General features: G+C 46.3%; 1 protein-coding gene across 1 annotated transcript in view; it reads right to left on the minus strand.

Annotated features, from left to right (window-relative positions):
- LOC132582794 (uncharacterized protein K02A2.6-like) overlaps window positions 1-2320 on the minus strand; it is a gene marked incomplete at its 3' end in the record, with an annotated part of 3360 nt that extends 1040 nt beyond the window's left edge. Inside the window, exons 1-3 of the mRNA XM_060254510.1 lie at window positions 1967-2320; window positions 302-1414; window positions 1-172 (exon numbers count right to left, since the gene is read on the minus strand). The exon at window positions 1-172 is cut by the window's left edge and continues 268 nt beyond it. Of these exons, the coding sequence (XP_060110493.1) occupies window positions 1-172; window positions 302-1414; window positions 1967-2320 (1639 nt within the window). The remainder of the gene's footprint in view (window positions 173-301; window positions 1415-1966) is intronic.
- Window positions 2321-144179: the final 141859 nt, after the last annotated feature.

Consider the following 144179-nt stretch of genomic DNA (forward strand, 5'->3'; position numbering starts at 1 on the left):
GGGAGTAATATGCGACCGGTACCTCCCTCCCGTCCGGAAGCTGGTGCCCCAGGACTGCTCCCACCCCATACGGCGACGCATCGCAGGCCAGGATGACGGGGAGGGCCTCGTCAAAATGGTGGAGCACCGCATTGGACACCAGGACGTCCTTGACCGCCTGGAACGCCGCGGCCTGTCGTTTGCCCCAAACCCAAGGGGCTTTTTTGTCCAGCAGCCGGTGGAGGGGCTCCGCCAGGGCTGCCTTGTGGGGGAGGAAGGAGTGGTAAAAGTTGAGCACCCCCAAGAAGCTTTGGAGCTCCGCTTTACAAGTGGGAGCCGGGGCTTGCACTATGGCTCGGGTCTTTTCTTCCGTGGGGTGGATTCCTGCTGCGTCAACGGCGAACCCCAGAAACTCCACCCGTGGAACCCCCAGCAAGCATTTCTCTCTCTTGACCTTGAGCCCCGCTGCCTGGAACCGGCGGAGCACCTCTCGAAGGCGGTTGCCGAATTCTTCGGGGTCCGGAGCGGCGACTAAAACGTCGTCGAAAAATGGCTGGACTCCTGGGATCCCTTTAAGGAGAGCGTCCATAAGGCTCTGGAAAATCCCCGGAGCGACGCTAACCCCAAACTGAAGCCTCTTTACCCGGAAAGCCCCCCTGTGGGTCACGATCGTTTGGGCCTCCGCCGTCTTATTGTCTACTGGGAGCTGCTGGTAGGCCTGGGCCAGGTCTAGCTTCCCAAATATCCTAGCCCCCGCTAGGGCGGCCAGGACATGGCTCACCACCGGCACTGGATAGGGGTTGTCCTGTAGTGCCTTGTTTATGGTGCATTTATAATCGGCACAGATCCGCACCTCCCCGTTTGGCTTGATGGGGGTAACGATGGGGGTTTCCCAGGTGGCGTAGTCCACCGGCTCGAGGACGCCTTGTGTCGTGAGGCGGTCTAGCTCTGCCTCAATCTTAGGTTTCAAGGCGAACGGAACCCTCCTGGCCTTGAGCCGAATCGGTCTGACCGTGGGGTCTAGGGGCAGGGAGATGGGCGGCCCCCGGTAGCTCCCTAGGGACCCATCGAATACCTCGGGGAATTCCTTGCAAATCTCCCCGAACCCCCGGGGCGTTATGGTCTGGCCCACCCCTTCCACGCGGATTCCCAAGGGTTTAAACCAGGCCAGACCTAGCAGGGTGGCCAGCTGGCGCTTAACCACCAGAATGTCCAGCGGGCCGTGGAAGGACCCCCGCTCGACTTGTACCCGCGCCCACCCCGCAATTTGCACCGGGTTCTTCTGGAAGTCCCGGAGTATGAAGTCTGCCGGCCGAAGTTGCAGCCGCTGGCGGGGACACAGTTCTCTTAGGGTTTCTTCCGCAATGAGGGAAATGGAGGACCCTGAGTCCACCTCCATTTGGCAGGGGTTCCCCTCTATAAGGACCGCCACTTTGATTTTATCGGGGGAATCGTGGGGCAAGTTCAGTACCTGTAGGGACGTAGAGTCTACCGTGTGGGACTCCGCGGACTCGTGGTACGTGGTCGGCTTCCTGCGGTTGGGCTTGGCTCGGCAAGCCCTGGCAATGTGGCCGGTCTTTCCGCAGCTCCTGCAGTCCCAGGTCCGGTACTGGCAGTCTCTCCGCTCGTGGGGGCCGCCGCAGCTGGCGCACTTGGTGGCCGGGGCTCTCTCCGACGCTGGTGGTCGGTTGGTCGCTCGGGGGCGTTGGGTCGCTCTGATGGGTGGCCCGGCTGGGCGGCGTAGCTGATGGGCTTCCTCCTCCTCGGGGCCGTCGTGGTCCAGCTCTCCGTGGTGGGCAGCTTCCATCTTAGCCCGGGGAAACGTTCGTGCGGTTCGCTCCCATGCCACCGCTTCGCTGAAGGCGGCCTGGAGAGTAAGCTCTTCTTTGGCGAAGAGCTTCTGCTGGAGCCTCTCGTCGCGGAGGCCCCACGTGAATCTGTCCGCCAGGGCTTCCTCCAGTTGGGGGAGGTTGCAGTTCCCGGCGAGTTTGCGGAGGGCCGCCAGGTAGTCCGCGGCGGACTCGCCCGCGATCTGGTCCCGTTTGTGGAACAGGAACCTGCGAGCCACCCGCGAAGGCTGTGGTGAGAAGTGTCCCGTGAGGAGTCGGATGATCTCGTCGTAGGATTTCTCTGCCAGACGGGCGGGTGCCGAGAGACCCTTGGCGATCTCGAACGTGGCAGGCCCGCAGACGCTCATGAGAACGTCCCTCTTTGCTCCGGCGTCAGTGATCTTGTTGGCCCGGAGGTAGAACTCGACCCGCTCCGCGTAGGACTCCCATCCCTCTGGATTGGTTGGGTCGAAGGGCTCAAGGTAGCCGGTGATTCTGCCTTGGTTAGCCATGATGGCGGCGGCAGTCGCTTGTTGCCCAGATCTCCGTCGTAGCCGCTGAGGCTAGTATCCCATCCTCGTCGCCAGTGTAACGTACTCGAAGCGGAGACGAGAGTAGGGCAACATGGTTTATTAGGAGCACGTTGCAAGAGAGGGAACACGCGGGCCGGGTCCCGCTTATGTACAATCCCGGGTACAGCCTACTGGGTTGGTCGGGCCAATCCAGCCCCGTTGAACTTCCCGCCACAGCTGGAGATAGGCGGGGACTGGCTCCCGGCGCTGGGGCTCCTGGGACTGCCCAGTTGCCCCCCCCGTCGGGTCGCATGACATTTCTTGATACACTACATCCTCATTAGTGAAACTGGTCTGGTGCTGTGCTGCTAGACGGGCACTGCGCCTTCAGGCTTGAAAGTCTCTCCTAATCTTCTGATGGCATTCCCAAGGCTCTGGTGATGACGGGTGGGGAGACCCTACTGGCAACTGGCTCTCTGTTGCCCCAGGATAAGGAATCTCAGGGGCTAGTGCTGAGAACCTATATCTGGTGCCTCGGAGCCCGCCTCCTCCTGCAGTACCTCTGCCATTTGCTGTGGGCTTGGGTCAGGTATGCTGACTGCCTCTTCCTCAGAGGAGTCCTCCGTGTCTCTTTGCTCTGCTGAGCTTGGCTGACTCATGACAAGTTATTTGAAAAAAGTAGAGCTGAGAGAGGACAACCCTGCTTAATACCTCTCAGGATTTTCATTGGGACCAATAGAACTGATAGAAAACCAAATATTACTAATCTTGGGAAAGAATCTGAGTAAATAATTTTTGTCCAATTAATAATCCTGTTTTAGACACACATTCTTTGCCTATCATACATCACAGGGTTGTTGTGAGGATAAAATGGAGACGGGAAGAATGTTGTAAGCCATGCTGGGTATTCAGTGGGGAGCAAAGTGGGATTTCAGCGGAGTAAATAAATGTTGCCTAGCAATAGGTGTTTTACAGGTATGGAATACATGGAGAGAGGGCTGCAAAGTCATCAATTTTCAAGAAGGTGAGACTGAGGAATGGATATGTTTCTTGAAAGCCTCCCCCCCACACACACATACACATACACATACACAAACACACACACACTCCAGAGCCAGACACATTCTGCTAACAGCGAGGCCTTCCTCAGACACAAGAATATGGACTAGTTGCTGTCCACCAATTGACCATTCCTGCTCCAGCTGACTTCTGGAGTTGACTGGTGGACATCCATCACTCCCTAACTGTTGTGTGTGAGGAATAAGAAATGGCTTATTTCCATTCATGCTGGGAAGTAAGACAATGGAGCCTGTGTAGAAGGAAGGTGATGCCTTCCCAAATAAGGTTCACTAATTTCTGTCTGTTCTGCAGAATAAATGTCTGAAATGCTTATTTTTGTACTTATTATGACAGGCCTTCAACCAGAACAAGTCATCAGCCTGTGTAAAAGGAGACAAAACATATGCAATTATTGGCTGCTTTCAAGCCTTCCTGGGTCTTTTCTTTCAGTTTATGTAACTATTAACAAATAGAAACCATTTTTGCTTATAATAGTCTGGTTACATGAACAGGAGAAATTGAGGGGGTCTATTTTTATAGGAAAATGTTGGTGTTAACAAGGAGGTCTTTCTAACATGTGAAATTCATGTAGTATCTGTTGCTTAGTAATGATCATAATTTGGCAGGCTGCCTTTCATGGATTGTAAAAATACAGAGAAGGAACAGATGAAAATACAATAAATAGGACTTAAGAGCAGAATAATTCACCTTCTAATACACTGATTTCATGCAGTGCTATAAATTGCAGGAGAAACAGAAATATATTGTAGATGTTATTCCCTTCAAATATCTTCACCTCCCACTGCTATTCTATGATTTCACACCTTAGTTGAATTCTGATGCCAAGGGATATATGAATGTACTCCTTTGACATTTCTGTTTGTTTCTGTTGGTGGTGGCATGAGCTTTCTTTCCCACTGATTTTTGGTGCTGCTGTAGCTTAGTGCTTCTTTTCTACAGAGCTACAAGTTCCAGATTGGGAAATACCTGGAGATTTTGGGGGTGGAGCCAAAGGAGGATAGGATTTTTTCCAGGTGAACTCTCTGTCACCTGGAGATCAGTTGTAATCTCAAAAGATCTCCAGTTACTACCTGTAGGTTGGTAAACAAAAGGCAAAAATCACCTCCATGCAAAAAAGTCTCAAGTACCAATAATACAAATGAGTAACATATTGTATCAATTCTTGCAAGGCACTCTACAATAATATATTCATACCAAAATATCCAATTCAAGGGGTGAAATTCTAGCAGGAGCTCCTTTGTATATTAGGTCACACACCCCTGATGTAGCCAATCCTCCAAGAGCTTACAAGGCTCCTTTTTGTAAGCTCCTGGAGGATTGGCTACATCAGGGGTATGTGGTCTAATATGCAAAAGAGCTCCTGCTAGAATGCCACCCCTGTCCAATTCTATAAATGCACAACGGAAAACATATATAAAGAACAGGCAACCGGCCAAAAGCAATTTTAAATTTAAAGGAAACTAGTCCCACTCTCAGCGAGTATCCTCCATTCCAAACAATAACAGCCCCAAAACTATCCATGTCCAGTTGTGTATGTTCTTAAGTAGTCCAGGCTCAGCTTACGAGATGTACTGGCCTCAGTCCTCATTTCACTGGTGCTTTTTCAAAGTTTAAGGAACTGTCAAAACATTCTCAGAAAATCTCTCTCAATACTGCAATGATTAGAATTCTATTCACCATATGGAAGGTTGCAATATTGTGAAAGATTTTCTGAGAATGTTTCATCAGATTTAATATTCTTCCACATCCGTTTGGCATGCCTAACCATATTACCATGAAGCAGCTATTGCTGTATATCTTCTGCTCAGGATAGGATATGAAATTATAATGGCATACATTCACAATCTATATTTTATAGTGTTAGAATCATAGAATTATAGAATCTCAGAGTTGGAAGGGACCTCCAGGGTCATCTAGTCCAACCCTCTGCACAATGCAGGAAACTCACAAACACCTCCCCCTAAATCCACAGTATCTTCATTGCTGCCAGATGACCATTTGGCTTCTGTTTAAAAACCCCAAGGAAGGAGAGTCCAAGGGAGTCTGTTCCACTGAGGAACCACTCTAACGGTCAGGAAGTTCTTCCTAATGTTGAGCCAGAAACTCTTTTGATTTAATTTCAACCCATAGTTTCTGGTCCTACCTTTTGGGGCGACAGAAAACAATTCCACACCATCCTCTATATGACAGCCCTTCAAGTACTTGAAGATGGTGATCATATCACCTCTCAGCCGCTTCCTCTCCAGGCTAAACATCCCCAGCTCCTTCAACCTCTCCTCATAGGACTTGGTCTCCAGACCCCTCACCATCTTCATTGCCCTCCTCTAGGTTAGAAACCTAGATACACAAGCTGACCCTTCTAAAAGACTTTGAACAGCTTGATCACAGGTGGTGGTGATTTTAGGGTTGACAATTGGAGGTGCCCAAGATCATCAGATAAAGCCGATGGAGAGAGAGAGGTCTTCACAAGCACTCACAAGAAAGCAAAAAAAGGACCTCAGCCAAGACCAGGGATGGGGATGGACCAAATTATAAGCCAAATTTTGTGATAAACCAGGCTGATTCATTGGATCTTGAACCACGATTTGGGCAATCACATTGTTTGCAAACTGCCTACAAACTGGCTTGGGTTTTGGTTTGTTTGGTTTAGGTTCACAGACCAGACATGCTGTCCCCAAAGCAATTTAAATGACTTCTGAGTTGAGGTGCAAGCAGTGAAAGAGTGGGGTTCCCAGAACCTTGGGAGGGTGCTTTTGTGGGGGGGGGAGGCAAAAAGAGGGCTTGTTCGGGCAGCAGCAAGGGGAGTGAGGTGGATCCCTGGATATTGGAGATGGTGCCCAAGAGCATCTTTTGGATACTCAGTCACAAACCTAATAAACCAAGAAACAATTTTGCAAACTGAAAAGTTCATGGAGGTTCATGAACTATGGTTTGCGGTTTCTCAAGTACCATGAACACTATTTTCCCATTTCATGCCCATCCCTAGTTAGGACTATATGAGAAATCTGTAAGGGCTAGCTCTGAAATTATACCTGGATTTAGGGCCACCAGTCCAGAGCTGGCAACCCTAACTGGATGGCTCCTCCCCACCCCACCCCAAAAAAAGTGTGATGAAGATAAACTAGGTAGAAACATGTCCACCAGTCTAAGCTCTTTGGAGGAAGGAGAGGACTAAAATACAATAAATAATAATCCACAGCTGACAAATATATGCATACACAAATATAAAATAGAATAACACTTAATCCACAGTGAGATAATTGACATTCTAAATATTTTCTGACAAGATAATATGAAGCTGATTAATCTTTCTCCCATATTTACCTTTGATTGAGTTTCTAATGGCATGTGTTCATCCAACATGATGAGGAAGACACTGTTTCCGTTTACTATCCGCTTGTCATGTTCTATCGAGCGTGCTTAAAGGCCTGAATTAATGCCACTAGGAAACAGAGCTCTTGGGAGAGTGTTTGTAGCCTGCTAACTACAGAAACACTAACAACCACTTTGATTTGGCTTAGCAAGCTGATCAGTGCTATGTGTAAACACGGTCATAATAAAAGTCAGTATTTACACAGCACTTGGGTCAAAATGCTTCTCAGATATTGACCTGGTGGTCTACTATTCTGCTCAACCAAGTTTGAAGCCTTCTTCCAGTCTCCTAGTTGGAGGAAATTTTCAAATGTGGCCGAATGGAGTGGGAAGATACAGACCACTATTCTTATGATAACTTTGTAAGGTAGGTTAACATCACAGTTAGATAAGATGAGACACTGTGCTCCCCACCCCCACCAAGGGGAAGTGGGACATCATAATTAACTTCCATGGTCAGCAGAGACTCACCAGACACAATGCTAGTCCTTAATTGCCTCTTTATTGAATGCAGCAAAGTCCACAAAGGCTTCCTCACAAGCACAGTTCCAGTCACCCACTCATTACTGCCCTTCAAACCTTAGAGGGCTGAGCTGTGCCTTTGCCTTGGCACATTTCCACTAGGCCTGTCCCAGTTTGGTATCCTTATCTTGTCCCAGGCTCCAGCACCTTATTTAGGTTCCTCTTTTCTTGCCACATTTGTTTAAGAAGGTCAAAATAGCAATGGCGAGCTCTTCTCCAGTGTGGCTTGCTATTACGCCAAAAATCCTGCACTTCATTGGTAATGTTTCGTCATAACCCTCAAACAGGTTATCTCTGTTTTGATGATTTAACTGAACTTCCAGCTCAGTTTCAGCTGGACCCATTAACTGAACCATGTTCTCATCCTCAGCACTCTGCTCAGGGGGAAGGTCTACCGCCATTGCCATCACTTGGCTGGCAGATGTTCTTGAAGAGGCCTCGGCTTGATCCTCTGTCGACGTACAAGTAAAGCCAAGTTGGAAAAGACTCTGTCTCTTTTTTATTTGTTCATCATGTTTCCTCACTTGCTCTTTTTTTCTTCTTTTTTCTGCACCACTTTGGTGTCTCTTTTTTCAGGCACTGGTATTCTGGTAGAAATTAGATAGTGAAGTTAACTGAATTTCATTATAACTCAGAAAAGCTAACTACACAAGGAACCAGTCACTCTCGTTCATTTTAACTTGCCTCACACTGTGTTGTGAGGATAACACTGAAAAAGGGAAAACAAAGATTGTCACTAGACCTCCTTGGAAGGAGGATATGATAAAAACGAAAATATATTTAAGTACCTTGTTGGGTTTGCATTTGACCATGCCTGACCCTGGCCCACGAATCTCCTCAGGATCATTCCATGACTGAAGTGGTGGCTTGTAGGGGTGAATGAGACATCACACATATACTCAGGGCCAGCTTGCCCACTAGGCATCCTCCTAGGGCGCCAGGAGGAAGGAGCGCCGAATTGGGCTCCCCCCGGTGCCCATGGCAACCGCCTAGTTTGCCTGCCTGCCTCCCCACCACCACCACCACTGCCACCTGCCCTTCCTTCCCTTGCACTTTGCCCCCCCCCGCCACCCCCCACCCCGGCATGATCAGAGGAGCACACCAAGGCTGGGGCCTACAGGATTCGAGGCGGCCAGAGTGGCATGTAACCCTTTGAAGAAGGCTTCACTCCCCCTCACTTCTGGTTCCAGGAAGGATTAGACGGCACACCTCCCGTATTGAAGCCAGTAGGGCCCAGCCGTGGTGCGAGGCACTCTGATGGGGGGGCAATGGCGGGTGGCACTGTGTTGCAGGGGGCGGGAGCGGGGGGGCATTGCAGCATTGCGGAGGGAGGGATGGCAGTGGGGGGCAGAAGGGGGGCAGCTGGGGGCGGCAGGCAGGGAGCATGCCTGGGGCACCACACACCCTGGAGCTGGGACTGCATATACTATCAAATCAAGGGCAATGCTTTCTAATGAGTCAGTTCACATGTTCTGTTATGAGTGGGGCTGACAAATCTCAGTTGGGAAATTTCAGGAGATTTGGAGGTGGAGGCTGTGGGGAGTGGGTTTTATAAAGGGGACAGACCTCATTGGGGTATTAATACCATAGAGTCCACACTGCAGAACAGCCATTTTCTCCAGGGCAATTGACCTATGTAGACTGGAAATCAGTCAGGAGATCTCCAGGGCCCCGCTTGAAGGCTGGCAACACTAAGTGCCAAGAGATGTACATTAACATGTGATCCGTCCCAAAATCCAGGCCTATCAGTAATAGAGAAAATTATTATTCAGTCAGGCCTTTCTTAGGTGCACTGCGGGAGGACAAACCCAGAGTTACACAGGATATATGTGAACAGTATTCTAATGTTATGTTACACTGAAAAGCAGCCTCCAATCAGATGCAGAATGGTGGAGAGGAAGCCAGCTGAACCCCTCTCCCTTGCACCATTTGCCCATTCAAAAGCTGCCTTCTCAATTAACTTTTCCATCCACTCTTTTTTGCGGGGGGGGGGGGGGGACAAAAGGCAGTGAAAGGTTACGGAGCCTGTCCCTCTCTGTGATAGAGTTGCCAGATTCCATGTGGGTGGAAAAAGAAAACCCCAAAGGGTTCCGTGATAACCAGCCTCACAAAGAAAAAAACTGATCCAAATAATTTAGGAATTGTCAATATTCTCTTACCACTTCCATGCAAAATATTTTTCACAAGTCATACCCTGACAACAAACACCATTGTTATGTGCAAAAGAAGGACATGAATAAACATATATAAAATCCAATCCTGGAAATACACAAGAAAAGTCCTTCCATTTGAAAAGGAGTCCCCGGTCCAGTTCCTGTTGGAATGTCTTGGGGGCTTCAGGTATCTCTCGATTTGGTGGGCAGTTGGATGTCAGGTCCGGATGCAGCCTGTCCAGCAATGTGGCTAGCCTCCAGCTCATCAGTAGCTCTGCTGGACTGTGACCAGTGGCAGTGTGTGGCGTAATGTGCTGCTGCAATAAGACATCTGCCAGCCACACATGCCAATCCCCCTGTACAATTCTCCATGAAATGCAGCTGATGGCACTGTACTGTTCTGTGTCAATACACAGAAAGTAACCTACTGAATGGGTGATGTCACCTCTGGTGACATCAGGGGTGTGACCTAATATGCAAATGAGTTCCTGCTGGTCTTTTTCTACACAAAAAAAGCCCTGATGATGCCAGAGATGATGTATGGGGCCTTCTGGACAAACGAGGCATGTATCACCACTGATTCATGGGCTCCCCCAACCTACATCCAAAATAAGCCCCACTTTCAACTGTAGGCTTGTTTTATAATATACATTAGTGGATAATGAATGAGTCATAAGTTACAAGGATAAGTCATTGTTCAGAACAAGGTTCTAGTTTTTACACTCTCCTCCCGCCTCTCACCATGCAACAGATGTTGGAATTCACCCCTCTTAATTCCTGGCAGACTCTGTCAAAACGGGCACTCGAGGTTTTCAGGCTCACTTGCTGGAGAAAAGGGCAGGGCGGGGGGAGTACAATGGGAAGGCTGCCTTTCCAAGAGTTGGTTTGTGTTTGAGATAAAGGAGAGATCTTACAGATGTCATTGCTTCAAGCTTGCTTGTGATTTAAAAAAAATCTTGCTACTTCCATTTACATGTCATTCATGTTTCAAGGTTGTCTTAGTATTCATAGGATTGGGAGGGAAGAGGCAGAGATTTTTATAAACTACATAATAACATTGACAACTTGAATGCATGACAGTGTTTTTTTTTTTAAAGAGGATTAATCTCAGGAAAAGGTGGAGGAGTAGATGTGCGGAGGTATTAACCTTTTCCCTGCTGTTGTTTTCCCACCCCAAATCTTCTTCCCGGTGCTTTTCCCTCCCCCCACCCCCGTGCTTAGAACATGCTCCTGCCTGTGCTGAAAACTGCAGCTCCTAAGGCTACTTTTGTCTAATATTGCAGCCTCCCAGGGCTACTTTCATTTTCAAAAACAAACCCCTCCCCGGCTTCTTACATGCAAGGCTTCACCCCTTAGGCAGCAATGCAGAAGAAACCAATTATCTGAGCATAGACTTTATTGGTTATATTGATAGCTTTTCTGAGGGTTTTTTTGTAACTATAAGCCAGGAAAACAAAATACAAGGAACTGAAGGCAGAGATTAATTTTAGAGGAAACAGTCAGTGTGCAATATATTTCCCATAATCCCTTGTAATGCTGCAGGGGATGCCAGAGCAGAGTTCTTGGATCACTCATTGCCCATGGGCGTTGTGTCCTGGTATTTCCTGAAGGGGGGGCAGCTTATAAAGTTCTGCTAACTCACAACTGATGTATGTCATCATGCCTATTATAAAAAGGGCTAATATTTAATACAGTCTCACAGGCATCATGTACAGTTAACAATGTACAGTTATACATACAACAATGTACAGTTAACAATGTACAGTTATACATACAAACACACACTTTGCATTTCCAGGGAAATCTCCCTCTCATGTAGTTCTTCAGAAGGTATCCATTAACAATGTTTGAAGACTCGTTTTCCAAACCATTAAATTGCAGGAGCAATTTGACAGCACCAGGAAACCATTTATAGAAAAAAAATAAGCACACTAGTGTTTTAAAAAGATGGTGGTACAGGTATAGTTTATTGTCTATGGCTAAAGGCCATTACAATCTAGGCTTCCCAACCCTCCCACCCTGGCGGGGGACCCCAGAATTTACAGCCTCTTCCCCCGCTCTCCAAAAAAACGAAAGTGGAAGGAGGGGGGGTGGAAACGGCGCCAAGGAGCGTGGCGAGCCGCCCCATCGCAGAGGAGCAGCTAAGGTGAACCGGAGAAGAGGCGGCAGCAGTGCAGCAGCATTGCCTGCTCCGCTCCGCCTCTGAGGTAAAATCAGAGAAGGGGAGGGTGGAGGCAGGCCAGGAGCGTGGCGAGCCGCGAATCTGGGTCCTTCTAGGACCCGGACTCACGGCTCGCCACGCTCCTGGCCTGCCTCCACCCTCCCCTTCTCTGATTTCACCTCAGAGGCGGAGCAGGCGACGCCGCTGCGCTGCTGCCTCTTCTCCACTTCACCGTAGCTGCTCCTCTGAGATGGGCTCAGCCTGAGCCCATCTCGGAGGAGCAGTTACGGTGAAGCGGAGAAGAGGCGGCAGCTGCGCAGCGGCGTCGCCCGCTCCGCTCCACCTCTGAGGTGAAATCAGAGAAGGGGAGGGTGGAGGGAAGGAAGACATTTAAAAAGGTGTGCTGTCCCTTGAAATGCGATGGCCAAAACTCCCGTTGGGTTCAGTGATGCTTGCCACACCCTTGCTCCTAGCTCCACCCCCAAAGTCCCCAGAGATTTCTTGAATTGGACTTGGCAACCCTATTACAATCTGAACACATAATGCAATCTGACACACCCACAACATAGTTGCAAATATCAGCGTTAAAATGATTTAGACAAAAGGTACTGATCAAATAAAAAATTACTTTCTCTAGATACAGCTCGAGCCCATATTTTCTTGGCTACTAAAGCAAAAAGTGAAACTCTGTAAGAGACAAATGGATCAGTGTTTGAGAGAAGAAAAAGCTGCTTCTCTGAATCTGAAGAAATGTTTAAACCCATTAAAAGCTCTCCAAGAAGTTTGGTTCTAGGCTCTGCAAAGAGAGGACAGGATAATATACAGTGTGGTAGATCTTCTGGAACTCAGACTCTGCAAATGCTATGGTGAAGGGCCTGCAGTATTTTGGAGTAATGACCAGCTAACAGAGCCATTGGCATGGTTTGAAAGCGGATTGAAGTAAAGGCTACTCTGAGGTTGTGAGAAGGAATAGTAACCAAGTACATACTGGCCTGTACTTTACAGCCAAGCATTCGGGGCTTCTTCTGTTCTGCATAATGAGGCACCAAGCACAAGCCACTTCTAGATCTTTTTACTCTGCCACAAAAAAAAAATGATTTTTCATGCACATGAAAACTTATACCCAGAAATAATCTTTGTTGATCTTAAAGGAGCCACTGGACTCAGACTTTGTGCTACTTCTAATACACTTTAGAAGTGTAGAACCCTAAGCAAATGGATAAGAAAGCGGGGGGGGGGGGGGGCAGAAGGCTGTCACACAAGGCATTTGTAATGACATAACTACTTAGCTTTTCCCAACCTAACAAGCCAGATAGATGAATCTTTGAGTAGGCAAAGCTGGTAAATAATCAATGAAGACGATTCAAGCTGAAGTCCCAGGAAGTAGCCAAATGTCAGTTTACCCCAAGCTGCAGGACATCCTGTCAAATGAGAAGAATTTTTTCCAATTTAGCTTTTATCCAAGGAAATGTTCCATAGGGAAAGCATCTTTTAAAGTAGAAATAATAGGATAAAAATCCCATCTGTGAAGATTTTGCTCATGTCCCTATAGACAGCTGAATGATCCAACAGTCAATTTTAAAGTCTGAATTGGAATTGGGAAATAAAAGCCAGAGAATCTGGGAGGAGTGTCCAAAGCAGGTTTGACACAGCTGAATACTTCATCAAATTGCCAAAGCATCAACAAACACACAGATACTCTCCTCTCTGTCCATTCAAAATCTTTGCTACTGTACATTTTAATGTTATGCTTGTGTGTAACCATGAAGCTAAGCTGTGCTATACAAATCTATGGCATGTACCTGCACACACCCGTGCAATGTATACATTACTGTATCCCTTACTTTTTTTAGACCAGTGGCACCTTATTTATTTATTTCTGTGGATTTATAGTCTGCCCTTTCCCATAATGGGCTCAGGGCAGATACCAACATGGTAAAACAACTAAAACTAACAATAAACAATAAAACAGATAGATAATAAAACAGCCAAACAGTTAAAACAGATTTAAAAAATTAAAACAATTAAATCATAGCTCAGAATTAATTTAGTTAAAGCCGCATGGATGGTGTGGACACATCAATTAAGGCATCCTTGTCAACGCTTAGGTGTCCAAAAGATGTCAACTGTATCGGCCTGATTTTGAGCAATCAGTGCGGGGAGGCCAATCAGATGGTGTAATAGGGTAAGGACGTCCACCTGCCTCAGCCATAGGCCTGGCAGAACACCTTCATCTTACAGGCCCTCCAGAATGGCAACAAATCTGGTAGGGCCCGAACCTCCATAGGGAGCTGATTCCACCAGGTCGGGGCCAGGGCCCAAAAAGCCAGACGTCCCTTGGGCCAGGGTGTCAAGTCTCTGTAAAACTCTGGTCAAGCTGTTTGTAACTTTGGCTTGGGCAGAGAGCCTTCTGGGTAAAGCCATAATGTATGCCAATGCTGCTAGCTGTAACTTCCCCTAACCCCCTCCTTTGTTATGTAGTCTTGCTTTGAAATGGGAATGAGAATACTTTATCTGAGCCTTCTCAGGCTAAAGCGTCGGGGGAGGTTGGAGCCAAGAGACGCTCAAGGCCAAAGCCAGCCTGAGAATGAAATGGTAACATCAATGTGTGAATGTGCCCTGCATAGTGCCCCTCCCTAAAGAATCCCTCTGAAGTGTACCTTAAATGCTTGCCATTGCTGTATGAACTTTAGTCTTTCAATCTGAAACTATCCAAGTACAACCTTATCAATAAACTAGCTACTTTGCTTCAACAAACGACTCGTTATTGAATTTGGAGACTTGACACAGGGATGGTCAGAAGATGTTGACTGGCCGATCGCAATGACCTCCAGGGCTCATAAGGGGAGAGACTAAACTGGTTGGTAAGGTATTGTTATTAGCAAATTGGAGGCATATTCAGGTATAGTTAGGGTTTCTCTGTACCTTTCTGGACTGCTATTACCATCACACCTCAGTTGGTCTGAGGCGATTGCAAAGACCATCAGGAGGAGGTGATGAGTGAGCTGGGGATTCCGGTGCTCCTGGGGAGGGGAAAGTACAGCGGTGGGAACAGGCGTAAAATTAAAGGAAGGAGCCTGAGATTTCAGAAAGCTCGGCCTCCTTCCAGCCTGCGTCCCATCCCAACGGTTGCAGACAGTACCCGCCTCCGACATTGGTGCTGTGCAATGCCAGGTCCATTAATAACAAGACCTCGGTCCTTCGGGACTTTCTGTTAGAACAGAATATGGACCTGGCTTGCATGACCGAGACCTGGGGAGATGGTTACTCTCTCCCAGATGGCTCCACCCAATCACGGACTAGCAGGCAGGGGGAAGGGGTGGCAGTATTCATTCGGGAGGTTTACTCCTTCCGGGCGCTCCCGTCTCCACAGATCACCGGCACTGAATGTGTCAGCATGGTGTGTGAGTCACTAACTACCCTTCCACAGGGAATTGGACACAGGCTGCGAGACTTTTGCGAGTTTCTTCACAAATTTGGTCTTAACATAAGAGAAGCCATGTTGGATCAGGCCAATGGCCCATCCAGTCCAACACCCTGTCTCACACAGTGGCCTCTTGAAGCTAGCTATGCTTGTAGCCGCCACCACCACCTCCTGTGGCAGTGAATTCCACATGTTAATCACCCTTTGGGTGAAGAAGTACTTCCTTTTATCCATTTTAACCCGACTGCTCAGCAATTTCATTGAATGCTCACAAGTTCTTGTATTGTGAGAAAGGGAGAAAAGGACATCTTCCTCTACTTTTTCCATCCCATGCATAATCTTGTAAACCTCTATCATGTCACCCTGCAGTCGAAGTTTCTCCAAGCTAAAGAGCCCCAAGCGTTTTAACCTTTCCTCATAGGGAAAGTGTTTCAAACCTTTAATCATTCTAGTTGCCCTTTTCTGCACTTTTTCCAATGCTATAATATCCTTTTTGAGGTGCAGTGACCAGAATTGTACACAGTATTCCAAATGAGACTGCAGCATTGATTTGTCACTTCACCGCAACCTCCCGGCCACTCTTTAGACAGTAAAGAAACTTGAGGCTCCATCTACGTCTTCTAGTCAGGTTTTGGATTACTTCACTCCACTCAGCCTGCAGGAAGTCGACAGTATGCTCTCTACTGTACGCCCGGCTATTTGTAGTCTGGACCTATGTCCGTCCTGGCTTATAAAGGCTAGCCAGGATGAACTCGGATCCCCCTGAGGGAAATTGTAAATCGGTCCCTATCTGAACCTTTCTTCATAGGGAAAGTGTTTCAAACCTTTAATCATTCTAGTTGCCCTTTTCTGCACTTTTTCCAATGCTATAATATCCTTTTTGAGGTGCGGTGACCCGAATTGTACACAGTATTCCAAATGAGACCGCACCATCGATTTGTACAGGGGCATTATGATACTGGCTGATTTGTTTTCAATTCCCTTCCTAATAATTCCCAGCATGGCGTTGGCCTTTTTTATTGCAATCGCACACTGTCTTGACATTTTCAGTGCGTTATCTACCACGACCCCAAGATCTCTCTCTTGGTCAGTCTCTGCCAGTTCATGTTTGCATGGATTCTTGTGCCTACAAGCTATTACACATTACATTACCCCACAATGGGAAGGTTGTGATGCGTGCACATTAAAAACATTTGCACACATCTGTGGCTTCAAAGTGAATCATGAAACTCTACTGAAGGTTTAACAAATTGGGCTCTCTCTGTTTGTATGCCTGCAGCATAGCAGAAAATACAAAAGGTAGAAAGGAACAAGCCATAAAGATATCAAATCTCAGAGGAGATGAAGCCCCGGTAGCAGATGGCAACCCGTCTTAGATACTACAGGGAATGGGGAGAAAAGCAATTAGATGAAGATCTGATTACTAATAATTTTTCATATAACTGTGAAAATCCTTTAGCCTGCGGAAGCAACAACTATGAGAAAGCAGCCAGAACTATGTCTGTATGTCTTTGCAGTCTGTGTTCAAGCCCTGGGCTTCAGAACACATATTTTTGCTCACTTTCCTTCTAAGGAGCTCAGCACAGTGTATATGGCTCATCCTCCCTTCACGTAAAAACCTTCTGAGGCAAGTTAGCCTGAGGGAAGAAACAGATGAGATGCCATCTTTGGGTTTGCCCCAGGGACCCACCTCCATTTGGTAAAACCTTGACTGCCTTTTAAGAGTGCCACGGGGGCCCAATTCTGGTTGGAACCATTCTGGTTGATGAGCAACTTCCGGTTGATGAGTCACACCGTTTAGAAGTTCTCCTACCTGCTTACCTTCTTTTATTGTTTTAAACTTCCCAGTTTTTGTGTTTGCTGCTGACCTTCGGAGATGAGTCTTGTTTCTCCAGCTGCTGCTACTAATGGTGAGATAAAAGCAGCTATGACAGCAAAGAGCTAGATTTCGTGAAAGTCTTACCAAGTCTGGTTATATGTTAGCCAATGGCAGCTTTGATTTGTTTCCAGCATCTTGATGATTTGTGTGGATTTTAAAAGGAAAACTTTTAATCAAGTGAAAGACAGTGATGTAGAGATAAAGAACTCCAGTGTCCCAATAAGGATCTGGAGGCAGTAAGTCGAATCCCTGCCCAAGAGCACGAGAAATGGCAGGTTTTGGGGAGGGGGGCGTTGATAAGGCTACATGACTTGATCAGATAACAGAAACTGACTGACTGAGAAAAGAGCTTGCAACTTCCAACCTTAGATTCTGTCATGGAATATTGCTGGTCTGGTGACCCAAATTTTAGTTGCTTCTTTAGGAAGTTTGATGTGATTTTACTTCAGGAAAGTTGAGCACACTATGAGATTTCCCTAGAGGGCTATAGGTCGCTCTCCTCATTAGCTTTCAGATCAGATATCATTTTGGATGATATCAAGCTGGACTTTCACTGTTATGGTCTTATAATCCCATTTTAGAGGTGCTCCCCCTACAGCTCCACTCTCAAACCACTTGTCAAATTAGATACACAAAAGAGGGAGACATAACTCCAAAGATTCCAATTAATATAGGAATAAAACAAGGGTGCATCTTAGCTCCCTTATTATTTAATCTTTTTCTAAATGAGTTAGCCCCCTTCTTGAAAGGAATTGATAGTCAATCCGAAACTAGGGGCTGCTAATGTATGTGTCCTATGCAGCTATTTGCTTGGAGACCAATCAAAGAATCCAAGAGACAAAAGCCTGGATTTATAACAATCAGATTCTGGTAATGGAGAGCCAGTTTGGTGTAGTGGTTAAGTGTGCAGACTCTTTTCTGGGAGAACCGGGTTTGATTCCCCACTCCTCCACTTGCACCTGCTGGAATGACGGGTCAGCCATAGCTCTGGCAGAGGTGGTCCTTGAAAGGGAGCTGCTGTGAGAGCCCTCTCCAGTCCCACCCACCTCACAGGGTGTCTGTTGTTGGGGAGGAAGGTAAAGGAGATTGTGAGCCACTCTGAGACTCTTCGGAGTGGAGGGCGGGATATAAATCCAATATCTTCTTCTTCTTAATGTGTACATTTTAGGAGAAGCTCCAATAGTCTAATTGCATACATGCTAGCTGAACCCCAATTAACTGCATGGCTACCCAATATCAGGTCTTTTTTTGTAGGAGGAACTCCTTTGCATATTAGGCTACACCCCCTCCCAATGTAGCCAATCCTCCAAGACCTTACAGGTCTCTTCTTACATGACCTACTGTAAGCTCTTGGAGGATTGGCTACATCAGGGTTGTGTGGCCTAATATGCAAAGGAGTTCCTGCTACAGAAAAAGTCCTGCCAAATATAGAGGGGGGGGGGAATCTCTGTAATTGGATTCAGTTTCGACAATTTAGTCTCCCTCTTTGAGAGGACTGCATTTGTTTTGATAAAACAAAGACTTGTAGATATTGAGATGCAAGAACTCAGAAGCCTTACCTCTGGCAGACATTCCCCTATGAGGTGGGGGATCTCCTCTAGTGGCACCATGGCAGAGTATCTTTCTTGCTTGACTTCCCCTAACCTTAGTACAGCATTCATGTTAGCTCATTTTGATGTCCTTCCCAAATGAGCAGGAGCTCATTTAGATGCTCCTGCTGGAGCATGATATCACTCTAGGACTTTTCTTAAATCTCTATGGTTTTTACCTAGATATTTGAGGAAGCCCAAGAGCATTGCACAATGCCATGAAGTCTCTTCTGGGTACAAAACTGGAAGTCATGCCAAGGCATAGTATGATGCTGGCATGCCCATTTTGCTTCCATTGCTCTATCAAGCTTCAGCAGAAATCTGGAAGCTGGAGGGCAGGAGGCGGCAACCTTAGATGAACATGGCTGCCTTAAACAATCTGGATCTGTGCTACTTAAAATGTTGTTAAGTAAGTTGCATTGGCATAAGTAAGACCAAAGTATAGTAATTCTTCACACTTGCAGACCCCTTTCCCAGCGTTCAAAGCAGTTACCCTGACACCAGTCCTATAAAAATACATTGATTATGATTCCAGAACCTCTTCCTTCCTTTTGGTTTAGTGGTGTGCCAACATCATCAGAGGCCACTCCCCCCACCCCAACTCTTTGGCCCCAGAAGGTCGCTGAATTCTGTCCTACAGCCAAGACCCTGATAGGAAGATTCTAACTTTTATTGTCACTGGTAAAGTTTCTTAAAACTAAGTTGGAAATGAAAGGTCATAAAGCAAATGCCTTATCTCCCAATGAATCCGAAGCACCTCTAATGCAAATCTTATAGCAGCCGATTTGCGATAGCACAAACACTGCTACACCAAGAACTTCTCAATAAAAATTCAGGAGATTAAAACGGGTGGATTAATCCCTTGAGAAGCGATGATTCATAGTTACAATCAATTTAGTAGAATGGATCTGGGCAAGAGTCATAAAAGGAACCCTCAGGATTCAGCGTTAATGACATTAAGGCTGCCCTGCCAAATGAAAAAGTAGTCAGTGTCACAATGGCACAGTATATTACCATTACATCTCTGTCAATATAATAATTGGTTGAACTAGGTCACAGAGATAACCCAGTGCAATTATATTTCTTAAATTTTCTATGGGGTGCCTGCATTTCCTTTATGCGAAAGTTTCAAGAAACGGTAACAAGGGAGGCCACTGTGGCGGGTAAGCCGTTGTGGGAAACAAGGACCTAATCTCATCTCCCTAGTAACAGAAGACGGGTACCAATGGAAGATGTCTGTAAGTTGGAAGGTGACTTGGAGAAAGTAACACTGCAGTCTGAGAAATAATTCAAAACTTTTAAGCAGGAGGATTAGGTGTTAGGTGTGATGGGCCGTAACCTATATTTGGATTGTAAGTTTCGTTTTATATCAGTCTGGCAAGGCAGACGATAGAGACAGGGCTGCCAGCACCCAAGGAACCAAGACAGTTCAGGACTCTGAGCCAAGTAAGCCCTAACAAAGGGAGGTAGAGGCACAACCTCTACCCCCCTGTCACATCCTGGGTTGGAGAGGAGGGTCCTGAAGAACCCATCCAGAACTGGGAGCTGCTATATCAGCTGAGTGAAAACCCATTTATCAACCCTAAATCTGGTGGACATGGCATCACAGAGAGGGACTCCAGCAAGGTGGCAGAACTGGCAGAGGGATGGGGAGACATTGAGCAGGATGAGCTGTTACTGGAGGAATCATTCAGCAATTTTTGGGGCGAGGGCGAGATAGAACACAAAATTTAGAGGTTCCGGAGCTCTGCTCCTGTGAGTTGTATTAAATTCAGTCCTAGGTTGTATCAAAAGGGCTATCACGTCAAAATCACAGGAGGTCATAGCTCCATTGTATGCTGCCTTGGTCAGGCCACACCTGGAATACTGTGTGCAGTTCTGGAGGCCTCACTTCAAAAAAGATGTGGACAAAATCGAGCGGGTGCAGAGGACAGCAACGAGGATGATCAAGGGCCTGGAGGAAGAACCCGATGAGGAAAGGCTGAGGGCCTTGGGAATGTTCAGTCTGGAGGAGAGGAGATTGAGGGGGGACATGATTGCTCTCTTTAAATATTTGAAAGGCTGTCATTTAGAGGAGGGCAAGGAGCTGTTCCACTTGGCAGTTGAGGATAGGACCCGAAGCAATGGGATCAAATTACAAGCAAAAAAGTACCGGCTGGATATTTGTGGGGGGGGGGCGGGATTTTACAGTCAGAGCAGCTCAGAGGTGGAACCAGTTGCCTAGGAAGGGGGTGAGCTCCCCTTCATTGGCAGTCTTCAAAACACGACTGGATGATTATTTGTCGGAGATGCTTTAGGTTGATCCTGCATGGAGCAGGGGGTTGGACTAGATGGTCTGCATGACCCCTTCCACTCTAGGATTCTATGCTGGATTTTGCCACCATGACATGGGTTTTATTACTAAAGGATGATTCTACTGAGAACTGATAGGACTTCCATGTCAAAATCACCATACATTAATTGTTATTTGAATCAAGATGATAGTTCCTAGTACAAAACTTTGGAAGACATCTTTCTCATTCCCTTCAAAACAGGGGCCGCGGTCACACTCACCATTAAATCCATCCCTAACCCGTCGCTATTATACCCCGCAGCTTTTTTACAATGAATTTCCTGATCAGACATCCCTCCATCCTTCAGTTCTAAGCAGCGTTGGTCCCGTCACTGGTTGATCAGAGGTCTCAACCGGACCTCATTTTTTGAGATGGCATTCCACACTCGCGCAAACACAGTACCGTGGGATATCGTGCTTGGCTTTCTTTTTTAAAAAAAAAAAAAGGTGCCAGAAAAGGTGGGTGATCTGCCCCGCCCCCCCCCCCATTTAAACACCCAGAAAGGGGAAGCCCAGGAGCTCTCTTTGCTGTCTCTCCTCCTGGGGGGGGAGACAGCAAAGGTGGGGGATCTTCCTCCCCCCATTTAAACACCCTGCCGTGGTGTTTAAAGGGGGGGGGAGCACGGCAAAGGTGGGTCATCTTCCTCCCCTGGCAGGGAAACAGCAAAGGTGAGCAATCTGCCTCCCCCCCATTTAGGAAAGGTCCCCTGTGCAAGCACCAGTTGTTTTCAACTCTGGGGTGACGCTGCTTTCACAAAGTTTTCATGGCAGACCTTTTACAGGGTGGTTTGTCATTGCCTTCCCCAGTCATCTATACTTCCCCCCCAGCAAGCTGGGTACATATTTTACCGACCTTGGAAGGTTGGAAGGCTGAGTCAAGAATTGCTGGCACAATGATATCATTTGGAGTGGGCTCTCGCAGGGAAGCGGATGTGCGCTTGCGACGAGTCGGCTACAATGGAGCATTCAAACATAGAAAGTACGTGCAGGAGTCGTCGGAAGCATTCTTATTCCGGATTTAATGTACTATCAAAAAAGTCCGCATCTCGGTCATGGCAGTTCAGGACATGAACGAGCCAATGACCATTGCCAGTTGCTGATGTTTGGACAACCGCATAAAATCCGACATGCATCTGGCTTTCATCCATGCCCATCTCATCAGTTTATGTGCGTCTGACCTCGGGTCACTTTAAAATAATAGGTAGGTAAGGTAAAGGTAGTCCCCTGTGCAAGCACCAGTCTTTTTCGACTCTGGGGTGACGTTGCTTTCACAACGTTTTCATGGCAGACTTTTTATGGGGTGGTTTGCCATTGCCTTCCCCAGTCATCTACACTTTCCCCTCAGCAAGCTGGGTACTCATTTTACCGATCTCGGAAGGATGGAAGGCTGAGTCAACCTGGAGCCGGCTACCTGAACCAGCTTCCGCTGGGATCGAACTCGTGTCGTGAGCAGAGGGCTCTGACTGCAGTACTGCAGCTTTACCACTCTGCGCCACAGGGCTCTTAATAGGTAGGTAGAAAAGTGCAAAAATTCAGTAGCACCCTCAAGACTAACACAATTTGCAGCAGCATTTGATTTATTTACAAGTATGATTCACAAATTTTCTTAGTCTTTTAAGTGCTTCTGGATTCTTGCTCTTTTCTACTGAACAAACCAAAAATCTAATTACTCGATACTGATGTTTTGCCACTGTATTCAACGAAACTGGATCATCATTCTAAACTTTCAAATGGATCCCAAACTTTTATCCTGCTTCTTCATCAGATAAATTAAAATATATTAAAATATAAAACACTCTGTCACACTAATACAATGTTTAAATAATCATTAACGAGAAGAAGAAACCAGCTAGACCAGACCACTCATTCATGTAATCCAGCGTCCTGTTTCACACAGTAGCCAAACATTGGCTGCTCTGGAAGGCCAACAACAGGGCATAGAGGCCAGGCCTTCCTCCAGTGTTGTCTCCTGGCACTGGAAAGCTGCGTGGTCCCAACTCATCACAGAAACTATCAAGCCTTTATCAAGTTTAAATTTGGAAAAGCCCAACCAGCTGTTTACAAAATTTGGACAGCAACAGAGTGTTACAACCTTCCCCTGGGTGCAGCAAAAGAAAAAGAACAACAGCATACCAGGATACTGAGCCTGGCAGTATGACACAATGAGAAGTATCATAAATACATACAGAGTGAAGACATGCACCAAATCCATGAAGGAAAAATACACACATAAAGTAAACTGGGGCTCCGGCGCACATAAAATTTGGCTGGGATAGATTTGTGAGTGTTTAAGGTGCCTCAAGACTTTTGTTTTCTTTTATTAATTTGTTCATTTGCTGCTGTTGTTTGGACTTTCTAGCTGCATATCTCTCAGGATTATTAGTTCATCAATTGTTCCCCGATGGACTGTCAAAGCAACATCTGTGTCCAAATTTCATATCTCACAGGAAATGAATCATTGAGAGATGTCACTGTTCAGTCAGGAGTGGGTTAATAAGAAAAAAGGATTATCTCAGTAAATGGAGGACTAGAAGCACAAACAAAAGTAGATAAGCAGTGAACTGGCCCATGATTCACCTTCAGTTTGTAAAACACTCAGAAAAGACAAAAGCCCTTTCTCTGATGTTTTTAATGAGGGTAGAGGAGAACCAGAAGTGTAGTTGTATTAGTCTGTTGCCACAGAAATAAACAGGAGTCTTGGGGCACTGTAAAGACAAACAAGATTTTATTCCAGTAAAAGACTAGAGCCTTCAGAAATTTATGGCAGAATAAAATCATGTTAGTCTTGAAGCTGTCACAAACTTCTTGGGGAAAGTACTAGTAAGAATTAGTTAGCAAAAAAAGAGAAGAAAAAACTCTCACCCTCAAATGAAAGCATTTCTCAATATATTATCTATAAAAGGAGCCCCATGTATAGCCCTGGTCCAGCAAGGCAGGAATATTTTGTACACAGCTATGGGTACAGGATGGGGGCTATCATCTCCATGTGGAGCTCAAGCTGGAAGGAGATCCATGCTATGATGAGCTTATGGAACTCACTATCACAAGGTGCAGTAAAGGTGGGAGCATGGTTACGCTGGGTAAGATGGCAGTTTCCTGAATTTCCCGCTCCTCTCCCACTCACACCACTTTTTTGCTCTGTCTATGGGCCTTAGCTTGAAAGAGGAAGTGAAAGACTTATGGACTTAGGTCTCACAATTCAGAGACCATATACTTGCCTTTAAATCCCAATTGAAGCAATTTAACCTTAAATTTTGTGGGCTTCCAGAGGGGGGTGAAGGACTCTGCATTACCCATGGTTCTAGAGATTCCTACAAGCAATAAGTTGTGGCCAAAGAAATGCAGCTTTATTCAGCTTTAACAAATGAAAATATCCCTCACCCACCCAGTGAGCTTTACAAGAAGAAAGAAAAGTCTACTTCACAAGGCTAGCAGACCATCCAGGAAACCAGGCTGGAGTGCAGGGTTTTTCTACAGCTTGCACACAGCTTAGAAGTTTGTCCTCTCCCTTGCGTGGCCTCTTTACTCCCAAGCTTCTGTGCTATCTTCTGTGCTTGAAGCTGTTCTCCCTCCGCCATCCGAAGCTGCCGCTGAATTCATCACCGAAGCCACCACCGCTCTCTCTCCAGTTGCCTGCTTATTATCTACACAGCTCTCCCATCCCAGGTGTTCTTCATTTACAATGCTGTGTAGGATTTAACTCCCTGCTGTCCTGGGACTAGGCTTCCCAATCCCCAGATCTCAGCGGGGGAGCCCCCAGTTTTACAGGCTTCCCCCCGCCCGCAGCCAACTGGCCAGCAGGGGGAAGCCACGCCCCCACAGCCACCAGTACCTCTAGATCTCCTGCAGGTTAAGAAACCTGTAAACAGGTCCTGTTTTAAAATGCTTCTTTGTGTGTGCCCCTTTAAAGTTGAGCAGGAAGTACTTCATGGGGAAGGGTCAGAAGCAGAGCCTCCGTATGTTTTGCTTTCGTTTCACAGTAAGTAAGAGTGTGTGTGTGTGTGTGTGAGAGAGAGAGAGAGAGAGAGCAGCGTAGTCCTTGTAATTGTCAGATGTTGTTGTGGAGGAACCAGTGAGAGAGTACTTTTCAGAAGTCTTTGTAGGGGAGGCAGTAATAGTGTGTGTGTGTGTCTCTGTGCTTGTTTTGCATTGTTTTCAGAGTCTTTGTATAGGAGACTGTTTATGGGATAGAGGAAAACTCCATCTCTCTCTCTTTTGTTTGCCTGTGTTAGGTTGAAGAACAGCAGTTCCTGTCAGTAAAGCCCCAGTGAGATCACAAAAATGTGAGCTTGCAAACTCTTTGCATTTGGGCTGCTTTTTGTGTGTTTACACTTTCATTTACTAGAATTGCAGCTATTGGGGGATGAGGAAATTATGACTATTCAGGTGAACTGCACTGCTGTATTTTTATGCATTTATTTTGGAAATGGGAAAGTCTGGCTCCGCCCCAAAGTCTCCTGACTTTACCCCCAAAGTCCACAGATATTTTCTAAATTAGACTTGGCAACCCTACCTGGGACTGCCATTCACATGGAGAAAGGCTGTATGGCTCACCACTTATCTCCTAATGTAATTTCCACCACAGACTCTAACAACTTGATCTGCTTTGCAACAAATTGGTTAGCTTCAGTTCTTAATTTGTAAACTAAAGTTGCACTGCTTATTACATGAGCATATTGTTTTGGTCCCAAGATCAACCTTTAATAGAAGGAATCCAGAGACTAATTAATACGATTTGTAGACTGGAGAACAAGAAAATGAATGCGTTTAAAATAACGACCTGTGGGTTGGAGCCGTGCCCATCCTGGCTTATAAAAGCTAGCCAGCCGTTGCTACGTGAGCCACTACAGGGTACTGTCAACAAATCCCTGGTAGAAGGGATCTTTCCCATACCTTTTAAAGAGGCTGTGGTTTGTCCCCTCTTGAAAAAACTATATGTGGTCTGTCCCTTCTTGAAAAAACCATCTTCAGATCCGGCCGTATTGGCAAACTATCGGCCAGTATCAAACCTTCTGTTTTTGGGTAAGGTTATAGAGTGGGCGGTGGCAACTCAGCTACAGGGATTTCTGGATGACACTTACACACTGGATCCATTCCAGTCCGGCTTTCGACCAGGTCACAGGATAAAGACCGTTCTGGTTGCCCTCACAGATGACCTCATGCGACATCTGGATTGGGGCGGCTCAGCGGTGCTGTTATTATTAGATCTGTCAGCTGCATTTGATCCGGTTGACCATCAGTTACTGACTAGCTGCCAGTAATCATCCCAAAGGCACCCACATATGTGGTGTGCCACAGGTTGCTGTTCTGTCCCAGATGTTATTTAACATCTATATGTGCCCCCTTGCCCAGATTGTCAGGAGGTATGGGCTGGGATGTCACCAATATGCAGACACCCAGCTCTATCTATTGATGGGTGGCCAGTCTGACTGTACTCCGGAAAATTTAGACCTGGCTCTTCAAGCCATAGCATCTTGGCTCAGGCTGAGTCAGTTGAAGCTGAATCCAATGAAGATGGAGGTTCTCTACCTGAGCCGGGGTGGTCCAGGGGGGGAAGATCCCTTTGCCGGCTCTTGACAGAGTGTCACTAATACCGGCCCCTAAGGTCAAAAGCTTGGGTGTGCTCCAGGAGCCCTCTCTTACAATGGAGGCCCAGGTAGCAGCCACTACTAGATCTGCCTTTTTTCATCTCTGGCGGGTGCGGCAGTTGGCCCCTTTCCTGAAGCATGACTACTTAGCAATGGTGATCCATGCTATAGTCACCTAAAGAATAGATCATTGCAATGCTCTTTACATGGGGCTACCCTTGACTCTGACTCGGAAACTACAGCTAGTGCAGAACGCTGCGGCACAGCTGTTAATGGGACTCCCTCAATGGGAGCACATTCGACCAGTGCTGAAAGAGCTGCACTGGCTACCTATTGTGTTCCGAGTCCATTTCAAGGTGTTGGTATTAACCTTTAAAGCCCTCTATGGCCAGGAGCCTGTCTATCTGCGGGACCGCCTTTCTCCACATGTTCCTCAGGGAGCACTGCATTCAGGGACAAAAAATCTACTGTCCATCCCTGGACCAAAGGAGGCTAGGTTGCGTTTGACGCAAGCTACGGCCTTCTCAGTGGCAGCACCAGAATTGTGGAATGCTCTCCTGGAGGCTATAAGGGCCCTGCGGGATCTTTCTACTTTCCTCAGGGCCTGTAAGACCGAACTGTTCCAACAGGCCTTTGATATCTAACCAGGAGAGAACTGCCACCCCACATCATTGTAGAGTTACCATGTGATCACCATCAGAAAAAAAGGACTCGCTTATATTGTAGAGCAAATGTGGAGGGGAAATCCAGGAACAAAATTTTGAGTGTAGATGAAAAAATATACTCCGGATTTCTAGAATGCGATTTCAGTGCTCAGAAAATCAGACCCAAACATGAATGTAGAATCAGCCGCTGTCACTCTGTCCGTGAGCAAGTGGAGGGCCTTCAAAAAAACCACCCCAAAACCATCAAACTCTACACAGACCTGCCTCCTTGGGATGCCCTGACCTACCTCTTTTACAATCTTACCATCACACCTCCTTTACTGCCAACATTATTCGCATCCTGCACACAGACTCCCTTGCGGATCGGAGGTTAATAGAGCAATCGTTCATCACTCTTCTTTGTATTCTGGCTTTCTGCTTCATATAGGCTACGGACCTCTTGTGATACCATCTTTTTAAGGACTATGTTACAACTTTGAGATTGTAACAAATTGACATTTGCTCCTGGTATCTCCCCTTTTGCAACCTTCACTAATCAACCCTGGTTTTTACCTGGAACTGAACCTGGTTCCTTTGATGACTGGTAAAAGTTTGGCTTGTCCTGCCCAATTGATTTGGTACTAAGTGGCAGGATGAGAGCAAAGTGTTACATCCATAGACTCCTGGGGAACACTACTCCTTGGTTCTGATATTTGCAATTAAAGAGCATGATAGAATATTTGACAAGAGCTGGTACTCTCAGAGACTGTACTTCAATTTTGAACAGATCCTATCAATTTCCTCAGTGTCAATTAAAGGTTTACTGGCTAAATTCTATAAAATACTGATTGCTTCAGATAGTAACCAACAGCTATGATATCAAGTTGCCTGGAAAAAATATCTATGTAGGGATATTCCTCATGCTTTATGGTTAGAAATTTGGGACTCTCCTGTAAACACATCTGCAGTCTTCAACATTCAGCAACAAGTTTTTAAGACTATGGCAAGATGGTACTATTCTCCTAGATGCCTTCATCAAATCAACCCTCAACTAAGTTCATTATGTTGGAAGAATTGCGGTTGTGTGGGTACTTTGCATTGCTGGTGGGAATGTCCCATTATATACCACTTTTAGCAAGATGTTTTACAACAGATCTCTATTACTACTTCCAACCATTCCTGAACTTGTACTTTTAAACCTCTGGGATGAAACACCTCAACCCCTCTAACATAAGGACTTAATCTATATCCTTTTGGCCACAGCACATCTCACAATTGCATCAGCCTGGAAATTTTCTTCTCCCCCTACTCAATAAGCATGGTATGATAAAATATGAGGCCAGTTCATAATGCATAAGATCTCAACCATTGCGCACCATTCATATTCTTGCTCTGAATAAGCATACAACAAATTTGTTTCCGCTTAGCCCCCCATGACCTATGTACAGGACCTCCATCTTAGTTGGATTAAGTTTCAGCCGGCTCAGTTGCAGCCAACCAGCCAACTGGCCAGAATAACTAAGAAGAAGAAGAATTGCAGATCTATACCCCACCCTTCTCTCTGAATCAGAGACTCAGAGCGACTTACAATCTCCTCTATCTTCTCCCCCCACAACAGACACCCTGTGAGATGGGTGGGGCTGAGAGGGCTCTCACAGCAGCTGCCCTTTCAAGGACAACCTCTGCCAGAGCTATGGCTGACCCAAGGCCATTCCAGCAAGTGCATGTGGAAGATTCTTTTTTTTTAATGCACCTTTCTGACTCCCAGGGGCTAGAGGCAGATAATAGGAAAGGGTCACCATCCTCACAACCAGTCACTGTTTGAATTCTGGATTAAATGAACCTTTAGTCTGAATCAGTGAAAGCTGCCAGGTATTCAGTTATGCACTAACCATTAGGAGCATGACAGCCATGTTATGTCATGATTGTTCTACTCAAACGACAACTCTGGGCACCTCTGATGACCTGCCAATTCAGCTCACGTCCTGCTTGTTGGATGCGAACATTCAGACTCAGTAAACTGTTCACATGACTCTGCAGATGCTTCCAATTTGTAACACCTACAAACCAATGAGACTAGCTGATGTGAATTGATATTACCTATTAGTACATAAATGCTAAGAATATAATCCAAAATAGATAGCTTAAGCAAGAAATTACAATATTTCCTGATATTAAGTTAAACTACCGTGTTTCCCCGCAAATAAGACACTGTCTTATTTTTTTTCTCTCAAGAAGACACAGTAGGGCTTATTTAGTAATGTTTTAATTAAGTATTGATCGCTTTTAATATGCTAATTTTAATGTTTTATTACTGTATTGTTTATTCACGGATACTGTTAGCCACCCTGAGCCTGCTTTGGTGGGGGAGGGCGGGATACAAATAAAATTTTACTTACTTACTTATTTTCAGGGGATGTCTTATTTTTTATTAAGTATGATACAACAATCTACATTTATTCAAATACAGTTAAGTCATCTTCTGGAACACTGTCATAACTCTCCGGGTGTTTCAGTCTTCCTTACCACTCCGCGCCAAAATGCATGGGGTGGCTATGCAGATACGCTGCATAGCCACGCCCATCACTCAGTCTTATTATCAGGGTAGGGCTTATATTTAACAAATGCATAGAAATCCTGCTAGGGCTTATTTTTTGGGTAGGTCTTATTTTCAGGGAAACAGGGTAGTTACAATATTTCAGGTTTATTCTGATGATACAATGACATGCAGAATGTATTATGTGACTATTGAATTCTATATTACTTCTTTACTATTTCCTCTTACCTTTACCCCTTTCTGTTATGGAAACTTAATAAAACGTTAACATTGAAAGAACCCACAGACAAACCCATGTTTGTGGTTCCTGAACCAAGGATTTGGGAGAATGTGCCTCCCATCAACCCTCCAGAAACCTTTATGGAGGTTTGTGAGGTCTGGGGAAGGTCTATGCAGCCTCCAAAGGCATTTAAATACCTTCAGAGCACAACCAGAAGTGAGCTCCAAGAGGCATTTAAATGCCGTTGGAGCCTACCACTGGCCCCCTGACCCACCCGAGTGCCTTTGGAGCCCATCTTTGGGTCAGGCCAACCTAACTGAGCTCCAAAGGCCTCAACGGACCATTGGAGCTCATTCTGGAAGTTCAGTCAAGTTATAGGCCTTCAGAGCCCACTTAACAGGTGGATGTAGCTGGTAAGTGGCTCCAAAGGCCTCTAAAAACCACCAGAGCTGATTCTGTAAAGGCCTTTGGAGCTCACTTTCAGTGCTCATTTGGTCTGGGCCAACCCAAAGGTGGGCTCTGACAACATTTGGATGTCTTCATAGCTCACTTTTGGACAGGCAGCCTGACCCAGAGCTCACTCAGGATGGGCAGAACTCCCAAACTAGACAAACCACAAACCGTTTCATCCTATGGAGGAGTTCATTAGAGGTTTGTGGTTCAGGGTTTGTGAAAACTACAAGTCACAAAACTCCAACAAAACAGCTGGATGTTTTTGAGTCAGTCACAGTTCTCTCAGCTGTTTCCTCAAGAGCATAAACCCCAAACATATTGGCACTTTTCAGCTCTCCCATTGGTTGTAGTGTGCACTCCATCAGCCCATCAACCACCACTCAAGTTCTGTTGTGTTCCTTTGGTTGAGTTCACTGTTTCTCCCACCTGCTGTCACCTACCCACTCTCTGTGGCATTTGGAAGTTAAAGTAGGCAGCAGTGGCAAGGAGACAGCAAAGAGACAGGGAATGAAGGTGGTAATGTGACTAGGTGGCAAGGTCTGGCCCCACCAGGAACATTTCCTCAGAGGCCATGCCAGCCACCTCTTTCCTGTCATTCACTCACCTACTCCTCCCCTTAGCCTCACTCTAAGACAGATGTGGATTGGGCCACTGGGAAAGCTGCTAAGCAGTGGCTGTTGCTAGGCAACCAAGCTTGGTTCTGTCAGTAAAAAGAGAGGCCTCAACTGAATATAATGCCATAGAGTCCACCCTCCAAAGTAATTATTTTCTCCAGGGAGAGAGAGATGCGATGTATGGAGTTCAGTTGTGATACCAGAAGATCTTCAAGCTCCATCTGGAGGTTGGCTACACTAGGCCTGGCTGCTTGCTACTGTTCATCAGCAGAACCATTGTTGCCAATCTCCAGGTGAGGGCTGGAGATCACTCAGAATTACAACAGGTCTCCAGATGGCAGAGATCAGCTCCACTGGAGAAAATGGCTGCTTTGCAGGGTGAACTCTGTGTCGTTATATCCTGCTGAGATCACTTTCCTCCTGCTTTGGTCCTCACTGTGGAGAAAGACTGTCCTTTTCCTAGGTAGGTGGGGAAAGCTGAAGTCAGATCAGTTCTCATAACACAATCATGCCAGGCAGAAAAGCTCCAAGCTCATGCTCATGCTAAACACTGCAAGGCTGAATATGACAGGAAGCAGCAGCAACAATGCACTGCAAACAAAATAAATTCTGAGCTTCAGCGTCAGTGTGACCATTGTCATGCCCCCTCGCACTTCCCATAATTATTATTCCTTATCTCCATTCTGGGCACCTTTCAAGGCTTTGAGACACCACAGACACAGGAACACACACACACACACACACACATGGAGGGGGGAGAAGTCAGCATCTGTTTCAGCTGCAGGATGGGTGGGAAGACAGCAAGGGTGGGGGGTGAGTGAACACCAAGGGTGTGTGGGAGGGAGACAGCAAGAGGGGGGGTAAGTGAATGCCATGGGTGGGGGAGTAGTTGAGTGCCAAGGGTGAGGGGGTAGTTAAGAGGTAATTAAGGGATGGTAGTTGGAGGATGGTGGAAAGTTTAGGAAGACAGCGGGGGGGGGGCACTCACCCAGAGCTTCTTTCTAGAGCTGGTTGTCTTTTCCCCCACAATGGGCCTTATTCCTAATCCTAAATAAACCAAGAGCATAGATTAAGTGGCAGGGGGAAACTTCACTGTGCTTTCCATTTGTCAGCCACAGAAACATGGCCTGGGGAGGGGGAAGAAAAGATAAAAGGGGAAAGCAAGGCAGAGTGCCCTGAGGTATACTGAATCTAGTCAGGACAAACATACACAACACGTTCTTAGCTGAATGAAGACAGGCCATGAATTCCCACCCAGTTTAATTCAGTGACTTTTTGGCTTTTACAAAAGGTAGTTCACGATAACAATATAGAGAAATTGGCAATTAAAATGATAAAGAGACTGGATGTTCCATAAACAACAAGGGATCAGAGGGTGCAGATCACAAGAAAAGGCCAGTTCCTTTTCTAAGAGTTCAGCCATTTAAATTGGTAACAAAAAGAATGGGCCTTTTCCTGCTGATGGAAAGGAAAATAATGAGAAATGGTCTGAACTTAAAAAAAAAATCACAAAATGTATCATGGATCAAAAATAACAGGCAATTAAACTGTTGTGGTTGGGATGGGGGAGAAGCATTAACCAGAACTAGAAGAGGTGGTCAAAAGCAAGCTAATTAACAGAGTCCTCCTCGGCATTAATTACCACCTAGTGTAACAAAACTGCTGCATGCAAGAAATTAAGCCATTAGGCCAAAGCACCTACAAGGCTGCTGCCCACTAGGCCTTTGAATGATGTATTGCTATGGTATCTCCTCCTACGGCATCAGTTGCCCTGGATATTCTGCTGCATTTCTAAATCAAGTGTGACTGGATCATTCGTGCAGCAGATTGCCAACCTCCAGGTGGAGCCTGGAGATCTCCTGGAATCATAGCTGGTCTCCAAACCACAGAGATTAGTTCCCCTGGAGGAAATGGCCGCTTCACAGGGTGGACTCTGTGGCATTGTACCCAGCTGAGGTACCTTCCTTCTCCAAAACCAACTTCCCCAGTCTCCAGGAATTCCCCAACCCAGAGCTGGCAACGCTCTGCAGCAGACAGGAAGCAAAAGCACCTTTTGCCAGTGGATCATAGAATGATAGAGTTGGAAGGGACCTCCAGTGTCATCTAGTCCAACCCCCTGCACAAGGCAGGAATTTACAGCTGCTCTCCACCCCACATACACACAATGATACCTGCTCCACACCCAGAAGAGGTCCAAACCCAACCCTGACTACACCGGCCTGGAGAAAAACTGCTGTCTGACCCCAAAGTGGGGTCAGCATTCCTTGGGTGTGTCAGAAAGGGCCATGAGAACTAAGGACTGAGATATGTTCCTATCGCATCTCTGTGTGATTCACTACTTCCTTCCAGTCAGGAAGCATACCCACACACACAGTGAAGAAGAAGACGACATTGGATTTATATTCTGCTCTCCACTCAAGAGTCTCAGAGCGGCTAACAATCTCCTTTATCTAAAAGAATCGAACTGCACATAGGGAATAATGAAATGCTCAGCAGACGTTCTCCCCCCCACCTTCTCCCCCCCACCCCGGTTTCTGGCTACTCTGAAGTGAGGGATTGGCCTCTCTACTCACGAGTTGCAGCCAACTTCTTCCAAATAACACAGACACCCCATCCCAAGAGGAAGCCTTTCAATCAAAGACTGGAGCCTCCGGAGGGGGAAAGTCACATGGTGGCTTTGGGGGCGGGGCTTACCCTCACCAGCCAGCTGACTGGGGGCGGGAAGGAGCCTGGGAAAGCAGAAGAACCCCCACTGAAACCTGGGGATTGGCAAGCCTACTCCAAAACCCACCTTAGAATCATAGAGTTGGAAGGGACCTCTAGGGTCATCTAGTCCAACCCTCTGCACAATGCAGGAAACCCACAAACACTTCCCCCCTAAATTCACAGGATCTTCATTGCTGTCAGATGGCCATCTAGCTTCTGCTTAAAAACCTCCAAGGAAGGAGAGCCCACCACCTCCCGAGGAAGCCTGTTCCACTGAGGAATCGCTCTAACGGTCAGGAAGTTCTTTCTAATGTTGAGCCGGAAACTCTTTTGATTAATTTTCAACCCATTGGTTCTGGTCCTACCTTCCGGGGCCACAGAAAACAATTCCACACCATCCTCTATATGACAGCCCTTCAGGTACTTGAAGATGGTGATCATATCACCTCTCAGCCACCTCCTCTCACATATACTGCTACGCCTCCGCCCTTTCTCATTTGCCTGTCCCTTTTAAATAAATTGTGCCCCTGAATCCTAATATTCCAGTTGTGAGTGTCATCCCATCAAGTTTCAGTAAGGCCTATTATGACATAGTCTCCTTCCTTTATTAGGACTTCCAGTTCCTCCTGTTTGTTTCCCATACTCTGTGCATTAGTATAGAGACATCGGAATCCATGTTTTATGCAACCCGAGGGTTTGGTTTCCATACAAGCCTGCAAGTTCACATTACCTAGCATATCACCACTCTCTGCAAATCTTTAATGTTCTTATCCCCAGTTTCTGGCATTATACGAGGCTTTGAATTATTGTCTCGCTCCCCCCATACAATTTAGTTTAAAGCCCTCCTTATTAGATTAGATTACCAAACACCCTTTTCCCTACCGCCGTAAGGTGCAAACCATCTCCCAATAGAAGACCACCATCTCAAAAGCGTAAACCATGGTCCAGAAATCCAAATCTTTCCTGATGACACCATCGATATAGCCAGTCGTTTATTTGAAGTATTCTTTTTCTTGTCCTAAGCCACGGCCTTCAACAGGAAGCATTGACGAGAACACAACCTGTGCGCCCAGCTCCTTCACCTTCTGACCTTCCCAGGCTCTACTCCCAGATCTTCACAAATTCCCCATCCTAGAGTTGCCAACCCTACTTAAAGCACCTAACTGTGTTATTAGAGCTCTGTGATGTGTTACATGATTTCCAATCCAAAGTCTGCTGTCTTCTAGCAGAGAAATGACACCAAATATTAAATTTTTGTTTCACGTAATCTACACAGATGTGATGTGTGTGGACAACGCAGAATCAGAACACAACTAGGAGGTTGTGCAATTCCCTTTACGGCTTCAGGATCTTTGCTTTGCACCATTGTACAAGGTGATAAATGCAGATCATGGAAGACACAAATCGCAATGGCGTTTTAATTACCATTTTTACAATCCCATTCTGACTTGCCTGAAAGAGCATGTGGCAGGCTACCTTTTCACTCCGGTTCGTTTAGCTGGCCTAATGAGGGCTGGGGCCTCTGATGGCAAGGAGCAGGGATTGCACAAAAGCCAAGCTGAGAAGGCTGGCATCTGGTGGTGCTGCTGACAGATGCAGGCCTCCATCTCCTTAGCTGTATGGGGAGCCCCAGCAAAGGGTGGGGGCTTCAGGATTAATGAGCCTGGGGGCCCTTTCTCCAGAGACTCCCCAGCCTTCCTGCTTGATGCGATTTATTAAGGACCTATGGGGGTCATAATGATCACACTAAAAGGGGAGGGTCCAGGGGCTGCCAAAATAACAGCCCAGAAACAAAATAAATGGAAATGGGGGGATGCAAGGGGGAGAGGGTGAAAAGGGCAAAAGAACCATTTGCTCAGCATTTCAAAAGGCATTTTCCATCACAAATGAGCTTACAGATGTATTTCTCCATTCCCAAGGGACTTGAGTGCTTTGAAAAGGTTCACAATACAGTTGCCAATGCCCAGGTGGAGTCTGGATAGCTCCTGGAATTACAGCTGATCTCCAGACCACCAAAATCAATTCCCCTGGAATGAATGGCTGCTTTGGAGGGCATTAGAATCATAGAATCAAAGAGTTGGAAGGGACCTCTAGGGCCATCTAGTCCAACCCCCTGCACAATGCAGGAAATTCACAAAGACCTCTCCCCATCAATGTTCCCTCTACGCTGAGTTTTTTAGCTTCTGCCTCACGCATTTTTGTCTCAGCTCAGGGAAAATGGCCCCAGAGCAAACTGATTTATGAAGAAGCTCCCAATTTTATGCCAACAGTTCACAAAGCAGATCTTTTGCTCACAAGAATCCACAGCTTAGAGGGAACATTGCTCCCCACGCACACTCCAGTGACACCTGCGCCACACCCAGAAGATGGCAAATAGTAGTAGTAGTTGTTGTTGCTGTTGTTGTTGTTGCTGTTGTTGTTGTTGCTGTTGTTAATCATCATCATCATCCCTCTAGGATTCCTGGCCAAACTGTCCCAAAGTGTCAATCAGCATTTCCCTAGGTGTGTAAGAAGGGGCCACAAGGTCTCTTTCCTCCCCAAACCTTGCCCCCCTCCCAGGAATTTCTGAACCTGAAGCTTACAAAGCAAAAGCAACACCCTTCATAAGTAACTTTCTGGTTCCTCTGCCTTACAAAGCAAGGTGGCTCATATCATGGCACATTTTATTTTTTAAAAAAATCAGGCCATTCTGAACAAGGCATGTTTAGAATCATAGAGTTGGAAGGGACCTCCAGGGTCTAGTCCAACCCCTGCACAATGCAGGAAACTCACAAATACCTACCCCAAATTCACAGGATCTTCATCACTGTCAGATGGCCATCTAGCCTCTGTTTAAAAACCTCCAAGGAAGAAGAGCCCACCACCTCCCGAGGAAGCCTGTTCCACTGAGGAATCGCTCTAAGTCAGGAAGTTCTTCCTAATGTTGAGCTGGAAACTCTATTGATTTAATTTCAATCCATTGGTTCTGGTCCTACCTTCCGGGGCCACAGAAAACAATTCCACACCATCCTCTCTATGACAGCCCTTCAGGTACTTGAAGATGGTGATCAGATCACCTCTCAGCCGCCTCCTCTCCAGGCTAAACATGCCCATGTATAAACTGTACCTCCAATGCAAGCTCAGCCTGAAAACAGTTTTAGGCTATTGGCCACAATTCAAGGAACGCGTATCATGAGATAAATAAAGATTTACTTCCAAGATGGGCTGCCAACTCATTAAAAACATTTAAAAAACCCCTCAATTTAACATTTATCTGGTTTATACAAAAGGACTTTTCAAGATATGGATGGAAGTGTAAAAAAACTAATAATAAAGTCTAACATTGTTTGAAGGAGAAGTCTTAAGGCTTTTTTTGGTTTGTTTACTATTTGGGAATTAGCTACAAAAGAAATTTTGCTTCCTCACAGGTCTAATCCACAAAGTTATTATTGATACAAAAAAGAATGTGCTGCTGAAAGTAAAGGAAGTCAACAGGGCCTGAAGTTCCCCCCGAATTACAACTGATCTCTAGGCAAGAGGACCCTTGAGAAAATGGCCGCACCAGAGGGTAAGCACTACGACATCACATCCCTGCCAAGCTCCCTCAGATCTCCAGGGCTTCCCCAACTTGGACTTGGCAACCCTAGAACAAAACTATCTGCCCAGTTCTGCCCTCAGTTCTCAGCTTCACCAACTAAAGGCTGTCCTTACTGAGTGGGGAGGGACGGTGGCTCAGTGGTAGAGCATCTGCTTGGTAAGCAGAAGGTCCCAGGTTCAATCCCCGGCATCTCCAACTTAAAAGGGTCCAGGCCCTCTTCTGTGCATGGAGCAGGTGTCATTGGGGGTGTGTTGGGGGGAGGTATCTGCATTGTGCAGGGGATTGGACTAGATTACCCTGGAGGTCCCTTCCAACTCTATTCTATCAGTTCTCATGACCCTTTCTTACACACTCAGGGAAATTCTGATTGCCAGTATGGGGTCAAAAAGGAATTTTCTCCGAGTCAGTTTGGCCACGGATTCTGGAGAAGGTTTGGGGTGGGGTTTTTTTGGCATCTTCTGGTCTTGGAGCAGGGGTCACTGTGTGTGTGTGTGTGTAGGGGGGAAGTACTTGTGACTTTCCTGCATTGTGTGGAGGGTTGGACTAGATGACCCTTGAGCTACCTTCCAATTGTATGATTCTATTATTCTAAAAGGGAGCCTCGTGGCGCAGAGTGGTAAGCTGCAGTACTGCAGTTCAAGCTCTGCTCACAACCTGAGTTTGATCCCAGCAGAAGCTGAATTCAGGTAGCCAGCTCAAGGTTGACTCAGCCTTCCAATCTTCCAAGGTCGGTAAAATGAGTACCCAACTTGCTGAGGGTAAACTGTAGATGTCTGCAGAAGGCAATGACAAACCACCCCATAAAAGTCCGCTAAGAAAACATCATGATGTAAAGTCACCCCATGGGTCAGTAATGACCCAGTGCTTGTACAGGGGGACTACCTTTACCTTTATTATTCTAAAAGTTTTTAAAATAATATGTTAATGTAAAAAGTCATCCTGTTAAACAAAACTTCTGCATGAAGTTGAAGGCTTACTCTTAGAGTTATGCATAGCCTTGATCTCTGAGATTTTACAAACACCTCCGCCTCCTGCCACAGCCATTTTGTGGTTAGCTCCACCTCCTATGGCAGCCATTTTGAGGTTGTGCCACCACACCATGTTAGAATTCCCAATGTGCCCCCACAGTCCAAATGGCTGGGGACCGGTGTGTACCCCTCCAACAGGACCATTTCCTCCAGGGGAGCTAATCTCTGAAATCAGTTGTAATTTCAAGAGCTCTCCAGGCCTCTCTTGGAGATGGGTAACTCTAACTGCATATCAGATAAATTACAAGAATCAGCTTTTTGCATGCGGAACAGATATCCCTGTATATTGCAGTATAATGACGGAAACACAATGAAAATCCCTGTGTCCATTTTTTTGTAATAGACATCTATCACTACAGTTCAGTGCACTTTAATATACAATAGGATATGCCAGCAGGATACATAATAGCAATTTCCATCTGAAGCATTGCCCCTCTCCAGGTTGAACAAAAGAAAGGCTTCACATCCTGTTCTCTTGGAAAAATATGTCTCAGATACTGTTCACTGGATAGGCTGAAAGATTCTCCTAGAACAGCACATTTTCTCTTGAATGTATTTGCTGAGAAACTGCTTGAATAACAATAGGCAGAGGGGTCATGAGCTTTTACTAAAGTTTTGAGCACACGTTGAAGGTTCGCCTATATACACAACACTGTGCAGATGCCCTGATTCTGAAGCAGCACAGAAGAAAAGAGAGGGCATTCGTCACCCTTTATCAGGGATTAGAGTTGCCAATCACAGTTTGGGAAATTCCTGGAGTTTTGGAGGCAGTGCCTGGGCAGTGGGTCCTGGGGATCCCCTGGAATTATCTCCGGACAACAAAAATAAGTTCCCTTGGAGAAAATGGACGCTTTGGAAAGTGGGATCTGTGGTATTGTACTCCTCAGAGGTCTCTGTCCTCCCCAAATCTCCCAGAGTTTCCTAACTGTATCTGAAAACTCCATACCCCCCTCCCACAGATGCCTGGGGGCCCCTGTCAACCCTACTTGGGAGGGTGGAGTTTGGGCTGGGCTTCCCAAACCCCCCACCCTGCCGGGGGACCCCCAAATTAGCAGCCTCCTCCCCCGCTCTCCAAAAATCCAGAAGGGGGGGGGAAGGCACCATGTCTCTTTCCCTGCCTGCCTCCCTTGCAGGCTTCAGGCTCCTCCCTTCCTCCGGGTCACAGAGACCTGCCCACCGCCGGCCTGCTATTCGCTCCAGTCCGGCCTCCCTTCGCAAGGTGCATGCTGGGACTCATAGTCCTTGCGTCCTCTCCGGCTGCCGGGTGGCGTCTCCTCAGGGAGTCTGGCCGGTACTCTGCCCCCAGAGGACCATGTGTGTTTCTACCTCCGGAGGCTTCAGTCACTGATTGAAAGGCTTCCTCTTGGGATGGTGTGTCTGTGTTACTTTGAAGAAGTTGGCAGCAACTCATGAGTAGAGAGGCCAATCCCCCTTCAGAGTCACCAGAAATGGGGGGGGGGGGAGTCTGCTGAGCACTTCATTATTCTCTATGTGGACATTGATTCTCATAGAGTATAATGGGGAATTGATCTGGAGGTTTCAGGGGCTCTGGGGGAGCTGTTTTCTGTGGTAGAGGCACCAAATTTTCAGTATAGTATCTAGTGACTCTCCCCAAAGCATCCCCCAAGTTTCAAAACGAATGGACCATGGGGTCCAATTCTATGAGCCCCAAAAGAAGGTGCCCCTATCCTTCATTATTTCCTATGGAAGGAAGACATCTAAAAAGGTGTGCGGTCCCTTTAAATGTGATGGCCAGAACTCCCTTGGAGTTCAATTATGCTTGTCACACCCTTGCTCCTGGCTCCACCCCCAAATTCCCCAGCTATTTCTTGAATTGGACTTGGCAACCTTAGTTTGGGAAGAGGAGGGAGCTCAGGGGAGACGCCATAGAGCCCACCTTTTGGGGGGAGGACAAGTTTTTAGCCCTGATGGCTGCAAAGACAGGGCCGGCTCATGGGAGTCAGTGAGGGAGGCAGATGCCTGGGGCGCTACCCCACCTGGGGGTGCCACAAGGTTCCCCATTCCCCATGCAGAGTGCTGCACAGGGCACTGCTTTAGAAGCGTCCAGTCACTTTCAACCCGAATGTGGCCAGGTGCCACTAAAGCAGTGCACTCTCCTGAGGCTTCCTTGGAAGCCTCCGAAGAGCATAGTGCAGGGGGAAAGCAGCAGTGTGGCAGCACTCTTGTTTGCCGCCCATCGCTCTCTTGTCCCCCACTTCCACCCTGCACGATGACGTCGCTTCTGGCGATGTCATCGTGCTGCACGCAATGAGCTCCATCAAGGGAGCTTGCGGGGGGGGGGTGTGGTACAGGGGTCTGCCTCAAGTGGCAGAACCCCTAGCGCCGGCCCTGTGCAAAGATATACTTGGAAGCGGCGTTCCCTCTAAGCTGAGTTAGCATGAGCTAGCTCACGGATTTTTAGTCTCCAGCTCACACATTTTTGTCTTAGCTCTGGAAGGATGACGTCAGAGCTCACTAATTTATGCAGTCGCTCACGACTTTAATGCCAGCAGCTCACAAAGTAGAATTTTTGCTCACAAGACTCTGCAGTTTAGAGGGAACATTGCTTGGAAGGACATGGAAAATGCTGGCTGAAACTGTAGACGCTAAAGAAGTGACAGCAATAGATGTTCACACAGGGGAAAGGGTCTCCAGCTTATCTTTGTGTGGCCAGCAGAAGCAGATACAATTCAGAATAAATTACTGAAAATAAAAGAATAATTAAAGTTTCATTTGGTTCTGTAATTCATACAGGGACTAAGCTTGAGCTTTTTGGATTGCCTGCCTGTGATTTTTTAAGGAGTCATAGCCATTCTGAGTCCTTTCTGTGAATGCCTACTATGCTTGCAATTGTTGGATTTTAATCACAAGAAAAGCAAAGAGCAAAGTCACCCCACGGTGAGGAAATCGAGGTTTTGGCAACGGGGAGCCCCAGCTTCACAGGATTCACTCCAAGAAATAGAATCCCTGGCCTGTAACCTACCCCTGGGCTCAGCCAAGTCCTCCAGACTTGGGAACTTTTCTCTAACCAAGCAAGTAAATAAATAGATAATATAATCCAGTGGTAGCCTAGAAGAACAACGTGCTATGGTGGGATGGCTACGGAAGAGTGGGTTGAAGCTGAATCCACCAAAAATGGAGGTTCTGTGGCTGGGGGCGGGGGGCGGGTGGAGCTGGATTGGGATTGGAGTGCAGGCTCCCAGCTCTTGACAGGGCACCATTGATACTGGCACCATCTGTCAAAAGTCTGGGCTTGACCTTGCATACCTCTCTGTCCATGGACAGGTCATGCATATTGCCAAATTGGCATTTTGTCATCTTCATCAAGCCTGGCAATTGGCCTGTTTCCTGTCCTGCTCTGACCTAGCCATGCAATGGTCACCTCTAGATCAGACTATTGCGACTCACTCTGCACTGGCCTTCCTTGAGGCTAACCTGGACACGCCAACCAATCCAAAATGTGACGAACACCACAGATAGCACACATACAACCAGTGCTACGCCAACTGCACTGGCTCCCGGTGGAGTACCAAGTCAAGTTCAAGGTTCTGGTGTTGACCTTCAAAGCCTTGAACAGTCTGGGACCGACATATCTGTGGAAACATCTCCTCTGGTATACCCTTAGAAGAGTGTTGTGCTTGATTAACAGCAACTTGCTGGTGATCCCTGGCCCTTTGGAGGTCTGGCTATCCTTGATCAGGGCCAGGGCCTTTTCAGTCGTGGCCCAACCTGGTGGAACTCTCTGCCAAATGACATCAGAGCCCTGTGGAACATTATGCAATTCTGCAGGGTCTGTAAGGCAGAGATGTTCTGCCAGCCCCCCCCCCTCCTATGCTTTGTAAGCTTCCCCACCCCCCATCATGATGTCCTGGTAGTCCAGACTGCATACAAAATACTCATAGGACTCCACCTGAGACTGTTTTGAGAAATTTTAACGTCTATTTATTGTGTTGTTTTTCATCTATGTATTATTTTAATACATATAATGTACATCACAGAGCCTGGCTTGCTGAAATTGGGTGATTAATCATAACTAATAAATAACAACAACAACAAATGCTCATGCTATCTCCAAACTCAGCAGGCACTCTCTTCGCAAAGCAGATGCAAATACTGGTTTTAAATCCATAAATCCTCCCAAGAAAAGGTGGAAACCAAAGATATCCTTGTAGGTTATATTCTTGAGACTGTCTGCCAACAGATCTGTTAACAAACTGACTCCTTTCAATATTTTGAGCCTCCTTTTGAGTCATATGTTGTCTGATAAAACAAACATTTTCCAGAGCAAATCGTAGTTATCACTGTAATATCAAGGCAAAGACATTATCTCTACTTTTAGAAATGAACAAAAACTTATGAGACTCTCCTCTAGAGGCTGCTGGGTAGCACTTTTCATATCATGTACCTGAATGACTAAATGTATTTTTAAAAATAATTTCACATTTTAAAAAAAATCAGAAACAGCTGTAATGCAATGCAGAAATATTTACTTAGGCAGGCCTCAGATTCAGTGGGAGCTCACAGGAGCGCAGCTCCTGCACTTTTCTGAGAGTTCCACCTCCTCCTTCTGAGAGTTCCACCTCCTTGTCCATTGAAATAGTATGTGCAGCTGCGTAACAATCCCTGGATGAGCTCTACTACCTACTTTTCTACAAAATGACCGCTGTATTTAGGCATATTAATATTACTTGCTTCTATATCTTATCTTGTAACAGATTTCTTTTTGTGATGCTTTTAGTCTTTCTTTTTTAATCATGAAGTTCTTAATTTTCTATTGTGATGGCCTTTGGCTATAAACAATAAATATTTATACTTAGGCATATTCCTGCACTTGCTTTCCAAATGATAAGTGGCTGTGACAGATGGCACCCCTCCAGCCCGCACTAGGGTTGTAGGCTTGCCAATCCCCAGGTCCCAGCAGGGGATCTCTTAGTTTGGCAGGCTCTTTCCCACCCCTGGTCAGCTGGCCGGCGGGGAAGTCTCACCCCAAGAGCCTCCATGTGCCTTCAAATGTTGGAAGGCACTGGGAATAGCTTGCTTCAAGAAAGGTGTGTGTGCTTTTAAATCTTCCAGCAAGGCTGAATGGGGGTGGGGCAAGCCTGCAGAACAACGTGCCTGTTGAACGGGAAAGGAAAAAGCCTTTAGGAAACTGTTTAAGAGCTCCATTGTCAAGCATCGATATTTCGAAATAATCAAGCTTTTGTTTTAAATCAAAGACTTGTTTTATTGAAACTCCATGGCTTGCTCCAAGGACAAATACCTTGGAAGTAATACTGAGTACAGAGTTGCATAGTATCTTATAGACTACTTCAAAAGGCAGGGTTACAGATAACTTCAAAAGAATAACATAAAGATGCAAATGGGGATGAAGGTTCAAAGGCTACTCACTACTTTCTCTTTGTAACTAAGGAATGTTCACATATCCATTTCTCACACATTCCCTGCTAGCTGATAAGGCATGGCTGTGTGAATCCAGTGGAGAGGCACTTTACACCATTTAATACAAGGTTGCTCTACACATTCTGGGAAGAGAAGGATTTATTATGCATTCAAAGGGGGGAAGGAAGAAAGAGCAGAAGAGGGGGGGTGGGTAAGGAAGAAGACAGGTATGGATAATTCAGCACTTAGAAATAGCATGCTTGACACACGTGGCACAGAGTATTAAAGCTGCAGTACTGCAGTCCTAAGTCCATCTGGGTCTGAATAAGTATTCTACTATAGTTATTGGTTTTTATCATTTTCTTCACTGCTTCTTGTGGGACTCAGGGCTTTGACAGGTGGAGTTTGCAAAGAGGAGGGGCCTCAGCAGGGGTGCCATGCCACAGAGCGCACCCTCTAAAGATGCCTTTTTATACATTAAAAAAACCTGAGCTTTGTGTTCTGGAGATCAGCTGCAATTCCACAAAAATTCCAGGCCCCACCTGAAGGTTGTGCAACCCACGCAGAGAATCATGGCAAAATAGGCAGAGGAATCCAAAGCACGAAGCTTTCCATGAAAACCAGCCTCCATACAACAAAGAAACAAATCAATAAACAATAAATACAAATGCATAGATTGATTCATAATAGACCATCCAATTAGTCCTCTAGAACAAGCAAGGAACCTATTCACCGGGAATCAGTCCAATATTTGCAGCAAATCAATGCTAAATTCATCCAGGTGAAATAAATATGAAATTGATCAATGTCTCACAATATATGCAGCCAACAGTCCAGAAAGTCCAGAAAGAACAAGGTCGTACTGGAGCCGTTGTTTCGCACAAGCTTCTTTGAGCTTTTCACATCTCTTTCATGCCCTGGGTAAAAATGCCATTCTATTACAACACTGAGAGGCACATGGGTTCAGAACAGGACCTGCTGCCATGATCTCCCTCCCATCTGGATTTGGTTCCTGTGGAGGGCTTGTCTGACTGAGACACACAGACCAATTTCACACTCACCTTATGCCGCTCTCACATTCGTCTTCTCAGCATGACTTCCTTCCGATTTCACACTATCTGCCCCACGGCTGCAGCCAGCATCAGTGTTTTAATGTAGCAAACAGAAACAGCTAAAAACCAGTTTCTGTTTGCTGCACGAAAACACCGATGCTTGCTGCAGCCCCAGGGCAGATAGTGTGAAATCAGAAAGAAGCTGCGCTGAGAAGATAAACGTGAGAGCGGCGTAAGGTGAGTGGGAAATCGATTACAGACTTTAATCTCTGTCAAAATCCGCGACTATCTGCATAGAAGGTGCCCTGCTTCCTACCGATCTCCCAACCAGTGGTGATCCCTCCATCCTCTACGTTAGGGATTGTTAAGGCTGCCAGCCTCCAGGTGGTTACAAGCAAAGGAGATTCACAGAATGAAATAGATCCCAACCAAAAACAAATCACCATGAATATGTATAACTAAACAATTTCAATCTCAGTTTATGAATAGTATACTAGACAATCCAAAATATGTATAAGTATTTTTATATCAATAGCACAGAATATATCAATAACCCAGTTCACAACTGAAACAGTCTCATATAATCTGCAATACTTGGATAACTTCCAATCTTTCTAGATGCAACAGTCTCTCAAGATGCAATAAATCTTCTCACCCACTCAAAAGAGCAGGTATAAAGTGCTTGTGCTGGTCTTATGTAATTTCAAATAAAGTGCTTGTGAGAAATATAGTCGTGTCAATTTCTTGCTAGCAATTTAACAATGGCATGGATCAATAAAAGCCTCTAATGGGTATCATCAGCTTGTGAAGCTGTTTCTCAATAATTCTTTCTCAAAGAGGCATGATGTAAACCTATATCATTCAAAGGTAGACAGCAACATCTCACGCACCATTTAACAGAGAAGAGTCTACCTTTGAACTGTTGTTGTGAACTGAGTTATTGATATATTCTGTGCTGTTGATACATGAATTCTTGTGAACTCACTTATATGTGTTTTGGAATCTCTAGTATACTATTTATAAACTGAGATTGAAAGTATACATATTCATGACTATTTGTTTTTTGTTGGCATCAACCTCCAGGTGATGGCTACAGATATCCTGCTGTTACAAGGTGATAGAGATCGGTTCACCTGGAAAAAATGAGCACTGTGGAAGGCAGACTCTATGGCATTGTACCCTACTGAAGCCCCTCCCTTCCCTAAACCTCACTTTCCTCAGGCTCCACCCCCCCAAAAAAATCTCCAGATATTTCCCAACCCAGAGATGGCCAACTTGAGGTGACCATAGCGTGGATCACCATTGCTAAGTCGTCATGCCCCAGAAAAGGGGCCAGCTGCCATACCCCCTGGAGATGGAAAAAAGCAGATTTGGTAGTGGCTGCTACCTGGGCTTCCATTGCCAAAGAGGACTCCAGGAGCACTCCCAAACTCTTGACCTTAGGGGCCAGTATTAGCAGCACCCCATCAAGAGTTGGTAAAGGGATCTCCCTTCCTGGGCCACCCCGGCTCAAATAGAGAACCTCCGTCTTCGTCAGATTCAGATTCAGCCAACTCAGCCTGAGCCAAGATGATACAGCTTGGACAGTGTTCTCCATATCAAATTACAATTGCCACCTGTGGTTTCCCACAAGTCACAAGGGGGGCTTGTAAAACCACCTGAGGAAGGCATTTTTATCCAAGGTGGCAATTACAAAACAAGATTCTATTCAGGTTTTCAGTGCTAAAACTTAACTGTTGTATGAAACTGGAGTCTTGATAGAGACAATGGATGAATAATTCTGTTACAGTTTCTCTGCAAGATTTGCTGTGTACCAAACTGTATTTCAGGTATTGCTCTCAGAGCTGAATTGGCCCAGTCAGTTTCATTGGAAGCTCATGTATGGGTCTTGGCATTTAAATTAAAGCAAAAAATCTCCAGTGCGAGGAAAGAGATTTTAATCTCAATGAGAAAGACCCATGGAAAGTGATTGTTAAGAACAGATTCCAGTAGCTGGATCTGCTGATAAATATAAGTGCATAATAAAACAGATAAAACTCTCAGTACTGAATCTGGACAGAACAAGAACCTTATGGAGGGCACATGGAGCATGTTCACTTGCATTCTTTGGCATTCCCCTACCTTGTGTTAGTCTAATGAGGGAATATTAGACTACGTTTAAGTTTATTTCAATTTATATCCCACCCTTCCCACCGAAGTGGCTCAGGGCGGCTCACAACATATAAAATCTAGCATAGAATTTTAAATTTAAAATACATCAATTACAACAGTTAAAACAGTAAAATAATAAAACATTTAAACAGCGATCTATCAAAATACTACACTGAACCTTCTATAGAATTTCTAATGCCAGTTAATTATAGGCCAGCCGGAAGAGGGCTGTCTTACAGGCCCTGCGGAACTGGCCAAGGTCTAGACTTAACATTCCCTCATTAGAGAGGAGGATTCATGCTTGCTGGTTAAATTCTTTTCCCTTGGCTATATTGGAAGACCAATTCACAGGCACAGTGTCTCTGGGCAGACTTTGTAAATGTGGATCAGCTCAGCTTGAATCCTTAGAACATATTTTATAGGAGGGTAAAATTCAGTCTCATCTGAGAGAAAGGTATTTGGTTATGTGAGTTTATCCTCTCAAAAAACTGTCCAGTTTTTGCTTGTAGATGAGTACTGGAAAACCACCTTAGCAGTTGTTAAATTTTTAGTTGTGATAATTGCCTCTAAGAGGGTTGGATTTCATCTGGTTTTTTTAAAAAATAGATGTTTGTTTTGGGTTTTTAAAAGGATACAGAATAGAAAAAAGGGGAAAGGAGGGACATGCATAAGAAATGCAGTTACCGAAGAAACAATGTAAAGGGCAATTTTACAAGTGTTAAGGGCATTCCTTAGTCAAAAAATATATATGTATGCAACAGAAAAAGAATGAGAAAAAAGTTATAGTTTAAAAAATATATGGCATCCTAGTTTAAAAAATATATGGCAACAATCAATGTAATGACTTTGTCAAAATATTCTTTTTCTCATATTATCTTTTATATTCTCTTATCTATTTATTATATGAATCTATTATATGAATAACCTCATAATTTTTATAGAATTTTCACAGATCAATCATAATAGAAATCACATAAACATTGCCTATTGTTTCTGCTTGTTGAAATTGTTGTATAATATCATATAATATTAAACCACCCAAATGTGTAAAAACTCACCAGTTGTTTTCAAATTCATCTTTTGGTCTTTGATTAATATAGTTTGTCAATTTTGCCATAATTGCATATTCCTGTAACTTGTCTATCATATTCTCAAAAGCCGGGATATCCTCAGCTTTCCAGTTAGCTGCAAATACAACCCTTGCAGCAGTTAACGTGTATCTGAGTAGTTCTTCTATTGTTCTTTCTGTATTCACTGCTAGGATATCTAATAGCATTGTCTCTGGTGTCATTGCAAATTTAATCTTCAACATTTTTTAATCTCAGTATGTATCTCCTTCCAATATTTGCTAGGGTTTTGTTTTTGGTTTTTTTGCAAGACCACCATATATTGCAGGAACCAGCAATCTCTTTACACTTTCAACAGAATCCTGTATAATTTTTATCTATCTTCTCAATGTCTTTTGGGGTGATGTACTAGCCCCATGGCGCAGAGTGGTAAGCTGTAGTACTGCAGTCCAAAGCTCTGCTCACAACCTGAGTTCGATCCTGGCGGAAGCTGGGTTCAGGTAGTTTGCTTGAGGTTGACTCAGCCTTCCATCCTTCCGAGGTTGGTAAAATGAGTACCCAGCTTGCTGGGGTGCGGGGGGAAGTGTAGATGACTGGGGAAGGCAAACCACCCCGTAAAAAGTCTGCCGTGAAAATGTTGTCATGTGACATTACCCCAGAGTCAGAAACAACTGGTGCTTGCACAAGGTTGCACCTTTACCTTTACTAGCAATAGAACATTATATAACCATTTTCTCTAAGTGCTTGACTTGCTGTGAATTGTAGAGGTTTTGTCCATACCTTTTCCCATTGCTGGAATAAAATCTTTTTTCTAAAGTTTTGTGGCGATTTCACCATACATGTCTTAACTTGTTCTGTTTCTGTATCATATTATAGCAGGAGTTTATAGCTAAGACCTAAAACATAATCTTTTTTAAATTCAAAATTATCTTTTCAAATTGAGTCAAGTTCCTTAGTATAACTTCTTCTCGGTGCTTATCCTCTTTAAGCCTCAATGAAAGTCAACCTTTGTATCTTTTTTCCTTCTTCATTTAAGTTAATAATTTGATTTTCTCATCTTTATTGATCATGTCTTGATATGTTATAAAGTCACTGTTTTTCCTCTTAGGTTTGTCATGATAAGCATCTAGTGGTGACATTAAAGGTGATGTTGGGGATTTATTCTTATGTTAAGTGACCACCAATTTTTTTTAAAAAAAAAATCTGTTAACTATTTCTGCAGTGTACAGTTACCTCTTTTTACCAGCAACTTGAATTCCCATCAGATTCTTTTATTTGTTCTGCAACAGGGTTTTTTATCCAGAATTGAACTTGCCCTAAGCAGTCTGTATTTGCATCAAAAAGGGGTCTCCCATCATCATGAATGGAGCCTTCCTTTTTTTCATGCACATGTGTAGTGTATTATGTAACATTGCTGTTCATCTCTCCCGACCACGTACACACAAAAAAGAACCAGCTGGCTGCTTCCCAAGGAAACTGACAGCTATTAACCTCTCCCAAATGTTCTTTGAAGGATGTTTATTTTCAGTCTTACCTAAAGGGGCCTGCTGGGCCACAGCTCAGATTGAGAACTGGAGAGCAGACTTTCCTCTTAATGCAGCTCCATGTGACAAGGCCAGAAACATCAGATCTGTTGGCCCTGGGACCCAGCTGGCTGCTCCCCAAACAAATTCAGATGAGACACTCACTTCACACTTACAATTGGAAAAGGTTTCTTGTAGAATAAGAGGAAGAAGCAGAATCACACTCCCCACAGAAGCCTACCCAGTTCGGGGTGGGGTGGGGGTGGGGAGAGTAAACGTAAAGGAAATGCTTGTTGCCAAATCCCAGGATCCAACCAGGGACCTTCAGAACCTCAGCCTAACGCTCTCCCAACTGAGCTATTGTGGCCACTTGTCCATTGTATTATAAACAGAGTGCCTCCATGCCAAATCAGTTCACGTTTCGCTTTTGAAAAGCTCATTTTTAAAAAGTGGCTGTGCTTTGAGCAGTATTGCAGTAGAACAAAGTTTGAGTCCAGTGGCACCTTTAAGACCTGGATAGAAGGTTTTGTGTATGTGCACACTTCATCAGACCAAGGCACCCTCCTCCTCCCCCTCCAGTCCACCCACTTCCTCTGCTGCTCATATACCATGTGAGAGAGTGCAGAGAGAGGCTATATTAAGCCCACCTGCTGTATCTTCCCCTCATGTGTAATGCCAAAATTAATGCAATGACCAAAATTGCATTATAATGCAATCCTTTTTTTTTTTTAAGGCAGTCCCACATCTGGGAATTGATTCCACAATCTCCTGTTTTCTAGAAAGGCATTTTAAACAAGTTAGCCAGGGCACCAGCTGCTATAGTAAAGAGCAGAGCATCCTTTTCCATCCAGCATGGATTTAAAAGGATTACATTTAAAGAGATCATAGTCTACAAAGGCAAAGTAAAGACAGGAACTTCACGTAATGTAAAGGTCAAAATTGCATCCTAACACAATCAGGTTTTTTTGGGGGGGGGGGCTGTCTTCAGGACAACCAGACAGGAAGGGAGGGCAGTGGTGATGACCCCAAATGGTGGTGTGGTGAGTGGTCCAAATTTAAGAATTCCTTACTGGAAAACACAGGATCCAAAGAAAAGAAAACATCACAGCAAACCAAGACTTGAGAAATGTGGGGCAAGTGGACAGAATCTTTGGATAGACTCCTCTTGCAGGAGAATCTTTGGATAGACTCCTCTTTGCCCTCTTGCAGAAATAGTCCAAGACCTTTAAGTCAGAAAAACAGTAAGATAAGCAAGCAAGCAAGCAATGAATAGATGCCCAGAGGCAACCTACTAAATTATGCTGGAATAAATGCACCAGTTAATTTTGATACATTACCACTTGAAAAACAGCTTTTAAAAGAATAATACTAAATAATTACATTGAAACAAGATTTGGAGAATGTCACTAAAACCCACAGGCTGAATAAATTCTAAACATTTTTTTAAAAACTGGTTTATGTTGCATGTATGATGTATAACACAGCCATATTCTCTACAAACACATGAATCTATTTTTATAGGAATTAGGACAATCACTCTGTCTTCATATTAATTATTCCGCTCCTTAACCTTTATATTTCTTGTTATTGCCAATAAATAGATTAGTCCCCAACTTCCCTTGAACTAATACAGATGAATTTGTTCTTTGTTGCCAAAAAATGAGATTTTTTTTTAAAAAAACAGGTAATGTGCCCTTCCCATGCATTGCACCATAAAATATCCTGCACTTTTAGGGGCATCCTGTACAAACTATGTGAAAGAGGCCTTCTACATCCTGCCTGCCTGCCTGCCACCTCTGTATGCTCCTGTGTTTACAAACCAGCCAGGCTCCCGCAATAGCGTCCTGTCAAGCTTAAAGTCAAATACATTACAGCACACATGGAGAAAGGACTTCAGTCTTTCTCTCTGTGCCACTTTCCTGATCTGAAACAGGCCAGGGGGAGGGGACACCCAGGTGTTCCCTGGATAGAAGTGGTTTCCCCAATATCGTTCCCAAGAGTGTTTTGGGGATCTGGAAAGGTGGAGCCCTCCTGCACATTCACCCTAGTCCTGACTCCTGATCTTGACTGGGACAGGAATCAAAGAGAACCCACAACTCACCTGAGATTGTGTCAAAACAGAGGGTGTGGATCCCAGACCCACTCTGTGTGCTCCATAATGAGCCCCTTACCAATTTCTCTGAGGACAGAAACCAAATTAAAGGTAAAACTGGTGCGCAAGCACCAGTCGTTTCTAACTCTGGGATGATGTGGCATCATAATGTTTTCACGACATTGCTCAAGATGATAACTACGTATGTCCTATTGACTGTGAAGGTGGAAAGACACAAATACACACATTCCAATTTCTGGACGAGTGTCAACCAGCTTACCACTTGCCAATTTGAAAGAAGTTTACCTTGCCTTTGGAAAGGCTTGCCAAGGTTCTTTTGACTCCCAGGTATAAAATAAACCACCCTAGAGTTCCAAATATATTGCCTACAGTCTCATGTAGTTCTATATTGCAATTAGCAAATTGCCTCTATGTTTAGAATGAGATGTGTCTATAGCCTCAGCCAGATTTCTATAAAACATGCCAGCAACCGGCATTCTTAATTGCCTGGTGCAATTTGCTAAATGACTCCAAGGGGTTTATTAGGAAAGCCTGATTGTACTTTCTTGCTTAGAGTGTTGATTCTTCATTCTTTGTTGTCTTAGTATGAAAGTGGTTATGTACCAGAGACTTTTGGCACTCCAGAGCAAAGCACATCAGTGGAATGTCCCTGCTGCCACACCTCACCCTTTGTGAGTATACAAAATGTTTTACATTGCTTCAGAATGGTGTCCATGCTTAACTGTACACACAGCTTCTCTTTCATCTCACCTCATAGAATCAGAGTTGAAAGGGACCTCCAGGGTCATCTAATCCAACCCCCTGCAGAATGCAGGAAACCCACAAACACCTCCCCCTAAATTCACAGTATCTTCATTGCTGTCAGATGGCCAGCTAGCCTCTGTTTAAAAACCTCCAAGGAAGGTGAGCCCACCACCTCCCGAGGAAGCCTGTTCCACTGAGGAATCGCTCTAAAAGTCAGGAAGTTCTTCCTAATGTTGAGCCTTTTAATTTAATTTCAACCCATTAATTCTGGTCCTGCCTTCTGCGGCCACAGAAAACAATTCCACACCATCCTCTAGATGACAGCCCTTCAAGTACTTGAAGATGGTGATCATATCACCTCTCAGCTGCCTCCTCTGCAGGCTAAACTTGCTCAGCTCCTTCAACCTTTCCTCATAGGACTTGGTCTCCAGACCCCTCACCATCTTCATCGCTCTCCTCTGGACCCGTTCTAGCTTGTCTATATCCTTCTTAAAATGCGGTGCCCAAAACTGAACACAAGACTCCAGGTGAGGTCTTACCAGAGCAGAGTAATCCTCATGAGATGTCAATTAAATTACTAATGCTATTCATGTATTAAACACCATTGGGTATCTGTATTAGTTAATGTATAGCAAAACTGTACCATTAGGAAAAACTTACTTTTATTGAAGCTTATTCGTATTAATATGCAATTTGTACTAGAAGAAGAGGCAGTAGCCCAATCTATGTAATACTTACAGTTGGCTGGTGGGGGGACTTACTGGCAGCGAGGGAAGAAAACACCAGCAAGGTGGTGACATTGATTCCAGCATACCAGGATGTCATCACATTCCTAGTGACACAGGGATAGTCTGATATTTGGACAAAAATTCTGTGGTAACAATGACTTAGATCTTTTGCCCAAATATCAGAGCATCCCTGTGTCAACAGCAATGTGATAATGTCACTTCCAGTGCACCCCAGAAGTGGTGTCACCACATTGGGAGCAATGATCGGAGACACTATGTAGGCCTCCTCTACTTCTGATAAGTCCATTCCACCCCCACCCCCCACCCCCGGATGCAAGTAGGAGATCCCAGGTGTGCCCCTGGCTTGCTTGCACAGGAGAGATTTGCAGAAACTTCTTGCCTCCTGCAAGACCAGAAGAGAAGGAACAAAGGCATAGGAAGGAGTTAGAGAGAAGCTTCTAGTTTAGAGAAAGAGAGGTATCACAGATATACACAGTCTAGTTCTAGAGAAAATGAAAATATAGCCCCTCCCCAGCTGCATCTGGAATACTGGGTTGGCTCCTACGACTCCTTTAGCTAAGCTACATCCTATGACTCTCACCAGTTTAGGCTTCCTTCAAGGGAAAAAGACATATTCTAACAGAGAATGACTTTTTCTGATGAAGAAAGAGGGTTGCCAGCCTCCTTGGAGGTCTCCTGGAATTGCATCTCTCCCCCCCCCCATTGGAGAAAGACTTGGGGGCAGGGCTTTTTTGTAGCAGGAACTCATTTGCATATTAGGCCACATATCCCTGATGTAGCCAATCCTCCTGGAGTTTACAGTAGGCCCTGTACTAAGAGCCCTGTAAGGGTTTGGCTACATCAGGGGTGTGTGGCCTAATATGCAAAAGAGTTCCTGCTATTAAAAAAAAAGCCCTGCTTGGGGGAAAGGAGTCATAGGATCCAATTTAGGATCCAATCCATAGTATTCAGGTTGGTAATCCCACCTCAAAAAGGACATTTTCAGAAAACCAAAACTGGTGATGTCATCACATCGGGCATGTCATGCCACTCCAGAGTTTTCTAGCCCTCTCGGGGCTGCCTCATGCCCTCCTGAACCAAACAAACCAACGAACCAGGATTCATTCAGAATTTAAAAAAAAATGAAACAAAACATACCACTGAATTGGGCAAACCAACGAACCACTATTTTCATGTTCCATGCCCATCCCTAGTATGCAGCAATGGTGAAATTAATAATTCAGTTAAAAAACAAATTAGTTATGAAATTTGAAATGTAAAATGTTGGATAAAAATATACCCTGACAGAAGTAAGTTTTATAGTATTTTAGAAACAGTGACCCCAAAAACTTTCAATGCAATGAAGGAGGTGTTGGGGAGAAATCTTTCCTATTTCATATAGTTTGTTAATCATCTGTATATAATTATGATATGTAATCATTTTTCTTTTCTATATTTTTATTATCTTTGTTTTCCATATATACATATTTAAAAATGCTACATAAACTCTCATCCTTCTAAATCCAGTGAAGCCAATGGGATTGGAAGGTTGTAATTATCTTAAGGATCAGAATGCAATCCTTAAAATGTAGACTCAGAAGCAAACCCCAGTGAGTTCAATGGGGCTCCCTACTAAGGGCATTTAGGATTGCAGCCTTAGGCATGTTGGGCTGTGCAGCTAAGCTTTTATTCCCTTGGGTCTCCCCAGGCCTCAGAATAGGAAAGGGGGGAAGGGTTGCATTACCTATGTCCACCTTCTTGTTCCTGCAGCATTGCCCTTGTTTGTGCAATGCAATGCTCTCTCTCTCCTCTGTGGCCTGGTGATAGGAGCCGCTATTTATGCTTCCTCCCTCTCCCTGCCAATCAGACCCAGCCTCTGCCCCCTAACTCTCTGGCCCGAGCCATTATTCGGGACAGGGGTGGGGGCACCACTCCACCCCGTCTCCTTTCCTATCCTTGCTGACCCTGCTCTTCCTGGGAGGACTTCAGCCAGCCCCTCCCTGCCTGACTCTACCCAGCTTCCTGCATTTGGCCAGGCAATCATGGTTGGGCTCCTTTCTGCTGGCTGCCTCCATGCTTGCCAACTGAGGCTTGCTCGTCCCCAGCATCACTTTTGTTGTCCTGATACCATTAGCTGGCATCATCAGCCAATGACTGCAGCTCTGGGGCCCAGGGGGGAGGTGGTGAGGCCCATGTCCTCTTGCTGCAGCTACTTGCTGCCCGGGGTTCCCCCACCCCACCCCGGGTGTTCTGGAGGTAGGGGTCTTCCACTTGGCTCCTGCAGTGTTGGGGAAATCCTCGACTTTGCTGCTGTTGCCTTGGCCAAGGACAGGACAGGCATCAGCTCCAGACAGGCGGCTTAATTGACAGGGGCAGGGGGTGAAGGGGAGGTGGGCAGCAGTCTCTAAAATTATGTATGGTGCAGAGAATAAAGTGAATTTCTGCTGTGTCCCCCATAAAGGGGGGGGGGTGTCACTCTATTGACTGGCAGTAGATTCGGAAGAGAACAAAGAAAAGACTTCATGCAGAACATAGACATGTGGAGTTGGCTATCGCAAGATGGCCATTCACTTAGATGGCCTTAAATATAGATCAGGCACAATCATGGACGAGAGTCCCCCAAGGGTTTGTAGACATGTAGACCTGAGTATTCAGGGGCAGCATTGCAGATGGTGTAGGAAAATGGTATGGGAGGTGTATTACCCTCAGCCTCTGATTCTGATGGACTTTCTAGAGGTTTGGCCATACTTGGAAACAAGGTACTGAACTATTTATCTGCTCATGCAAAGCTCTTCAGATATCTTTAGAATCACTTTCGAAATACTCTTATATTCCAACTCTTTTAGTAGAAATCTAGGAAACATGACCTTTTAATGTTCCCCGCAACAATAAAATAAAATCTCTGTTTAAAGCATCTGTGATACGTGCCTGGAATGGCCTTAAATGGAAGCTTTTGCAGCAGACAATCTGGTATCTCATTCAGCTCTTGTTGGCTGGCACCAACATTAACATTCAAAATAGCTTCACAGAGCTGGAAATAACCCTCTGTTCATACTTATTCCATTAACCATCTATACCCTCACTAAGAATTTCAATCTGTTGCTATCTATATGGGGGGAAAGATCATCTTCAAGTCTGCAGTTAAAAAGGTATTTAGATTTCCAGGCAAAAGGGCATGTCTGTTACTTTAGCCTCACACCGTTTTTAGATTCAAACGCTAGGAAGTGCAGGCTTGGTTATTCCCTTTCTTCAAATGCAAGATGCAGAAGATTGATTACTTTAAAACTTGGCTGTTGGAAAAAGAAGAGTAACAGTAAACCAACTCCCCCCCCCGCAACAAGAAAAAGATGTATGAGTGTGGAATCCAAGTGTTTATTTTTATTCACTTTATCATGTGCCCTCCTGAACAGTGATCCCTCTAAGCTGAGTTAGTGTGAGCTAGCTCACAGATTTTTAGCCTCCAGCTCACACATTTTCGTCTTGGCTCAGGAGAAATGGCCCCAGAGCACAATAATTTATGCAGCAGCTCACAACTTTAATACCAGTAGCTCACAAAGTAGTATTTTTGCTCACAAGACTCTGCAGCTTAGAGGGAACATTGCTCCTGAACACCTCTGTTTTAAACACTGTGTGGAATGAAAGGAGCATGGAACAAGCTGCTGTTGTTTGTACTCATTTGCAAAGTGGCAGCTTCAGAAACCTTTGCTCAGATGAGGGCAGTGCCCATGGTGAAGGCAAAGTACAGTGAGAGAGCTGGTCTTGGTGATAGATAAGTGGGTCCTATGCCATGAAGGGCTTCGTAGGGGGAAATTTGTTTAGCTGGTTTAATTACACTCTCTAACTGATAGAACAAAATAGGAGTCAAGTTGCACCTTTAAGACCAACTTAGCGCAACTTGACTCCTATTTTGTTCTACTACTTCAGACCAACACAGCTGACTACTTGGATCTTTCTAACTAATAGGTAATGAATGGACTGACTGCAGAATAGGTGTAATATGCGTACTCTGCTGAGGTCACAATAGTGAAAGAGCCACAGAGTTCTATACCAGCTGAAATTTTGGAGCAGTCTTCAACAGCAGGACCATAAAGAGTGTGTCACAGTAGTCTAGCTGTGAGATCACTTTGATATGGAACCATGTGATCAGGTCAGCTTGGTCAAGGTAGGAAGCCATCCTGTGAAGACAGTGAACGATAACAAATTGCTTTGTCACTTAACTTGCTTCCTCAGCAAGAATGTTTGGTCCAGTATAACCCCCGGTTCTCTTAACTGAATCCGTGAAGATCCATTGAAGCCCATCAAACATGGGGACTGCAATACCCTCCAAGACCTCAGTCTTTCTGACCGCCGTCAGCTCCATCTTGCCATGATTCCATTTCAATTTGTTCACCTTGAACCATTTGACCACAGCAGCAAGACTCTGGCCCGGAACCATGACAGCAGTGCAGGGCAGCCCGGACAAAGAAATAGAAAGCTGGATGCCATCAGTATATTGATGACAGCCAACTCCAAAGTCACAAATGATCTCTCCCTGTGGGCTTGACATAAACATTAAACAATGCGGGGAATAAAACTGGACCTTATTTGCATGTGGGACATCCCCAGGGTTGCCAAGTCTGACTCAGAAAATATCTGGGGACTTTGAGGGTGGAGCCAGGACACTTTCACATTCCCCAAAGTAAATAAGCAAAAATACAGCAGTGCAGTTCCCCTGTTTAGAGTCCATTTCCTCATCCCCAACCAGCTGCACCTTCTGTGTACACTCTCACACAGAGAAAGAGAGAGAGAGAGCAGCCAAAATCCCCCCAAAACACCAGTTTGCAATCCCACACTTGTGTGCTCTCACTAGGGCAATTTACTCATGAGTTGCTGAAGTTCCAAGTTCTACAGAATAACACAAGGAAACCAAAGGTTCTCATTTACCCTTCCCTGTGGAAATGGCTTCCAAGAAGATTATAAAACCAACAGAGGTTCTGGGCTGCTTGGGTTGCTGTCATCCCTTCTCCCTACTGGGTTTAATATGTGCACCCAGACAGTAACATCTGTCCTCTGTTCCGTTCAGGTCCCCAGGCCTTGGCCCCCCTTCTTTACCTCAGACTTCTTTGACCCCTGAGAAAGTCCAGTATTTGCAGGTCTAATTATTCCACCGCACATTTTCAGCCATCTAGTCACCCTGCTGTATGCGGAAAACATCTGGAAGTCTGTGACTTCTGCTCCCTGGCTGCCATCCCCCCTCCCCCAACTGGTGATATGTGTTTAACTGCATATTTGCCCATGGTGAGTAAGCAGTTCTGCACATGTGTAAAGTAGAGGGTTAAAAAAAAAAGATGACGGGTGGCCTGTCTGGCTGCTCCCTCTCCAGAACAAATCGTTCTGGAGAGATTAGAGGCACAGCCAGACCATGCCAAGCCTACCGTCTGATTGCAGCCTCAGCACTGGGAAGTTTCCTCCCATGTGTATTTCTCATTCTTAATAATGGGGAGCAGATGGAATCTTTTTCCATTGGCCCATGATGGCTGTCGATGGGGCTGCCAGGTTCCTGTAAGGGGTCTCCCTTCCCCCGGCTGAGCTCCCATTGCTCAGTGGTGCTCAGGGGACTGGAGGCAGGGGGGAAATGTGATGCACTGTAATGCCATTATGGCACATCCAGGTTTTACAATAGAGTCTCTGGCAATTCCTAGAGGAGCGTTATGTCACTTCAGGGTTTTCCCCATAAGTAACATCATGCTGACAGCACGCCTTCATGTCCCCACCTCCCAGACTCCTACTGGTTGCCAATCATGCAACACTTGATCTTGGGCAGTCCTTGCTGAGGACAAAGGAGTTCTATCTCCTTCTGTTTACGGGGTTTTCTAGAGAAATCTGATCCCCTGAACACTTCAGTGCAAAAACGCTGCCCCCCACGCCCAATGCAGCCCCACTGCCCCCCACCCCCAATTTGAATTGTTCAAATTCTAACACAAACTACTGGAGTATGAACACACAAAGAAACTCACTAAAAGGTTTAATATTTCACTGAGACGTTGAAAGGCAAGACATTACAAAGGCAAGTGTTTTATAAATTAATGACCCTTTCAGATTCTGTCCATGCCTGCTTTTAAAATATCCCCTTTTCTTATGAATGGGTTAACCCTCTTTTTTATCTCCTCCACTTCCTGCAAGCTTAAACAAGTGAGATTTGATCATGACATTTGTCAGTTAGAATTCTGAGTTAGCATGGTGTAATGGTATGGTAATCTTGCCCTCTTCCCTCCCACACACACACAGGATTTTTGCTCTGTTTTTTCTTTCTTTCTGGCTGAGAAGTCCTTTCCTCTGTTTTCTTCTTATTTGAATTATGGCTATCCAATCCTCTCACATTATTATATTTTGATGCTGGCTCAGCCCAGGGACTTAGGGAAGAGATAAAATCACCGGCTTAACATACTTCTGAAAACAGCACACAAGAGGCTTTAGAAGGTTCAAAAATAAATGTTATTTTATTCAGTATAGAAGAAAAAAGGTCAGGTGAAATCAGGGACAAAATGTCTGAGGTGAATCAATAATGAACTCTGAAGTAACTTCATATTTTCACAAACTACAGTTCATATGTTTCCAACCACTGAGAATTTTAAACTTTTCACACAGTCTTAGAATCTTTGAGATGAGAAGCTTTTGTTTCCATGGTTCCTAAACACTCCAGTATTCTTTCTTGAGTTTAACTGACTCTGCAGGTCTCAGAAGGCAGGGATACATAACCAAGCACCCAAATTCCTTCTCAAAACACACCAGGGATCACTCCACTCTTTACAGCTATCTCTCTTTCAACTGGGCAGGGAATCACTTCTCTAAATAGAAAATCTATTCCTTTTCCTGGCCCAAGTGGGGAGTCTTTACTGATCCACCTACTCCTCCTTGCCAGTCTTCCCAGGCCTCAGTCAGTATGAAACTGTTTTCAGCCAGAGCTAAACTCTCCTCAGTCAGGGTTAAACTGTTTCAGTTCTCAGTCAGAGCTAAAACTGAGTTCCCTTCAGCTGTTTCCCAATGCTTTCTGCTCAACTGACACTAACTTACCAAATCCCTCTGAGCAGCCTGTCACTCAAGGCTCTCGGACTCTGGAGGCATTAACCCTTCACAGTCCTTCACATGTTTATACAGCACCTATGAGCTTTTAAAGCACAGCCCATCACACATGGTGTTGGTCTAGGATCTGGGAGATCCAGGTTCAAATCCCCACTCTTCCTTAAAGCTTGCTGGGTTTTCTTGGACTAGTTACATTCTTTCAGTCTAATCTACCTTACAGAGGTGTTATGAGGGTTATATGGAGGAGGACAGATCAATATAGGTTTCCCTGATGTCCTCAGAGGGAAAGCAAGATAAATAGTAAATATATAAATAGAATTTGATAGGAAATGTTGATAGCGTCAGTCTTTGCAATATGTCAAGTGCTCAGTCTCTCAGGAACACTAAACAGACCATTGATATAACAGCAGTTTACTAAACCTCGATAACTGTGTCAGGCATGACAGGTCTTGCAAAGACTGGTGGGACCAGTCTTTGCCTCCCTTATAGACATTCAATATAGCCGTTATAATTTCAAAGGAAAAGTGGGGTGCTCAAGCAGGAAATATACGTGGGAGTCCTTTACCCCTTCCCCTCCCAGGTGCATCTGGCCCAGCCAGTTGGCCTTGGTCTCTTAGGCAACCGCCAGGCCAACGGAGTCTTCTTTGATAACTTGTTGCAAAGAGATAGTGGTGAGCAAAGCGAAAGAGCAAGGGAACATCAGAATAACAGTGTGCAGGAATTCATGGCAAGACCCTTGACAGATAGTGTGGGCTTGGTCAGAACTAGGAAGTGTTCTCTCTCTACAGAATGCAGTTATGGATTTGTTAAGACTTGTGAATGGGCAAGGGCTCTGCAGACTTGGATACACCTGTGAGGAGTGCCCAACACAAACACATGAAGCTGCCTGATACTGAATCTGACCAATGGTCCATCAAGGTCAGTACTGTCTATTCAGACTGGCAGCACCTCTCCAGAGTCTCAGGCAGAGGGAGGTTTTTTTCATCCCCTACTTAGAGATCCTGGGGATTAAACCTGAGACCTCCTGCATGCCAAGCAAATGTGCATCCCACTAAACTATAGCCCCTCCCGCCCAACATCTTTTGCCTCTGTCTGCAGTAGGCTCAGGACTGGAGACTTATTTCATCTGTATTCAGCACCGAAAATGGGGATGTCTACAATTACCTTAGATACTTTTGGGATGCACTATATAAAAATACTGCACATAGCTAACTGTGTTGCACCTACTGAGAATTGCTGAGAATTTCTGAGTTTTGAAGGACTACATTCTAAGGTTTGTGGGGCTGCCTAAAATTCTAAGGTGTGATAGCTGGGGAACTGCTCTTTGTTTGGTTGACTGCTCTTTGTTTGGTTGACTGCCTTAAGGGTGAAAGAGATTGAGACTGATTGCTGCTGATTGAGAGTGATTGCTGAGGAGTGCCCTGCTCCACCTCTTTGCATTTTAAGCTGCGCCTTGCCAAAGGCGCGAGCCTTTGGCGCAAGCCGAAGGGCTCTTGGCCTGTGGCTCTTCGCCTAGGGGCTCTCTAAGGAGCAGGAACCCAGATCCCTGGCTTCCTTGTTCTCCAAATAAGGTAAGTTCCCAATAAGGTAAGTTTAGGTAAGTTGACCCGCCAGAAGGGGAGCCACTTAAACAGCATTTAAAGAGGACTGTATATTTTAATATATATATATATATATATATATATACAATGAAGATAGAATGCCAGCAGGGGGTTGGGGGCTTTCCAGTGTTTTGCACTGAGTGTCACATGTATGACTATCTGCCCAAAGGACAGAAGTCTTGGGTGTGTGCTCGATGCAAGGAGCTCCTGGTCCTCAGGGAACAAGTTCGTACCCTTGAGGCCGAGGTGACTGCCCTGGAGAAGCAGAGACGGTCAGTTAGGCACTTGGGGAAGACTCTCGGGGGCGTATTAGATGAGCCCCGCTCTGAACGTAGCAGCCCCGTTGCTGCCAGAGAGCGTGAGGGTCGAGAGGGAACAGGGCACCGTGCTGAGGATAAGGGGAATGCGCCCTCAGAAGGGACCTCTTCTTCGGTTGGTGAGCGGGAATCCTTTCGCGCCAAGGAACCATCCCTGAGCAGGGGGAGAGGGGGGGTATTGGTAGTTGGTGATTCAATCATTAGGCAAGTAGACAGCCGGGTGGCGAAACCACGTACTGACCGTATGGTGACTTGCCTGCCTGGTGCGAAGGTAGCGGACATTACGCGTGTAGTAGATAGACTGATAGACAGTGCTGGGGAGGAGCCTGTGGTCGTGGTGCATGTTGGCACCAACGATGTGGGGAAATGCAGTCGTGAGGTCCTGGAGGAAAAATTTAGGCTGCTAGGCGGGAGACTTAAGGCCAGGACCTCCAAGGTAGCCTTCTCGGAAGTGCTACCTGTTCCACGTGCAGGGCAGGAGAGACAGGCACAAATTAGAAGTCTCAATGTGTGGATGAGACGATGGTGTAAGGAGGAAGGGTTTAAGTTTGTTAGGCACTGGGATGCTTTCTGGAACAAGCGGGAGCTGTACAAAAGAGACGGTCTCCACTTGTCCCCGGATGGAACCAGGCTGCTGGCGCTTAAAATCAAAAAGGTGGCAGAGCAGTTTTTAAACTAAATCTTGGGGGAAAGCCGACAGGAGATGAAATGTCTCTGGTTCGGGAGGACTCGTCTCAAAGAGATGCAGGGTTAGCTGCTATTTTTCTACCGGGTAACGGACCGGAGTTGTCCACTGTGAAGGTGACAAACAATATGGACTGTCTGCCAGTGTCTCGAGGCGGCAGGAGGAAGGTGGCGGGCCTAGCTCGCCTGGGAAATTATAGATGTTTGTATGCAAATGCTAGAAGTGTTCAAAGTAAAATTGGTGAATTGGAATGTTTAGTGCTGGGAGAAAACATAGACATTGTGGGAATTTCAGAAACTTGGTGGAATGAGGAGAATCAGTGGGACACGGTGATTCCTGGATATAAGCTATATCGGAAGGATAGGGAGGGAAGGGTTGGAGGTGGGGTGGCTCTGTATGTCAGAGAGGATATACGGTCCAGTAAGGCTGAGATCAGAGAATTAGATTCACTTTTAGAAATGCTTTGGGTTGAAATAGAGGGCCCAAAAGGAAATTTAACTATGGGAGTTTGTTATCGCCCACCAAATCAAAAGAGAGAGGACGATTATAATATGATGGAAGGCTTAAAGATAGCGGCTAAACGTAAAAACTGTGTTGTAATAGGTGATTTTAACTACCCGCAGATTGATTGGGTCAATATGTGTTCTGGTCGAGAGAAAGAGATTGAGTTTCTTGATGCTCTCAATGACTGTGCTATGGAGCAGATGGTCTCAGAACCTACCAGGGGTGGGGCGATCCTGGATTTGGTCCTAAGTAATGCCCAAGACTTGGTGAGAGATGTAAAAGTGATTGCGCCGCTTGGGAGCAGTGACCATAATGTTATTGATTTCACCGTTTGTATAAATAGGGAGTTGTCCAAAAAGACCACCACAACCACGTTTAACTTTAAAAGGGGTAAATACACTGAGATGAGGAGGCATGTGAGGAAGAAACTGAAAGGAAAGGTACATACGGTCAAAACCCTTGAGAAAGCTTGGACGCTATTTAAAACTATAATCCTAGAAGCTCAGATAAAATACATACCACAAGTTAGGAAAGGCACAAACAGGCATAAGAAAAGGCCTGCGTGGTTAACAAACAAAGTAATGGAAGCTGTAAAAGGTAAGAAGGACTCCTTTAAGCGATGGAAAACCAGTCCAAGTGAGATTAGTAAAAGGGAACACAGGCTGTGGCAAATCAAATGCAAGACTGTGATCAGGCAGGCAAAAAGGGACTATGAGGAGCATATTGCAAAAAACATAAAGACCAACAATAAAACTTTCTTCAAATATATTAGAAGTAGGAAACCAGCCAGGGAGGCAGTGGGGCCCTTGGATGACCATGGGGTAAAAGGATTACTGAAGGAGGATAGGGAAATGGCTGAAAAGCTAAATGAATTTTTTGCCTCCGTCTTCACTGTAGAAGACGAGAACTTTTTGCCCGCCCCAGAACCACTAATTTTGGAAGGGGTGTTGAAAGACCTGAGTCAGATTGAGGTGACAAATGAGGAGGTCCTACAACTGATAGACAAATTAAAAACTAATAAGTCACCGGGTCCGGATGGCATACATCCGAGAGTTCTGAAGGAACTCAAAGTTGAACTTGTGGATCTTCTAACAAAAATCTGTAATCTTTCATTGAAATCTGCCTCCATTCCTGAGGACTGGAAGGTAGCAAATGTCACCCCCATCTTTAAAAAAGGTTCCAGAGGAGATCCGGGAAACTACAGGCCAGTCAGTCTGACTTCAATACCGGGAAAGTTGGTAGAAACCATTATCAAGGACAGAATGAGTAGGCACATTGATGAACACGGGTTATTGAGGAAGACTCAGCATGGGTTCTGCAAGGGAAGATCTTGCCTCACTAACCTGTTGCATTTCTTTGAGGGTGTGAACAAACATGTGGACAAAGGAGACCCGATAGATGTTGTTTACCTTGACTTCCAGAAAGCTTTTGATAAAGTTCCTCATCAAAGGCTCCTTAGAAAGCTTGAGAATCATGGAGTAAAAGGACAGGTCCTCTTGTGGATCAAAAACTGGCTGAGTAATAGGAAGCAGAGAGTGAGTATAAATGGGCAGTCTTCGCAGTGGAGGACGGTAAGCAGTGGGGTGCCGCAGGGCTCGGTACTGGGTCCCATGCTTTTTAACTTGTTCATAAATGATTTAGAGTTCGGAGTGAGCAGTGAAGTGGCCAAGTTTGCGGATGACACTAAATTGTTCAGGGTGGTGAGAACCAGAGAGGATTGTGAGGAACTCCAAAGGGATCTGTTGAGGCTGGGTGAGTGGGCGTCAACGTGGCAGATGCGGTTCAATGTGGCCAAGTGCAAAGTAATGCACATTGGGGCTAAGAATCCCAGCTACAAATACAAGTTGATGGGGTGTGAACTGGCAGAGACTGACCAAGAGACAGATCTTGGGGTCATGATAGATAACTCACTGAAAGTGTCAAGACAGTGTGCGTTTGCAATAAAAAAGGCCAATGCCATGCTGGGAATTATTAGGAAGGGAATTGAAAACAAATCAGCCAGTATCATAATGCCCCTGTATAAATCGATGGTGCGGTCTCATTTGGAGTACTGTGTGCAGTTCTGGTCGCCGCACCTCAAAAAGGATATTATAGCTTTAGAGAAGGTGCAGAGAAGGGCAACTAGAATGATTAAAGGGCTGGAGCACTTTCCCTATGAAGAAAGGTTGAAACGCTTGGGACTCTTTAGCTTGGAGAAACGTCGACTGCGGGGTGACATGATAGAGGTTTACAAGATAATGCATGGGATGGAGAAAGTAGAGAAAGAAGTACTTTTCTCCCTTTCTCACAATACAAGAACTCGTGGGCATTCGATGAAATTGCTGAGCAGACAGGTTAAGACGGATAAAAGGAAGTACTTCTTCACCCAAAGGGTGATTAACATGTGGAATTCACTGCCACAGGAGGTGGTGGCGGCCACAAGTATAGCCACCTTCAAGAGGGGTTTAGATAAAAATATGGAGCACAGGTCCATCAGTGGCTATTAGCCACAGTGTATGGAGCACAGGTCCACCAGTGGCTATTAGCCACAGTGTATGTGTGTATATAACATTTTTTGCCACTGTGTGACACAGAGTGTTGGACTTGATGGGCCGTTGGCCTGATCCAACATGGCTTCTCTTATGTTCTTATGTTCTTATGTACTGCAGTAGTGGATGAAACTGTACCGGAGCCCAGAGACTGCTGAGATGTCTGCTGCCCTCTTCCATGTTACATTCTTGAAATCTCCCACACATGGGCTGGGATCCAGCAGAGCGTTGCTGTGGGTGAGGATTCTTTGGCCTGTGAAAATACTCTGCTGGATCTAACCTGTGGTAGCAATCAGAAATAATTGATGCAATCTATGCTGTAAATCCAAAAGATATCTATATAAATCTTTGCTCTGGAAGCCTTTTCCCTTAAGATCAGCTATTTTGATGTTGGGTGGAGAGCACTTTATACATGCCAAAGGCTCAGCCCTCTTTTTTGTTTTACATATCTTGAGGGTAATGTGTAGTTTCTGACCATTTTTGACAAGAAAGGCCTTCAAACAAAGAAATGAAACAAAACCTTTCCTGGCTAACAGATTTTTGGGTCCCAGTCAGAGAGAAAAGTGGGGTATAAATCAAATAAATCATCCTCAGTATTGCTGAAATCATCTACAATGGTTAAACATTTATTTTCTTTTTTTCCATCTTCCTTCTTGGAGACAGAAAAGGACATATCCAAGTTAAAAACAACAGTAGTTGTCTATTTCCTTTATTTGTTTGTTTGTTTGTTTCAAACAATGGAGAATAAGCAATATATCTTTCAGTCAGCAAATAATAAATGAACAACATTTATTATAGGCTAAACAGCCTAATATCCTAATCTGATATGGTGCTATTTCATCCTGATGTTGCATGTTTTCTCTTACTTGTCTACTTCCTTCAATGCAATTACAAAACAATTGCAAACCAAACAGATAAGTTACAATATGAAATAGAAAGAAGAAGAAAAAAGCATTAAAATATATCAAAGCATCATATAGATTGCTGTTAGGTATAACTTGGTGTTCCTTTAAGTATTCTATAATCGGATACCATGTACCCATAAACATTTCTTCTTGACATTCAGTTTGATTTAGGTAGGAATTTGCAGCTATTTCCCCTAAAACATAATGATCCCAACATTTTTTCCTCCAGTTTTTTACAGTACAGTCCTTCCATATGCTGATGAGGTTCTTGCTACCAATAACAATACTGATAACATAGTAATTTCTTAGAGAAATTATTTCTTAGAGAAATTATTATCATCCCAAAAATTCAATAGTTGGTCTCTATACTACAAGGTAATGTCTGCCCACTAATCTCTTTGATTTCATCTAAAATACATTTCCAAAATTTTCTCTTTTTCCATCTTCCTTCTTGGAGACAGAAAAGGACATTTCCAAGTTGAAAACAACAGTAGTTGTCTATTTTCCAAAGAGAAAAGGATTTGTTTCCAAATTAGCAAAAAGGTGCTTTCATCCTACAAATGCACCGGGCAGCTTAGGAAGCTAGGGTTGCCAACTCCTGGCTGGAAAATATCAGGAGGTTTTGGCAGTGGAGCTTGGGGAAGACAGGGTTGTGGGAAGGGAGGGATCTCAGCGCAGTATAAAACCACCCTCCAGACCTGCTGTTTGCTCCAGGGGAACTGATCTCTGTGGGCTGGAGATCGGTTGTAATTCCAGTGAATGCAGCCTTTAAAGCCTGGACAGAGGGAAGCCGCAGGATGGTAGTCTCTGAGGCAGGGAAGCCCTGAGGAGATGGAGGGGAGGAAAGAGGGGCTGAGGAGTGTCAAGGCTGGGTGAGTGGGCGTCCACGTGGCAAATGAGGTTCAGCATGGCCAAATGCCAAGTAATGTACATTGGGGTCAAAAATCCTAACTAAGTACACTTTGATGGGGTCTGAACTGGCGGAGACTGCCCACGAGAGAGATCTTGCGGTCATGGTAGATAGCTCACTGAAAATGTCAAGACAGTGTGCGACTGCAATAAAAAAGGCCAATGCCATGCTGGGGATTATTGGGAAGGGAATTGAAAACAAATCAACCAATATCATAATGCCCCTGTATAAATCGATGGTGTGGCCTCATCTGGAGTACTGTGTACAATTCTGGTCACAACAGCTCAAAAATGATAACATTGGAGGGAAAATCCAGAAAAGGGCAACTAGAATGATTAAAGGGTTGGAACACTTCCCCTATGAAGAAAGGTTAAAGCACTTGGGGTTCTTTAGCTTGGAGAAACATCTTTAGCTTGGAGAAACATGATAGAGGTTTACAAGATTATGCATGGGATAGAGAAGATAGAGAAAGAAGTATTTTTCTTCCTTTCTCACAATACAAGAACTAATGGATGCTCAATGAAATTGCTGAGCAGTCAGGTTAGAACGGATAAAAGGAAGTACTTCTTCGCCCAAAGGGTGATTAGCACATGGAATTCACTGCCCCAGGAGGTGGTGGTGGCTACAAGCATAGATGGCTTCAAGAGGGGATTGGATAAACATATGGAGTAGAGGTTCATCAGTGGCTATAGATGGAACTGTCTGTCTAGGCCAGTGATGCTCTGTATTCTTGGTGTTTGATGGGGGGGGGGGGACAGTGGGAGGACTTCTAGGGTCTTGGCCCCACTAGTGGACCTCCTGATGGCCCCTGGTTTTTTGGCCACTGTGTGACACAGTGTTGGACTGGATGGGCCATTGGCTTGATCCAACATGGCTTCTCTTATGTTCTTACGAGGCAGGGCCAGCAGCCAGGGGCTAGCAGCAGAAGAGAAAGGAAACACCAGCGCTAAGGGAGGTGGAGGAAGTGGGCCCAGGAGTCGCCCAAGCAGCAAGCCGTGCCAGGAGGAAACAGGAAGGAAAAAGTATGCAGAGAACAGAGCTGCGGGGGGAGGAGGGATGCAGCTGGGTGGTGGGCACTGAGGTCCAAGATGAAGACTGGGGGAAAGGCAGCTTGGAGAGTGGAGCACTGGAGGGAAGGCAAGGAGGAGCTCCAGGGTTTGGCCCTGGTTAAAGGACTAGCTCCTGGTTTGAGGTCATGGCAAAAGCTAACCAGAGGAGCAGCAATCAGAGCAAGAAAGCAAATGTAAGCACCATTGCACCTCACAGAAGAGGAAGCTGATCCAGCCAGAGTGTTAGGAATTAAAATGGAAAGAGAGAATCCTGCTTCCTCTTTCACAACCATTTGTCCACTGCATAGATCCAGGTGGGTAACTGTGCTGGTCTGAAGCAGCAGAACAAAGTCCAGTGGCACCTTAAGAACAACAAAGTTTTATTAAAAGTGTGAGCTTTTTTGTGCCTCGGCACTTCTTCAGACACATTGGAATGGAGGTTACAGTTTATATAACATATAGATATTGTCAGGCTCTGTAACTCTATCATAATATAAATGTAGAATACTAACCATATGGACTTTTTGTACTAACCCAAACCTTTCATTATACTGTAACCAATGCGCATAGCAAAAGGGGGCAGCGATTGATGTGTAAACTTGTTTATGTTGCCAAAGAACAAAAGAATGCGGCGGTTGGTAGATAACACGGCCGCCAGTCTTCTTCCCAGGGCAAGATGATAAGCTGGAGCCCTCGTGTGAAAGTTTGCACCTTCCCTCCCTTTATGTTATGGGAATGGGGACTTGGTTTCGAGAATCCTTTGATGTAGATTCCTTAAGAATAGTAACCGCCTGATCCCAGGCATTAGTCTCAACTTCTGTATCCAGCTATGAGTTTCCAATAAAGTATACATTGTTTCAATGAATACTGCCTTGAGATTCCATCGCCTGACAGATATATACATATAACATAAAGATATATGCTAATTTGCTGTTCGTCTCCAATCATCTCCACATATAAAGGAACCTGTCTCTATATATGAACTGTTAACCTCCATTCCAATGTGTCTAAGGAACTGTGCTGTGCACACAAAAACTCACATCTTGAATAAAATTCTGTTGCTCTTAAAGGTGACCTGGACTCAAAATTTTCACACTGCATGTAACTCTCTATTGCAAGGTGCTAACTCCAGGTTAGGAAATTCTTCGAGATGTAAAGGTGGAGCTTGGAGTTGGGGGAGCATTTTGGGAAACTTTCCGTTGCCTCATGTAGGTCAGTGAGAGAATGGCCTGGGCCCATGTGGCAGCACAACGGTAACATTGTAAAGGTGGAAAGGGGGCTGTGTATTTTTAGAAGAATGTACAGGGAACATTTGAAAGAGAAAGGAGCACAAAAAGATTAAAGAAGAGCTTGAACAGAAGAAGCAATTGAAAAGGTTTGCAGAATGGGAGAGTTCTTCAGTTGGAAGGTAAATGCTAGGGCAAGAACAGAGAAATGTATGAAATAAAGCATATGAAATAAAATGTACTGCTTTAAAAGCTGGGGATAATAGGATAGAATTATAGGATAAACAGTGTCAGAAGTAGGGCAGAATCCATTTACTTCTGCTTGATGTTAAGAAAATGTTAGCTTCGTTTGTTTGACATTTTTGTATCTAAATAGAAAAAGTCTGGCCTGGTTTACTGTTAACAATGATAGATTAAACACCAAGCACATTTGATTGTAACAACCATGTAGACATTCATTTTGCACAACCCCCGCACTTAATGCCATGCTCCACTACCAACAATTCTCTTTAGGGAGGCAGCTGTTGGAGAGTTCAGAAAGGAGGGGAACAAGACCTTTTACTAAATAAGAGACCAAAAGCACAGGGGTGGAAATAACAAGACTGCTACTCAGACAATATGGCAGTGGGAGCAGAGCAAATGCTTATCAGGCAAAACCAGCAGTCCTGCAGGTTGAGAAATTATAAGATCGCAATGACTATACAGGAGGGGAGGCAGCCAGGTATAGTGCAATCTTGTCAAACCTTGTACACTACTCAGAGATGGCACTAGGATGAGAGGTCACCAAGGAAGGCTCTGCAGTGGCAAACCCCTCTGCTTCCCCCTTGCCTTGAAAGCCCCCTTCTGGCACCACTATAAATTGCTTACGACTTATTATACAACAAATGTACCCATTTTCTCCGTAATTGTTCTGATGCTTTGGAATGGGTCTTGGAGGGAAGAAGCTTTTTGTCTTTTGTAATCTTTAAAAGAAAGTGTAAGACAGAGCTTGATAACCTAGGCAGATGTAGCTCCCACGTTATTCCATGGGACATACTCCCAAGAAACTGCCATAATGACAGTTTTAGCACATGCGCGCACACACACACCCAACTGTGGTCTTGTAGCTTTGTCTCTGCCTGCATTAGCAATTTCATTGTTTTTCACTTTGGGTTTGATAAATTGCTTTTAGCCCCATGAGGGAGAATGCCTGGGTATAATGATTTGAACTTATGTATATGTTTTCCTTTAATTGTTGGTAAGTTGCAGTACTGAAAAGGGGGGGGGGGTTCTTATGTTCTATAGATGTATGTGTGGAGAGAGAAGGGGGAGCGGGAGAGAGGGAGGGAAAGAGAGGGAAGTCAGTCAGCAGTGAACTCTCAGCAGAGTGGCAACAGTCAGTTGTGGTCAGTCAGCAGTCTACAGAGTCTGAGAAGAGTCTTCTGATTAGAATCCCATAGAATCCCTGTGAAAAGCATGAAGATTCTATAGAAAAGAAGAACTACTCAGAGGGCATATTAGGGCTAGATTGGCTGGGTCCAGGCCGGCACTTTAAGCTGACACAGGGATGGCTCCCAGATGGATCAAAAAATCAAGTCCAAACAAGCACATCTGCCTCCCATCCTGCTCCTGTACTCATCCCATCCTTAGGTGTCTCCAAGATGGCTCAAACAGCTATCACTTTTGAGTGGTAGCAAATTTTTGTGCCACATGCCATCTGCACACCATCTGTCTTTCAGGACCGATTTGGGATGCCTCCCATGCGCCCCAAGCTGCCAGTCTGGACCCAGCCATAGGGAGCCAAAACCTAATATTGTCAGAGCATTATAGGAGTGTGAGGCCAAGGTCAGACGCACATAAACTGACAAGATAGGCATGGATGAAAGCCAGATGCATGTTGGATTTTATGCAGTTGTCCAAACATCAGCATCTAGCAATGGTCGTTGGCTCGTTCATGTCCCGAACTGCCACGGCTGAGATGCAGACTTTTTTGATAGTACATTAAATCCAGAATAAGAATGCTTCCGACGACTCCTGCGCATACTTTCTATGTTTGAATGCTCCATTGTAGCCGACTCGTCGCAAGCGCACATCCGCTTCCCTGCAAGAGCCCACTCCAAATGATATCATTGCGCCAACAATTCTTGACTCAGCCTTCCAACCTTCTGAGGTCGGTAAAATATGTACCCAGCTTGCTGGGGGTGGGAAGTATAGATGACTGGGGAAGGCAATGACAAACCGCCCCGTAAAAGGTCTGCCATGAAAAGTTTGTGAAAGCAGCGTCACCCCAGAGTCGAAAACAACTGGTGCTTGCACAGAGGACCTTTCCTAAATGGGGGGGGGGAGGCAGATTGCCCACCTTTGCTGTCTCCCTGCCAGGGGAGGAAGATGACCCACCTTTGCCATCTCCCCCCCAGGCGGAGAGACAGCAAAGAGAGTTGCCATACTCCCCCCCCCCATTTAAACATCATGGCGGGGTGTTTAAATGGGGGGGAGGAAGATCACCCACCTGTGCTGTCTCCCCGCCAGGCGGAGAGACAGCAAAGAGAGTTGCCATGCTCCCCCCCCCCATTTAAACACCACGGTGGGGGTGTTTAAATGGGAGGGAGGAAGATCTCCCACCTTTGCTGTCTCCCCGCCAGGCAGAGAGACAGCAAAGAGAGTTGCCGTGCGGGGTGTTTAAATGGGGGGGAGGAAGATCTTCCACCTTTGCTGTCTCCCTGCCAGGTGGAGAGACAGCAAAGAGAGCTCCTTGGCTTCCCCTTCCTTTCTGGGTGTTTAAATGTGGGGGGGGGCAGATCAGCCACCTTTTCTGGCACCTTTAAAAAAAAAAAAGCCAAGCACAATATCCCACATACTGCACTTGCGTGAGTGTGGAATGCCATCTCAAAAAATGAGGTCCGTTTGAGACCTCTGATCAACCAGCGACAGGACCAACGCTGCTTAGAACTGAAGGATGGAGGGATGTCTGATCAGGAAATTTGTTGTAAAAAAGCTGCGGGGTATAATAGTGACGGGTTAGGGATGGATTTAATGGTGAGTATGACCGCGGCCCCAGAGAGACAGAAGCTGTCAGAAAGTTGAGTTAAGAAGAAAAGGAGGATTTGAGAGTGAGGAGTTTGTGAAGTGAAAGAGTGACACCTCGGTCAGAAGTTATTATTGTTCATTGAAGAATTAAACATTTTGAAACCAATACACTTATCGTACAAATCAAGTTTTATTTTGTTTTATATTATCCTGGAGTCCTATGATTTAAGATATAAGGCTGGTTTCACACTGTGAAATTGACACGATTTTATCCCGTTCAGAAAAAAGCCACTAAAGTTTGAACCGTTTCTGGGCAATCAGGCAGTAGTCAGTGGTTGCCCATTCACAATGCTAGCCCGGCTCAACCATGGGCCTGCTGCGGAAAGGGCTGTCTCTTTAAAAAAGGTCTCAGTGGGTGCGCTCAATTGGAGAGGTGGAGAAGAGCACCTCGGAGAGGGATGAGGGGGGAGGAATCTGACCTTGCCAGAAACGGCTTGGCGAGATCGCACAGCTCTTCCACTTATGAGTCACCCAGGGGCATTCAGACAGCAACAGATTATGTGACCTACATCCAATTCAGGGGGGTGCTACCAGGAAAATCCAGGTAGCTTTTTGATGTGGGTAGGAGGCATCTGGAGACAGGGGGTGATTTCCCACACAGCTTACCGAGGAGCAAAGTCCCTCCTCACCGCGCAGCGTCTGCTCGGATTTCCCACCAACTGCTCCGCGGATTCAGGAAATGCCGGACCTTTTGTGTTGCTAATGTAAACTAGGGTTTTAGCGATTTCCATTTGAGACACAAAAGGTGCGTCACTTCCTGATTCCGCGGAGCAGTTGGTGGGAAATCCGAGCAGACGCTGCGCGGTGAGGAGGGACTTCGCTCCTCGGTAAGCTGTGTGGGAAATCGTCCAGAGTGAGAGTGGGTGCACCTCGGAGATGTGCTTGTGTGATCGTGCACTTTTAATCTGAATGGGAGGCAGGGCTAGGACGGGGCAAATCTCCTGTGTGAAACCACCCTAAGAGTCTCATCTGCAGGCCCACATAGTCCAATGAAGAAGCCGTAGATTCAGTTGGGAACATCAAATAAAGTGTTTGGAATGAAATTCCTGGTGACAGCAGTACACACAAATTAAAAGAGAAGTTGTGACACTGGGGAATGCATTTTTAAATAAAAAATAAACATAGCACTAGGCAGGTCCAGGAAAGCATTCCTCTTCTTTCAAAAGGGATGGTTGTACTCTTGCACTGAATTTGTAATGCATTTGTGATCCATAATACTTTATGAATAATATAATTTGAAAATTAATTTCTATTGTTAGTTAATTAATCACAGTATATTTGTGTAATTCATTGCTATTTCTGTGGTGGGGCCTGGCTGGGGATCTCTCAGAATTCCAGCTCCTCTCCAAACTACTGCAGAGATCACCCTTCTTCCCCTGGAGCAAATGATGGATCCTTTGGAGCTGGGTGGACTCTGTGACATTGGACCTTGCTTTCCTCCCCAAGCCCCCTCATTTCCCACTGTCTCCCAACCTGGACCTGGCAAGAACTCCAGTCCCCAGCTCCTTGTGACGCCAACAAGCCATAGGGAAGCTTTGGCAAGTGGGCCCCGCAAGCAAGGATGGCCTGCTCTGTCCATCCAGCCCCTGTGGAGAGGGAGGAAGAGAGGAGTCTCACCTGGAAGCCTCCTTCTGAAGATGGAGCTCAGCAGAATCCTTCCCAGTGGTGGCTGGAGACCACCACAGGTGACCTACCTCAGAGGGGGGGGGGAAACGCTGAGCTCCAGAGCCCACTGCCTGAGGACAGACTGCCCACCAGGAGAACACTCCATGTTGTCACTGGAAACACCCCACCAAGGGTTTCATCAGAATCACAACTTGGCCCCCACCCACATCTGATTTCTTGTAGAAACAAAGCTTCCCTGGTGCCACAGAAGTCATTTTCCCCTCTCATGCCCCTTGGCAGTTTCTTCCTTTTTTTTGCATGTGCACCCAAGGATGGCCAGCTCCTCTCCCCAGTGAGCCATGAGTGGCCAAGGAAAGAGGCACATGTGAGGAGAAGCCTCCCCAGGGTGTTTGTGGCCATCTCTACCAGTGAGAGTGAGCAAGAAGGGGGAGCTGTACAAACAGGAGTCTACCGGGAGTCATATTGGACTGCCCGCCTCTCCTCAGCCTGCTGCTGTCCAGCCTGGCCTGGCCCGGCGACCGTAGTGAAGGCAAAGGGGGAGCTGCACACAGCTCATGGCCCCTCAGACCAGGCCAGCCCCCACCTCGCCGGATGCTAACACCACTGCCTATCCCAGTTGCTGCTGTCCCAAGGCCTGTCGCATCCATGGAGACAGACAGCGCCCCTGTGGCCAGATGCTGCCCTAGGTGGCAGGCAGTGTTCCCTCTAAGCCAAGTTAGCATGAGCTAGCTCACAGGTTTTTAGCCTCCAGCTCACACATTTTTATCTTAGCTCAGGAAAGGTGACCCCAGAGCACACTATGCAGTAGCTCACAGCTTTAATGCCAGTAGCTCATAAAGTAGAAATTTTGCTCACAAGACTCTGCAGCTTAGAGGGAACATTGGTGGCAGCCTATCTGGCTTTCTTCCTAGTGCCAGCCCTGCACATTATGAAAAGAAAAGAATCACTGGGAAAGATAATTATGCTAGTGAAAGTAGAAGGAAGCAGGAAAAAAAGACCCCAGCTGAGATGGATTGATTCTATAAATGAAGCCAGGGCCCTCGGTTTGCTAGACTGGGGCTGTTAATGATTGGATGTTTGAGAGGTCATCAATTCATAGGGTTGCCATGAGTCAGAGGCTACTTGATGACACTTCACACACACACACACAAATACAGAGGTCATTCAGAAGTATCTGGATGGGCATAATGTTGATGCGCCTGTGCTTAGTGAGGGTGGTCTTTAGTGACGCAAAGAATGAAGGCTTGCACACAGCAGTGTTAAAACCACTATATACAATTTATTTACACCTCCACTCTCCAAACCGACAGAATGCTCCGCTGCACCTCCACCATACATATCCCACACACAGTAAAGTGTCTTTGTACATTTATACATACTATCCACCCAGGTAACCAATCAGCTTGCTGCTGAGTCATGCTGACATTGCCTAGGCTGATGCAAACTGGCAACCAGCCACCTTCTGTCACTTAGATGATCTACCTGGCAGTTCTGTTACTTTCACTTTCCCAGCATGTGCAAAGAAACTGCTTGGCTTTGCATATACTGACACATAAGTCCCCTAAACTGGATGGTGTCCACCTGAGAATGCTCCTTATCAGGTCTTCTCCATTTTTGCCTTTCATACAACAAAAATGTTTTTAGAACTATCTAAGTGAAGTGGTTTAACAAAGCGCTATTCCCCCCACACACACCCCATTCAGTCTCATCTTAATAAGAAAAACAGTTCCATCCTGGAAGAGAAATATTTTTGACTGGCAACAAGATATAAAGATTTATTTGAGGGGAAGGAATACCAGACTAATGAGGCTGCTATTTTCTGCTAAAACTTTCAATACACATGAATGAATATTTTTAAGGAACTTTTTATGCTCCATTCTTTCAACCATGTGTCATATACGTTTGACTGGAAATATAGATAAAAATGTCAAGGAAAAATGTTAAAATCTGATATACTCCCAGGATGCCAACCCACTTTTAAGCTTTTGATATTGCTACATTTTTACAAAATGAACTATTTTGAACAAGCCAAATATAGCACAGTAACAAAAAATTGAACTTTCAGCTTTCAGGACCCCTGGGCCCTCCCCTGCTCTTCTTTTCCATCTCTGTGGAATCATCTAAGCTTGTTTTTTGTAATTTACTGATTGAATATACCATATCAACTTCTACCTGTGCTGACTAGTAGATGTCTGGATTAGACACCAATAGTCTGGATTAGACAAATAACAATGGAATAGACTGCATTTTTTACCTTCACCTTGTCACAAAAATACATTGGAATGGGGTGATATTCTGCATAAAGTAAAGGTAAAGGTACCTTTACTGTGCAAGCACCAGTCATTTCCAACTCTGGGGTGATGTCGCATCATGACATCTTCACGGCAGACTTTTTACGGGGTGGTTTGCCATTGCTTTCCCCAGTCATATACACTTTCCCCACAGCAAGCTGGGTACTCATTTTACCGACCTCAGAAGGATGGAAGGCTGAGTTAATCTTGAGCCAGCTACCTGAACCCAGCTTCCGCCAGGATCGAACTCAGGTCATGAGCAGAGAGCTTTGACTACAGGACTGCAACTTTACCACTCTGCACCACGGGGCTGCTGATATTCTGCATAGTTATAAGGCATATCCTGCTTCAAATGCCCTCTGATCTGCAAGCAGTGAAAAGGATCAGGTAGCAGTTGGTGTGAGAGACCTGTGCATGAAACACTTGGAGAGCTGCTGCCAGTCAGAGTAGATAATGGATCAGTGGCCTGAGGACTTCATGCATTCAAGCCCCAAACTTGTGCTCCAGTCAACCAAACACAATGTTCCTGGTATTCAGCACTTGAACTGCTGGCACTCATCTTTTCTGCCTATCCAGATTCGTGAGAGTTCATTCCCAATGCTTATAGGTTAGGGTGGCCAAACTGTGGCTCAGGAGCCACATGTGGCTCTTTCACACATAATGTGTGGCTCTCGAAGCTCTCACCAACCTGGCCAGCTTGGAGAAGGCATTTCTCTCTTTAAGAGCCAGTTTGGTGTAGTGGTTAAGTGTGCGGACTCTTATCTGGGAGAACCGGGTTTGATTCCCCACTCCTCCACTTGCACCTGCTGAGATGGCCTTGGGTCAGCCATAGCTCTGGCAGAGGTTGTCCTTGAAAGGGCAGCTGCTGTGGGAGCCCTCTCCAGCCCCACCCACCTCACAGGGTGTCTGTTGTGGGGGAGGAAGGTAAAGGAGATTGTGAGCCGCTCTGAGACTCTTCGGAGTGGAGGGCGGGATATAAATCCAATATCTTCTTCTTCTTCTAAATCACTTCTCCAAGTCAAGCCAGCAGGTGGCTTGAAGAATGCATTTAAAATTGCTTTCTTTCCATCTTTCCCTCCCCCACATTCCTTCCTTCCTGCAGCTCTCAAACATCTGACATTCATGTTTTTCAGCTCTCAAACATCTGACATTTATTCTCTTTGGCTGTTATGTTAAGTAAATTTAGCCGCCCCTGTTATAGGTTCATGTCTGTAACATCTAGAGGAGGGCAACGGAGATGGAGAGGGGTCTGGAGACTATGAGGAAAGGTTGAAGGAGCTGGGGATGTTTAGCCTGGAGAGGAGGCGGCTGAGAGGTGATATGATCACCATCTTCAAGTACTTGAAGGGCTGTCATAGAGAGGATGGTGTGGAATTGTTTTCTGTGGCCCCAGAAGGTAGGACCAGAACCAATGGGTTGAAATTAAATCAAAAGAGTTTCCGTCTCAACATTAGGAAGAACTTCCTGACCGTTAGAGCGATTCCTCAGTGGAACAGGCTTTCTCAGGAGGTGGTGGGCTCTCCTTCCTTGGAGGTTTTTAAACAGAGGCTAGATGGCCATCTGACAGCAATGAAGATCCTGTGAATTTAGGGGGAGGTGTTTGTGAGTTTCCTGCATTGTGCAGGGGGTTGGACTAGATGACCCTAGAGGTCCCTTCCGACTCTATGATTCTATGATCTTCTGCCTGTGTATTTTATACATTGGTGGCTAGAGCTACCAAGTCTGGAATGGGAAATTCCTGGAGATTTTTAGGCAGAGCCTTTTGGGGGGGTGGAATTTGGAGAGGGGGGACTTCAGTGGGAAACAATGCAAAAGAGTTGACTCTCCAAAGTAATTATTTCCTCCAGGAGAATTGATCTCTGCCATATGGAGTTCAGTTGTAGTTCCAGCAGATCTAGAGGCCTCACATGGTCTCACATGTAAACCTTCACACAGCAGCAGGAGACTGGAGAAGGAGCCTGGCTCTATGCACTGCAACTCTCAGTGCAGCTGGTCTCCAAATGGCCTTGTCCTGATTTTCGGTTCTTTCGCTGATGCTCAGAAGAACTGGATCTCTCTATCCACCAGCTGATACCTACTGCCATTAGTGTGACTGAATTTACAGTTTAGAAACATCCCCTTATATTTTACAGTGTGGAGGAATTGCAGATTTAGCTCAAAATCACATGGCCTTAATTTGTTCTAGGACAGGGATGAAAGACTGTTCTTGCAGGTGTTAAGTTACCTTCAACTATTCCTCATTCTGGCTCACCCTGTTCAGATGTCACAGTGAATCTGCACACATCCTGCCTGCCTGCAAGTGCATAAGGTGAGTGCAAAATTGGCCTGAGTAATTGTTGTGTTTTGTTTTTATTGCCTGAATCCTGCCCCCTGAAGTCCAATTGGACACAGAAATTTAGCCAGTGAATATTTTTTCTTCGACATTGGTAAATCTAATGGGGAAACTTTACATTCACAATTGGTACCTGTTCAGGCTGTTCCTGAAGGGCCCCTAAATGATTCTGCAGCCATCTTGCTTGTACCGTGTGGCTCCTGAGAAACAAAAAAACCATTAGGGTTTGTAGAATCTTTCGGGCTCAAGTGCCGTGTTCTACTGGAGAAAGTTTTTCTTCCAGACGTTTCGTTCTCAGCTGCGGAGAACATCCTCAGTGGCATTGCAGCCGGAGCAGGTGCTCTGACCTTCTGCACCTGCTCCGGCTGCAACGCCACTGAGGATGTTCTCCGCAGCTGAGAACAAAACGTCTGGAAGAAAAACTTTCTCCAGTAGAACACGGCACTTGAGCCCGAAAGATTCTACAAACCCTAATGATGATGCCAGCCGTGAAAACCTGAAATCTTTGAAAACAAAAAAACCCTTTTCAAATGACAGCTGCTGCTCCGGATTCCAATGCTGTCTATTTACACGGTTACTCTGATGCTGGAGTTCCAACGTGGCCCAGCTGATAGTTACAAAAAGAAGATTAAAGGTTTGGCTGCTTGATGAAAGCGTTTGACTTTCTTGATGTCTCTGGTGGCAGAAGAACACCTGCAGGCCTCACCTGCTGCTGGGGCTCCTAGTTGTGCCAACTTTGATAGAATTTGGCTATGACTGACTCCCATCACCACTGTTACCAGGGTGGGAAAGGAACAAGTCAGAGAAAATATTCCCCAACCCTCAGGCAGGTTGGCAGAAAATAAATTACGGTTGTTGAATGGCTGTCAGTAAAGAAAACATTATGACACAGCTCTGGCCCCATCGGGATGGCCCAGCAGACATGGACCGCTTTCTCTCCGATCCGGCTGGATTCTTCTTTCCTGATATGTACAAAAGGCATCTGCCTATATTTGGGACTTATGGAAATGTTAGTAGAGAGGGCCAGACAACAAAGACATCCAGTATACCCACTTTGGTACTTGAGCATCAAATAAGAGATCCTTGACCAAGTCTCCTGGGGTATGTATGTTTCTTTAGTGGATTGCATAGTTCCTTTTGGTATTCCTCAGAAGCCTAAGAATGGTATAGATCCAAGTGGGCAGCCATGTTGGTCTGAAGCAGTTGAACAAAGCAGGAGTCAAGTGGCACCTTTAAGACCAACCAAGTTTTATTCAGAACGTAAGCTTTCGTGTGCTCTCTAAGCACACTTCATCAGACAAGGGGATCAGGTATATATAGATAGTATAGTTCAGTCTGTCTAGTGCAAGACAGTGGGCGTTTTCCCACAGAGCTTACCTCGGAGCGACGTCCCTCTTCACCGCGCAGCGTCTGCGCAGATTTCCCACCAACTGCTCCGCATAACCAGGAAGAGCCGCGGCTTTTGCGTCACTAACGTAAACTGGTTTTTAGCAGTTTACATCTGCAACGCAAAAGGTCCGGCACTTCCTGGTTATGTGGAGCAGTTGGTGGGAAATCCGCGCAGACGCTGCGCGGTGAAGAGGGACGTCGCTCCGAGGTAAGCTCTGTGGGAAAACGCCCAGTGTTCCTTTGGAATCCTCAGGGGCACATCCCTGTGCTTCTAGGTCAAGAAGATGAGAAAAAAGCCACACCACTCAAGAAGATGAAAACATATGAAAAGTCCTTCTGGATTGTGTCTCATCCAATATCCTTTTTCCACCAGTCATCACCCTGGTGCTTGTGGAAAAGCCCACAAACAGGGTATTAAGAACCAGGCCTGCCCCGTTCTTTGCCCCCACATACCTGGTAACATCACACAGGGCTCGGTATCATGTTAGTTTTTTTTCCTTGTTTATTTTAAACGTCATTTTTCTTTTCCAAGAGCAGCCTCTGGGATTGCGTTATCGGACAGGCAAGAAGAGGCAAGAGAGAAAGTGTAATAATGCTTTCATTCCCTGCTATTTTCTCCCTAGATTACTGCTGGACTGCATTTCCCCCCCCCCACCAAAAAAAATGTAAATAGGTCTTGGGGGGGGGGGTTTCTGAGGTCACAAAGTGGTGTGGGAGAAAGGGTTGTGCCTCTTTCCTCCATACCAAGGAAAGGAAATGTCCCCTGTGCAAGCACCAGTCATTTCTGACTCTGGGAAGACATTGCTTTTACAACGTTTTTACTGCAGACTTTTTACGGGGTGGTTTGCCATTGCCTTCCCCAGTCATCTACACTTTCCCCCCAGCAAGCTGGGTACTCATTTGACCGACCTCGGAAGGATGGAAGGCTGAGCCAACCTCGAGCCGGCTACCTAAAAACCCAGCTTCCGCTGGGGATCGAACTCAGGTCATGAGCAGAGCTTAGGACTGCAGTACTGCAGCTTTAACACTCTGTGCCACGGGGCTCTTAGCTCCATGCCAAGACCACGATTCAAACTGAGGACCCCACAGTTCCTTCACCCTTTGCTCGGTCAAGTTTGAAACCTTCCAGGCTCAGGACATTTCCTCTGATAGAAGTGGCTCTTCCACCAGCAGTGTAAGTTGGAAGAGGAAAGATGAAGCCTTCTTCAAGCCTGACAGAAAAGAGTCAGAAGACACAAACTGAAGAAAGTGCACTGGAGAGCCATTCCCAGAACTCCCAGCATCTTCTCTGCTCTCACTTTCAATCAGTGTACAAAGATATCCTGTGTGTGCAGAGTTACCTTGTCCTAAACCTAAAGGTTTGCAAAAAAGGAGCTGACAAAGTGTCTATTTCATGCAAAGACTCCAGGTCACACCATCCCATTAATCTGTGCTATAAGTAGATTCAACAGTAACAAAGAGACGTCCGTCCATCTTTTGGAGCTCAGGGCTGCAAGAGGAGATGCATTCCCCACTCCAGCGGATCGATATATCTTTCCTTGCATCAGTGAAGCTGCCCTGGTATTTGCTAATGCAGGATGTCACCATTTAATTTTCAGAATACATGGCAGGAGGGTTAGGTCAGTTCCTATATGTAGATGTTACTGTAATATTTGTAAAGCAGGAAAAAAAAACCCCTCCTTAACTTTTAAAGCTGACCATGAATAATTAAACCTCTTGGCAGCTCTGCATTTAACCTCTCAGACCCACCATCATGAATATTTATTGTTGGGGCCCCTCTCCCCCCCCCACCCCTCCTTCCGCAATATAAAATCCATTGTTTGAAAGTGCCTCTCTAGCAACAGAGAGCTCTAGACAGGCCATGGGCTGACACTTGGGGATAGAGAGCCGACAAGATTTTCAGGTTAATTAAGAAGCTTTCTGCTGAGCAGGGGGTCACCTTGCAAATCAGATGTATCAGTCAAGGAGCTGCAACCACAAACCTCTTCTTCAAGAAGCAAATTAAAATGCCACTGTGGGTTTATGTGACTCTTCATCTCCCGTAGACCACACTGTTATTTTACAATGGCAAGTGCATGCAAGACATACATTGAAATGGTTTTGCTGGATCATGTTATTGAATAAATGGGATTAGGGTTTCCAACCTCTAGACACAGCCTGGAGTTCTCCCAGAACTTCAGTTGATGGCCAAACCACAGGAGTCCATTCCCCTGGAGGAAATGGCAGCTTCAGAGGGCGGACTCTATGACATCATAGCCCCTCCCCAAACACTACTCCTAATAAGGTTGAAGGAGCTGGAGATGTTTAGCCTGGAGAGGAGGCGATTGAGAGGTGATATGATCACCATCTTCAAGTACTTGAAGGGCTGTCATATAGAGGATGGTGTGGAATTGTTTTCTGTGGCCTCAGAAGGTAGGACCAGAACCAGTGGGTTGAAATTAAATCAAAAGAGTTTCTGGTTCAACATTAGGAAGAACTTCCTGACCGTTAGAGTGGTTCCTCAGTGGAACAGGCTTCCTCAGGAGGTGGTGGGCTCTCCTTCCTTGGAGGTTTTTAAACAGAGGCTAGATGGCCATCTGACAGCAATGAAGTGTCAGAACTTGTAACTGTTATGCCTGCCAAGCTTGGTAATGTTAGCCTAACTGACTCCATATTGTAACTGCATACTAACCCCATGTCCTTGTAGCTAGACCCACTAACTAAATGCTTTGCATTTCAAACAAACTGTAACCACTGAAGGGTGACAGATAGTCTCTGGAAAACACCTGCAGGTGTTCTTTGAAGCTAGCCTGCTAGAATATCACAGCAGGACTCCTTCCTCCCTTCGGAGATAAGGGACCCTGGGAACAGACAACTGTCTCCCAGAGTGTGAGAAATGGTTTTATTGTTTCTGTAACAACTGCATAAAAATGTATCAATCACTGAGCCCGTTATCAGTATCAACTTGTGCCTTCCCCGAATGCAGTTCTCAATAAACGTCCTATACTTTTGCAACAAAGTAATGGGTCTCGTTTGAAGTTCTTCAAGTTCTGACATTAAGATCCTGTGAATTTAGGGGGAGGTGTTTGTGAGTTTCCTGCATTGTGCAGGGGGTTGGACTAGATGACCCTGGAGGACCCTTCCAACTCTATGATTCTATGATCTCCTGGAATTTCCCAAGCTGGAGCTGGCAAACACAGATGGGGTCAGTTGCTTGTTTGTTTGTTTAGGATATTTCTATGCTGCCTGCTTAAAAAGCAGGGTTGCCAACCACCAGGTGGTAGCTGGAGGTCTCCAGGGATTACAACTGATCTCCAGGAGGCAGACAGCAGTTTACCCAGAGGAAATGGCAGCTTCAGAGGGTGGACTTTATGGCACTGTACCCCACTGAAGTCCCTCCACCTCCGCAAACCCCACCCTCCTCAGGCTCCACCCTCAAAACTTCCAGGTATTTCTCAACTCAGCGCTTGCAGCCCTAATAAGAAGATATGTTTTAGCCTGGTGCCTTGAAGAAAGTAAAGTAGGTGCCAGAAGAGCCTCAAGGGTGAAGGTGTGCCAAAGGTGAGGTGCCACCACAGAAATGGCCCTTTTCATCAACAAGCAATGTAGTGCTTGCCTTTGGATCTAGCAGGTAATTCACAATAACAGTGTCACCTTGGGATAGGGTTGCCACAGTCCCCAGGTCCAATAACTGGAGAGAGGTCACAACTGGACAATATAAAAAATAACCAATAGGTTATAGTGACCAATTAACTATGCTATAATAATAACAACAACAGTGAAACAATAATATGCAGCAAATATCAAAATTCTTATACAAAGGAGTCCCGACATACAGGAAGTCGACTTGACCAGTCCTGCTTCGCTTATTTTTCTAGCATGGGGTGCTCCGTAATGAACTTGTTGGTAAAGACGTGAAAGTTCAGCATCAATTACATTAAATTCTTACTTGCATTCCCAAAAACTGCAGGGAAATATTCACCAATCCCAAAGGGACTGAAAAGTCTCCAACGAGATTCTAACCAGGCACGACACTCAAAAAATGGCTCAAGGCCTAATGCAATTGACGCTGAACTTGCACATCTTTACCAACGAGTTCACTATGGAGCACCCCATGCTAGAAAAATAGTTTAGTTTAGTTTATTTATGATTTATATCCCGCCCTTCCCACCAAGGTGTCTCAGGGCGGCTCACAGCACATAAAATCTAACAAAATATTAAGTTTAAGCATTTTACACAGTTAAAAACGTTTTAAAATATTAAAACATAGCAGAAATCTAATAGAACTACACTCAGTTTCCTATGCCGGTTAGTTATAAGCCAGCCTGAAGAGGGTTGTCTTACAGGCCCTGCGGAACTGAGCAAGGTTCCGCAGGGCCGTCACCTCTTCCGGCAGCTAATAATTGAAGCAGGACTGGTCAAGTCGACTTCCTGTACATCAGGACTCCTTCTTACAAGAATTTGATACTTGCTGTATATTATTGTTTCACTGTAGCATAGTTAATTGGTGACTATAATCTATTGGTTATAGGTCCAGGCAAGGGTTCCCTTGGTTTTCGGGGATCTGCCTGCCACTGGCCAACTGGGGAAACCCCGCCCCCCAAACAGTGATGTCACTGCACAAGTTCCCTGATGTGATGACATCACCCAGAAGTGACATCATCATGTCAGGGGTGTCGCATTGCAACACTCTAGTTGGAGGGAAAACCTCTATGCTTTAAAACCAGTTTTACCATAGATTTCAAGCGGCTGGATTGGGGAGAACCAATATGTTTAAAGCAGGGGTGCCAAACTCATTTGTTATGAGGGACCTTGGCGGGGCAGGCTGTGCGTATCATAAAACGCAATGCCAGGTAGCCGAGGTAAAAACTTAATAAAGGACACAAACACAATTACAGATATTATTTTTTACTTTAAAAACAAACCTGCTTAAACATAACAATTAATAATTATTAAATTAACAACAATAATTAAAGCATTAACAAATAATTATTAAAACACTAACAAAGATTCAGGTAAGGTAGCTGTGCTGATCTGACGCAGCAGAACAAAGTCTGAATCCAGTGGCACCTAATTTAAGACTGTCTTAATAGAATAATTGTGTTCAAAAAGATTAATAGCAGCCCCAGGACCATGGATTTTTCAAGGTAAGAGATGAACAGAGAAGGTTTGGTTTTGCCCACAAGTTTTCCTTAGTGGCCTTCCCACTCAGGTACTTCTCACTAGCTATAACAATTCCCCAACCCCCCAAAGCCAAAAGACTGGGTTATAATGATTGCAAGGTTGCTATGATTGCTAGGGAAAGCTGACTCCCCAGTCTGGGCATCACATGAAGCCTGGCAGCTGTGCCAGTCTGAGCCCCTCTCAAGATGGGTGAACCAAATAGAGTTGGTGACTGAGATCATGCCAGCCAAGTGCTTCCAGACATTAAGCACAGAGATAATGAGTTGTTATTGTAACTGCTAGATAAGGCTGACTCTCTCCCCCTCCCCAGTCTCTGGTCTTTTCCTCTCCTCATGCTACAGAGACTGGGGCGCATCTGCCTACCTCTCCATCTGTACAAAACACTCTATACCTGAAGCTGTAAAGAAGAGGAAGAGGGGCCAGGGCAGAATGGAGGGCAGAGACCTATGCTAAGCTGAGAGGGCAGAGTTCCCACTGGAACAGATGCTGGGCAGCAAAGCAACCCTAGGTCATTTGGAAGCCCTTCCCTTCCCTCCGCTCCCCCTAGGGTTGCCAAGTCCAATTCAAGAAATATCTGGGGACTTTGGGGGTGGAGCCAGGAGACTTTGGGGGCGGAGCCAGGAACAAGGGTGTGACACGCATAATTGAACTCCAAGGGAGTTCTGGCCATCACATTTAAAGGGACCGCACACCTTTTTAAATGTCTTCCTTCCATAGGAAATAATGAAGGATAGGGGCACCTTCTTTTGGGGCTCATAGAATGGGACCCCATGGTCCAATCGTTTTGAAACTTGGAGGATACTTTGGGGAGGGTCACTAGATACTATACTAAAAATTTGGTAACTCTACCTCAAAAAACAGCGCCCCCAGAGCCCCCAAAACCTCCAGATAAATTCCCCATTATACCCTATGAGAATCGATCTCCACATAGAGAATAATGACGTACTCAGCAGACTTCCCCCCCCCCCCATTTCTGGCAACACTGAAGGGGGATTGGCCTCTCTACTCACGAGTTGCTGCCAACTTCTTCAAAGTAACACAGACACCCCATCCCAAGAGGAAGCCTTTCAATCAGCGACTGAAGCCTCCGGAGGTAGAAATGCACATGGTCCTCTGGGGGTGGAGCTCCCCCCCCCTTCGCCAGCCAGACTCCCCGAAGAGATGCCTGTAGCAGCCAGAGAGGACACAAGGACTATGAGTCCCAGCATGCACCTCGCAAAGGGAGGCCGCGCCATTCCCCCCCACCACCCCTCCCGCTTTCACATTTTTGGAGATCGGGAGAAAAGGCTGCTAATCCAGGGGTCCCCCGGCAGGGCGGGGTGGGTGGGAAGCCTAGCTCCCCCCCCCCCCGCAATCAGACCAAAGCAACTGACCAGCATAGAAAAGGGTCCTTTCTTACCCGTGTTTCTTGATGCTGCAAGCCAGGAAAGAGGCAGCCCCAACTTCATGGCAGCTGCTATGGGCCTTGACCCACTGCAGCAGGCCACCGTAGGGCTGCCAATCCCCAGTTGGATAAAGGCACAAGCCATTGTGAAATCCAGCCTCCAACCATCAATAAATCAAATAAATAATGCCATAATTAGAAATATCTTATATATTAAATTCCATACAGAGTGGTAAGCTGCTTTACGGCAGTTCATACTCTCTTTAATTTTGTCTCGTGCTGTGCCGTGATCCGTTAGGGTGGCGAGCTTGTCGGGGCATAAAGGTGGTGAAAAATCAAAGGGTAAACAGCCTGCACGTAAGGCTCCTAAGCCGCCCCAGAAGCGTCCTCCGCCCCCCTCATCTTTTGATGAGGAGGGAGAGGATGATGTGAACACAGTCACTTTTCAGAGGCTGCAGCCCTGGAATAGGCATCTGGGTTTCCACCTTCTCAGATGCCAATGAAAGGGCGGGTTCCTAAGCTGGCTTTGCAGGCAGATATACTGACCCGTTTGTCTATTTTGGAGGGCAGGTCTGCTGCGACTGCTAATGGAGGAGCTGTTGGGCTGGTCAGCTTGGATGCTGGATCGGGTCCGTCGTCTGGTGAGGTTGGTGCGGGAACAGCATTGGTGCCTGCTGTACCTCCTGGTAAGTCGGGGGATGATTCTTTGACCTATACTGGACCTGTGTGGCCCTGGGGGTCTTGGGGATCTGCCGCGCCTAATGGGGCTGGTGCAGCTTTAGGTAGTTCTGGGACTCCTTCAACTTTGGGCGGAGGACAGCAGAATAACTGGATGTGGCCGCAGGGTCAGTTTGGCCCATTTGGTAATTGGCCTGGGGCAGGGCAGCAGGGGGCAGCTGCGGCTTTGACTGGTGGATGGGGATTTCCATCTCCTTACGGGGCGGTCCCTTTTGGCGCTATGCCTTTTGGCAAGGTTGCCATACCTTTGGGCAATCACCTGCTGCCTGCCACGAGAGACCAAATCCTTAAGGGGGAATATGTTGACATATTCTCTCTTTTATTTAGAGAATTAGAAAAGAAGGACAAGGAGGAACTTGATGATAAAGAGGAGAAGCTTAAAAAGAGGAAGGTTGATTGGACCTGGGCCAATTGGCTCCCAGGGTTTTTTATATATGCGGGAGTGATAGCGCGTGCTCAGCTCTGGCGGGCAGCAGCGCTGATCCAAATAACGGACATCATATACAAAGGGTATACAATGTTCAGTGGCCCGGCCTGGATTCGATTCGACCAGGAATTCAGAATGAGGGCCGCTTTATACCCTTCCCTCCCTTGGGATCGGATTCACCAACCGTTGTGGCTGCAGGTGATGTCACCTGCGCGGCCCAATCTGGGGGACCGCTCTGACAGCGGTCACTTAGTCGCTAAGGGTTCCTCTTCTCCTTCCATTTCATCATCATTTTCCCACAGCTCTGCAGAGCAGGCGGTTCAACTCCGCCTGCTTTGCTGGGAGTTCAGGTCTCAGGGGGCGTGCAGTCGGAAAGCTTGCCAGTTCAAGCAAGAATGCCCCCCGTGTGCTGGCCCACACTCATTTAACAACTGTCCAAGAGTTTGGCCAATCCCCTAAATCATCTTGGTTGCCTTCTTCTGTACTTTTTCCACCTCTGCAATGTCCTTTTTGAGATACGGGGACCAGAACTATAAACTGTATCCCAAATGTGGCCACACCATAGATCTTGACAGGGGCAATATCAACTATTTTATTCTCAATTCCTTTCCTAATAATCCCTGCATATAGTTTGCCTTTCTCACTGCTACAGCACCCTGGGTTGACACTTTCATTGAGCTATCTACTATGACCCCAAGATCTTTCCCCCTCTCAGTCTCAGCAAGTTCAGACCAACTATGCTTGAAGTGGGATGTTTTGTCCCAATATGTGTTCATCTTACACTGAATTTCATTTTCCACACTGTCACTCACTTACCCAGTTTGTGGAGGTCCTCTCGGAAGTCTTCATAGTTAGCCCTGGTTTTCACTATCCTGAATCATTTTTTGTCATCTGTAAACTTGGCCCCTACACTACCCACCCCTAGTTTCAAATCATTTATGAGTAAATTAAATTGTACCAGCCCCAATAGTTATCCTTGTGGGATTCCACTGCTTCCTTCCCTCCACTGTGAGAACTGTCTGTTGACTCTTATTCTTTGCTTCCTATCATTTAATCAGTTTTTAATCCATAAGAGAACCTGTCCTCTTATTCCATGATTGATAAGGTTATTCTGGATTCCTTGGTGAGGTACCTTGTCAAAAGTATAGAAGGTCTACGTGGTCACTGTTGTCTAGATGTTTGAATACTATATGAACACTGTGAAATGTTTTCATGGATCTGTACAGTAATTATAAGCAGATGAAACTTGTAGTGGAAACTGTTTGGCAAGCAAGCCAAACCAGAAGAAGGCTTAAGTGCAAAAATATCAATAAAAATCAAGTCCACTCATCTCAACCAATACAACCTAAACAAATTAAACAAGAGAGGGGCCTGCAAAACTTGTGCTGAGCCTTCATGAGCCCAACCACCCACCTTGAAGTCCAGAGGCAGCAGTGTCTGAGGCCCACTCTGAGCCCAGACCTGCTCCCAGTGTCTGCCCCCATGCCAGGCCCAGAGCAGCTCCTGGTGTCCACCACCACAGGGCTTCAAATGGCTTGCTGTCCTGCTGCTATGGTGACAGGGCCCAGAGCAGCTCCCAAACAGCCTGCTGCTGCTCCAGTGTATGAAAGAGCATTCTTTTTCCAGAGGATTTAAAAAAAACAGTGTAATTTTTTTTTTTAATTTTCAGATTTGTCTGCAAACCTGGGGAGTGCCCCAAGTTTGCGGAAAGAACTCTTTAGCCTCCACGTTGCCCCAGTCTACGGATTTAGATATCCACAGATGGTGGCCCTGGGTGGCTAATAGTATAGATATCCATCAGTAAATAAATGTATCTATAATTTGTGGAAACTTTCTACACTAAACCATGAGTTTACAGTTTTAAAAAGAAGATTAAATTTTTATTGGTATTTTTGCTCCTCAGTCCTTTTCTGGTTTCTCTTAGTTTGTGAGTTGGCTGCAGGCTTATTAGCTCCTCCTCCTCCTCTTCTTCTTCACCTTTGAACAGCTAGGCGACCTTCATGGTTCAAGGAAGACCTTGCTGTTAGAAAAGAAACACTGGAAGAAACGATGCCATGCAGAAAACAGGTGCTTGGAGGACACCATGTCACTGTCAATGTCTTCCAATGCATCTCTGTCTTGGCAGAGATGGCCAATATCTGAGAGGAGGACATCTGTAATATACATCTGCAATATACAGATGTCATTGCTTTGTTGGAAAACAGACCGACATCTCTCCCAGCAGGATATTTGTCATATGGGGCAGATGACAAATTATACTTAAAGGCCACCTTCCTTTTCTGTTCCAGTGAAATCCTGACCTAGATTCTTATTTTTAGATTCTGTTGTTTTACTATTTAATGCATAAAGAAGTGTGCATTACACCTCACTGTTTTCTTGGTTATATCAGTATTATATTAATCTTACATTTATTATATCTTGTGAGGTTTTGCTTAGTATCAGCCAAGGAGGCTTCTCTGATAAATGCAGAAAAAGCTTTTATGGAAAGATCAGTAGCAAATGCTCGGCAAGGTCTTCCTCATCAGAACTGACACAAATGAAATGAAATGAATATTTATAGATGCCTAGAACAGTTACATTTGTGTGCCTAGTATTTTGCATGCTTCACACTTTTAAAAACATTCCCGAGCCTTACATTATTTACATCTACACCAAGGTTAATTATGAGCGCATAGTGGCATCTGGCTGTACTGCCTCATTCCATCCCCTAGGAGACCAGATAATAGCATTCAATTGAAATTTCCATTGAAATAACATCCAGAGCCCGTCATTCCCACCAAGTTCCCCCCTCGTAACAGTTGTTAGAGCTATAATATAAAACTAAAGTTAATTGTTTATAAGCAGGTTACATGAATTGCAAATAAGATATAAGTGCAGTAAACAATCATAATATATGAAGATAATACAGGAGTATGAAAATACCAAAGTACATAATGTGTGATTAATAAGCAAAGGCAATAATACTGGAAACTAGGAATGCACAACAAACACATGGAACTAGGAACTCCTCTCAGGAGACCATCCTGACACTTCTATTCTAATGGCCGCCCGCATGGCCTCCATCTGCAGATAGCTAAATCCAGAGATCGGGACCATGTAAAGAGATTTCTCTGCACACTTTGAGAACTCTCCAAGTGTGCAGAAAAATCTTAAATCAACCAAAAAACACATGAGGAGATTTAAATCCTACCCCCCAAATCCAATTGGGCCAAATACAGAAGTGGAGAGAATGCTTTTACCAGATCAGAACAGGGCCTGGCCTGGCAATGGATGCTGGCTGCTGCTTTAGGTCCAGCCTTAGTGTCACAGGATGGCAATGGTGGAGGAGAAGGTCAGGCCCTGCTGTGGTGGAGGAAGCTGGAAGCCACACCAGGCTCAGTTGCAGCAGAGGAGAACAGCTGCAGGTCTGCTGGGCCGCAAAGGAGGAGGATGCCGGCAGCCCTGCTAGACCTGGCCATGACAGACGCTGGCAGCCACACCTGGCTGCAGTGGAAGAGGATGCTTGCAGCTACGCCAGGGTCAGGCACAGTAGAGAAGGATGCTGGGCTCAATAGTTGGGGGGGGAGGGGAACTAGAGCTATGCCAGGCTTGGTGATGGGGGGGATATGGAATTCCCCTCCATACGTCTTCTCTCCCCACCACCACCTGTGAGAAAGGAATCAAGTTTGGGTGAGCAGCAGTGATGGAAGAATTTCCCTCCCCGAGCATCATGAGTCCCAACTTGTTAATACTATAATGGCATGTAGGGCCAAACAAGATCAGATCACCCATGCATTTTGCCTTTGAAAATATTTATTTACTTCACTTATACTCCGCCTTCCTCCTGAAAAGGAACACAATACAGCTTATAGCAGTCACTTCTCCATTTTATCGTCACAGCACCCCTAAGGCTGAGACTGTGTGACTGGCCCCAACTCATTAACAAGCTTCCGTGGCAGGGCAGGGATTCAAACTTGGGTCTCCCAGAGCCTGGTCTGATGACTACCCCGCACGTGCAGTTGCTCGAGGCCCTGCCTTGAATGAGGACCAGGGTCAGCTCCCTTCCCAAGCTGGCAGGGGAGGCCAGGTGGGACAAGGCGAGAGACACGGCTTGTGACTGACATCACTTCCCAGGCAGGCCATCCAGACCTGAATAAGTCCTGGCAGAGAAGCTCCCTCATCGCTCTCACTGCGGCTGCCACCCTCCGGCAGGCTGCAGAGCATCTCTGCGATGCGTTGGATCTGGGGCAGCACAAGCAAGTCAAAACCATGGGCCTCTCCCTGTGCTGCTTCCGCCTGGCTCTTGTGGACCACATGAGGGTCCGTTGGTGGATGCATGCCACCTGCCCCCAAGGCCCAAATACAAAGGCTGGGAGCGAAAGGAGTCATTCAACGAAGTACCCTTACAACAGACAATAAGGTATCTGTTAATGTGTTTATACAAATTCAATCATATACCGTATAACAAAATACAAAACGACACACCGGGTCCGGATGGCATACATCCGAGAGTTCTGAAAGAACTCAAAGTTGAACTTGTGGATCTTCTAACAAAAATCTGTAATCTTTCATTGAAATCTGCCTCCGTTCCTGAGGACTGGAAGGTAGCAAATGTCACCCCCATCTTTAAAAAGGGTTCCAGAGGAGATCCGGGAAATTACAGGCCAGTCAGTCTGACTTCAATACCGGGAAAGTTGGTAGAAACCATTATCAAGGACAGAATGAGTAGGCACATTGATGAATACGGGTTATTGAGGAAGACTCAGCATGGGTTCTGCAAGGGAAGATCTTGCCTCACTAACCTGTTACATTTCTTTGAGGGGGTGAACAAACATGTGGACAAAGGAGACCTGATAGATGTTCTTTATCTTTACTTCCAGAAAGCCTTTGATAAAGTTCCTCATCAAAGGCTCCTTAGAAAGCTTGAGAGTCATGGAGTAAAAGGACAGGTCCTCTTGTGGATCAAAAACTGGCTGAGTAATAGGAGTAACACCTGTTGAACATCTGCCTGCAGGTATACAAAACAGTTCCAAACAAAGTCCACTGAGAATCCTCGCAGTATATCAGTCTATACATCTTGCACTCGTGAACTGATACACAAATCAGCGAAGTGGGTCCCTTGTCTCCACCAGGACACAGTGCAGAGGTCCATAAGCAACAGAAGGTCTCGATGGATAACAATGAAAACAGTCTGATCCTGGATATTCCAGGCATTTCGCTTTAGCTTCTTTCGAGGCTGTTTTCACAACAAACCATTTTCTGTATTTGGATCCACTAATTCAAACAGTTCCTTTCCAACAAGGGGCAGGAGGAGGCCTGCCAATTACAGCTTGGGAAATCCCTGGAGGCTTCAGGGTAGTGCCTGAAGGAGGAGCTCAGCAGGGATGTAGTCCCTGAGTCCATTCTCCAAAGCTGCCATTTCGTCCAAGGGAACAGACTGGGAAGAGTGAAACCCCTTGTTTAAGGGAACCCACTGCCAACATTGCAGGCCTATCAAACAAAGACTCTCCATTTTACAGGCCATTCACATTCTCACTCACCAGGGAGGCCAGGCAAGAATGTGACAAGCCCAGCACAGAGCAGGTGGATCTGGTGGCTGCACACCTCAAAATGGGCAGGCAGCCATAGGCTGAGAGGGGAAGTTTTGCTTGCTCTGCCTGGGAGAAGAGAACTACAGATTCAGGACCAAGGACAGCACTTACACCTGGGCGCTTAAGGCAATGCGTACTTTACGGGCTGCGCCTGCAGTGGAAGGCAGTGGCTGACTTCTCAATGTGTCTTTTGCTCATGGTCAAATGCTTGTTGCAAAATCATGTTGTGTACAGGACAGTAAGAGATGTTATTTATTGATAGCAGTGATGTGTGTATATACTCCAGTCAGGCACTGTGTTTCATTATTCAGAACTGTGCGCAATGCAAGTAATTAAGCCATGCAATGCAAACTACTAGTAGGAGCAATGATGAGTGGCAGGGAGAGAACATCACAATCAGTCTGGATGATCTCTCTCACACACACACACTCATGCTGGCAATCAATCACATGCAATTCAGTCACAACTTGTTGCAGTAAGCAACAAGCAAGCTCCTCTCCCTTTACTAAGAGGAGGAGGGGAATCAAGCTCTATGAGCAAAGGCTGAGGGACTAATCAAAAGAGTTTTCAGCTAAACATTAGGAAGACCTTCCTGATAGAGCAGTTCCTCAGTGGAACAGGGCTTCCTCAGGAGGCGGTGGGCTCTCCTTCTTTGGAGGTTTTCAAACAGAATCTAGGTGGCCATCTGACAACATGCTGATTCTGTGAACTTCGGCAAATCATGGGAATGAGGGCAAGAAGGATTGCATCAGTGCTTGCTTCTCATGGCTCTTTCTTACATGTCCAGGGAAATACTGATTGACACTTTGGGGTCAGGCAGTAATTTTTCTCCTGGCCAGTTTTGCCAAGAATCCTGCAGGATTTTTTTTTTACATCTTCTGGGAATGGAACAGGTGTCACTGGGTGTGTGTGTGGTGGGGGGAGGTATTTGTGAATTTCCTGCACTGTGCAGGGTTTGGACTAGATGACCCTGGAGGTTCCTTCCAATTCTTTGATTCTATGATTGAAGCCCTATGAAGAAAGGCTGAGGGACCTGGGAATGTTCAGTCTGGAGAAGAGGAATCTGAGTGGGAATATGGTTGCTCTCTTGAAGTAGTTGAACAGCTGTCACTCAGAGGAGGGCAAGGAGCTGTTCTCCTGTGGGCAGTAGAGGAGAGGCTGATCCCGAATTGAGCAGGGGGTTTGGCTAGATGGCCCCTTCCAACTATATGATTCTATGAATTGTGTTGCCTCTTCAGCTTATGCTGCGTCAGCAAACTTGCAAAGCCCTCCCCAAGCTGCTGAGATGGTGAATGGTGAGTGGAAATGCTGAGAGCAGTAGGCCAATCAAAATGATCCTGTTCTACAGGATCTTTTCAGATGGGACTTTTATGGCCCGGTGTTATTATCTCCCCTCACTGCCCCCAACCCCTCCTGCCTCCCACTGCCAGGAAAATGAAAGCAGACGGTGTGGTGTCAGAATATGCTGCCAGATTGGAAGGTGTTCGCAAATGTCAAAAAGAATTCTGATTCAGAGCAGGGTAATGGTTTCTGGTGGATCCTGATTAGTATATTTCTTCTAGTGCAGAATTCCTGATGAATTTTGCATATGCATTGGAACCCCAAAATACATACTCACACAGCTAGATCAAGATTTATTATTCTAACTTGGTTTAGTAACAAACTATATTTTGCTACCTGTAAACAAAGCCATTACCTGTTTGTTGCATTATTGTAATCCATTCCGTAGCCTCTTTCCTGATATAAATGCTCTTGGGGGAGTGTGTGATTACTGGGGTTTGTCTGAGAACAATCCTCACTGTTGCTGTTCCATTGGCATAATGAATATAACACTCTATAATGCATCTATGTTGGTCTAGAACTCTTGAAATGTAGCATCAAATTATTAAAATGGAAAACTGACATGGCTCCGTGTGTTTGTGTGTGTGTGTGTTTGTATAAGCATGTATGTGTCTTTCGGCTGCTGCAGATATTGCCAGTGGTGCTACACAGCCACTGTGGCATGGCTGTTTCTACACCAGACCTGGTAATGTTCAAAGAAAGCCAGTGTTACCTACCCTGCCAGTGTCACCTCGTCCTGGGGACCTGTAATGCTAACATGGGACTTGGACCATGTTGCTTACCCTGTCCATGCAATCAACTTCCTTCTGAAGTTACAACAGTGTGGGAGCAGACGCTGCTGGGCAGAGGTCCCCATTGTGGTGCCTGTGGATGCCATGACACCCACCAACACTTTTTCTGGCACCTGCCAAGTGTTTTTAGAAAGTGGGTGGGCCAGGTAGGGCTTTTTCCCAGCAAGGCTTCTGATTGGCTATTGGAGATTTGATTGGCTGCGCAGATTGTTTTATATGTTGCTTTGGCAGGAGCTGCCACCACAGCACAAGGATTTTCACTGAAGGTAAGCTGTGGCAATCACTTTCTGGCTGGCTGCACTTCCTGTGGCGGCCATTTTGTTATTGTGTCCACCATGCCATGTCACAATTCCAAATGCCCCTGCAGGTTCAAAAAGGTTGGGGACTATTGTTGTTGGACATACATTGCTAGACCACATTATGTGGAGAGAGTGTAGGTCCCAATATTTCATTATACATTATACTGCATTTTGTGTTTCCTCCCTGGTTTGAAAATGGGTGAGACAGGGTTCAAGTTGGTATTTGAACATACAGTGTAGAATTGTGCCCTGAACAAGTCTACCAAATTTCATTTCCGTATCTCAGCTTTCAACAGAGTTTCCGACTTGCAAATGAATGCACAGAATGCCGACTGAGCAAACAAAATACTGGCCAATCTGTGTGAAATATCTCTGAGCTGCTCCAGATGCTCCACTCTGTGAAGAGTAGTATAGTCCATTGGTGCTGCAAGATGTGTCATGTCGACCTGCATCTTCACATCCCATTCCTGTCAGCAAGACATGCCTTGCACAATGGAATACAGCACAATACAACCCATTATTGCTGAAAATATTACGTGAAATTATTTCTTGTTTCCTATTGCTCTTTTCCTGTTGAAATTTTCATCATCGCTCGATCAACATTTGGTGGGCTGGGTAAGGTTTTGCCCAAGTTCAATCACAGGGCTCCTTAAGTTGGTTCAAAAGAAGCTTTTAAGGGGCTAGAAGCAAACATGAATGGCATGCACCTGCAAGGCCAGGTCTTGCCAGATGGAAGTGAATCAAAAGTTATCAGGCAATTATAGTTACAAAATAATGACTCCCCTCTCTCCTGCTCCTGCCAAAAGTATTTTGAATGAATATAAAGTCCATTCTCAGGTCTCCCATCAAGGTGACATTCCAAGTTCTCTTCCCTCTTCAGTTGATCCATGTCAGCCTTGCCCAAGATCAGATTAGAGCTGTCTCCCCATGACCCTTTTCCACCTGCAGGCCTAGAACATCCCACTACACATCCCAATAAAAAAAAAATCAATGGGAGTTTGTACTCATGATTAATATTACAATAAGTGATTTGTAAGGCCCCGTGGCGCAGAGTGGTACTGCAGTCCTAATCTCTGCTCACGACCTGAGTTCGATTCCCCGCGGAAGCTGGCTTTTCAGGTAGCCAGCTCAAGGTTGACTCAGCCTTCCATCCTTCCAAGGTCAGTAAAATGAATACCCAGCTTGCTGGGGGGGGGGGGGAGTGTAGATGACTGGGGAAGGCAATGGCAAACCACCCCGTAAAAAGTCTGCCGTGAAAACGTGAAAGCAACGTCACCCCAGAGTCGGAAACGACTGGTGCTTGCACAGGGGACTATCTTTACCATTTTTATGTGCTTTGTAAAACATGAAGGCTAACACACAGCAAAATAATACTAAACCATTAATGAGCAAGGGTAATAATACCAGCAATACAAACAGCAGTGAGACATCGAAGCCACAACTGTCAGGAACTTGCTCCTAACAGTCTGCTGGAACCCAAAGAAGACCCAGTGTAGCCTGTAGATAACCAATAGTTAACCCTGTTTTGGACAACTGCCCACCAGTTCAAGCTCAGCATTCTGTTGGTAAGAGTACAGAAGCTGACACAATCAACAATTGCTCATTTATGCACCCTCACAGGAGAATGTAATATCTTTGATCTGAAAATAAATCATTGTTGTTCAGAACAACTGACTCATGGGACAGAATACTGAGAACAGGCTATTTAGAGTATTTTTTTTCACTTATTAACTCTGATGTGTCAGCCATTTAATTCATACACTAAATAGTGTATCTCATTTCCAAAGGTATTTGATAGTTAATTAGCGATACCTGTTTCTCTAAAATAATTGCTAAAATCATCTCTGATGCATCCTCAGAGAAAGCAGCACATACAAATAATTGAGGACATTGTGATTGGCGTGGAAAGTATCCTTTTTGAAGGGACAGTGCTGATTAAAATTCCCATCTGAAATCCATGATTTATTCATTAATAAGTCTATCAATTATGCTAATACATGCTGCCAGCCCAAATGAGTCACAAAACAGGCAATTACATTTTGGTTCTCTAAAAGAGTAGCATATTTTGAAAAATACAGCCTCTGCTGCCGTGATTAATGGCGTTTCCACATGCAGGTGTGAACCACGAGTGATTTTTTTTTTTAAATAGCTAATCTGGAGAAAATACATGAACCATGTAAGTCTCACAAGGTATATTTTATTCTGATTTGCCAAGGGCATGATACAAGATTTTTTTTTTCTTTTTTTGGAGAAAGGTTACATTACCTCATTGAAAAGAGGCTTATCTGGAATCTTTTGCATTTACTCCGCTATGATAGATGAGGGTGAAATCCACCGCAGAATGTTTCGGTTCAGGGCATCACCTAATACAATATCTAATTTTAGACATTCTCATTTTAGATGTCTCTGTTCCTGAATGTTAAGTTAGGAGAGAGGATGGAAGGGGGAGTGGGAATGTTGCAGTTACAGCTGCCACCTCCAGTTTGGAAAATTACTGGGGGAGGGGGGGTGCAGGAAGGACTTCAGTGGGGTATAATGCCATAGAGTTCACCATCCAAAAAAGCTGTTTTGTCTTGGGGAACTGATCTTGGTTCTGGTGAGCAGCTGTGTTCTGGGGAGATCTCCAGGCTCCACCTGAGCACAGTGATAAGCTTTGAGATACATGTGCTTGTCTGAAGGGACCATTTAACAAGTGCAGCTAAAGATGTGATAGACTTCCAGAACCCCTCTTTGAAAAAGTGTCAGAAACAGCACATCAAAAACTCTGGCAACAGGCTCCATCAGAGGTGGACTTTAAAAACTACATGACTCAGAGACTCCTCTGAATTCGGCCCAACTCAGAGACTCCTCTGAATTCGGCCCAAAAAATCCCTCCACACGCAAACATCTGCCGGGCGTCCCCATCCCGCACTCACCCAGTCCTTTCAGCCGCTCCACCCAGCTCAAAAAGCTACCACTTTGAAAGTGGTAGCAAATATTTGAGCCGGCCATCAGTCGCCGGATTGCCGTCTGGACGGGGAAGGGCGCACGCAAGGCAACTTGGCAGTCTGGAACTGTCAAGCCGCCCCAAGCTGTTCCGTTTTTGTTTTTTTACTGAAACCGATCAGAGCACTGGTGCGCTCATGTGCTTGCCCCCCCCCCAGGGAAAACAAAGGAACTCAGCTTCTGGGTCACCTTCTTGTCAGAACTTGAAGAACTTCAAACGAAACTCATTACTTTGTTTCAAAAGTATAAGACGTTTATTGAGAACTGTGTTCAGGGAAAGCACAAGTTGACTCTGATAACGGGTTCAGCTATCGATACATTCTTTATGCAGTTGTAACAGAAACAATAAAACCATTTCTCACACTCTGGGAGACAGTTGTCTGTTCCCAGGGTCCCTTATCTCCATGGAGGAGGAAGGAGCCCTGCTGTGATGCTCTGGCAGGCTAGCTTCAAAGGACACCTGCAGATGTTTTCCAGAGGCTATCTGTCACCCTTCAGTGGTTACAGTTTGTTTGAAATGCAAAGCATTTGGTTAGTAGGCCTGACTACAAGGACATAGGATTAGTAGACAATTACAATATGGAGTCGGTTAGGCTAATATCACCAAGCTCAGCATACATAACAGATACAAGTTCTGACACTTCTCGTGTGGCGGCACCCAGCCACCTCATGGACAGGATGCCAGCAGCATGCATGTGAGCGTGGGGAGGCTCCGGGATGGCTCTTTTTGGGCCATCCTGATTCAGGATGCCTCCCAGCCGCCCCAAAATGCCCGTCTGTTTGCAGCCAAAGAGTGGATTGTCAGAGTACTTTTCTTATACAGGCACTTTATTCCTTGCTGCTACTATTGTGAAGCACTTTTGATGGGACTCATGAAGATGTATTAGGACTATATGAAATGATGTTCAGTCATATTGGGACTGCTGTTAGTGAGCTCTATGAATGTTTGGACTGATTGATAAGAGAGTATCATGCTCATCATTTTTCATCAGTAATTAATTACTGCTTATAATTGATATGTATTCTTCTGTATATCTAGATGTAACATGGGAAATTTATATACGAAATACTGATTACAGTTTATTCATTTATGGTGTATTTGTAGTATTGCTCCACCTGAAGGTTGGCAACCCTAGACCCAACCTTCCCCCTGAACCCTATGCCACTGGCCTGCACACACAGACTTCATAGCAAGAAGGAAGGATTGCTTCCAACACCACCGCTCTCTGCGAGCCTAGCTTCCTGGCCATCTCTTGGCTAAGAGACAGTGAGGGCGGAGTAAGCAACATACAGCCTATATGCGCAAGCAGCAGATCCGGAGACAAAGTATTAGCAAGCTCAAGGAACGCCACACTGATAGCTAGGCAAGGCAATGCCTTTCCCTGAACATTCATTACAGCCACAGTAGGCATGCGCCAGAACAAAATATTTGCAGTCCCGTTTGGAATTCACTCCCCAAAAGCAGGGTTGCTAACTCTGGCTTGAGAAATTCCTGAAGGTTTGGAGTCCACATCTGTTGAGGGACTTTCCTTTCTCTCCACAGCTGCCACTTCCTCCAGGGGCATTGGCCTCTGTCCTTCTGAGATCAGTGATAACAGGATTCCAGCCCCCAGCTGCAACTGGCAACCCTGCCCCAAAGTGATCTCCCCCCACCCCAAGCATGTGCAGATTCCACTTTTAGTTTGCAATTGAATTTGAGCAGATGAGTTAAAAAAAATTCTTGTGCCTGAATGAGTTCAGTGGCAGAACCCTCGGGAATGAGAATCATAGAATCATAGAATCGGAAGGGACCTCCAGGCTCATCTAGTCCAACCCCCTGCACTAGGCAGGAATTTCACAAATACCTCCCCCCCCACACACACATATACATCCCATGACCCCTGAAGGCTCCATGCCCAGAAGATGGCAAAAACCTCCAACATCCCTGGCCCAACTGGCCTGGAGAAAAGTTGCTGCCTGACCCCGAAGTGGCGATCAGCATTTCCCTGGGAGTGAAAGAAAGGGACACAGGAATGAAGCCCTGATGCAGCCCTTCCTGCCCTCCTCATGATCTGCCTAATTCACGGAATCAGCATTGCTGTCACAGGGCCCTCTAGCCTCTGTTTGAGGCGGGGTTCCGTCTGCTTCCAGGATATCCTGCTTGAACAGGATATGGACCTGGCTTGCGTGACCGAGACCTGGGTGCGTGATGGAGAGATGGTGGCTCTCTCCCAGATGGCGCACCCGGGCTACTCGGTCTTTCACCAATCGCGGACAAACGGGCGGGGGGGAGGGGTGGCACTATTCATACGGGAGGGTTACTCCTTCAGGCCCCTCCCGGCCCCAACGATCGATGGTCTGGAATGCGCCGGTCTGGCGTGGGATGTGGGGGAGGGGTTGGCGATTTGGCTGGTGTACCGTCCGCCTAACGCACCGGCCAGCGCCTTACCAGCCCTGATGGAGGCCGTGGCAGGGTGGGCATTGGAGTTCCCAAGGCTTATGGTCTTGGGTGACTTCAATGTCCATGCGGATGACATGGCCTCAAATTGGACGCTGGACCTAGTGTCTTCCATGGCGACACTGGGACTCTCCCAATTTGTTACCACTCCCATGCACCAGGCCGGCCACACATTAGACCTGATCTTTGCGTCCGGGATTTTGGTGGACGATATCGCTGTAGAAGCGGTACCATGGTCGGATCACCTGGCCCTCAAGGCTCGTATGAGTGCGCCGCCCCGACCTTGTATGGGCGGCGAGCCTATTTTGGCTCGCCCGCGAAGCCTGATGGACCCTGAGCGGTTCCAAAAGGCTCTGCGGGATCCCTGGCCCCCTAGCGATTCCCTTGATGACCTAGTAGAGGCCTGGAATGACAGGCTATCTGGGGCAATCAACGAAATCGCTCCCCGGCGCCCTCTGCGCCCCCGTAATAGGCTGGCTCCGTGGTACACCTCGGAGCTGCGCCAGCTGAAACAGGGACTCAGACGACTAGAGAGGCGGTGGCGGCACACTCGTGACGAAGCGACGAGAACATCCTATAGAACGTTTATGAAGTCTTATGAGATGGCAGTCAAAGCCGCAAAGAAAGACTACTTTGCGACTAGGATTGCATCTGCAAACTCGCGCCCAGCACAATTATTTAAGATAGTTGAGAATTTGACCACTCTGCCTCAAGGCAGACCAAATATGAGGGAATTGGAAATAGGCTGTGAGGCTTTTGCGAAATTCTTTGCAGATAAAATCTCATCGCTCCACCAGGACTTTCCTGCCACATTAGATGCAGTACAAGAACCCGAGGCTCCGTGCCTGTCCTCTGGTCTTACCTTGGACCACTTCGACACACTCAGCCTAGGGGAAGTCGACGGAATTCTCTCTACTGTGCAGCCTACAACTTGCGATCTTGACCCATGTCCCTCCTGGCTAATTAAATCTTGCCAGAGGGAACTTAGATATCCTATACGGGATATCATAAATAGATCCCTCTTGGGAGGGCAATTTCCAACAGCATTGAAAGAAGCTATGGTCCACCCCCTCCTCAAAAAAAGTACAGCAGACCTGCCCGAATTGGCGAATTACCGACCGGTCTCGAACTTACCATTTTTAGGTAAAGTTATTGAGAGGGCAGTGGCGCTACAGTTACAGAGTTTTTTGGATGACACTTCCGCCTTAGACCCCTGCCAGTCCGGCTTTCGTCCAGGCCATGGGACGGAGACAGTGCTGGTCGCCTTAGTGGATGACCTCCAGCGGCATCTGGACCGAGGCGGCGTGGCGGTGCTGATGCTGTTAGACCTGTTGGCTGCGTTCGACACGGTCGACCATCGGTTACTGACCCGCCGGCTCGCCGACGCAGGGATTAGGGGGTTGGCCTTACAATGGCTCTCCTCCTTCCTTGATGGTTGGGGACAAAGGGTGGCAATTGGGGGAGAGCTGTCCCAGAGGCACCCACTAGTGTGTGGAGTGCCACAAGGAGCAGTCCTCTCTCCGATGTTGTTTAACATCTATATGCGCCCCCTTGGCCAGATTGCCCGGAGGTTTGGGCTTGGGTGCCATCAATATGCAGATGACACCCAGCTCTATCTACTAATGGATGGCCGACCTGACTGCATCCCAGAAAACCTGGACCTTGCATTGCAGGCCGTGGTTGGCTGGCTCAGGCTGAGTGGGCTGAAGTTGAATCCGGCGAAGACGGAGGTCCTTTGTTTGGGTCGCGGTGCCCTGGGAGGGGAAATTCCCTTGCCAGCTCTTGACGGTGTGCCACTGAAAGTGGCCCACAGAGTCAGGAGCTTGGGGGTTCTTCTGGAGCCTTCACTATCTATGGAGGCACAGATAGCGGCCACTGCTAAGTCTGCGTTTTTTCATCTCCGGCGGGCAAAGCAGTTGGCCCCCTTCCTAGAGCGCCGGGACCTGGCAACGGTGATTCATGCTACGGTCACCTCCGGACTGGATTACTGCAACGCCCTCTACATGGGGCTGCCCTTGTGCCAAACTCGGCAGTTGCAGCTGGTGCAGAACACGGCAGCTAGGCTGCTATTGGGGCTTCCAAGATGGGAGCACATACGGCCAGGGCTGCGCGAACTGCACTGGCTGCCAGTGGTCTACCGAGTTCGTTACAAGGTGCTGGTCATGACCTTCAAAGCCCTATATGGCCGAGGGCCTGTCTACCTGAGGGACCGTCTCTCCCCATATGAGCCCCAGAGAGCACTGAGGTCAGCTGGTAAGCACCAGCTGAATATCCCTGGGCCAAGGGTGGCCAGATTAAAGACCACCCGGGATCGGGCCTTCTCCGTTGCGGCCCCACTACTCTGGAACCAACTCCCGGAGGAGGTACGGGCCCTGCGATGTGTAAATCAATTTCGCAGGGCCTGTAAGACATACCTCTTCAAAATAGCCTTCGCTCATACCGAGCTAAGATAATGTCGCTGTGTATGTTTCTTCTCTTCTACTGAATTAAGATCTATTAGCACCTTAATGTTAATTTTAATGTAACTGCATATTAATTTTACTGTTTTATGTGATTTTATTATATTGTATTGCATTCCTATGTTGTGAGCCGCCCTGAGCCTGCTTGTGCAGGGAGGGCGGGATACAAATAAAAAGTTATTATTATTATTATTATAGGAGTGGTCACAGCAGCGACCTGAGCCCAATGGTACTTGGCAGGTGTGGGCATGGACTCAACATGCAATCTGCCCAATGTCATGGGTGCTGGGGACCCTTCAGAGGAAGTTGAGTCTGATGAGGAAACTGTGCCCCTGCCACCTGCACCAGTGCCCCTGCCTCCTGCTGGAGAAGATCCCAGCCCCCCTGCCTCGCCCTCTCGGGTGGCTCGTGTGCGTGACCGCCTCCGGCAGGACCTCAGGAATCGGAGGAGGGCGGCACGCTCACAAGCAAGACGCTCCCTGAGCCCTGAGTTCTGAGAGGATTCTGGCCCTTCTAAGAGCAAGGATGCTTGAGTGGTAACAGGATCCTGGCTGCCTCCCTGAGCCAGCAATTAGCCCAAACGGGCAACAGCCAGCAGAGGGCTATATAGCTGTGGGCTTTGGGAGGAAGCTTTGTGGAAGCAACTAGTCATCTCCCTGACATTCTAGCATCCACTCCGGCTTGACTTTGGTTCCTGACTCCCTGACTTTGGCTTTGGACTTCTGGACTCCCTGACCTCGGCTTCTGGACCTCAGACCTGCGATACTTCTACAGTGATTCGGATTTGGCGCCTCGGACCCTCCTGCTTACTGGCTACAGACCTCGGACTGCCTCTGGACTTTGCCTGACCCGGCCCCAGCCGTGACAGATTGCTTCCACCGACAAACACCCACTCCACAGGATGGATGCTGAAGCAAGTGAAACCACAGAACTACTGGCTGCGCTCCAAGCCCAGGTACAGCAGCTAACACAGGCAGTAGTGCACTTGCAGCAACAAACTGCGGCCAGTGCTCCAGCCAAGTGCCCAGTTCCCCCACCTGACAGATTTGGGGGTGCCGTGGAAGAATTTCCTGCCTTCCTAGCACAGTGTCGGCTGTACTTTGAACTGAGAGCACGGGACTTCCTCAATGACAAAACCAAGGTGTGTTTCGTCATCAGTCTGTTAAAGGGGCAGGCGGCCAAATGGGCCACACCCTTACTGGTCGCGTCCTCTCCCCTACTGACTGATTACCAGGGGTTTGAGGCCCACCTGTCTGCGGCTTTCTCAAACCCAGTCCAAGCAGCCACAGCCAACCGGAAGATCAGGGCACTGAAACAAGGCAACTCCTCGGTGGCTCAATATGCCACTGAATTCAAGCTCCTGACCCAGGACTTGGCGTGGAATGAGGCTGCCCAGATGGACCAGTTTACTGAGGGGTTGGCAGAGGAGGTCCTGGATGAACTGGCCAGGGTGGAGCAGCCACCCACGCTCCAAGAACTTATCACCCTCTGCCTCCGCATCGATGGCCGCCTGGAAAGTCGCCGCCAAGCCAAGACCAGAGGGCGCCAGCTCCCTGCGCCGTGCTACCTGGCTCCTCGCCTGTCCCCAGCTAGTACCAGCACCAAGGATGAGCCTATGCAGCTTGGAGCTGCTCGACCCCGCCTGACCCCAGAGGAAAAGACCAGACGCCGCACGCAGAATCTGTGCCTCTACTGCGGCACGGCAGGCCACTATGCCTCTGGCTGCCCTGCTAAGCATCGGATACCTGGACCTTCGCTGCCACCGCCGCCAAAAGGGCAGCCCCAGGCGTAAGTGGACCCCCCAGCCTGGGGCGACTAGCTGGGTCCTCCGAACAGCGGGCTGATACCCCAGGGCCATTCCTGCTACCAGTCAAACTCCGTCTGCCTGACGAACGCTGGCTGTTCGTGTATGCCATGCTGGACTCGGGAGCGGCCCACTGTTTTATAGATGCCGCCTTTGTGAAGCAGCACCAGATCCCTGTGCAGACAAAAGGGATTCCGTCGCTGGTGGAGGCTATTGACGGGCGCCTCCTCCGTTCTGGCCCCGTCACCCAGGAGACCTGTCCCATCACCTTCCACGTCCAGCAGCACCAAGAACAGCTGCGGTTTGATGTCGCCCGCATGCCTCGCTTCCCGCTGATTCTAGGCCTTTCCTGGCTGAAGCTGCACAACCCCATCGTGGACTGGGCCCAGCAGGAACTACGCTTCCAAGACCCATGCCCCCATCTGACTCCTCCCACCACTCTAGCAGCTGGCATCCCGAGTGGTGGTCCTCAGCTCCCTCAGAAGTATGTGGACTTTGCTGATGTCTTCGAAGAGACAGGAGCTGATCAGCTTCCCCCTCACCGGCCCTACGACTGTGCCATTGATTTGGTACCTGGGGCACCACTCCCAGTGGGGCGTCTGTACCCAATGTCGGAGCCGGAGTTGGCAGCTCTGCGAGACTTCCTGGACAAGAACCTGAAACGCGGATTCATCCGACCCTCAACCTCTCCCCTATCTGCTCCAGTGCTCTTCGTGAAGAAGAAAAGTGGGGAGCTCCGGCTGTGCAATGACTACCGGGCCCTGAACAAGATCACCATCCGCGACCGGTACCCTCTACCACTGATCCCTGAACTCTTGGATCGCCTAAAGGGGGCCCAAATCTACACCAAGCTGGACCTCCGTGGAGCGTACAATTTGGTGCGCATACGGCCCGGAGACGAATGGAAGACCGCGTTTGGGACCCGATACGGGCAGTACGAGCACCTGGTAATGCCCTTCGGACTGACCAATGCCCCCGCTGTCTTCCAGAGGTTCATGAATGACATATTCCGGGACCTGCTCGACCGCTTCGCGATCATATACCTGGATGACATCCTAATTTACTCCCGCAATCCTGCCCAGCACGCCGAGCACGTCCGCCAGGTCCTGCAGCGCCTACGAGCCCATGGTCTCTACGCCAAGCTGGAGAAGTGCGACTTCGACCTGCGCTCCGTCGAGTTCCTTGGGCACATCGTGTCACCGCAGGGGATCCTCATGGACCCGAAAAAAGTAGAAGCGGTCCTGACCTGGCAGGCTCCTCAGAATCGCAAAGACCTGCAGCGGTTCCTCGGTTTTGCCAACTACTATCGGCAATTCATCCCGGCCTACGCATCCCTGACCACACCCCTGACTCAACTACTCCGCCCCAAAGAACCCTTCCACTGGTCCCCAGAGGCCGATAACGCCTTCTCCACCCTGAAGACTCGCTTTGCCACCGGGCCACTCCTGAGATACCCCGACCCCCAGCTTCCCTTTACGGTGGAAGCTGATGCCTCCAACGTGGCCCTGGGAGCAGTGCTGTCCCAGCGCGAGGAGCCGTCCCAGCCACTACAGCCCTGCGCCTATTACTCGCGGCAGCTCACTGCTGCAGAGAGGAACTATACCATCTGGGAGAGGGAGTTGCTCGCGATCAAGGCGGCGTTTGAGGTTTGGCGACATTACCTCGAAGGGGCTCGCCACCCTGTTCAAGTGCTCACCGATCACCGGAACTTGGAACACCTCCAGACCACCCGCCGTCTCAACCAGCGCCAGATCCGGTGGTCCCTATTCTTCTCTCGCTTCGACTTCCGGATCTCCTACATCCCCCATACCCAGAACCGGAAAGCAGACGCGCTCTCCCGGAAACCGGAATACGCCCCTGCCTCAACTGAGACCGCGCCCGCTGCTCCAATCCTGCCGCCCTCAGTATTTGCAGCCACCTCCACTTCACCAGCACTCGTGGAGGACATTCGGGCTAGCCAGGCCAATGATCCCTGGGTCCAGCAACACCTCCAGGCTCTCCAAGATGACCCAACAGGGGAGTTCACGACTCGAGGCGGCCTCTTGCTACACCGCGAACGCCTCTATGTGCCGCCCGGGCCCTTGCGGGCAGAAGTGCTACGCCTGACCCACGACTCGTTACCCGCCGGGCACTTTGGACAGCATAAGACCACCCACTTGCTGACAAGGGAATTCTGGTGGCCACGAGTTCGCGCTGATGTTGCCCGCTATGTCAGCTCCTGTGACGTCTGCCGACGGGCCAAAGACATCCCAGCCAAACCCTCAGGGTTGCTGCAGCCCTTGCCCACATCTTCAGGACCCTGGGATACCATCTCGATGGACTTCATCACGGAACTTCCACGCTCCAAGGGTCAGACTTGTATCTGGGTGGTCGTCGACCTATTTACCAAGATGGCCCACTTTGTTCCGTGCCCGAAACTCCCCACAGCTCAGGAGACGGCCCAGCTTTACCTGCAACACATCTTTCGTCTGCATGGACTCCCAGCCCATCTGATCTCCGATCGGGGCCCTCAGTTCTCCTCTCGGTTCTGGCAAGCCCTCCATTCCAGCCTGGGTACTCGAGTGCACCTGTCCTCGGCCTACCACCCACAGACAGATGGCCAGACAGAGCGCACCAATGCCACGCTAGAGCAATATCTCCGCTGTTACACCTGTTACCAGCAGGATGACTGGACCACTCTATTGCCCCTAGCGGAGTTTGCATACAACAACGCGGTCCATTCATCCACCCAAATGACCCCGTTTGCTGCAACCTACGGGTACCACCCTCGGTTCTTCCCAGCGATCCTACCACCCACGAATGTCCCCGCCGTCGATGCCTACCTGCAAGAACTCCGTGCCAGCCAAGACTTGCTCCGAGAGCAGCTACAGCAAGCCAAGGAGGCATATAAACGGGCTGCGGACCGAAAGAGGCAAGAAGGCCCTCCAGTGCAGCCGGGGGATCAGGTGTGGCTCTCAACTCGCTACCTGCGCCGGCCTGGTCGGTCTCACAAGCTGGATGCACGGTTCATTGGACCCTACCCCGTCGTTGAACAAATAAACCCCGTCGCCTTCAGGCTCCAGTTGCCACCCCACCTCCGCATTCACCCCGTGTTTCATCGCTCCCTCCTTGTTCCGGCTGCACCCCCTGACCCAGCTCGGACTCCTTCCCCACCGCCGCCACCACCAGTGTTGGTGGATGACGAGGAAGAATATGAGGTGCGCCAGATCCTGGACTCCCGGTACCATCGTGGAGGCCTCCAGTACCTGGTGGACTGGGAGGGATACGGCCCAGAAGACCGGTCTTGGGAGCCCGAGGACAATCTTCATGCCCCGGACTTGGTGCACCAGTTCCACAACGACCACCCCGACCTTCCAGGTCCCTCGACGGAGGGGGGCCCTGGGGGGGGGGATAGTGTCATGGGTGCTGGGGACCCTTCAGAGGAAGTTGAGTCTGATGAGGAAACTGTGCCCCTGCCACCTGCACCAGTGCCCCTGCCTCCTGCTGGAGAAGATCCCAGCCCCCCTGCCTCGCCCTCTCGGGTGGCTCGTGTGCGTGACCGCCTCCGGCAGGACCTCAGGAATCGGAGGAGGGCGGCACGCTCACAAGCAAGACGCTCCCTGAGCCCTGAGTTCTGAGAGGATTCTGGCCCTTCTAAGAGCAAGGATGCTTGAGTGGTAACAGGATCCTGGCTGCCTCCCTGAGCCAGCAATTAGCCCAAACGGGCAACAGCCAGCAGAGGGCTATATAGCTGTGGGCTTTGGGAGGAAGCTTTGTGGAAGCAACTAGTCATCTCCCTGACATTCTAGCATCCACTCCGGCTTGACTTTGGTTCCTGACTCCCTGACTTTGGCTTTGGACTTCTGGACTCCCTGACCTCGGCTTCTGGACCTCAGACCTGCGATACTTCTACAGTGATTCGGATTTGGCGCCTCGGACCCTCCTGCTTACTGGCTACAGACCTCGGACTGCCTCTGGACTTTGCCTGACCCGGCCCCAGCCGTGACACCCAATTCCCAAAGGGGATACAGTTTTTTAAATGTCTGAGTTGAACAAAAAATGACTTCATCTAGGGTTACAAGGCTTCCTGACAAGAGTATTACGGAGAATTGTTTTAAGATGATGTATAGGTGGTACATGACTCCGAAAAAGCTGGCTAGGATGAGCAAAAAGATGTCGGATAGATGTTGGAAATGTAAAAAACATGAAGGTTCTTTCTTTCATATGTGGTGGACTTGTGAAAAAGCAAAGGAGTATTGGAACATGATACAACAAGAAATCTCCAAAATTTTGGGTTATGACTTCAAGAAAATTGCAGAGACTTTTTTGCTTGGATTACAATTAGAAAAATTTCCAAAGGAAGACAGGACTTTAATTTGGTACTTGCTCTCAGCTGCTAGGACATTGTATGCGCAGCTTTGGAAACAAGGAAAAATACCAGAGAAATGGGATTGGATTGTGAAAGTTTTATCGTGGAGTGAAATGGACAAATTAACTAAAACTTTAAAAGACTATGACTTAGACTTGTTTAAAAAGGAGTGGAAGAAATTCAAAGGATATATGGAGAAAGAGTGGAACATAAAAAGACATTGGACAATTTTTTAGTATTAATTAAAAGTATTATATTTTGATAGATTAGTGGTACCTTTAGAATTGAATTCAAATTTGTAACTTCGGGGAAGTCAAGATTGGAGGGAGGGGGGGTGAAATATCATATGGTTTAGTGTAAGAAAAAGATAATTAAATATTGTAACCATGTGTTATTAATAAATTGGTAAAATACAAGGCTTCCTGACAATTACCTTCATGCTCAAAAGTGCCGTAGGCATCTGTGGGTGGATTGAGGTGGGGGGCTAGCATCCCAGTAGTGCCGTGGCAGGCCCATGTTACTTCTGGGCTAAATGAAAGTGTCACAGAATGCTCAATCTGCAGAAACTCTACTATGAAACCACAGAGTTTTCCCAGTAATGTGCTGACATCACTTCTGGGCACACGGGGGAGTGATGTCAGTGGGCATAGTTGGCAAGCCCCCTCTCTCCCATAAGTCTCCTGCTAGCTGGGTCATCCTAGCAACCCTAACGTTGCCCCTTCATATGTTGGCCCAAAAGAAAAAAAAAAGCAAGGGCATTTTTCCCCCAGGTTGATTAGTAGCTATAATGCCATTTTATACTAAGATCTTACCAAAATGAGTTTTCCTCCTTCTTACAGATTTTCCATAAATATTAGAGACATACAGTTTGGTGTAGTGGTTAAGTGTGCGGACTCTTATCTGGGAGAACCGGGTTTGATTCCCCACTCCTCCGCTTGCACCTGCTAGCATGGCCTTGGGTCAGCCATAGCCCTGGCAGAGGTTGTCCTTGAAAGGGCAGCTGCTGTGAGAGTCCTCTCAGCCCCACCCACCTCACAGGGTGTTTGTTGTGGGGGAGGAAGGTAAAGGAGATTGTGAGCCGCTCTGAGACTCTTCAGAGTTGAGGGCAGGATATAAATCCAATATCTTCTTACAGACAAAGAGTTGAATGGTTACTACAGATCTGTATGAAAACCATCACTTCTGCATCTCCTGCACTCTGATTCCTGTGTTGGGCCTTCTCTCTCCCCCAGTTTCCTCTACACTTTCAACCTCTTGCAACCCAGGCCTCCCCTTGAAGGCCAGGTGGCATCTTGAGCTACAGCTACGGACAGGAACTTGCATGAATTCAGAATTCATGTGACAGGAAGACAGAGAGCCAGGTTATGACCTCAGTGATGTCAAAGTCAGGGCTGTGGGCAGCAGACCAACAAATACAGGGATAGGACAAGGCAAACCTGAGGTGGTGAACTATAACGAGGAACAGGGTGAAGACTGCTGCTCTAGGCTACTCCCTCTTCTAAGTCCCACCCCTGCTTCATTTTGCCAGACCCCTCCTTGTTCCCTATTCCTCCTTTATTAGGAGCCAGTGGTAGCCAGAGACCAACTAGCAGAAGATTCAGGGGTGGGAACATGGGGCCACAGAGTCATGTGTGCCAAAATGTCACTTCCAGAGAAAACCTGGGCATGATGTAAGGCAGCTTTGGTAATTGCTGGAAACTCTATGGCAAACTCTGAAGCTACCACCCAGAAGTTATATCATGGCTCACACCTGGTGTGCTTTCACACTGGGAAATTGACCCAATATAGGGTTGCCAATCCCCAGGTGGGGGCAGGGGTTTGAAGGTCCTCCTCTCTCCGCTTCAGGGTCATCAGAAAGCGGGGGGAGGGGAGGGAAATGTGTGCTGGGAACTCTATTATTCCCTATGGAGATTTATTCCCATAGAAAATCATGGAGAATTGATCCGCGGGTAGCTGGGGCTCTGGGGGGGGGACTGTTTTTTGGGGTAGAGGCACCAAATTTTTAGTATAGCATCTAGTGCCTCTCCCCAAAATACCCGCCAAGTTTCAAAAAGATTGGACCAGGGAGTCCAATTTTATGAGCCCCAAAAGAAGGTGCCCCTATCCTTCATTATTTCCTATGGAAGGAAGGCATTGAAAAGGTGTGCTGTCCCTTTAAATGTGATGGCCGGAACTCCCTTTGGAGTTCAATTATGCTTGTCACAGCCTTGATCTTGGCTCCACCCCCAAAGTCTCCTGGCTCCACCCCCAAAGTCCCCAGATATTTCTTGAATTGGACTTAGCAACCCTAACCCAATATCACCTCATCCTGAAAAAAAAACTGCTTCAGTTATATCCATTTCAGAGGAATCAGACAGCCCCTGTTGAAGCGGCAGGATCCTGGCAGCAGTCCGTGATTGCGCATGCACACTGCTAGTGTGCCTCAACCACGGGCCTGCTGTAAAATGGGTTGTTTTAAAAAGTCCCCCCAGTGTAAGCTCAAGCAGAGACTCGCACAAGTGCTCCTCAGAGGGGGTTTAGGAAAAAAACAAACCCAGAGGTGCTGGAAATGGCTTGGAGTGATCACACCGCTCTTCTGCTTATGAGTCGCGCCAGCACAATCAGACAGCCGGTGAATATGCGACCTGGATGCCATTCCGGGGGAAGCTACTGTGAAGATCCAGGTGGCTTTTTAATCCACACAGGAGGCGTCTGGAGATAGGGTGAGAACGGGGGAGGCTCGGAGAGCAGATGTGCTTGTGTGGTCGTGCAGATTTCATTCGAACGGGAGGCGTGACGAGGTCGGGCCAAATCTCTTATGTGAAAGCAGCCTTGGAGTGGCAGCAGGCAACAAGCAGCCCTATTTCTGTCTGTCCTCCTTCCCAGTCTGAAGGCCAAACCAGACTTCATTTACCCAAATAAAGAAACATATCAGATCTCAGAATTGTTTCAGGTTGGGAAAATGGTGTGTGTTGCGGGGGAGGCTTAACCCTCCCTCCCGTTGTGCTGTGGTCCCAATTCAAATCAAGCTCCTGAATATTTAATAATAATATCCTAATGGGAGGAAAGGTGCAGTGCAATGGTTAGAGTGTCAGGCTAGGATCTGGGAGACTCAGATTTGCATGCCTCTTCTGACCAGGAAGCCTGCAGAGTGTTCTTAGGCCAGCCACACATTCTCCGCCTAGCCTAACTCACAGGGTTGTTGTTAGGATAAAGTAGAGGAGACGAGACTGATGAAAGCTGCTCATGGAAGAAAGGTAGAGTACAAAAGAAGGAAATAAGAAAACAAATGTTTTTTTTAAGTGGGAGCTCTGTTCACAGAACTCCCATCATCAAGACGTTAGGATATGTCAGTCAATCATTGCCTTAAAACATGATTATTCAGTTCTGAAAGGAAAACACTGCATACCTGAACATCATTTAATTGCCAACAATATAATGCTTGGTCTTTCATGGCCCGGACAGGTGCCCTAGGCATCTCACTGTCACAAATTCTGGCTAATTTCTAATTTTAATCCAGGCTTCTAAAAGCTTTTCAATCGGCGTGTTCCATTTGTGACTTTTTCAGGAATATTATTTACAGAAATAAACCTCAGGGCTTTTTTTGTAGCAGGAACTCCTTTGCATATTAGCTCTTAGTACAGGGCCTACTGTAAGCTCCAGGAGGATTGGCTACATTAGGGGTGTGTGGCCTAATATGCAAAGGAGTTCCTGCAACAAAAAAAGCCCTTGGAGGATTTATTTACTTATTAATTGCAGGAGGAGACAGAGAGAGAGAAATGAATTCATCAACATAAAATAATAAAAGTCTCCCTCCCACCTAAAGCTGATGAGTGCTAAATATGCAGTCTGGACTCCTGGGAGAAATTAGGCCTGACAAAACGGAATGAAAAATCAGTTTGGGCTGCCTGAGTAACAGACAGCTCAGCAGTTTGTTTTATGGCAGCAAGCAGCATAGCTCTCAGCTCCTGATCTCCCTTCCTTATTAAAACCAGGCAATGGCAACTCTCCAGATATTCCAGAGTGAAGTAATTGCTTTAATTACAGGAGAGCACTTATCTTCTATATTGTACACCAACTCCACAGCCCACCATGTATTCACCAATGTGATGAACATTCAGTATGGATATTTTCTGAAACTGTGCCAAGGAAATTTCCCCATCAGTCAGACTCAAAAGAAACCAGACTCGGGTACATGTTGTGCAAAAACAAAAATTCCTCTCAAATGGGACCACTGTCATTTGTGGGTGTGAGCCTAAAGGCCATTCTGGCCATTTCATTTTGGAAAGGTCCCTAACCCTTATCAGCTGCCCAGTTGGCTTTGCTCTGCCTGTCACATGAATGCTCCGTTTATCTAGAGACAAGCACAGCACTCCTGAGTTGAACACTGGAACAAGCACAATCGGTTACAAGCATCAGCATCTTTTCAAGTCAATCCCAAAACACCTGCAAACTTTGATTAAAAGGAGTTGTCTGTTTGGAGTTGGGACTAGGGGTGTGCATTCGGTTCGGCTGAACCGAATAAACCGCCGAATACCCCCTGATTTGAAAGTATATGGCGTCATATACTTCCAAATCCAATTGGAAGGCATAATACGGGAGCCGTATACGGCTCCCCGTATACTTCCGAATCAATATTCGGAAGTATACGGAAGTCCATAGAAATGGCGAGAAAGGAGCTTCTGCAGCCTCAGTGAGCTGCTTGCCTCCTTTCCCACCTTTGGAAACCTTTTCCTGCCTCTCCCATAGCCTCCCTGGGATCAGGGAAGCAAGGGGAGGGGAAGAGGAGCCCCAGCAGCCAATCCAAAGCATGCATTTGCAAAATGCATTGCAAATGCATGCTTTGCAGGGCTGTTGTGTAGCTGATGGCTGGGTTAATCCCCCAGCCATCAGCAACATTGTTGTTCTTTTGTTTACTTGGGTATCCAAGTAAACAGTGTTCTCTGGCCAAACACAGAGCAGTGGTATTTTTTTAACTGCTCTGTGTAGGGTCAGAGAACCTTTTTAAGGAGTCTGCCTGGCTGGACTCCATTCCATTGCTGCTGTGTTTGTGTTGGTGTGAGAGAGAGACTGTGCTGTGCTCGCCCTTGGCCTCAGCTGCTGCTGCTCTCTCTCAGCCTTGCCTGACCTGCCTGGAGAAGAGAAGACATCTAAGGTAAGACAGTCTTGGAGTTCTTGTTTTTATTTTAGTTAGGATAACTTTTTAAGACTCAGAGTCCCTTTCCTTATCCAGATTTGGGTGGGTGGGTACTGAGTAGCTTATTTGGGGTTAGGGGGTTCTGCTGGGGGTGGGGGCCTGGGGTATGGGGGTTGCCAATTTGCTTATATCTTACTTTAGTGAGAGGACTTTTAAAAGTACAGTGTCCTTTTACTATTCCTGATTTGGGTGGCTTGGATTTCTTGGGGTTAGGGCCAAGGGTTTTTTGGGGGGAGGAGTTGGTAAAGTTCCTGTATTGTTAAAAGTCAAGTTTTTTACTCTTTTAAAAGGATTCTGTGTTTGATTTGTTGCTGCTGTGTTGTTCGGCTGTTGTTCCTTTTCTCTTCTGGTTCTTTGCGGGGGGGCGGGGCTGTTTGGCCTAATTTTCAATGTTAAAAAGATCACTTTTTTAACAGTTGAGTTTGTTGGCCTTTTCTCAGTGATTTGTTTGGATCCATTGTTGTTGGTTTTGCATCCTGTCCTATTGTCCCTTTTCCTGGTTCTGGTTTTTTTTTTGGGGGGGGGGGATGTTGTTGACTGATGAGGTTTTTATTGTAAAAACATCAGGTTTTTAACAGTTGAGTTTTTTGGCCTTTTCTCAGTGATTTGTTTGGATCTGTTGTTGTTGGTTTTGCATCTGCCCTGTTGTCCCTTTTCCTGGTTCTGGTTTGGGGGGGGGGGTGTTAAAAGGTAAGTTTCTTTCTGTCACATTTTGGTTTTTTCAAATAACCTCTGGTTGGTGTGAGGGGGTTGGTGTGTGGGCTGTGTGGGGTGGGTCACTTCCATGTTTTTATAGAGTTATTTTTGGAGTCTGAGGGTGTTTTCGGTTTGGCTAGGGCCACTAAATAGGCTGCCCCAATAATAAGGGTATTTTTAGGGATTGTTTTTTTGAAATTTAAAAAAATAATAATCCAGTTTAGGGCTTTATCTTCTTTTAAAATTCAACTAGGCCAGATAGGGGCAATTTAAAAAGATTTTAGGTTTCTCATAAAAGGCAGCATGTCTACTAGGCCACATTAGGCTCCCTTTTAAAGAGACTAGGATTGCAGTGTATCTTGCTTTCAGCCACTGAAAGCCGGTGCATCCTTAGATTTCCATAGGGTAAACCACAGCTTCTCACTAATTATACGGGACACCTGATTTCCAGTTTGCAAGGAAATCCAGTTTGTCCCAGGATCTAGTTATGAAAAGTTTAACTAGGAGGATATAACAAGGATTGCCTTCATCTCAAGGTAGCCTTTTAAAAACTGTAGCCAGGTAGAGGCAGGATTACCTAGTCTCCTAAACTTTACCAGACTACTGCTACCCCAACTCAAAGAAGGACAGGTTAGGGATCAAAAAAACAAACAAGTTTTGGTGGGAGGGTTTTTAAAAAGAAGTCAGGGCACCTGTTGGTTCAGGGTACAGTGCAGTGAGTTAGGTTTGTAAAAAACCCCACTCTCAGTTCAGGTTCTGTGAGACTGGCCAAGGGTGACATGAGTGACAGGCAGCAGAAGAGGGGCCCTGGGGGCAAGGCCAAGGAGAAGACTAGAGGGGTGGAGGGGAGGGGGAGAACCCAGTTCCCCCCCCCCCAACCTGTGCATACGGCCACTCCACAGCTGCCTTCCAGCACTCTGACCTCTGGCCGGAGTGTAATGAAGAAGTCCTGTCTTGGGCCCTTCATCGAGGCTGCTGCTGGGGCGCCCCCAGCAGAGGTACCATTAGGTGCTGGCACTGAGCAGAGGTCTGCTGCTCGAGCAGTCTCTCCTCCAGCTGATGTCGCTCGGCCTCAGCAATCAGAGGAGGGGCAGCAAAAGCAGCCCTCCTTGGAGAGGAGCTTTGGGGACAGTTTTCTGACCAAAACAATCACCCCAAGGATGGTGCAGAGTGTCGTGCAGGAGCTGGAGGAGAAGCTGGTTGAGAAGGACCAGCCCCCTTCTTCAGTTCCTTCGGGCACCAGCGGTCCTTCAGGGGATGGCCAGGAGGGGAGGCCGCATGGGGTGGAGGGGGAAGAAATAGAGACACACAAGATGCTTCCATCTCCACCCACTTCCCCCCGGCGGCCAGCTCCTCCTGTCACCCCAAGACACAATGTGTCTGCCCTAAGCACCTCACAGGAGGTGGCTCTGGACACCCAAGCTGCCGGTCAGCTTGGGCATCTGTACACCTCCGTACATCTCCTGGAAGCATTTCCAACTTATGGAGGATCCACGCTATGCGCAGTGCCAGCTGTGCAGGGCTCGGATCAATTGTGGGTGGGACCCTGCCCACCTGATTCTGGGGGGAATGCGGAACCACCTGCAGAAGCACCACCAGGTGGTGCTTCTTAAAGGGGAGAAGCAGGCTGGTGCTGGGGTGCCCAAGCGGCCAACACCACCCAGCCAGGAGGTCCGTCCCACCACGACTCCAGGAGAGTTCTGTGACAGGGCAGGGACGCCAGCCATCTCTGCCTGAGATGTTTGGTGGGGGTGGCACCTGTGTGCCAAGAGGGGGAATCAGGTACGACAGGAGGGTGATCGCCCGGAACCTTTCCAGGTCGGTCACCCATGGGCTTCCATTTTCAGTGGTCAAGAATCCTGGGGTGCTAGGGTTGCTCGAGTACCTGGCGCCCTGGTACAAAGTTCCTGCTAGAACCAACATTAGCAGAACCATTGTGCCATCTCTTTTCAGGGTGACCAGATCTGTGGTGAAGGAGTATTTGTCCCGTGCTGTTGGGGGGACTGTTCATTTCACCTCAGATATCTGGAGCTCCCAACATGTGTTTGAGGGGTATCCCTTCCTGACTGTGCATTGGTGGCAACCCAGTGAGCTGCAGGGTGGAGGCGGCAGTAGCGGCAGGCAGGGTCAGGGCCGCCAGGTCGCTGGGCCTTGCTGCACACCAAAGCAGTCGACATGTCACACATGGCAGACACTCTCGGAGCCAGCCTCTCACGGCAGTTAGAGGGCTGGGTAGGCAGCAGGGACGTCGCCACGGGCTTCGTGGTGACTGATGATGGCTCCAACATCAAGGCGGCTGTCCAGCGACAGGGCCTAAAACGCCTTCCTTGCATGGCCCACCTTCTCCACCTCATGGTTAAGGATGCATTGGGCCAGACGAAAAGCCAGGATCGTTGGTATCTAGCCACGACCCATGAGTACCGACTTCTGCTTCAGAAGTGTCGGCACATCATGGGTCACTTCTCACGCAGCAATACATACTCGTATCTGCTGCGTGAGAAACAGACACTGACAGGTGTGCCAGGGCACCACCTGATCAGTGACGTCAGCACACACTGGAGCTCCACCTGTGCCATGCTGGAGCGCATGGTGGAGCAGAGAGCAGCCCTGGATGCCTTTGTCTCTGAGACGAGGGTCTTTTGGTATGAGAACCGTCTCACCCAAGAGGATTGAGTGGTCATTTCTCAGACTGTGGAGGTTCTTGGGCCCACACAGAAATGCTCTTGTCTGACACGGCGAGCATCGCACTGGTCGTCCCCATGGTCCATATGGCCCGTGAGGACCTGGCCTTGTTTCTAGTGCCAGCTCAAGGCCATGCAGATGTTCTTCCAGCGGTGCGCATCCTGGTTGTTAGGCTGCAGGAAGAGCTTGAGGCCTGCTTTCAGACTTTCACCCAGGATAAGGTCTACATGATGGCGACCATGTTAGACCCACGCCTTAAGGGCATGATCACTAGCGGGCCAACGAGCTTGATTGCTGGTGAGACGAGCCCTCCCAGAAGGTCAAGCACTGCAGAGTCAGGGCGGGTCCAGTGCCGGTAGCTGCAGGGGAGGGGGGTGGAAGCAGCTCATCTGCCACTTCCACTGCTTTCATCCCCAACCTCCCCAGCTAGGCAGTGTTTCCCACCAGACTCACGCCAAGAAGAGTGCCGAGATGACACTCATCGTGTGGCTCGTTGGCCCCTCTGGGAGTGGTAGGCCCCTGAGAGTGGAGACAGGTGCTGTGAGGGTGAGGGACTATCTTTCGGAGCCCAACGAGTCACAGGAAACGTCTCCTTTGGACTACTGGGTCATGAAGGAGGGGGTCTGTCTGGCCCTCTCCTCCATAGCCAAGGCATTCCTCTCATGCCCACCGACGAGCATGCAAAGTGAATATATCTTTTCGCATATGGGCGACATTGTCTGCCCACATCGCAATCGCCTGCAACCCTGGACAGCTGAGCAGTTGGTCTTCCTGAAAGTCAACTTGCCTCTGCTCAGCTCCCCAAATGTAGACTTTGGGAATGAATGAAGTGAGTACCTCCTTGTGCCTGCATCCTCTCTTGGCCGCACTTGGAAGGTGGTTGTAAAACGCTCTCCCACTAAACATAGGCTATCTTTTTGGCCTGGCCCAATCTTTTTGGGACTTGGGGGGTTTTGTAGGGGAGAGTCCCCTGCGGGTTCCCTGCAGTTTTGGGGGTTCTTCCTCAAACCCCCTGCCCCCCAGAAGCCTCTGATTATGCCTATGTTGCCATTGATTTCAATGGCCCATAATGGTGGGATAGGGGCACCCTCTTTGGGTGCCCCTGGAATGGGAACCCCTGGCCCAATCTTCTTGGGACTTGTGAGGTTCATAGGGGAGAGTCCCCTGCAGGTCCCCTGCAAATTTGGGGGCTCTCCCTCAAACCCCTTCCCTTCCAGTTGGCTTCCAATATACCCTATTTTGCCATTTATTTCAATGGCCCATAGGGTATAATGGGGCCATATATTCAGAAATAGCTATATATCTCCTGAATATACGACTATTCCGAGTACCAGTATTCGGAAATATACGGTATTCCAAATATTTTGGCCCCGTATATTTCCAAATCCGATTAATTCCGATTTATTTATTTTTTTTGCATACCCCTAGTTGGGACCAGTCCAAGACCTTTTCTTTACTGGCTTTTTCAGTGACTATTCCATCTAACTTTATTGCTAGCTGCCTCAGAAACCTTTTTGGGCAGAAAGGCAGTCTATCAATTTGTATAATTTATTCCAAATGTTCAAGTCACTTCCCATACATCATTTCAACAATAATAACAGATAATAAACAAATTTTATTAAATAACAGATATAAAGCCCTTGGACTACTTAGAAAGAATGCTGTGTGAATACAAGGGATGTTATCTATGCCTCCTGCAGGACTAAAGACGTAGGAGAAGGGACTCCCTAGAGGAGCCCCCACCCCAGCTAGTTTGGTGTAGTGGTCCAAGCACTGGACTAGGATCCGGGACACCTGAGTTTGAATCCCACTCTGCCATGGAAAACTGTTGGGTGACCTTGGGCCAGTCACATGCTGTGAGCCTAGCCTAACTCACAGGGATATTGTGAAGTTAAAATGGAGGCAAGGTGAATGATGCAACCTGTTTTGGGTCCCCATTGATGAGAAAAGCAGGATATAAATGGAAGTAAAGTAAATAAATAAATCTGAGATGGAGAGATCCACAGCAGCCTGGATTTTCCAAGAGAGGGAAGGGGCAAGATGCCTTAGAGGAAACTAGATAGCAGCTAATTTTTAGTAGAGTTCATATACTGAACTGGGCAAGCTCTAAATGGCTATTAACATTAGCTTCATTCACCAGCTCACTCCTGAATCAGACAATGTCTTTGTAATTCCCTTTGCCCCAGTGGCAAGAACAACACTGGCCTTCAAACAGTTGTCCCCTTCTTTACCCAAGCTGCTCCCTTCAGGTTTTTCTGTGATTTGGCTTGGCAAAGCAATGAGGGAGCTTAAGAACAAAACTCTAGTAGAACTCTAGCAGTGTTGTGACCTGACATCAGGGTTGTGGTCAGACTGGGAGTTTGGAGTGCTTTGGAGATGGCACATTTTGTGATGGATATTTCCAGTCAGACTCTCACTGATTTGGCTGCGCTACACACTTCTTCTTTGGTTGACTGTTCAGATTAGTGCTGCACATCAAACATGCAGTGCGTGGTCTGGATTTAAAAAAAACCCTTTGATCTTTTTTTGAAAACATTTCTTGGGTGTGGAGAACACCCAAGAAATGTTTTTTTTTTAAAGGTCACCTGTCTCTGAATGTTTAGAGGGCTTCATTGTGAAATTCTATCCCTGCCTCAAGTCAAAAAAAACCCTGTTTGGGCTCAACAAGAATATTTTCTAACAAGGTGTGTTATATCCAGATGGCAAATTTAACTGTCATTCTTCTTCTCAAAGATTCTGGGTATTGTAGTTCAGTAAGACTGCTGAGAATTCTATTAGAGATAGATCTCTAGCCATCTTTCTGTCTCAAAATGTGTAGTTAGATTGAATTATTGTGAAATCAAATTTAAATTTACAGTCTGCTTTATGTATGATCTCCTTCTTTCCTCTGTCTGCTTTATGTTTGCTCTTTTTATGTATAAGCTAGCACACCATGTCATCCAAATAAACATGTAGTAAAGAGATTAAAACCCTAAAAAAAAATTTCTTGGGTATGCATGAGCACCCATGCTGTATCATTTTAAAAAACGAATTGGCAAAAATGGAACTAAAGATTCACACTTCCAAACCAGTTTGAGTGCATACTGGGGGACATCAGGAAAGATGGGATGAATATATGGGGATCCATTAACACTGGAATTCAACTACTGTCCATTTACTCCATCTCCAACTCATCTTACAACAGGATGAGTGCAACTGGGGAATGCTGCCAGATGTGGGTGTGTGACTGAGCCTGTTTAATTATTATTATTATTATTACGTTAAGCTTATATCCATTATATTGGGCCAAATTGCAGGAAGGACAAGGCAAGATACAATTACGCAGGGCTTTTTTTGTAGCAGGAATTCCTTTGCATATTAGGCCACCAGGGGTCGTTAGGTGGTAGAGTTCATTAGTATAACTTATTAGCATATGCTGCCCCCCCACACCAAACAAAATGTCAGAACTCAAGAACTTCAAACGGATCCCATACTTAGTTACAAAGCTAGGATTTTATTGAAGAGAACTCGGTGCTGGAAAAGGCAAGATAACAGTAATGGCGAGAGCCAGCATCAGCTTGATTTTATACACGTAAAGCAAACATCTCACAAAGCCACAATTCACATTGTAGGGCGCAGCTGTCTTCTCACCATCACTATCAGTAGAGAGGATGCCTCCCTACTCCGAAGGCCATGCTGTTCGGCTTCAAAGGGTCCCAGTGTGAGAATGTGCAGAGACAAGACATAATTCATTCTACAGCCCCAAATATTTTGGATACCAGTGGGGCAAGGTTAATTACTATTCAGGCACTCTGGGTTAAGCAAAGGTTACAACATGGAGTCAGTTTGGTTCAGTAACAATACAGCTCCAAGCCACAATAAAACTACCATACAGCATTGGTCACATTATAGAGGACCAGCAGCAAAGATACAAGTTCTGACATACTGCCCCCCCTAAGCGCCCCCTCCCGCGGGGCCGGCCTTGGGCTTGTGCGGGTACAGTAGGTGAAACTTTTTCAGCAGTTGCGGTGCCACTACATTCTGAGACTCGACCCACTCGTCACAGCTCGGGGGGAAGTGTTTCCACCTGATCAAATAATACAGTTTCCCCCGTCTGACTCTGGAGTCCAGGATCTCCTGGACTTCATGGTGACTCTGACCCCTCACTGTCGTCGGAGGGGGCGGTGGGGCCCTGGGATGGAAGGACGTAGCACCAGGGTCTTTCCGAAGCAAGCTGCAATGAAAAACAGGATGGATCTTACTTAGTGACTTGGGTAGTTCGAGTTCTACCGTTACTTTATTTATCACCCTTTTGATTTTGAAAGGTCCTAGGAACTTCAGTGCAAGTTTGCGGCAGGACTGGGGAAGGGGAAGGTTCTTTGTCGACAGGAAAACTGTATCCCCCACCTTCAGATCCCACTCCGGAGAGTGTTTTTTGTCAAACTGTTTTTTGTAGGCTTTTTTCGCTTCCTCCAGGTTTTCCTGAATTCCCTTCCAGCCTTCACGAAGTCCCTCCCACCATTGTTGGCATGATGTTGGCTGGGATGGGCTGGCTGGGAGGGCGAGCGTAGGGAACGGCTTGCCCTCGTAGCCATTGATGATTTGAAAAGGGGAGGTTTTGGTTGAGCTATGGAGGCTATTGTTGTAGCCGTATTCTGCAAAGGGGAGGAGATCTACCCAGTTGGACTGTTGGAAATTAATGAAACAGCGGAGGTATTGTTCTAGAAGGCCATTAACCCTCTCCGTCTGTCCGTCCGACTGGGGGTGGTAGGCAGAGCTCAGTCCTTGCTCAATGCCAGCTAGTTTGCAGAACTCCCGCCAGAAGTTGGCAACGAACTGTGTTCCGCGGTCACTAATGACCTTGTCTGGGAATGAGTGTAGGCGTACAATGTGAGTGAAAAAGAGCTGGGCAAGTTTTTTGGCTGTAGGTAACTGTTTGCAAGGAATGAAGTGAGCCTGCTTTGAAAAGGTGTCGACTACGACCAAGATGACTGTCTTGCCCTGTGAGGGCGGGAGCTCTACAATGAAGTCCATGGAGACTACCGACCAAGGTCGGGTGGCTGTAGGGAGGGGAACCAGGTGGCCCGGAGGTTTGCCCCCCCTTCGTTTTGCCATGAGGCAAGTGGGACATGAGAGTACAAATTCTGAAACATCTTTTTTCATTTTCGGCCACCAGAATTGGCGGGTGAGCAAGTTGAGTGTTTTGACATAGCCAAAGTGGCCGGCCAAGCGACTTGAGTGGCAGCGGTCCAAAACCTCCTTCCTGAGGGGATCGGGCACATAGATTTTTTCATTATGTAACCAGAGTCCGTTCTCGGCCTTGACCAAGTTGGGGGGGCGGTCAGTTTCTTGTTTGTACTCTGAGAGGAACCGAGAAAGTAATTCTAAGTCCGGTGGGTTGGTCTGTTTACCGGAGCGGGTGGTGACCCCCCCCGCGATGGCTGAGGGGGAAATTAGTGAGTCCACCACCTCCTCCCTGAGACTGTCGTGTTGGGGCAGGCGGGAAAGGGCGTCCGCTAAAAAGTTCTTTGAGCCCGGGATGTGTTTCAACACAAAATCAAACTTAGCAAAGAAGCCTGCCCACCGGATCTGTTTTGCAGTCATTTTGCGACGCCCAGTGAGGGCTTCCAGGTTTTTGTGATCGGTCCAGATTTCGAAAGGGACTCTCGCTCCTTCAAGCCAGGAGCGCCAGGTTTTTAAGGCAAACATGACTGCAAATGCCTCTTTGTCCCAGACCGACCAGTTTCTTTGTTCATTGGAAAATTTCCTGGAAATATAGGCACAGGGTCGGAGCACCCCATTTTCTCCCCTCTGCATTAATATGGCTCCTACAGCGGCGTCGGAGGCGTCGCATTGGACCACAAAGGGCTTAAGTTCGTCAGGATGAGCCAGCACGGGTTCGGAGGTGAAGAGGCGTTTTAGCTCAGTGAAAGCTTTTTGACAGTCAGGCGTCCACGTTAGGCGTGCGCCGGGTTTTTTAGCCTCGTCACCCTTCCCTTTAGTTTTGAGGAGTTCTGTAAGAGGGAGCATGACCGTGGCGAACCCCTTTATGAAGTCGCGGTAAAAATTAGCGAACCCGATAAAACTTTGTAACTGCTTGCGGGTTCGAGGGGGTTCCCAGTCTAACACCGCTTGGACCTTTGCGGGGTCCATGGACAATCCCTCCCCCGACACCCGGAAGCCCAAGTAATCCAGTTCGGTCTTGTGGAATTCACATTTTGACAATTTGGCATACAGTTTGTGTTTACAAAGGGTGCTTAACACTTTTCTGACCAAAGGCACATGAGACTTTAGATCTTGTGAATAGATAATGATGTCATCAAGGTACACCACCACCCCCTTGAACAGGAAGTCCCGCAGCACTTCATTAATAAAGTTCATAAAAACACCCGGGGCTCCCTGTAGCCCAAACGGCATGACAAGGTACTCAAATTGTCCCAGTGGGGTGTTGAAGGCTGTCTTCCACTCGTCCCCCTCTTTGATGCGGACGCGGAAGTATGCGTCTCGGAGGTCGAGTTTGGTAAATACTTTCCCCTTTGCTACGGTGTTTAATAAGTCCTTTATCAACGGGATCGGGTAGGCGTTGGACATGGAAATCCCGTTTATCGCACGAAAATCTGTGCAAAGCCTAAGAGACCCGTCCTTCTTCTTTCGGAACAGGACAGGGGCGGCATGGGGAGCTGTGGCGGGTCGAATAAAGCCACGCTTTAGATTTTTGTCCAAAAACTTTCGGAGTTCAGCTTTCTCCGCCCAACCCATGGAGTACAGTTTCGCTTTGGGAAGCTGCTGCCCTGGGATTAGCTCAATGGCACAGTCTGTAGGGCGGTGGGGCGGTAACTCATCCGCTTCCTTCTCGCTAAATGCCAGCTTTAAGTCTCGGTACTCCTTGGGGATGGAGGCGACTTCCTCGAGTGTGAGGCACGCCCGCATGTTTTGGGGGGGAGCGTGCGGCCCCCACTCGGGGCGCCAGTGGTGATGCTCGCACCTCCAATCCGGGAACCGGACGAGCTGTTCCTCCCACCTTATGTCGGGTTGGTGGCGGGCGAGCCAAGCTGAGCCTACTACCACGTCGAAAGAGCAGGAGGGGGCGATTACGAAAGTCTCAATTCCCCAATGCTCCTCAGTCCCTACCGGGACCGCCTGAGTTTCTAAAGTACATGGTTCCCCTCTCATGGGCCCCCCGTCCATTTGCTGGAACTGCATCGGTTGTGGCAGGGGCGAAGTGGCTAATCCCAGCGCCTCAACTAGGCGGGGGGTGATCAAGTCCCTGTTACACCCTGAGTCGATTAGCGCTCGGGCGTGCATGAATCTCTTTAGGTTCGGGTTAAGGAGGGTGACGGCCATAAAAAGTAAACCCCCAGTTGCTCTCCCCGTGAGGAGTGCCGGCTGTTGTTGGACCTGCTTTGCGGCACCCATTAAAGCAGGTCGCTGTCGTTTCCCGCCGACTCGGTATCGTCCGACTCCTCGGTCGATTCTTCGACTGCCGCCAGGCTGGTGGTAAAATCCTCGTCAGTCGCCAAGGAAGTGGCGACGGAGCCCCGACTGGGCTCCTTTGATCGGCTGCTCTTCTTCTTCTTCGGGCCCGGGGTGGTTGGCCGCGCCGTGGGTGGTGTGGATCCCGCTTTCCCAGGGCAGTTAGCAGCAAGATGATTTGGGTCCCCGCATTGGAAGCACTTGCGGGCGGGAGACGGGGTGGAGGTCGTCGGAGCCTTCTTCCCTTCAGATTTAGTTGGGGTGTGTTTGGCTCCCTTCCTCGCTAGTTGCTGTCTCCTCATCCCCACGTGTTGGAGGTTGGTCTCCACTTCCCCGGCCAGTTGGATCCAGCCGACCAGCGTGTCGGGCCTTCCCTGACTGTAACAGCGGTCGAGGATGCTCGGATTCAACCCGTTGATGAACGCGGTGTATTTCATGACCTCGTTCCATCCCCTCGCTGCCGCACAGTACCCCAGGAATTCGGTGGCGTACTTGCGGGTGGAGCGGTTGCCCTGTTCGATGCGTTGGAGGGCCGCGACCGCCTTCTCCTCCCGCAAGGGATCTCCATACTGGCGGAGCATCGCGTGCAGGAACCCTGCCACGGTAGCTAATTCGGGCTTTCTTCCCATGAACAGCCCCACATACCATTTGCGGGCCGCCCCTCTCAGTCGAGACGCGATGTGGTACACTCGGCTGGCCTCGGTAGGGTAGTCGGCGCCCCAGTGGGTGAAAAACGTGTCGCACTGAATAGTAAAGTATTCCACGTCCTCCGGATTCCCATCGAACGTAATCTTCAGCTCTCTTCCCCGTCCCTCGGCCCCTCCTGGCGCTCGCGGCGCCCCAGGCGGCGGTGCTGGGCCCGGTAGGGCCGGCGGGATCGGACCGGGTAGTGCAGGCGGCGCCGGGGCGGCCGGGGCCCCTGGTGCGGGCGGCGCCGGCGGTGCCGGGGCGGCCGGAGCCGGCGGAGCCGGAGGTGCCGGGGCCGCTGGGGCCGGCGGCGCCGGGGCAGCTGGAGCCTGCGGGGCGGGGGCCGGCGGGGCGACAGGCGGTTGCCCCAGTGGCAACACTCCATACGGTATCCCCAGGACCGCGGTTTGCAAAGTGCGGAGCTGGTCGTGGATAGCGCCCAGGTTCTGCTGCATCTCCTCGGCCATCGTCACGCGGGAACGGTGCACATCGCCGTGGATTTCCCGCACCCAATCGAATAATTCGTTGCGGAGGGTCCGGATCGGGTCTTCCCCCCCTCGGGGCTCCGTGCCCTCCGCCTGGCCCTCGTCGTCGTCTCCTGCCCCTCCTTCGCCCAACATGCTTCGATACCGCTGCTCCGCGGCGTCGATTGCTGCCGTGGACTTCCGCGGGCTCCAGGTTCGCGGGGCCGGGAAGGCGGCGTCGACCGAGAAGGGCGCTGGAACCTTAATTTTGCGTCGGACCCCCGTCACGTTTGGGTCGAGCGGCGGGTCCTCCGATGGGGTGGTGGGCTCTCCGTCGTCTGGTACTTTTGCCGCCATCGAGCCAAGCCTCCAGTACAGATAAGCCACGAACAATGGGATTACTGTTATAATGTCAGAACTCAAGAACTTCAAACGGATCCCATACTTAGTTACAAAGCTAGGATTTTATTGAAGAGAACTCGGTGCTGGAAAAGGCAAGATAACAGTAATGGCGAGAGCCAGCATCAGCTTGATTTTATACACGTAAAGCAAACATCTCACAAAGCCACAATTCACATTGTAGGGCGCAGCTGTCTTCTCACCATCACTATCAGTAGAGAGGATGCCTCCCTACTCCGAAGGCCATGCTGTTCGGCTTCAAAGGGTCCCAGTGTGAGAATGTGCAGAGACAAGACATAATTCATTCTACAGCCCCAAATATTTTGGATACCAGTGGGGCAAGGTTAATTACTATTCAGGCACTCTGGGTTAAGCAAAGGTTACAACATGGAGTCAGTTTGGTTCAGTAACAATACAGCTCCAAGCCACAATAAAACTACCATACAGCATTGGTCACATTATAGAGGACCAGCAGCAAAGATACAAGTTCTGACACAAAAGCAACGTGATGTAAGAAAGGAGAGCCCCAGGTGAGCAAGGCCTGGTTGCGCTAGCTGGTGATCCAGTCAGCCTAAGCAGGCCTCACTCACCTGGGGCTGTTCTTGGCCACTGCGCCTCCACAGTCAAAAGACCAGCAAGCCACCTACCACCCAAAATCACATAAGTGGAGAAGGGGTGGCATGGAGTTCTCCAGGGATTAATGAGGGCTTCTGTGGGTGTGGCAAAGCCCTTGGTGGCTGGCTAGCTGCCCACTCTCCTAATCCAGGGATTGTTATGCAGGGACTTAAATTGTACACCTAAAATGCTAAATCTTACATCTAGACAAGTGAGAAAACAGGAATTTGATATACCTGTAGTTTGATACCTAGATGCCTGGAAAATTAAATAGTACCAGCCCCAATACTGATCCTCGCGGTGCCCCACTGCTTACTTCCCTCCATTGTTTGCTTCCTGTCATTTAAGCACATTTTTAATCTATCAGAGAACCTGTCCTGCTATCCCATGACTGTTAAAGTTACTTAGGAGTCCTTGGCAAGGTACCTTATCAAAACCCTTTTGAAAGTCCAAATATGAAATATTTATTGGGTCACCATTGTCAACATGCTTGTTCACTTTCTCTAAGAACTCCAAAGGCGTGACTTCCCTTTGCAGAAGGCATGCTGATCTTCTCTCAGCAGGCTTTGTTCTTCTGTGTGCCTAATAATTTTATCTTTGATTACAGTTTCTACTCATTTGCCTGGGACAAATTTGTCTCATTTCTACAGCATGATTCAAGCACTTGTTTACCCAGACAATGTGAGTGAAGTTGAAGTTGCCCAGTATCATAACATTACCTGCTTCTATTGACTGGATAGGAAGGGGATAGGAAGATTTTGTAATTTATTATTTAACCCTCTGAGAAATCTGAAATCTGATCCATGTTTGCCATCCAGGTAACAAGCCTTGGAAGTCTCTGAGGTCAAATCCTTCCCCTTTCCCCTTGTCTATGGCATGGGAATTGAAGATTTCTGTTTCCAATTATATTTTGGTCAGTACAACATGGTTCATTCTTTTGCTGATGGAGCAGGATTCCAACCCAGGACTAAATCACGGTTTGGAATCCTGGGTTATAAGCAAGAAAACAAACCATCATTTGGTATTTTGTCCAATCCAAACAAGGCAACAAACTATAGCTTATTAAGAAGGTACAAATTTCCAATTTCTGAATTGCTGTGAGAATGTGAACTTAAGGACTTGGCCTGTTCTCATAATGACGAAAGACAACTCTTTATGTTTGAGTGAGACCTGGTGAGTCCTCTGAGCATGGCTGCTGAAGGGAAGTACAAAATTAAAAGGCCAGATCACCCAAAGTGTTCCAGGCTTGATCGGATGCTGTTTACCTCCATGCCACGAAAAGTTTCAATTGCCAATTTGTACACATTAAGCTTTTATTAGAGGGGCAGGAAGTTTGCCCTCCCACGCTGCTGGAAACCTTAATCTTGTACTTCTGAAAGGGGGTGCAGACCAAATCTTTATGTGGGGGCTTCTGTCTGCTGAGAGCTTACAGGTACTAGGTTTGGGCAACTGTTGGTAAGGCATAGCCTCTGCTTTCTCAACTGAAACGTCTCAATCCTTAGCTTACAGAACTCTTCCTCAAACTGAGCCCTAGACCAGCTGAAGGTCTATGAGACCCTTGGGTAGATTCCTGCTGTCCCACATCTGTAGAGGCTCCCTCTGGAACGAAATCTGGGTCATGAGACGTGTGCATGTGTGTTAAATGCCATCAACTCACTTCCAACTTATGACAAACCTATTAATTAACATCATCCAGAAAATTCTGTTGTTAGCAGCCTTGCTCAGGTCAGAAAGGGCATCAATTAAGATGTTGAGCAAAGAAACTAGGCTTGGGTACTTCCAGGCATTTACTCAGCATCTCTGAGCTAAAGTAACACACACAACAAACACATGAGCTGCATCACTCCCTGCAGGCTCTTTCATAGGCAAGAAACCCAGCCCAAGTGAGATAAACGAGCATCTAGCCTTGAGCACTCTGCAGCCAATATCCAGGTGATGTCAGCCAGTGAGGCTGGAAGCCACAGATTTCATTATTGCAGAGCATTAAAGCCAATTGGAAAATCTAATTTGCTTCTGCATCAGTGAACTGGTGCTGTAATCAAATAAAGAAGGGGGGGAGGGAAGTAGCAGAGAACAGAATGCATTAAAATGGAAGTGTGAACTATCAAAAACCAGCTCTTGTTTGGCTGAATGCCTCCATTCCTTTTTCTGTACTGGCTTTTACATTTATTTTACATTTTTTAAATTAGCTGCTTATGTTAAGACTGGGAAATTGACAGCAATTCACTTGGTTCTCTCTAAGAACACTTCCCTAGAAATGTCCCATAGAGTAGATCTAAGTAGGATTCTGAGCACATTGAACCAGCATGGTGTAGTGGTTAAGAACTGTAGACTAACTTGGAGAGCTGAGTTTGATTCCCCACTCCTCCACACAAGGCCTGCTGGGTGATTTTGGGCCAGTCACAGTTCACACCAAACTCTCTCAGTCCCACCTACCTCACAAGGTACCTCTTGTGGGGAGAGGAAGGAAAAAGCAATTGTAAGCCACTTTGACTCCTTAAGGTAGAAAAAAGCAGGCTATAAAAAAGCAACTCTTCTTCTACCAGCTTAGGGCTGCTCACTTACACAATTACATGGCAGGGGGCGGGGAGGGCTGACAAAAACATAGGGTTCTGCTGCAAAATGGTAGCCCCATGTAACTCCCTGCCTGTCATTGGCAACATTAGGAAAGGAGCATCACCAGCCACAGGAAGGAAGCTTAAGCTATCAAGCCAGAGGGTTGGAGGTGGGGACACAGTGTAGGACAGTGTCACCAGCATAATGACATTACTTCCAGGGAAAACCCAGAAATAACGGGTAAAGCAAAAAAAATTTTTAAAACCCTATGGCTTTTACATTTTGAAAACCCAGAAATAACGGGTAAAGTAAATTTCCAAACAAACAAAAAAAACCCTGTGGTGTTCCAGTTCCGGCAGAGCGAAGCAGCAGTGTCTCAGGAAGTCTCCACAGAGACGGGCTGTACCAAGGTGTTTTTGGGGAACTCTTGGGTCCCAACGAGACTCCAGTCAGGGAGCAGTGTTGACAGAATGGTCCGGGGAAGGGTGCTGGGGACTTTTGGGCCTCCCGGTTCCCTCCCTGCTTACCTTTGTTCCAACAGACCTTGGGCGTCAATGGGCGAAACAGCTCTTGCCTCCAGACACAGAGGGGAAGGTGGAAGGCGGTGACAGATAAAATAAAGTAAGACTGATGTATAAAGTTGTTAAATCTTGAAAAAATTATGAAAGCAGCAAGGAAAGTTCAGCTGTGAAGATGGTGGTGTGCAGAAGCGAATCTGAACATCATTGAGACATATATTATAATTTAAATGGGAAAAGACTGCAGCTGAGAGACTCAGGAAGGAGCGCCGCGGCAAAATCGCTGGTTTCTTTTCCCCATATTTATTTTTCTTTTCTTTTTTTTTTTGAAGCTCCACCGCCTTTTTTGCACTAAATAGTCTTTATGCTCTTGGGACTTTTTTAAGTGGCTGAAGCTTCCTTAAGACTTGGAGGAAGGAAGGAGAGATTTTGATTTTTTTCTTTTCTCTGCCTTGTTAGATGGCTACGTAGTGAGTAGGTGGGGAAGTGAAGGAGACGAGGGTAATGTCACTGAAAGGAGCACCATTGCAAGTGGTTCTGGGAACAGCAGTGGCGGTGGTGTTTAAACAAATAATTAATTGGCTTACAGCTTCTGAGGAACACAGCTTCTCTTCACTCATAGAACTGAATTGACTAGCCCAACAGAAAGATAGTAGGTCGTTGCAGAAGGGAAATTAGGAGGGGGAAGAACGAAGTCTGAAGTCTGAAGAGAAAGAGGGTAAGAAGAAGGTAGAAGATGCGGAGCTTCCACAGGACTTTAGGAGGGGGAAAGAAGTGAAGAGGAAGGCAAGAAGATAAAGAAAGACTTTTGTAATAACAAGAAGAAAGAAGAGGAGAAGACGGAGAAGGGCTGGCTAGACTGATAAGTACTGTAGAAGTATAGAATGAGATGAAATGGACAAGAGTGGTAAAAAATATAATTAAGTACACAATCAGTAGTATAAGACTTGATATTGTTAAGTAATTTGTATCTGATAATTTTTGTTATAACTTTTAATTAATTGACTGATTGTTTATATGTGAGAGATAGATATATGAAGCTTCAAAACGCTAAGTTGTTTTATTAACCTTTTATGCCGTTTTATTAACCTTTTAAACCTTTTTTCTGTTCCTTTAAGCTGTTAATTGTTTGAAGCAGCCTAACAGCAACTTAGTTAACTCTTCCTGGCTGACTTTTATCTCTTTGTTTTATAAATAGCTGGTCGCTAGGTATTTACTGGCTCGTTTCCCTGCTGATGTTTTTAGAGGAATAGCATGTAGTTGCTTGAGAAGCTGCTAAATTTTGCCCTGTGTTTGGTAATGTATCGCTGCGGTTTATTATCAGCCTGAGCCAAGGAAATAAAGCAGTTTCTTTTTGCTATTACATTTTGAGACTAATATGAGTGTGTCTAAGCGTGGAAGAGACCAAGAGGAACCTTCATTGCCTCCTCCTAAGCAAAAGAGAATTGGAGACTTTTACTCTGTACAAATTCCAACCTCCAATTGTTTTGAGATTCTGGCTGACTATAATGATGATTTAAATAAACCAGCTTTTACCAAACAAAAAGTTGGTGATTCACACCCAGTAATTAATGACAGCTGTAAGCCGGAGGGGGCAGTGCGGAGTCCTCTAAGCAGCACTGAATGCAACAATTCTAATGACCCATCTGATTTGATCAGCCTTGTTGCTATAACAGTTGAGCACATCTATAATCAACTAAAACTGCTGCATAGTAAAATTGATCATGCCAGTAAGCAGATCTCTTACTTTGGAAAGAGACTCCAGAAACTGGGAGAGATGGAATCTCCAAAAAGCCCCTTTTTGGATAGTTATCCCAAGACTGCCTTTCCAAAGCCTTTAACAAAGTCAACAACAGGTTATAAATTAAAATCTTCATCTGATGAGCGAGAGCAACTTTATAAACTCATCCTCTCCCCAAACAAAATCTGTTTAACCATCTGCAACTACAAGGGGAGGGGCCCTTTGTGGAACTCTATGCAACTATCCAAAAGACATTTAAGAACTTTATTCCCAGGGAAAACGGCTTGGATTGATCTACATGAGATAGACCTCTTTGATGCTTGTTCCCAGTCACAGAGGGTGCTTTTATCTTTCAGGTCAGCGCAGATTCCTCCGCTTCTGTTGCGATCAAAAAAAATCTCTCATCCAAAGGAATCTTTCCTACGCGCGTCTTCAAGAATGAAATCATTCTACCCCGATTCATCGAAAGAAATATCTAGATCCACAGGATAACTCTTCAATAGTTGCAGATAGATCAGGTGACATCTTGAATGCAAACACTTCATCCGCCACAGCAAATTTGTCACCTCAGTCTTACCCTCTTAATGAATCTATGGAGGTTCTTTCTGCAACCAACATCTTGGAAGACAATATTAGAGATCCGTTCCAATCCCTTCAGTCTTATGATCAACAAGACATTTTAAAAAGACTACTTGTTGAAAGAAAGCCTCTTATTGAAGCAGAGTGAGCAGCAAAAGAGCTCTCCTGGGTCTTCTTCTATCGAGTTGAGAGAGCTTCAAGATGTGCCTTTGATTGACCTAGATCATCAAGATCCTCTTCACTCTTCAATTTCCATTTGCCCTCCTTTAACAAACTCGAATGTGGACAATATGATATCTACTTTCCCATCTGAGATTTCATTAACCACTTACCCCCAATCTGAAATCAGGCGGCCTTCGGAAAGGCTGGTCGTTGCTGAAATTCATCCAGTGCCCACCACGTCTATGGACAATTCCATCAATCCTAAAGATAATTTCATCTGGCCAAGCCTTTGTGAACTTAGCAAAAATATTTCTAGGGGCCTCGAAAATGAAGGTATGACTTTTTTTTCTTCTTGCTTGCCAAACCAATTTTCCCAAGATGATTGACTGAGATCCTCCTCATTGTCTTCAACTCCAAATACTTCTCCACTATCGGACATTAAGATCATCTCGTGGAACGTGGCTGGTTGGTGGAATAAATCCAAAGATGCTGAATTTATTAGCTACCTTAAGAACTTTGATGTCATCTTACTACAAGAGACTTGGTTTCAAAGTCCGACTCATCTTGAAGGTTATAAGTCCTATTCGCTCCAGCCTTTAGAACCAACTCAAGAGGCCGTTTTCAAATGGGTTTGTCTATATTTGTGTCTCTTCTTCACAATTCTGTAGACATCCCCCTACAGGCTGGAAGTGTTATGGAACAAGCTATCAAGCTTGTTTATGGGAATCTTTCCTTGATTTTGGTAAACATATATATCCCTCCTGCCCTAGATAAATCGGCCCTTTTACATCATTGGGAACATTTGAATGTAATTGTGAGTGAATTGGAAACCAAATTTCCTTCTTTTGAAATAATAATAGCAGGAGATTTTAATGCAAGAGTGGGCAATGATGATAAAATCTTTTCTAAGGCCCTTAACCTCAATCTAGATGATACCTTACCACCTTTTTTTCCCTATAGGAGGCAATCTAAGGATAGCTATTCAAATTTGGCAGGCATTTGCTTTGCCAAATTTTGTATCCAACACAATAGGATCAGTTAAATGGTTTGGAAAGATTTTCTCATTCAGGGGATTTTACATTCATTTCTAAAAAAGGTTGCAGTATAATTGATTATATTACTGTCCCTTTCTCACTAGAATTTTACATAAAAAATTTCTGTATAGGTGATCTCATTATTAGTGATCACCTTCCACTTATCTTGACCCTTCAAACAGAATCTTCCCCAGACTCTTCCCTTAATCCCTCTATACACTTGTTGGAGTCTACGTCCTTACCAAAAATCTACTGGAATAGTCATACTAAACAAGCAGCTCAGTTACTTTTAAATTCTCATTCCCTTTTGAATCTTAGAAGGGTTTTAACCACCGCAACAAATTCTTCAGTGCTAATAATAGCCTATGATTCTCTAGTATCTAACATTCTTAGTTCACTAAATGTTAAACCTAAAAATGTAAAAAAGGGAAGAAATATAAAATATCTGCAGCCCTGGTTTGATGAAGAATGTAGAGCCGTTAAAACTCTGTTGCGTAACACGTACAAATGTTACCGCAACTCTGGGGCTTTGTCTTTACCATCAGAGTACTTTGATCTTAAAAATCAGCTGAAACAGAGGGAGAACACATACTAAGGGTTAATAAATACAAAACATATAGTAGGATGACCCAACAGATAAAAACAAAGTTCTCTCCAGGTCAACCCAAATCAGCAGGGATGGCGTTGGGGCAAGATTCACTCAAAGAATTTCAAGCTACCTTCATGGATGCAATAACCCAAATGCAAAAGAGTTTAAGTGACCAGATGGGTGAACTAGCAAACAAAATCAAAGGTGTAGACAGCCGCTTAAAAGATACCAAAAAAGATAAAACTGATTTAGTTAAAACGACAAAATTGATAGAAGAATAATTAATGTTAACAGATCAACGGGTAGGGAAAATAGAGTCCCAACAACGTGAGCTAACCGAAAAGATAGCAAAAGCAGAGATGGACAAAGCGGAATATATCTTAAGATTCTTAAATATCCCTGAAGGGAAAAATGAAGATTTGGTGGACTTATTGGGGGAGGCTCTAGCCCCAACACTGAAAATGGAGAAGGAGGAGGTGGGAAAGGAAATAGATTATGTGTATAAGATGAATTCGCTATATGCAAAAAAGAATGGCCTTCCTAGAGAAGTTCACCTCAAGTTTTTGCAGAGAAAAATAAAGGAGAGGATATGGAGAGAAACTAGAGATCAATCTATTATAATTAATGGGCAACAAATCAAAATAATGAGGGAAATCCCATAGATAAGACAAAAGCGAATGGAATATAAGAATTTGGCATAGATGTTACAGAAGAAGGCTATATTGTATAAATGGCTTATCCCAGAAGGATTGCTCTTTACATTTCAAAATACTAGATATAAAATTGATTCTATCATGAAACTTGATTTTTTTAAAAATCAAGCTAAAAACTGGGCAGATACAAAAGAACACAAGAATTCAAAAGAACAGCCTGAACAAGAAGATAAAGAAATTCGGCAAAACCAGTTGAAGTACTGTCTGAGTCAGCTCAAGAAGAGGGTGAGGTGCCTCTCAGAGAAGAAACGAATCAAATAGAAACTAGACTACAGAAGAAAAAGAAAAACCAGCATCTAGTTCACAGAGGAATACAATTTTAAATATGCCCAACCAGCGGAAAATTGTATCAATAAATATTAATGGGCTAAATTCACCACAGAAGATAAAGAGTGTTGACACAATTGAGGAAGTTAAAACTGGATATTATCTGTCTTCAAGAGACACACATAAAGCAGAAAGATCAGCACCTTTTAGAAGATAAGAGATTAGGAAAAGCCTTTATAACATCAGAGACAGGAAAAAAGAAAAGAGGACTGGTAACATATATTAAAGGAAACAATCAAGCAAAACTGTTTTTTTCCTCGGAAGACGCAAGATATCAAAGTATAGAAATAATTAGAGAGAATCAGAAGCTTCTACTTGTAAACATCTATGCACCAAATGAAAAACAGGAAACCTTTTTTTAAAGAACTACATCAAACACTAAGATGATATGAATATGAGAACATGTGTATTATTGAGGATTACAACGCAGTGAATAATTCAGAAGACAGGAAAGTAATCAAAAAACCAAAAGCTAATGCCAAAAGGAGTAATACCCTACCAAAGTTTTTTCAAAATGGCAGATGAATACACATGGGTGGATGCATGGCGTACACGCAACCCGGTAACAAGAGATTATACTTTCTTCTCACATAGGCATCACTCATGGTCGCATATAGATATGTGCTGGATGTCGGTGGGATTAATGAAGTCATTGGAAGAAATCGAGATACTACCAAACACGTTTGCAGATCATAATCCAATTGGTGGGTTTGCAAGGAAGAAGAAAGATAACCGGATGGAGGATGAACCCCAGATTAACAGAAAACAAAAAAATTGTAGATTATGCTGAACAAGAAATGAAATGTTTTTTTCATTTTAACAGTCAGAATGGTATGTCCCCAAAAATAGTTTGGAAAACAAGTAAAGCTTTTTTCAGGAGGTTAGTTATAAATTATAGTGCTTGGCAGAACCGAGAAAAAAACAAAAAAAGTTAAAGAACTGACAAATATGTTGAACCATAGAGAAAAACAATTAAAGGAGAACCCAAATATAGAGGAGATTAAGAATGAAATTAAGATGTTACAACATAAAATACATGTGATATATTTAGATGAAATGGAAAAGAAAATAAGATTCACCAAACAACATTTTTTTGAAAAAGCAAATAAGGCCGGAAGATGGTTAGCATACAAAATCCGGAAGGAGCAGGAAAAGAGGACAATAAAGACATTGAAAGACAGGGAAGGGAACCGGAAATTTCTTTTGGAAGATATGAAGCAAATAGTTAAAGAATACTATACTCAACTATACAGTTGAACGGAAATTGAGGTAAGCAAACAAAGAGAATATTTATTATCCAGGGCTCTTCCAACATTAAAAGAAGATCAGAGAAAACTATTAAACAGCCCAATAACAATGCAGGAGATTGATGAAGTATGGAGTAAACAAAAAAAAAAAGTCGGCAGGATCTGATGGTCTTCCAGCTGAATATTATATAGCCCTCAAAGATTGTTTGTCTCGCCCATTTAAAAGTTTGATAGAATACGTGTGAGTAGAAGCAGATATACCAGAGTCATGGCATCAAGCAAACATAGCTTATTCCAAAAGAAAATATGGATCCAGAAGAAGTTAAGAACTATAGGCCCATATCCCTCAATGTAGACTATAAGATCTATGCAGCCATTCTTGCAAACAGATTAAAAAAGGTTTTGAATGAAGTGATACATCCCTACCAATCAGGCTTTCTCCCCAAAAGACATGAGTAGTAATATGAGAATTATCCTAGACGTCTTGGAATATTTTGAGATCAATACAGATAAACAAATGGCATTAGTGTTATTAGATTTGGAGAAAGCTTTTGATAACCTAAATTGAAATTTCATGATAGAGCAACTTAGGTTAATGGAGTGTGGAGAGGAATTTTTAAAAACGATACAGACTAAATACAGTAAACAGAAAGCTAAGATCCTAGTGAATGGTGAGAGTACAGAGTAGATTGATGTATTAAAAGGCACAAGACAAGGGTGTCCACTATCCCCTTTGTTATTTATTTTGTCATTAGAAGTTCTTAATAACACGATCAGAGGAAATGGAGACATTAAAGGACTCAAAGTGAAGGGAGAGAATTATAAATTACAGGCATACGCTGAGGATATAATATTGATCTTACATAATCCTCTGGAATCAATTGGGAATGTTTTAAAAGATTTAAATGAGTATGGGCAAGTGGCAGGCCTGAAGGTAAATAAGCAAAATTCTAAAATGATAATGAAAAATATGCCAGATCAGAAAGTAAAAAGATTGGAAGATAAGGCAAGCTTTTAAAGCGAAAAGAAAGTCAAGTATCTGGGGATAAACTTAACTAATAAATGCAGTACCATTTATGATAATAATTATTTGAGTTTGTTAAAAGAGATTGAAATACAATTAAGAAAGTGGGAAAGTTTGCAATTATTGCTTATGGGCCAGACTGCAGTTATAAAAATGGCTATTCTTCCTAAAATCATGTTTTTGTTTCAGACAATTAATATAACACTAAAAAAAGATTTTTTTCACAAAATTAAATAAAATAGTGATGTCCTATGTCTGGCAAGGCAGGAAACCCAGGATAAAATGAAAAATTTTATGGGATAAAAAAGAAAATGGTGGACTGGGACTCCGAGACTGGAAAACATATTATATCGCAAATGCTATGGTATGGTCAAAGGAATGGGTATGTCTAGAGAATAAAAGAATTCTTGCAATAGAAGGTCATGACCTTAAAGTAGGATGGCATGTGAATATGTGTATGTTGCTAAAGGACATAAATATTTTACCAACCATCTAGTACATAAATACCTGCAAACTTCATGGGAAAAAGTCAAGAGAAGATATATACTAAAACTCCTAGATGGATTTCTCCAGGTGAAGCTTCCATACAACCACAGCTATTTAATATGTCAAAAGTAGTGAGATATCATGATTTGTTAAATGAGGATGATACTCTAAGAACGCAGGAGAAACTAGAAAGCCGAGATATAAAAATGGATTAACCATACAGATCAAAGCAAAATGTAATAAAGATAAATTAATTGGTTTTAATAAAGGAAACTTTGACTTTGATAAAATATTAGTGACAAGGGAAGATAAGCCAATTAAAAATTTTATAATTACCTTATGAGCCTGAAATTGAAAGATGACAGTGTGAAAGAGGTAATGATAAAATGGTCACAAAATTTTAGGGAAACTACAGAGCTAGAACAATGGGCACAATATGGCAATCAAATTATAAGATTACCAAGGCGGTAAACTTTAGAGAAAATCTATTTAAGATGTTTCATAGGTGGTACATCACACCAGTCCAACTAGTGAAAATTAATCCAAGTCTATCCCCAAAATGTTGGAAATGTGAAGTAAAAATAGGTACATTTTATCATTTATGGTGGACATGTAGCAAAGCAAAAAAATACTGGGTCAAAGTCTATGAACTCCTGCAAGGTTTGCTGAATACAGAATTTCAGTTTAAGCCTGAAGTTATATTGTTATCTATGGTGAGAAAAGAGGTGTTTAAAGATGATGCATATTTGATAATTCATATTCTTACTGCCGCAAGAATCTTATACACAAAATATTGGAGACAAGAGAAAATCTCAAGTTTGGAAGAATTGATTGACAAGGTTTTACAAGCTGCAAAGGCTGATATACTAACTGTCAAGCATGGGGGTTCAATGACAAGTCGAAGTTGATACAAAAACTACGTTTATTGATAGATTGATACTTTGGTAACAGGTTCTTGAGAGTAAAGCTGACAATACATTGATACAATACTTTTAAGGCCTACTTCAAAGGGATTCCAAGGGATGGGGTTGCGGGGTAGCATTCATACATAAACTATCATAAATGTCTACATTCCCATAGTGTTATCAGGACTGTGTCCTTGCTTTCCCCAGATGGTTCTCACTCCCTTACAAGAATGTATGGGAAGGTGCTGATTACTTGGTTTCAGTTCTCACTACTTCTAATTATAAGCCATAAAGCAAGATGGGGGGAAGGGAAAGAATAACAAGCAAGCACAGTTGCATCTTCCATGATGCTTCACAGACCAGGTTAGGTAGGACCCTAAAATAATAATCATCATAGACCTTTATTGGCATTAATATACGGATGCAGTATACTTTAAAACCAGTAGTGACACTATAGAATATAATAAAAATTATATAATATAAAACCAGCAAAAGTTAAATGACATAAAATATAATAAAAATATAATATAATTAAAAAAACAGCAAAAGTTAAATGGCATAAAATAGCTGTGGGCTATGCATGAGTAAAAGCCTCTCTGATTCGGATCGCAACCTGTAAAAAACAAGCACCGTGAGTAGTGACAAAGTTGTGTTTCCCGTGGAGTAAAAAGCAGACCTTGGCATTATCAGAAAGGCCTTGATGGTCAGAGAGCAAAGCATCTAGGTATTTTGCTCGTGGGCTGCTATAGAAAGGGCAGTCCAGAAGAACATGAGGGACCGTTTCGATGACTCCTTGGCTACAAGGGCATCGTCTAAGATTGCGGTGAGGAGGACATGAACATTGAAGGGAGGCAGACGTGCGGCTCTACGGCTCTGTAATGATAAGTCTATAATAATAATAATAACTTTATTTTTATATCCCGCCCTCCCCCGCCAAAGGCGGGCTCAGGGCGGCTCACAGACATGGAGTTCCATGATTCAAGTAAAACAATATAGACAGTTTAAATATAATCAATTACATAATAAATTTTTAAAATAGATAAAATATATAAATTAGGTGCTAAAATACAGTAAGACATAATATCCACAAGATGGCTGGGTGGCCACACGTCAAGTTAATCAGGTTCTGTCTCAAAAGTGAGCTGGAAAAGGAATGTTTTGCAAGCCCTGCAGAACTGATTCAGGTCCCGCAGGGCTTGCACCATCTCTGGAAGGTGGTTCCACCAACGAGGGGCCGTTACCGAGAAGGCCTGCTCCCTAGTAGCCTTCAACCTAGCTTCTCTTGGCCCAGGGATTGTTAGAAGGTTCTGAGAGCTAGATCTCAGTGCTCTCTGGGGAACATATGGGGAGAGGCGGTCCCTTAGGTAGGCAGGTCCCCGGCCATATAGGGCTTTAAAGGTGATAACCAGCACTTTATAGCGAACACGGTACACAACCGGCAGCCAATGCAGATCCCGCAGCCCAGGCCGCACATGTTCCCACCGTGGTAGTCCCTCAAGCAGCCTGGCCGCCGCGTTCTGGACTACCTGAAGTTTCCGTGTTCGATATAAGGGCAGCCCCATGTAGAGGGCATTGCAGTAGTCTAGTCTCGAAGTGACCGTTGCGTGGATCACAGTTGCTAGGTCGCTGCGCTCCAAGAAGGGAGCCAACTGCCTCGCCCTCTTGAGATGAAAGAAGGCGGATCTAGCAGTGGCAGCTATCTGGGCCTCCATTGATAGAGAGGATTCCAGTAGCACTCCCAGGCTCTTGACTTTGCGCACTGGTATCAGTGGCGCACTGTCGAAAGCCGGTAGGGTAATCTCCCCTCCTGGTCCGCCGCGGCCCACGCAAAGGACCTCAGTCTTCGCCGGATTCAACTTCAGCCCGCTCAGCCTGAGCCAGTCAGCCACGGCTTGTAATGCCCAGTCCAGATTTGTAGGGACATCACCAGCCCGGCTGTCCATCAATAGATAGAGCTGGGTGTCATCTGCATATTGATGACAGCCCAGCCCATACCTCCGTGCGATCTGGGCAAGGGGGCGCATAAAGATGTTAAACAACATCGGGGAGAGGACTGCTCCCTGAGGCACGCCACAGTGAAGTGGGTGCCTCTGAGACAGCTCCCCCCCAATTGCCACCCTTTGTCCCCGACCTTCAAGAAAGGAGGAGAGCCACTGTAAGGCTAGCCCCCGAATTCCTGCGTCGGCGAGGCAGCGGGTCAGCAGCCGATGGTCGACCATATCGAACGCAGACGATAGGTCTAGCAACAGCAATACTGCCGAGCCGCCTCGATCCAGTTGTCGTCGGAGGTCACCCATGAGGGCGACCAGGACTGTTTCCGTCCCATGGCCCAGGCGAAAGCCGGACTGGCATGGGTCTAAGATGGAAGTGTCCTCCAGAAAATCCTGTAACTGCAACGCCACAGCCCTCTCAATAATTTTGCCCAGAAAGGGCAAATTTGAGACCGGTCGGTAGTGAGCCAATTCGGCCGGATCTGATGACGGTTTTTTCAGGAGAGGGCGGACCAATGCCTCTTTCAGGGGTGTTGGGAAAACACCCTCTGAAAGAGATCGATTTATAATATCCCGTATAGGATATCTTAGTTCCTCCTGGCAGGCCTTAATTAGCCAGGAGGGGCATGGGTCCAGATCACAAGTTGTAGATCGTGCAATGCCAAGAATTCTGTCGACTTCCTCCAAGCTGAGCGGGTCGAAGCAATCCAGGGTTAAATCAGAAGACACGCATTGGGCTTCGAGTTCGCTTACTGCCTCCAAATTGGCAGGGCAGTCATGGCCTCACAGCCAATCTCCAAAGCCTCACAGCCAATCTCCAATTCCTTAGCTTTTGAATTGCCCTGAGGCAATGTGGTGAGGTTCCGAATTATTCTAAATAATTGGGCTGGGCACGAATTTGCAGATGCAATCTTAGCCGCAAAGTATGTTTTCTTTGTGGTCTTGATTGCCATCTCATAGGACTTCATAAACTTCCTATAAGATGTTCTAGTCGCTTCGTCGCGAGTACGCCGCCATTGCCTCTCTAGCCGTCTAAGGCCTTGTTTCAGCTGGCGTAATTCCGGGGTATACCACGGAGCCAGCTTAGTCCGAGGTCGCAGAGGGCGCCGAGGTGCGATCTCCTCGATGGCCCTAGAGAGCCGGCTATTCCAGGTCTCAATCAGGCCATCGAGGGAGTCGCCAGAGGGCCAGGGGTCCCGCAGAGCCATCTGGAACCGTTCCGGGTCCATTTGGCTCCGCGGGCGAGCCATAATCGGCTCTTCGCCTAAACAGGTTTGGGGAGGCATATCTACACGGGCCTTGAGGGCGAAGTGATCCGACCATGGCACTACCTCTGCGGTTATATCGCTCACTACTATCCCAGCCACAAAGATCAGGTCTAACATGTGTCCGGCCTGGTGGGTGTCCGGCCTAAAATAATCAATTATCAATGTAATTTTACCATGTTTGACATACTGCCCCCCCTAAGATCAACCTCGGGGTTTCTGTGGAAACACTCTATGAAATTTGTTTACCAAATCGGGCTAAAACATCTTTTTCTGCTACCCACTCATTTTCACTGGTTGGGACATGTTTTCATTTAATCAAATAATACAAAATGCCACGTTTCAACTTTGAATCTAATACATCTTGTACTTCATGATGATTCTGATTCCCAATCTGGATAAGTTGTGGAGCTGGCGGTCGAGGGTGCCACGAAGAACCACCTGGGTCTCTTCGCAGAAGACTGCAATGAAAGACAGGGTGTATTTTACTAAACATTTTGGGCAACTCCAACTCCACGGTCACTTTGTTAATCACCCTCTTAATCTTAAAAGGGCCCAAAAATCTATATGCCAGCTTCTTGGAGGGTTGATTTAGTGGGAGGTTTTTTGTTGACACAAATACCAAATCCCCCACTTTAAAATCCAAAGCAGGTACGTG

Source organism: Heteronotia binoei, chromosome 14, assembly GCF_032191835.1.
Source record: "Heteronotia binoei isolate CCM8104 ecotype False Entrance Well chromosome 14, APGP_CSIRO_Hbin_v1, whole genome shotgun sequence".
In the NCBI taxonomy this organism is placed as follows: domain Eukaryota; kingdom Metazoa; phylum Chordata; class Lepidosauria; order Squamata; family Gekkonidae; genus Heteronotia; species Heteronotia binoei.